This window comes from Eleutherodactylus coqui, chromosome 2, assembly GCF_035609145.1.
Source record: "Eleutherodactylus coqui strain aEleCoq1 chromosome 2, aEleCoq1.hap1, whole genome shotgun sequence".
NCBI classification, from domain to species: domain Eukaryota; kingdom Metazoa; phylum Chordata; class Amphibia; order Anura; family Eleutherodactylidae; genus Eleutherodactylus; species Eleutherodactylus coqui.
In genome coordinates, this window is record NC_089838.1 from 293573394 (window position 1) to 293678175 (window position 104782).

Here is a 104782-nt window from a genome sequence, read left to right on the forward strand (position 1 = left end):
AGAAAAAGTAAGAAAAACTTTATGTTAGGATCCAGTTCTACAAGGTGGTAATTACATGCAGCCAAAACCCTGCCTATCTGCAGCCGTCAATGGCCTCAGATTCTGCCAATAATATTGCCTGCTTACAGCAAAATATTGCAAACATTAGCCGCTAGGGTTGAGTGGGCTTTCCATTGCTGGCGATTAAGGCATATAGACTTCATAGAGCAAGGCCCTCTTGGGACCTCCCTCTACGAGCTGGACCTGTTTTGCCAGACTTAATTTGAATGGTCATCGTGTAATACTATGTTTCCTGTGCATCATTTTATGCAGGGTCAATTACATTTTCAGCAGACAGAAGTCTTCTATTGGCCATCGCAAAGATTTATTTATATTAATTTTTAAAACAAGATCACCATGCCCGTCTGCTGTTGTATTCGAGTTGCACCTGAAAATCTCAAGTGCAACTTTTTTTCAGTTCATGTATATGTACCTGCAGCGAACAAGAGATGGCAGATGTAGCTCAAGTGGTTTGTTCCAACTCAGGTCTAGTCACGGTGGTCACTACTCTGCCCAGAATGAAGGCCTGCGCAGCAGACGGATCACACAAAGATGTCCGTTAACCACAATAGTAAAAGTTCTGTGTGACACCAGTGCCTCAGAATATGATGTAACGTTGAAATAAATAAAGAATCAAGACTCAAAGACCTTTGGTGAAACCGGAGGCACACAGTTTACTTGGTATTTGCAGAATTCACAAACAGTTCACACTTTGCAGTTTCTTAAGTAATGATAACTTCAGCAGATTTCCTGACAGCAAGAGTAACAAAGGTTGATTTTTTAACTCTCTCTTTTTCAGCCCGCCAGTCTCAGTTATCTGGGGGTTATTCTGGGAAGTTTTTTCGTGGAGAAGTGGAAGAAAGCAAATGATCTCTCTCTAAGGGCTTAGTCACACGGGCGTTTATTGCCGCGATTTGCGCATGCGCATGCGTCCGGCGATTTTTTAAAACCATTGCTTTGCAATGGTATCGGACACATGAGCGCTTTTTATGCGCTCGTCCGATAAATTAGAGAACAGAAATCGCAGATCGCACCTATCTGCGATCTGCGATTCCTGTTCTCTTCTCTATATGCGCTCAATGGGGCCGGCGGCAGCAGCGCCGACCCCATTGAGAACATACAGAAGACAAATCATTCTTCTCTGCCACAGCTGTAACAGCTGTGGAAGAGAAGAACAATGTTTGCCCATTAAATTCAATGGAGCGGCAATACAGCCGACTCCATTGAAAGCAATGGGCTGCCGGCGTGCGCGGGATGAATTGTCGGGGAGGGGTTAAATATATAACCCCTCCCCTGCAATGCATCCTTAAATGTGAAAAAATAAAAAAAAAGGATGTACTCACCAGCTCCCGGCAGCTAGAGATCCCGGCGGCCGGCCTGCAGTGGGTGTGAAGGGGTGTGACTCAGACTGGCCCCTGATTGGCTCAGCCTGAGCCAATCAGAGGCTGATCTCAGTCACACCCATTCATGAATTCATGAATGGGTGTGACTGAGACTTGCTTCTGATTGGCTCAGCGCTGAGCCAATCAGGGGCAAGTCTGAGTCACACCTCCTTCACACCCACTGCAGGCCGGCCGCCGGGATCTCCAGCTGCAGGGAGCTGGTGAGTACATCCTTTTTTTTTATTTTTTCACATTTAAGGATGCATTGCAGGGGAGGGGTTATATATTTAACCCCTCCCCGACAATTCATCTCACACTCGCCCGCAGCGCTTGCATTCAATGGAGCCGCTGTATTGCCGGCTCCATTGAATGCAATGCGCTGGACAGCTCCGGCCCGTTTCTAATGAAACGCGGCTAGGAGCAGATTTTCGGGCGATTTTTGGGCCGATTTTTCGGCGCCGGTCACGCGATTTGCGCATGCGCATCCGTCATGCGATGCGCAAATCGCGTGAAAAAACGCCCGTGTGACTAAGGCCTAAGACAGGCTGGTCTGAGCCAAGGCAGTTGTTCACTTAAGAGAGACTCCCTGCTTACTGGCTCCTGGCTCCGCTCCGCCTTCATTCACTATTACACCTCCATTCAGTCACGGATGTTCGTTCCTGTGTAATAGCACAGGAATGATTATCACTGGGATGACCTGTCTGTAAATTAAAAAATAATATTTGCTACATATGGTTTCATTACTCTGTGTAGCGTTGTTATTAAATCACAGTATGGCATTGTTATCTAGTTTTATTATAGATCTATTATCCAATTACAGTATGGTTGCATTTTCCAATCACGGTATGGCACTAACATTTAGTCACTATATTATCTGAGGGTAGTAATACTATAGGGTGATTCAAAATTCAGGGCCACCCAGAATCTCTTCTAAACAAAAAGAGATACAAGAAGGAAACTTTATAGAACACTATCCATGACGGACGTTCAGATCCAGAGGGTTTTATTGATAGTGTCCAATGTAGGTTGGAACATAAACTTTAACAAATTTTCCCTTGTCCCAAATATGAAATGCAGGTTTCTGGGGTTCCTCCTGGATTCCATGTTACTGTTGTGCTTTCTACTTCAGAAAAAAGCTTAGTTAGTAAAGAGTTGAGGTTAGTGGACTGCAGGGAAATTGTTCTCAGACAAGCAATGTCTGTTCTGGGTCTACTAACTACATGCAAAACTGCTGTGAGTTCTGCACAATTCCATTCCAGACAACTCTAGCTTTAAATTCTTGACCTTTGGGAAGGATCTCCTTTCTCCCTGGACCAGAAGTTCAGTATTTTGACTTCAGTAAAACATGACCTTCATTGGTGGACATTACCTGCAAATCTGGAGAAGGGGGTGCAGTGGCTAAAGTTATTACTATAGATGCGAGCCCCTGGGGATGGGGTGCCCATCTGGAGGGTCATCATATTCAGGATCAGTTGGAATCATCATGGCAAAGAGAGTCCCAAAATACACGAGAGTATAAAGCCATTCTATTAGCAATGTCTGGATTCATACACTTAATTACAGGAAGGCATATAGAAATATATTCAGACATTGTTGCATGTGTAAACAAATGGGGGGGAACAGGACCCAGAAGTTGATGAGTATTGCTCAACGACTTTTAAATTTAGCAGAGATCAACACCCTTTCCTTGGCAGAAGTTCATTTGAAAGAGTCAGCAAATATCTAGGCAGATTATCTCACTCGCCTTTGAATCCGTTTAAGATGGTATAGGTCAGTTTAAGACCTGATTTAAGACCTGCTTTTTAAATTCCAAGCAGTCAGGTGTGGAGGCTTTATTTCTGGATGAAACAGTGGGCTCAGAGGAAGAAGATCTTTCCTCACTGAAAGAACCCAAGGATCTGTCAGAGACCTCATTCTTAGGCAAGAAAAACAAACCCTCTTAGGCCAAAAAGGGGCTATGAGAATTCCTTCCTGATCTTCTCTACCACCCTCGGGAGCACATTCAGAGGACGGAAGGCGTAATAAAGGTGATCCTCTCGCCCCGACTGGGATAGAGCATCTACCTCGCAGAGGCAATCATGAGATTTAAGGGGGAAAAAAACCTTGGCACATTTAAATTTTTTTTTGTCACAAATAGATCTAGTGTAGGCTTTCCCCAGAGACTAAAGATTTGGTTGTAAATCTCTAGATTCAATATCCACTTCCCATGCCAAAGTAAGAGCCTAGTGTGGTGCAGAGTGTTAAGGCAGCAGAAATGCAGTGCTAAACAGCCTGCCAAGAAAATGTCATGATGTGACGTCACCCTCGGTGCTTGACCAGGGGACTTTACCTTTACCTACCAGGGCAGAGAGAACTTTCATATCTATTGATCATATCTGCAGAGCTGCTACTTGGAGCTCTCCAAATTAGAGATCCAGCCTTTTTGAAGCATTATAGGCTGGATCTCTAATCTGAGGACTAGAGTAGAACTTTGGTTAGATTGTTTCTAGAATTAGGTCAGTTTATTCATCTGGAGTGATTGAGGGTTCTTCAGGGTTTGGAGCTTCCTCTACCAGTGCAGTTTCTGGTTCCTGGGCAGAAATATCTTCCGTATCTAGTGGTCATATCTGCAAAGCTGGTTCTTGGCGTTCTCCAAATACCTTTTTTAAGCATTACAAGCTGGATCACCAATCTGAGGATCAGTTATCCTTTGGAAGGTAGATCCTTCAACAATTAACCCCCCTTAGAATTATATTATCTAGTTTATTCTCTCCCAGGTGCTGTCATGGGCGTAATGGAAATTAAAAATTACAATTACTTAGCACAGATAAATAAATGTAACCATACATAAGGTTAGGATTACACTCCCACAGACTTATGGATCTTGCTACAAACTGAGGATATGGAGGGTGTTTCTGCCTTTCAAGTAATCTGGGAGGTTCCCATTTCCTGTCTGGATGGGAGGCGGTCATCACAGGTGCTCCCATGGTGGTAAGGGAAAAGAGATTGATAAAAAATTTCAAGGATAACTTATAATGTGTGTTAATTAGAGATGAGCGAACGTACTCGTCCGAGCTTGATATTCGTGCGAATATCAGGGTGTTCGGGATGCTCGTTACTCGTAACGAGTACCACGCGGTGTTCCGGTTACTTTCAGTTTCCTCTCTGAGACGTTAGCGCGCTTTTCTGGCCAATTGAAAGACAGGGAAGGCATTACAACTTCCCCCTGTGACGTTCCAGCCCTATACCACCCCCCTGCTGTGAGTGGCTGGAAAGATCAGATGTCACCCGAGTATAAAAATCGGCCCCTCCCGCGGCTCGCCTCAGATGCCTTGTGAGTTAGCTGAGGGACAGTGGTATCGTGCTGGAGCTGCTGTAGGGAGAGCGTTAGGAGTTACTGTAGGCTTCAAGAACCCCAACGGTCCTTCTCAGGGCCACATCTAATAGTGTGCAGTACTGTGTTAGCACTGTAATTTTTTTTTTTTTTTTCAAAATTGGATCTGCAGAGCATTGCGCCCTGCAATAGGGACAGAAGTGGTGGTTAGGCAGGGAGAGTGTTAGCAGTGAGTGTAGGCTTCAAGAACCCCAACGGTCCTTTCTAGGGCCACATCTATCCGTGTGCAGTACTGTCCAGGCTGCTGTTAGCAGTGTTCCTTTTTTTTTTTTTTTCTCAAAACCGGCTGTGCAGACCATTGCACCCGGCATTAATACTACAGGGATAGAATTGTGTAGGCAGGGCCAGAAGACATACATTATTCATTGAATAGACGCAGTGTGGCTTGTCCTTTTGAAAAACAAGGGAAAAAAATTATATTTCGGCTACAGGCTTGCGCCAATTTTTTTCCTGCATGGGAAATCCCTGATCTACTGCAGCGAAAAACTTTGCATCACTGCAGTTCTCTGACACATTTGCAGGGCCACAACACAGTTATTAAACTTAGTAGTATTCATTGAATACACGCAGTGTGGCTTGTCCTTTTGAAAAACAAGGGAGAAAATTCTATTTCGCCTGCCTCTGACAGTCCTCAGGGCTCTGGGTACGTGTGTGCTGCGTGCAGAATGTTAAAAAAAATCAGACGCAGCCAGCTACGTTTTACTGCAGGCTTGCGCCACTTTCTTTCCTGCCTGGGAAATCAAATCACTGGTAATACACCATGCTGAGGGGTAGGGGTAGGCCTATAGGACGTGGACGCGGGCGAGGACGCGGAGGCCCAAGTCAGACTGTGGGCACAGGCCGAGCCAGTGCGGTGTCCAGGGGTAGAGGCAGGGCCAGACCGAATAATCCACCAACTGTTTCCCAAAGCGCCCCCTCGCGCCATGCCACCCTGCACAGGTCAAGGTGCTCTACGGTGTGGCAGTTTTTCACAGAGACGCCTGACGACCGACGAACTGTGGTGTGCAACCTTTGTCGCGCCAAGATCAGCTGGGGAGGCACCACCAACAGCATGCGCAGGCATATGATGGCCAAGCACCCTACAAGGTGGGACGATGCCCGTTCACCGCCTCCGGTTTGCACCACTGCCTCTCCCCCTGTGCCCCAACCTGCCACTGAGATCCAACCCCCCTCTGAGGACACAGGCACTACCGTCTCCTGGCCTGCACCCACACCATCACCTCCGCTGTCCTCGGCCCCATCCAGCAATGTCTCTCAGCGTAGCGTCCAGACGTCGCTAGTGCCACAGTTTGAGCGCAAGCGCAAGTACGACGCCACGCACCCGCACGCTCAAGCGTTAACCGTGCACATTGCAAAATTGATCAGCCTAGAGATGCTGCCGTATAGGCTTGTGGAAACGGAGGCTTTCAAAAGCATGATGGCGGCGGCTGCCCCACGCTACTCGGTTCCCAGTCGCCACTACTTTTCCCGATGTGCCGTCCCAGGCCTGCACGACCACGTCTCCCGCAACATTGTACGCGCCCTCACCAACGCGGTTACTGGCAAGGTCCACTTAACAACAGACACGTGGACAAGCACAGGCGGGCAGGGCCACTATATCTCCCTGACGGCACATTGGGTGAATTTAGTGGAGGCTGCGACAGAGTCAGAGCCTGGGACCGCTCACGTCCTACCCACCCCCAGAATTGCGGGCCACAGCTCGGTGGTGGTATCTGCGGCGGTGTATGCTTCCTCCACTAAAGCACCTTCCTCCTCCTCCTCCTCCAACGCAACCTCTGTCTCGCAATCAAGATGTGTCAGCAGCACGTCGCCAGCAGTCGGTGTCACGCGGCGTGGCAGCACAGCGGTGGGCAAGCGTCAGCAGGCCGTGCTGAAACTACTCAGCTTAGGAGAGAAGAGGCACACGGCCCACGAACTGCTGCAGGGTCTGACAGAGCAGACCGACCACTGGCTTGCGCCGCTGAGCCTCTAACCGGGCATGGTCGTGTGTGACAACGGCCGTAAGCTGGTGGCGGCTCTGCAGCTCGGCAGCCTCACGCACGTGCCATGCCTGGCCCATGTCTTTAATTTGGTGGTTCAGCGCTTTCTGAAAAGCTACCCCCACTTGTCATACCAGCTCGGAAAGGTGCGCCAGCTCTGCGCACATTTCCGCAAATCCCACACGCACTCTGCCACCCTGCGGACACTGCAACATAGGTTTAATCTGCCAGTGCACCGACTGCTGTGTGACGTGCCCACACAGTGGAACTCTACGCTCCACATGTTGGCCAGACTCTATGAGCAGCGTAGAGCTATAGTGGAATACCAACTCCAACTTGCGCGGCGCAGTGGGAGTCAGCCTCCTCAATTATTTACAGAAGAGTGGCCCTGGTTGGCAGCCATCTGCCAGGTCCTTGGAAAATTTGAGGAGTCTACCCAGATGGTGAGCGGCGATGCTGCAATCATTAGCGTCACCATTCCTCTGCTATGCATCTTGAGAAGTTCCCTGCAAAGCATAAAGGCAGACGCTTTGCGCTCGGAAACAGAGACGGGGGAAGACAGTATGTCGCTGGATAGTCAGAGCACCCTCCTGTCTATATCTCAGCGCGGTGAGGAGGAGGAGGAGGAGGAGGAGGAAGAAGATGAGGAGGAGGGGGAAGAGACATCTTGGCCCACTGCTGACGGTACCCATGCTGCTTGCCTGTCATCCTTTCAGCGTGTATGGCCTGAGGAGGAGGAAGAGGAGGAGGAGGAGGATCCTGAAAGTGATCTTCCTAGTGAAGACAGCCATGTGTTGCGTACAGGTACCCTGGCACACATGGCTGACTTCATGTTAGGATGCCTTTCTCGTGACCCTCGCGTTACACGCATTCTGGCCACTACGGATTACTGGGTGTACACACTGCTCGACCCACGGTATAAGGAAAGCCTTTGCACTCTCATTCCCGAAGAGGAAAGGGGTTCGAGAATGATGCTATACCACAGGGCGCTGGTGGACAAACTGATGGTAAACTTCCCATCTGACAGCGCTAGTGGCAGAAGGCGCAGTTCCGAGGGCCAGGTAGCAGGGGAGGCGCAGAGATCAGGCAGCATGTACAGCGCAGGCAGGGGAACATTCTCCAAGGCCTTTGCCAGTTTTATGGCTCCCCAGCAAGACTGTGTCACCGCTCCCCAGTCAAGGCTGAGTCGGCGGGAGCACTGTAAAAGGATGGTGAGGGAGTACGTAGCCGATCGCACGACCGTCCTCCGTGACGCCTCTGCCACCTACAACTACTGGGTGTCGAAGCTGGACACGTGGCCTGAACTCGCGCTGTATGCCCTGGAGGTGCTTGCTTGTCCTGTGGCTAGCGTCTTGTCAGAGAGTGTGTTTAGTGTGGCTGGGGGAATCATCACGGATAAGCGTACCCACCTGTCAACCGACAGTGCCGACAGGCTTACACTCATCAAGATGAACAAAGCCTGGATTTCCCCAGACTTCTCTTCTCCAACAGCGGACAGCAGCGATACCTAAGCAATACGTAGGCTGCACCCGCGGATGGAAGCATCGTTCTCTCTCACCATCCAAAACGGGGACATTTCTGCTTCATCAATCTGTGTATAATATTCCTCCTCCTCCTCCTCCTCCTGCTCCTGAAACCTCACGTAATCACGCCGAATGGGCAATTTTTCTTAGGCCCACAAGGCTCACTTATATAATTTTTCTAAACAATTTTTATACGTTTCAATGCTCTTAAAAGCGTTGAAACTTTAACTTCAACCAATTTTTCGTTAAACTGGGCTGCCTCCAGGCCTAGTTACCACTTAAGCCACATTAACCAAAGCGATTAATGGGTTTCACCTGCCCTCTTGGTTGGCCATGGCCAATTTTTCTGATGTACATTAGTACTGTTGATACAGCAATTTTTGTGGGCCCTCGCCTACAGTGTAATCAAATGAATTTTTAGACCACCTGCATTACAGCTGACGTTACATCCGCTGTGTTGGGCAATGCAATGGGATATATTTATGTACCGCCGGTGACTTCCTGGCACCCACCCATGCTGTGGGTCCACAGAGAATTATAAATGCATCTGAAACCACATCTAAAGAACCCCAGTAAGACTGGGGCATGCAGTGTGGGCCGAAGCCCACCTGCATTAAGCACGACATTACTACCTCAGCTGTGTTGGGCAATGCAATGGGATATTTTTATGTACCGCCGGTGGGTTCCAGGGAGCCACCCATGCTGTGGGTCCACAGGGAATTATAAATGCATCTGTTTCCACTTCTAAAGAACCCCAGTCTGACTGGGGCATGCAGTGTGGGCCGAAGCCCACCTGCATTAAGCACGACATTACTACCTCAGCTGTGTTGGGCAATGCAATGGGATATTTCTATGTACCGCCGGTGGCTTCCTGGCACCCACCCATGCTGTGGGTCCACAGGGAATTATAAATGCATCTGTTTCCACATCTAAAGAACCCCAGTCAGACTGGGGCATGCAGTGTGGGCCGAAGCTCACCTGCATTAAGCACGACATTACTACCTCAGCTGTGTTGGGCAATGCAATGGGATATTTTTGTGTATCGCCGGTGGGTTCCAGGGAGCCACCCATGCTGTCGGTCGACAGGGACTTCACAATAGGGAGTTGTACCTGCCTGTGTCTATGAATTAAAAAGCCCGGTCTGACTGGGGCATGCAGAGACACCTTGACAGAATGAATAGTGTGTGGCACATAGGTTCCCCATTGCTATGCCCACGTGTGCAGCTCCTGATGGCGGTGGCACAGGATTCTATTTCTCATTGCTTCTGTACAGCATTGTGGGCTATCGCCCCGCCCCTTTTAAAGAGGGTCACTGCCTAGCCGTGCCAACCGTCTGCGGTTCCTCGTCATGGCAGACGCACTTCTAAATAGACATGAGGGTGGTGTGGCATGAGGGCAGCTGAAGGCTGCGCAGGGACACTTTGATGTGCGCTGTGGGGGGGAGGGGGGGGGGGCGGTTGGGCAGCATGTAACCCAGGAAAAGTGGCAGTGGAGTGTCATGCAGGCAGTGATTGTGCTTTGTTGGAGGTAGTGTGGTGCTTAGCAAAGGTATGCCATGCTAATGAGGGCTTTTCAGAAGTAAAAGTTGTTGGGAGGGGGGGGGCCCACTCTTGCCGCTATTGTGGCTTAATAGTGGGACCTGTGAACTTGAGATGCAGCCCAACATGTAGCCCCTCGCCTGCCCTATCCGTTGCTGTGTCGTTCCCATCACTTTCTTGAATTGCCCAGATTTTCACAAATGGAAACCTTAGCGAGCATCGGCGAAATACAAAAATGCTCGGGTCGCCCATTTACTCGAAACGAACCCTCGAGCATCGCGAAAAGTTCGTCCCGAGTAACGAGCACCCGAGCATTTTGGTGCTCGCTCATCTCTAGTGTTAATGATATTCTCCAACACTTAATGGTGAAATAACAGAAAGTAACAAATAATTAAGAAAGACTTCCTTTGAAACTACATTCACTGCAAAACACGCGATACAGTGCTCAGAATCAAATGTCTACAACAACTAGGATAGTGGTGAACTTCTGAGACTCAGGTACATCGGTGATAAAATCTACCGATAAATGTGATCACGGACAAAAAGGCACCGGTAACGGTCTCAGAGGCCCCTCCGGACGATGACACCGACTTTTACTGCGTGCACAGACAGAGCATCCCTTAACAAAGTCGCGGATCTCCCGAGATATGTCTGGCCACCAGTAGTGTCTAGAACAAAGATCCAGAGTCCCATGAACCCTGGATGGTCTGCAAGAACAGATGAGTGGGACTCTTCAATGACTCTGAGACGCAAGGACTCTGGCACAAGCCATCTGCCCTCCGGCACCCCCCGAGGGAGCGTCCTGCCGACAATTTTGTAGATGAAGAATGAGATCAGATTCTACAGCTGCCACCACCACCCCAGGTGCAAAGATATTCTCGGGAGCCACTGTCTCACTTTCCGGCGAACCGAAACTCCGGGAGAGGGCGCCTGCCTTCACATTCCTCTCCCCTGGAATATATGTAACGACGAGGTTAAACCTGGTGAAAAACAATGCCCACCTGGCCTGACGAGCTGTGAGTCTCTTAGCATTGGCGAGATATACCAAGTTTTTATGGTCAGTATACACGGTAATGGGATGCCTTACCCCCTCAAGATGGTGAAGCCACTCTTCTAGAGACTACTTAATCGCCAATAACTCATGATTACCCACGTCGTAGTTACGTTCTGCCGAACTGAACTTCAGCGAGTAGAACGCACATGGACTACGCCCTTGTCTCCCGCTGACTTCCTGAGACAATACAGCCCCCGCCCCCACCTCAGACGCATCGACCTCAATGAAGAGCGGTCGCTGTGCATCAGGCAGTACTAGCACCAGGGCAGCAGTAAATGCCCTTTTGAGACAACTAAAAGCCTCTAGGGCCTCTGGCAATCATCTTACCAAGTCGGAACCCTTCTTGGTACGATCGGTCAGGGGTTGAGCAATAACAGAATAATTCTTAATGAATCTATGGTAGAAATTTGCGAAACCTAAAAACTGCTGGAGAGGTTTCAGGTTATCTGGTCTGACCCATTGGGAGATTGCTGCCACTTTATAAGATTCCATTTGAATCTCCGTGGGTGAAATCACATAACCAAGGAATGACACTTGTTTAGTACCAAAAAATGCATTTCTTCAACTTGACAAAAAGTTGGTACTCACGCAAATGGGTCAGAACGAGCCTCAGGTGCCGCACATGTGAATCCCAGTCTGGGGAGTACACCAGAATGTCATCGAGATATATGACCAAAAATACCCCCAGGAAGTCGTGGAAGACCGCGTTCATAAATCCCTGGAACACAGCGGGGGCATTACAAAGTCCAAAGGGCATGACAAGACTTTCAAAATGACCGAACAAGGTGTTGAAACCGGTCTTCCACTCATCTCCCTTTTGGATGCGAATTAAATTGTAAGCCCCCCTTAAGTCCAATTTGGAAAACCAGTGGGTCCCTACCACCTGATTCAATAAATCAGGAATCAGGGGCAAGGAGCACTGGTTCTTCACTGTAATTTTATTCAAAGCCCAATAATCCACACAAGGCCTCAATGTCCCATCCTTCTTCTCTACAAAGAAGAGACCTGTCCCGGCAGGGGAACTGGACAGCCTGATATGTCGTTTGGCCTGAGACTCTGAAATATAGGACTTAAGGGCTTCGTGCTCATGCCCAGACAAATTGAAAATGGCTCCCTTAGGGATGGCACTGTTGGTTATCAAATCAATACCACAGTCAAAGTCTCAGACAGTTTCTTGGAAAATACATCATGAAAATCAGACAAATACTCCGGAATAAGTATGGTACCTGCTGAACAAATGGATATAGTAGTTAGGTGACTATGACAGGACAACCCCCAATGTGTCAATTCCCGAGTGGACAAATCAAATCGGGGATTGTGCAGTGCCAACCAGGGCATACCAAGCACTACAACAACAGACATCCTTTCCATTACCAAGAACGACAGATCCTCAGAATGGAGAGCACCCACAGTGAACTATAACATGGGAGTCCTCCATTGTACAACCCCTGCAGACAGAGGGGTAGAATCAATACTAGTGCAGCGTATGGGAATCTTTAACGCTGAGGTTTCAGTCATCAGAGGTCTGAAAAAACTTAAACTAATCAAATTGGCGGCAGCACCCAAATCAATAAAAGCTTGACCGGACCGAGTGAAATCCCGGAAACCAATCTGACAAGGCACCAACAACTTAGGGAGTACCTGTAATCCTAGGCGATCCTCACAAAAATTGCCTAGGATCTGAAGTTTTCTGCCGGTTCAGACTGATGTTGTAGACGCTTCTGAGGACAGGTCGCTACACAATGTCCGGCTTTCCCACAATAGAGGCAGAGGTGATGAGCGGGTCTGCCGGATTCCCTGACGTTCCTCTTTTCTAGATCTCAGCCTCCTGTCAGCTTTGACTGCCGATTCCAGCGCATCATTGAGTGTCATGGGAGCGGGATGAGAAATGAGTAGATCCTTGACCGTGTCACAAAGAACCAACAAAAACACATCTTTAAGGGTGCTATAGTTCCAAGAGGTTACACCTGCATACAGTCTAAATTTGGAGCAATAGTCCTCTACCCACTGCTGCCCCTGACATAGAGACATGAGATGGGATACTGCCAACCCCGCACGGTGCAGCTCATCAAAAATACCTCCAAGTTCCCGAAAAAACAAATTAACTGACTGCAGGCAAGCCAAACTATCGGGTAAGAAATAGGCGCATGTCTGGGGGGAACCCTGAAGTAAGGACATAATGAATCCAACTTTCTGCGCCGGCTCATCAAAAATACCTCCAAGTTCTCGAAAAAACAAATTAACTGACTGCAGGCAAGCCAAACTATCGGGTAAGAAATAGGCGCATGTCTGGGGGGAACCCCAAAGTAAGGACATAATGAATCCAACTTTCTGGGATTTTGAGCCGGAGGAGCGGGGCTGCATCCGAAAATACAATCTACATGCCCGCTGAAAAACAAAAACCTTGCTCCTCTCCCCTGAAAATACCTCAGAAAGCGGACACTTGGGCTCAGGAATAGAAGGGGCAGTAGAAACACGCACTAACTTCCACTGCTCCTGGGCCACTATACGACCGGACAGGTCTTGGATCACGACCACTAAATCCTGCAACTGACTTGCGAGGGTACTCATAACCTCCATATGAGAGCAATTTTAAGGGCCAGTTATTATGTTACGGTATACTACCCTTGATATGCCAGCGCGGGTGCCCTAGATCTCACCCCAGCCCCTGTCCCTGACTACTCGCCTCCACTCCCGGCTAACCCCAGGCGGGCAACTGGACAGCAATCTCTACTCTCACTAGGAACCGAAAAAGGGACGCTGGCATACCTGGATGGAAAGGGTAGAATACTGACAGAAAAGGCAGATGTAAATAACCAACATGAGCAATACTAAGCAGAACTGAGGCAGATGGAAAAACCTGGTGGATAATAGCAAAGTATAGCAGACAAGATGACAGAGGCAGGAGACCAACTGAGGCAGACTAGCTAGCACACTGAGGGAAACCAATAATTAGCAGTGATTGCCAGTCTCTGCCTGTCTTTTAAATGAAAGCCTCTGCCCAGGGGCAGAGAGAGGGAGACAGCCACCACCCAACAGAACATAATAAAAGGGAGCTTGTGCACGGCAGCTGCACTCACAGGTGCGCGTGCGCCACCAGCACCACGCCGGCCAGGCACCCACGGCAGCCGGACAACAAGCGAGGGGGACATGCCCCGACAGCGGGACCCCACACACCACCGCATGGTAACAAATAACCTCCGAATGTAATGTGCCCACAATGAACCAAAGTTCTGGTGTTCTCCACCGCACTACACCAGAGGATAGAGGGATTGCATTGATGCTGGTAAAGGGAATCGGCAAACCTAATGCGGTAAAACTTGACAACAGTGGTCTTATGAACTGTAAATGGATAAGGTTCACGGCAGACCCAGAATCTATAAATGCCTGTCCCACCCTGTGAAAAGCCTTGTAAGACACACTACAAGGCACTAGTAATTTAGGGAGTACCTGACCTCATAGATGACCCTCCCGACAGTCACCTAGGAGCTCAAGTTTTCCTGCTTTTTCCGTAGCTGCCTTTCCTGGCAGGATGCGATGCGATGACCAGCCTTGCCACAGTAAAAACAGAGTTGGTTAGAAACCGGGAAGCGCCTCCGCTCTCCAGGACTCAATTGGTCCACTTCCATACCATCACCTCCGGGGGTTGACGATGTGGTACAGGCTGTAGAAGTCGCCAGAGACTTGGCACCACGTTCTTGACGGGTTTCTAGCTTAGCTTCCCTTCTAGACCGGAGCCTACGATCAGCTTTGACTGCCAATTCCATAGCCTGATTCAAGGTAGATGGTGACAGATGGGACAGCAATAGATCTTTTACTCTGTCAGACAGGCCTACCAAAAATAAATCTTTGAGTGCACAGTCGTTCCATGCAGATTCACAAGAATACTGCCAGAAACTAGAGCAATATTCTACTGATGACTGGCGCCCCTGGCGTAGGGCCAGCAGTTTACTAACTGCCTAAACCGCACGATCGGGTTTGTCAAAAATATTTCCAAGCTCAAGGAAAAAAGAGTCTACCGACTGCAGACAAGCGGAATCAGCCGGTAAAGAATAGGCCCATGACTGAGGCCTTTCTCTGAGCAACGACATAACTATCCCCACCCGTTGGGACTCAGACCAAGAGGAACGAGGCTGCAAGCGAAAAAACAACTTACAAGCCTCCCAGAATACAAAGAATTTTTTCTGGTCCCCCAAGAACATCTCGGGTAATGGGCATTTTGGTTCTGGTACTGGATCAGCGGGCACAACCAACCACTGCTTATAATGGCTGAGATGCCCCGACAGGTCTTGAACCATCCCGGCCAGGTCACAAATCTGACCGGTAATCGTACTGAAGGACTCCATTCACATTGTGAATCCGCCCACAAAAAAAACGCTGGAAAATATTTTTTGGGCCAGTTATTATGTTACAATACTATTGGAATGCACAGGTATGCAGGGCTCCCTGACCTTCACCCACGCCAATGTCTCTTCCTGGAGATAGCACTAAAGATGGACACGTCCAGGCCGCCAACTCTGACCGTACGCTGCCTAGTGGCAGGACAGTAAGGAACCGCCATACCTATGCAGGTGACTAGAGATGAGCGAACGTACTCGGATAAGCACTACTCGTCCGAGTAATTTGCTTTATCCGAGTACCGCTGTGCTCGTCTTGAAAGATTCGGGGAGCGCCGCGGAGCGGGGAGCTGCAGGGGAGAGCCGGGAGGAACGGAGGGGAGATCTTTCTCTCCTTCTCTCCCGTCCGCTCTCCCCTGCTCCCCGCCGCAACTCACCTGTCAGCAGCGGCGCTCCCCGAATCTTTCAAGACGAGCACAGCAGTACTCGGATAAAGCACATTACTCGGACGAGTAGTGCTTATCCGAGTACGTACGCTCATCTCTACAGGTGACTACTCACTAGTACTGACAGGCTAGGCAGATGGCATAACCAACACGAAAGGAAACCACAGAACACAGGCAGAGCTGTATCGGGACAGGGTAACTTCCACTGGAGCAGAACCGAGGTCAGACACACAGAGGACGAAACCAATAACTGGAAACTGCTATCAGCAGCTGCCAGACTATATTCAGGAGTCTCCGCCCCTAGGGTGGAGACCAATCAAGCCGGCTGACCGGAACTCCCAGCCAGCCACTATAACTCACAGAGCTAGAGCACGTGCGCCTCTCATAGCGTGCACACGGCTGCGCGTGCCACATGCTGTGCCCGCACACGGGAGCACGGCGCCACCGCTCGCCGACCCGAACGTGGGCGCAACGTCATCCCAGAATGCTGCGGTGAACCACGCCACCGCCATCATGGGTCCCTGACTGGCCTCATGGTAACAGGGAGTTCCGCAAATACTCAAAAACATTATGGAATAAGTTCGAGAGACTCACCTTAGGTATTTACAGGGTTAAATGCCTTTTAAATTTTGCAAAAATGATACTGCATAGGCAAAATCAAAACCAAAAGCGACAGATGAATTAGAATGAAACCAAAATAAAGGGGTGTTTGAGCAATTATTTCCAAACATAACTATATTTAATGATGGGTGAATTTGGAAAATGACAATCATTTCATTGATGTCAATGCCTTTAAGGCAATAGAAAACAACGGATCCACTGAAAAGGGCAATATTGCTAAGATGTGGTCAGATTGTTATGTAACTCACAATTATAGACTAACACAAACTAACCAAGCTAAGAACAAATAAACAGCGTTATCTTTCGAATCTTGTATTTAGCACATTGAGTAATCACAGTGAAGGGAGAAACATAAGTGAAACTTTATGTTAGGATCCAGTTCCACAAGGAGGTAATTACATGCAGCCAAAACCCTGCCTACCTGCAGCCGTCAATGGCCTCAGATTCTGCCAATAATATTTCCTTTTTATGAGCCGCCGGGGTGAGTGGGCTTTCCATTGCTTGCGGTTAAGGCATATAGACTTCATAGAGCTGCTTGGCACCCCTCTCTAAAGGCTGAACCTGATTTGCCATCATGTAATACTATGTTTCCTGTGCATCATTTTCTGCAGGGAAAATGCATGGCTAGGCTTGGCCACCCCAATCAGAGCTTTCAATAAATGGCAACCGATCCACTGAATTTATCTGATCATACTGTATGCATATAGTTTCATTAGACCAAGACCAAAATTTTAAAACCTGGTCAATTATATTTTCAGCAGACAGAAGTCTTCTATTGGCCTTTATTATTAATTATGAAGGCTACTCCATTTCTTCAGTGGTCCTCTTGTCCACAGTAGTAGATCTGGTGGTCATCTATTATGAAGGCCTTATAAGTTTCCCCACTCACCCCTTAAGTGTTTTCATACCCCCCGTCCCCATCCACCCAACCCACTCACCCACCCACTAGGTGTCTTCATACACCTTCTGGGTGCTCTACCTAAGGAGAAATGACACCCCTCTTGACCCACATCGCAGGCCTCTCCCCAACCAAGTCACAAACCTACTGCACACTAATGAGGGGCAAACACCCCGAAACAGCTGTATGTGTATGGATTTCTAGCTTGGTTTCATGTTTCCAATCATTGTTTTACAGACTTGTTCAAGAGTTCTACATTGATTTGAAGGAATGCTGCCATCCAATAGGTGGCGCTGCAGAGGTATTTTTCCATCCTCCTTATTTACATGGAAAACTTTCTGGCACTATGGTGGTGTCTGTCATCTGACTTAGGCTCAATGTCCACGGGCGGATTTTAATTATAAAATCTGGCCGTGGCACCTGCACGGGAGAACCGCAGCTTTAGTTGGCCATAGGGATGCATTAGCACCCGCAGGGCAATTTAAAGCATGAGAGTGTGATTTTTTTTTTCCCGACGCGTGGATTGCACACCCAGGAAGAAATCGCAGCATGCTCCATTTTGCCACGGATCCGCGGGACGGCTTCCATTAAAGTCAATGGAAGCTATCCCCACCACTGTCACTGTGATTGAGCCGCGGATCTGCAAGAAAGCAGGGGATTCGGAAAAAAAAAAGCACTGCGCATGCCCCGGGAGCGTCAGATGGTGCTCCCAGACGCATCCACAGTGCTGAAGAAAGACGATCCATCTGGCTCAGAGGAGACCTGCGCTGGACGCGAAGAAGTAAGAAATGTATTTTTCCTCTCCATGTCCTCAGGTACGCACGGATAACACTGCGGGATTCAGCAGTGGTATCTGTGCGTGTAAGTAGACATTGGGCCTTAGTGGCAGGCATCTTGGATTCAGCCCAAGAAACTTCAATGAAAAGGGGGTCACGGGATACATGATTTAGGAGTAGAATTTCATCAGTTATGTGGAGTCCTTTTTTTCAATACCTGCAATAATTTTAAGTTATTGACTCAGAGGTTCGGAGAAGCTAGCACTGTCCAGGACAAACCAAGAATGGTTTTTACGGATGCCACTTGTATGCCCTGAGGATCTTTATGACAGTTGGTTGACTCATACCATGCACCCTGCCATTCTCCTGGTGCTCTAATGCGGACTTTTCAAAAAAACAGCACAGCTCTCAAGACCCGGAGATCAGAAACACCACTCGGATGACCAGTCCTTGGTTTGTCCTGGACACTACCAGTCTCCTTGAACCTCTGAATTAGTTTCCGGACAGTTCATGCCCTCACTGCCCTCTTCCTGGGGGTTCTTGATTGAAAGCCTCGGCCACCTTACATGAACTTCTGTTACCGACCATCAGGATTATCTCAGTTCTATCCTGGATTGTTAACAGGATCTTCTGGTACCTGAAAAGACACTTGATTAGTGTTTTCCATACCCTACAATTTAAAATAACAACTTTATTCATATTCAACATGACACCATTATTCATAACTTAAAAATGGTTGCAGGTCCTGATAATAAAATGACTGCAGCTATCAATTTGTGATGAACGTTTACTCCTAAATGATGTATCCCATGAACCCCTTTCCATTGAAATTTCCTGGGCTGAATTCAAGATGGCTGTCACCAAGATGTTGGCTCCACCACAGTGCCAAAAAGTTTTTCCTCACCTATCTAAGTGTTCTGCAAAGTTTTCTACTTGTATCTCTTTTGTTGAGAAAATATTCTGTCTGGCCCTGACTTTTGAATCCCCCTGTATACCGATTCTGTACAGATTCAGTGTGGCCCATATTTCCTACTGGTGCACATGACTCTTAAGGAGCGCAGTCCACACCAATGAACACCAGGGCCTGGTGATGTGCTATTCAGCAATGCCTTGCATCCTATGAGTGGCATTTCCATCAGTTATGCAATTTATAATTATATTTACAGCACCAGAAATAATGATAAATGACAGTTTTATTATTAGTATTTTCGTTTGTTAATACTGACCAATTATCACTACAATTACTCAGAAATGAGCAAATAATTGGGGAGTGTAAATTGGTCTTTAAAGGTGTTTTCTGGGCAAAAACCCAGGATGGCCTAGGTAGAAATGCCAGAAGTGTAATAGCCAGCTTCAGCTCCCATTGATTTCAATGGGAGTGAAGCCCTCTGTAGCTTTTCTGCTCCCACTCCAAATGATGAGGTCCAGCCCTGCTACCCTGACAATGGATAGGGCAAGCAGCCAATCACTGGGTATCCTGAGCAGCGGGTCATCGGCGCTGAACCATTGGTGACCTACATCCTGAGAATAACTGAATTTCACTGGGGCAGGTAGTCCAAATTGTTTTACTGCAAAACCTTGTCACTGTTTGGACTTTAAAACATAACTTTTAATAAATTAATTAAAATCTTTTACTCACTAACACACATGATACATAGAACGAAATCAAACAAAAAGTAAGATATATAGATGTAGGATGTTTCTTGCGTTATTGCGTAGATTATGTTAACAGTCAGTTTAATTGAAGGCTGTTATCCAATTAATCAATTTTTACTTATGTTCAAGTGCCACTGTAGGTTATCCTAAGTATCAGTTGATTGTGATAATTCCCAGAGCCATAAGGGAATTATGTATCTCTATCAGAAGAGGGAAATCGGCCCCTCCCATGAAGTATTAATCACATACAGATCTTGATGATCCCGAAGGTAGACAGTATTTCTACCTAAATATTAGATGGATCACTTATAATTAATTGACTAGGTCTAAACTGGTCCGGCGCATTTCGCTCCACACTGGAGCTCCTCAGGGAACTAGATATGCTTCTTAAATGTGCCTCTCTGATTGTTGATCTCTTTTCTTTTTTCAATGTTCTTTCTCACATCCCAATTTGTGCTTCCCTTGGTGGTAGGCAATTGGTATCCTGAGAATAGGTCATTAATAGCTTTTGCCCAGAAAACCTCTTTAATAGGGGCATATTCATAACTAGTGGGGTGAGCCATGAGTTGTGAGTCTCATTTAATGGCTGAGAGAATAGAAAGAAAGAAAAATGGCAATGGAGACGGCGGAACACTCCAGATTTAAGCAATATAAGGAGTGACCAAATGTATGTGAAACTTCTCCTTTTATTTAATAAAGTATGTGGACAGCTTGTGAATACGCGTTTCGGGGATAACCCCTTCGTCAGTTCAGCTGGTGTTTAAAATATACAGGCAATTGGTGGGTCCCAAAAGGGTTAAAGATTAGATCTGTTTGCCTGTGGAGTGTGGGTCAGCCAGGGCAGGAGCAGGAGAAGTTCATTTAATGGCTGTCGAAGATGTTGATAGTGTATATGATATGGGTGTGGTGGAAGCTGTATAGTTTCACCACATCATACAAATCTCTTAAACACAAAACGTCACAAATCCCCACGTCTAGTCTCACTTCCTTCTCTAGATTTCAGTTTGGTTTCTTCACATTGACCATAAACCCTTTTGTGAAAGTATGACAAATCAGTGACCAGTTGGGTTGTAGGAGAGCAGAAAGAAGGAACAGACATGTATAAGAACGAAGTTGTCTCTGGTAAGACTGGAGGAATCGTCTATGTGGTAGGATGATTGAAGAGCTCAGATCCCTCACCAACTGTATTTCTGTTCTGTCTACAGGAGGCATCTACATGGAGAGCTGCGATTATGCAAATGGAACCATGTTTAGGGAGTTACCCCCTGTGCCAATGAGGAAGAACGATGGACCCACAGACGTATGCGAAAGTAAAGTACAAAACTCTCTTACTAGCTATCAAACTAGAGGCTTGTTATCATATGATATGTTGTATATTAATATCCTGGGATGCCGCTACTATGTAAATAGTACATTACTGCTGCCTACTTGCTGCTAGAACCGGGCCAGTTTTCTTCATATGTTATAGGGCGTGTAAAACTATTAGGGCAGGCAGTGCATATAGGCAGGGCTGCTGTATTATATGGAGTACATTTAGGGGTATTACTATCACCTGGTTTAATGTATCTGCATCAGGGGCTCCTACCATGAGGCAACCTGCATATGCTGCCTCAGGTGGGCAGTCTTCCCGGCCCCAGGGAGGTGGCAGGTTGCCCCCCGGCCGGTAGTTATTGTTTACTGACCATATTAATAGCTGTTAAAGAATAATTGTCATCTGGGAGCTAGCAACCCGACAGGCATGTCCCTTAGTTCACAGCTCCAGCCCACCGGCAGCCACTTGCTGCTGATTCTGTGACCCCTAACCTCTTCCCTGATGTCTGTGTGCAAGAACACCTGTATGCAGCGCAGATGCCTGGGGAGAGGTCGAGGGTCACAGACTAAGTTGTAGCAGCCGCCAGCAAACCAGAGCTGTGGACTGAGTAAGTGTAATGCCTGTAGGTTGCCACCCGGCCAGAGGTCCAGGGACACAATTATTATTGGGCTACTATGGGAATCACTATTAATATTGGGACCACTATAGGGGTCACTATTACTACTGCGGCCACTATGGGGGTCAATATGAATGTCACTTACTACTGGAGCCTATAATGGGGTCACTGAGGGGAATACTTACTATTTGGCCACTACTGGGAACACTATTACTCTGTCACTTCAGACAAGTCTCAATGATTCAAATATGTGTTGGGTATCTTGTGTATTGATACTTTCGCCTCAGGCAGCATGAAGCCTTGCGGCACCTCTGATCTCCATTTATACTCTTTTGCCTAGTATTTAGTCGCTGTGACCCATCTAGCGCAGCACATATAGACAGGTGCTCCCTGTTGTGGATTATTCAAATGAGCAAAAAGTTACGCTTGTTTTGTACATTGCAAGAAACTCACAAAAAAATAGAACCCATTCTTTTCAATGCGCCTATTTACATGGCCAATTTTTCTCTTACAGTGATGGTGCGAGATGGAAGAATCGCAGCATGTTCTATTTTCTTGAGTGTCTCGCATTCTGATTCCTTTTGATTTTATTTCATTTTTTGTAATACCATTTGCCTTTCAGGGGGAAAAAAAGGGTTTTAATACATTGCGTGAGTCGTTATGGATGCAACGATACCAAACGTGGGGTTTTTAATTTTTTGTTAAAGAAGAGAAAGTGCGCAAAAAGTTTTTTTACGTTATTTTTTTTACCATTTTTATTTCTTTATTTTACATTTTTTATGTCCTGAGATTCTTTGTACATCCGTACGGCATTGTATTATTGCTAATAATAGTGATTGTAGGCCATGACTGACCTGGTGTACATTGCAACAGGCCGATAACATCACAGAGGGAGCGCCCTCCCTCTGTGAACCCTTTATATGCCACAATCAACATTGTAAGAAGTTAATAGCAAGGATCAGTGTTGTAGCAGGAGGCCGTCTGTCAGTCACAGCCGGCTCCCGCTGCGTATGGCGCTGGCTCAGTTACTCAGCCTGCGCCATCAATAGGATGTAAGTTTCTGTCTGTTTGTGGGAGACGAGAGGAGGAATCAGGTTGTGCTGTATACACAGAGCGCCCGGTGACAGACATGACTGTCTGAGGAAGAAGATGATAGTTCTGATACTGCTGCTGAAGATTCAGAAATAGAGACTGTAGATTTTACTGGTCACAGAAGGGACAATATTACAAACTGGGGCCACAGAAAGGCCATCATTACAAAGTGATGCCACAAAGGTGGCATTGTCATTATCCGAAGCCACAGAAGGAGCACTATCACTAAATCGTATCACAGAGAGGCTCTATTACTTTGTCGGCGGCACAGAGGAGGTACTGTTACTTTAAGGGAGGCACTAGGACACTATTACTCTATAGGAGTGCATAGAGGGAACACTATTACTTTGTGTGGGGGCACAGAGGAGGCACTATTACTTTGGGAGGGGGGGGGGACAAAAGGGGCACTATTACTTTGTGGAGGGCATTAGTACTATTAGAGGGCCGAAATAGTTGGAGTAGCAACAGAATGGGGAGATTGTACAAAGACAGGTCATGACTGAAAAAAGTCTTTATGGCAGTCTGAACTCAGATAAGAAAAATAAAAATGGACGTCACCAATCAGAGAAGCCACTACCTGTGAACACTGCACTTTAATCACTATTGCTGTGTAGAATATAGGACTGGTATCTGACCATTATCTAGTTATTATATATATACATATATATTATTTGTATAGAGATATACTAGAGCTGTGTGTGTGTGCATAATAGTAAAATATAATTTTTCATTGGTGGGGGGGGGGGCACATTGCATAGTGGACCTGAATTAAAATGTTCGGCAACCGTGTAGCATTACCCTACAATAGAAATTTTCTTTATGTCATCAATGTATCTTAGTTGTGATATATCCTACTTCCCATTTTGAGTAAATGGGTGGCAACTACTGCAGGGGGAAACTTTCAGTATAATCTGACTCCTTTCCCCCCTTCCTGTTCTCAGATCACAGTGTGCAGGAGGAGTTGGATTATTATCTGAGCTCAGATGTGTGTGAATAATGAAGATTCTTGTACTGGTGGCTAGAGTTTGGGGAGCAGGGGCTAGTCATTCTTTGGGTGGGATGACTTGACCCTAGGCCCCCTTGTCCTGCAGGCCCCGTAGTAGTTGCATGTAGCAGTCTGTCGCTATTGTTGGAACACAACTATGTGTAATGTTACAGTGATTGTGTTGTAGCAGAATGGAAGAATTGCTACCATAGTAAGTTCCTCTATAGATTACAACTGATCGATGGGGGTCGACAAAGCTGGACACTGTCAAAAGACTAGATTCTCCAAAGCAGAGAACTCCTATCTCCTCTATACTGATAACCTAAGCAATGCACCTATAGATCTTGAAGGATATGCTCTGTAACTCTGTAGCCTACACAAAAAAAGATCATTAACATTTAAATATAATTTTTTTTATTTCTCAGCTGAATCCTGTTTTCGGAAGAACTGGTCCCTAACATCCAAAGTGTTGCTGCTTGGTTTAGTCGGGCTGCTCTCTATACTCCTTATAACTGCGTTTGCCCTCTGTAAGTATAAGAGGAATACCACCCTAATATGAGAGAGGAAGAGGTCTACAGCTGTTCTCTGCAGATCTCTGGTCACTGATGCAATGCTGCGGTTGATGAATTTACCCTTTTTTCTTTGCAGTTTCAGCTGCTCCTGTTCAAGCAAAGGAAGAAAAACAAGCTAATAAGAACATACCTGTAAAGGGTAACTATCCCATAATTATTGTTACATCTGGGTATATTTTTTAGACAACGACCTCATAAAATGCCCTGTAAGAAGGTAATAGAGATGATCTAACAGTCAGAATCTATGAGCCAAGACCCATACTGAGCAAGGTTCTCACCAACAGTCATTAACCCTATCCCGATGCACCCATTTTTTGTTTTTATGTTGTTTTTTTATCCCACCTTAGAAGAGCTATAACTTATTTATTTTTCCATTGGTTTGCAAGATGGACCACCATTAAAACTTAACTTTTATTTTATCCTTAAAATACTCAATTCTATAGTGTATAACCATATAAACAGAAGAAGGAGTGAAACAGAGACGAGGTAAAGGTATGCTTATTCTGACCCTACCAAAAACAGCCCTCTCTATCAATCTTGGGAAACCTGCTCTGACAAGGGCAATCCCAACAGAAACCTCCTGTATATGTCCTGTTGTACCCTTTGTTCAGGCAATTTTAGCAATTCAATAGCTGAATGTTATCAGTCTGATTTTTGGAAGGATGCTTCAAAGTATTAATTAAACATGGAAATCACCTGGCGCCTGGCACTTATGTACTATAATAATCCACTCTGATCTATTGGCCAACTCCAAAATTATCCACCTGAACATTATACAATAGAATGATAAATATGCCAGTTAGGCCATCAAGTATCCCATACATCACAGAGGGGGAAATATCGAAAGATAAAAACAATCACAGAAAACGGCCATATACTTACTCATTAAGGAGTGCATATAGATGCATCCTCTCACCATGCAGGTAGATGAGGGAGCTAGCCTCTTGATATAGAGGGGGGTGGCAGTCTACACCAAGCAGCCAACCCCTCTACGGTATATAAAGAGGCAGTGTGAGTGGCTGTCTCATCGGTGTCCCACACAGGTGCAATTAGCTCTCTCATCTGGTACTCTGCTACCTGCATGATAAATTCTCGGCTGAATCCTGTTTTCGGAAGAACTGGTCCCTAACATCCAAAGTGTTGCTGCTTGGTTTAGTCGGGCTGCTCTCTATACTCCTTATAACTGCATGTGCCCTCTGTAAGTATAAGAGAAATACCACCATAATATGAGAAAGGAAGAGGTCTACAGCTGTTCTCTGCAGATCTCTGGTCACTGATGCAATGCTGCCCTTTTTTCTTTGCAGTTTCAGCTGCTCCTGTTCAAGCAGAGGAAGAAAAACAAGCTAATAAGAACATACCTGTGAAGGGTAAGTATCCCGTAATTATTATTACATCTGGGTATATTTTGTAGACAACGACCTCATAAAATGCCCTGTAAGGAGATAATAGAGACAATCCAACAGTCAGAATCGATGAGCTAGGACCCATACTGAGTAAGGTTCTCACCAACAGCCATTAACCCCATTCCGTTGCACTCATTTTTTGTTAATACATTGTTTTTTTTCATTCCACCTTAGAAGAGCTATAACTTTTTTTATTTTTTCCTTGGTTTGCAAGATGGACCACCATTAAAACGTAACTTTTATTATAGCCTTAAAATACTCAATTCCATAGTGTATAACCATATATTCAGAAGAAGGGGTGAAAGAGAGATGAGGTAAAGCTATGCTTATTCTGACCCTACCAAAAACAGCCCTCTCTATCAATCTTGGGAAACCTGCCCTGACAAGGGTGATCCCAACAGAAAGCTCCTCCATATGTCCTGTCATACTCTATTTTCAGGCAATTTACCAATTCAATAGCCGAATGTTTCTCAGTCTGATTTTTGAAAGGATGCTTCAAAGTATTAATTAAACGTGGAAATCACCTGGAACCTGGCACTTATGCACTATAATAATCCACTCTGATCTATTGTCCAACTCCAAAATTATCCACCTGAACATTATCCAATAGAATGATAAATATGCCAGTTAGACCATCCAGTATCCCATACATGAACGGCTGGTCATATACCCAATCACCTCTATATGTATATAAAACACATATCTGGTGTTTCACCTCATGACCACAACATCAGGCAAAGGTTTGGCTCTCTTGGAGTGACAGTTTGCATGAGTCCATTAGATGTAGGCTTGATTCCGATCGCAGAGTAAATCAAATGCCCGCCAGCTGAAAAAACAAGGCAGACATCACTGTGGCTATTGTGAAAAGCAAAATACTCAAAAGGTGTAACAGCGTGCTGCAAGCACCAAAAAACACCAACATTGAAGATATACATTTTTTTAAGTTTTTTTTTAAATTGCACTATGGCTGTAGCACTTTTTTGTATTGTAAAAAGGATATAGAGCCAAAATTGTGTGATACCACATTAGCCAGAATATATTGTAACACCAACCTGATGAAGAGGCTAAAGTAGCCTTGAAAACTTGCAAATATAATTTTTTACTAGTTTTTTTGTTTTTTTATATGAGTATTTCACACCATATAGATTTTAAAAGTCTCTTTTTAATTTTAGAGCCTGTGAAAGTTACGTGTCCAGTAAGTTGGAACAGAAGAGGTGACTCATGTTACTTTTTCTCTATTGAAACTGAAACTTGGGAAGGTGCTTTCAGCAGATGCACACAACAGCAATCTAAGCTTGTTATTCTAAGAAGCATAGAGGAAATGGTAAGTGCCCAAAGTCCGAGGCTGAGTGGGAATCAATAGATAAATTGTGTTTGTAAAACTATTGAATTATGTTTTATGCAGCAGTGTCATGTGCATAACATTTGTGCTGTGTGCATAGCAAGAAGTACATGTACAAAAGACATGAATTGTAGGTGAAAGTTTACTAACATGGCCTTAGACGCTGAGTATGCAGCTTTGTTATAATTAACCTTTGTAATGTTTTACTAAGAGAGAAGTATCACATATGCTGTAGACTTTGAATTGTTGATTTTGTGGGGGATGCCACACTATATAACGTCTTGCATTGGAACAATAAAACAGAAGAGCTTGGAAACATCACTTAAGTGTTTCTCATTGTTCTCTTCTCCGATGCATAGAATAATAATTAGGCATAGCTGATTGATAAAGCTACAGCAACCCTTGAGTATCACCTAAACTAAGTGATTACTTTTACATTTTAATTTTCCCTAATTCTCAATGGACATTCCCAATTTAAATGATCTTACAGTATGTTAATGGAGATGTGGAAAATACCATGCAGGACTCCTCTCTTCAATGGAACTGCATTATAGCAACCAAGCAGGTGGAGAATTGCCCAAGGGTTAAGGAAATGGAAGAGAAGGAGAAACTTGCAGGGATTGTTTCCTCTGTGCAGATGTGGATAAGAGACGAGTCACATGTTGCAATCACTTTAACTTGGTTCACAGTCCATGCAGGATTCTTCATAACCGTTGTATATTCACAGTCACTTATCATTTATAGTCTCTCTCTATTCACAGTTGCTTCATATTCGCAGGCTGTTTAGTTATTTATTACACCTGGTACAACTCTGTGTACGCTCAACACATCTATGACTGATTTACATGGTCCATATGATGCATGTCCCTCTCTCTGACATGGTACTTCAGCTTCCACGGTTCTTCTGTCTAGACACACTTGCTTCAAATAGGATATGTCAGGGACTCTTGCACAGCTCACACTTCCAGGTTGCACTCAACATCCTCCATATGTAGGCATTCTAGGATTTCACTAACGGAACGTGAATGCAGGTTGCACCTTCTGCTCAGACCTTGCACACTCAGCAAACAAAAGAAACAAAACCACCACTTGCATGGTACACGCTGAACATTTTATACATACCTCAACAGGCATGACACTGAAGGACTAAATGTGTCCTTTGATTTGTCTATCAGAAGCACTCGCCTTTTCCAACACGATACCCAGTGAAGCAGCAAATATTCCCCTTCCTATAGGTCCCAACACACGATTTTTCCTGGAAGACATTTCTCAACCTTGTCACCCAAGATCTTGTGTTTTAACTTACATTATTCTACTTTCTACAGAATTCCTTGCTGCCTTTAATAAATGGAAAAACATACTGGTTTGGCTTGAAGAAATTCCACACTACTTGGTTATGGTATGATGCAACGCCTCTCAACTTCAGGTGAACAACATTAAGAACTGTGGAGGTCATCCACAAAAGTGGGTGGGATATATTAGACAGCAAATGAACCGGCAGTTGATGTGTTGGAACTAGGAAAAAGTATAAGGACCTTAGCAACTTTGTGATGGCTAGATGATTGAGTCAGTGCATCTCCAGAACAGCAAGTCTTGCGAAGTGTTTCCAATATGTAATGGCTAGTACCTAACAAAAGTAGTCCAAGTAAAAAAACAACCAATGAGCTGGCAACAGAGTCAAGGGTGCCCGGGGCTCTTGGGAAGTGAAGGCTAGCTCATCTGGTCTTATCACACAGAAGAGCTACTGTAGTGCTAATTACTGCTGGCTATAATAGAAAGATTTCAGATCACAGAGAACATCACAGCTTGTGTATATGGGGCTCCGCAGCCACAGACTGGTCAGAGTGCCCATGCTAAACCTTGTCCATCACTGAAAGTGCCTACAATAAGCATTAGAATTTGACCATGGAGCAATTGAAGAAGGTGGCCTGGTCTTATGAATTATGTTTTTTATTACATCATGTTGACGGCTGTGTGCATCACTTACCTGGGAAGAGATGGCACAAGGATGCACTATGGGAAGAAGATAAGCTGGTGGAGGCAGTAGGATGCTCCGGGCAATGTTCTCCTGAGAATCCTTAGGTCCTGGTATTCATGTAAATAATACTTTGACATGTACCAACTACCTAAACATTGTACAGACCAAGCAACCCCTCTCCTTCATCGCAGAGCTGTTCCCAAATGGCAGTGGCCTCTTTCAGCAGGATAATGGGCCCTGCTACACTAACAACAATTGTTCAGGAGTGGTTTTGGATTAGGCTTTTTCTGGATCAACACAGCATGGAAGTATTTGAACTTGATAACCCATTGCCCACCTTTACCCTTAAATAGCATTTCCCATTATTTGTAGTCTTTCTTTTTTTTGGGGGGGGGGGATTATAACTGCATAAGTAAGCAGTGTTTTACAGTATTCACCAGATAGTGGAATGCATAATAATGCAACTGGTTTATGATTAAACTTATCACTCAATATCCTGTACATTTTCTAGACTTTATCCCTGCCAAATCACCATAGTGTCCAAGTAAATAATCATATATAGTGTATTGCAAATTTAGAGTGCTCAGATAGTGTCATACATTGCTCAGATAAATAGCATGAAAATTTCCTAATGTCATAAAAGATATTGTCACATAGTACTCATATAAATAGTAATACTGTGTACCAATATAATTAGTGGCATATGCTGTCAGTACTGTACTCATATGAATGGTGCCATATCCATATGTTACTTACAGTGCTATGAAGGGGTACTTTTCTAGAAAATAGAGCCCTGAGTGACAAGTAAAACACCCCACCTACCATTGTTAGGCAGCTCTTGTAATTTCTGGCCATATAACACTCTACATACTGCCATTTAGTGCCATAATACTACTTCCATATGCAGTCAAGATAATGCCACTATATAATGCCCAAATAATATGCAGTATCCCAATAATACTGTTGTAAGGCTCCCACATACTACAAATCTGTTTCCAAATACTACCATCGTAAACAGCTAAATACTACTAGGTAGTTGTAGTTTGCTCCTTAGGCTCTCAACTAGTTTACCATCCCCTATAACGTTCTTTGTTGCTATGGGGCAGTAGTGCCCATTTAATTAACTAGTCAATGCTGAAGTCTAAATGGGGAGCCCAAAAGCATTTGATGCAGATGGGAATGTTGAGGTCATTACACTGGTCTCTGTCAGGACAAATAGGCAGTTGGACAGAAGAGACCCAAGGTCTGCTTGGTGAATGTTGGAGCAGAGGGCCAGGAGGCCCCTTGTATCCACCACCAGCAATTTTAATGGTAACCATATTGGTTGCCACCAACTTGACCAAAGAAGACAACTCACTGACTTTACTGGATTGTTTTGACTTCCAGGGAACATTTATTTGGTTGAAAGGGTTATATGTTATCTTAATCTTGTCTTTCAGCAACTGGGGTCTTAGAGAACCAAATAATACTGGTGGAAATGAATTCTGTGTAGAGATGAAATCGGATGGCTGGAATGATGTGCACTGTGACCTGAAGATGCATTATATCTGTAAGAAGTGATAAACCTAAGGGTGCTGGTAGACTGAAGTTAATAGAGGCACCATATGGCACTGGCAGAGGCAAGGAAACAGATCAAATTAAATCTTGTGATCATTGGTGCCAAGAAATCTGGGGCAATGAGCAAAAGTCACCTCCCCAGGCACAAGAGCTTGCAACATCACTTGTATATGACTGTATGGAAGATGTATAAAATGGTTTATCAGTGACTCAATGGCCACCTATAAACACAAAGAGGTGACCATGACAATAAAGTTTTATTCCTGTTTTTTAATCCTGTTGTTACTGAGTCTGTAGAGCAGGACAATGCCTAAATATGAGTTCTGATCAGAGGAAGCTGAATATGATGAGTGACTTGGCTGGTGCCTAGGTGAGTAAACCAATAGACAACAGATGCAAATTAATCACTTCAGTACTATTGGCCACCAGGGATCTGAGCATTAACCACTGATTGCTCCCTTATACACCCACTTAATGTGTTTCAAACCGCACTGAAGCGCAACCACTAGAGCCACTCATGTCAAACACAAGGCCTGCGGGCCAAAACCGGCCCACCACCTCAGTTTAAGTGGCCTGCTGGTGGTGCAACAGCTTCCACTCACCTAGCTTGCAGCTCCTGCGGCAGTGCAGAGCCTGTGACCACTGACATCTTCCCTCCAGTGTCTATGTTTGCTGTCATGTACAGAACATGGATGCTGAGGGGAGAGGTCAGCAGTCACAGACTCTGCACTGCCGCCACTGGACCACATCTGCAGGCTTGGCGAGTGGAATGCATGTACGGATGCTACCTGGCCAGAGGCCAATAGGGAGGGGGGGGGTCATTATTACTACTGGAATTACTTTGTGAGGCACTTTTACTACTAGGGCCACTATAGGGGGCACTGTCATTACTGGGGCCACTATTACCATATGGTATTACAATTGGCCCTTTGAAGACAGCAATAAGGTAGATGTGGCCCTCAGTGAAATGAGTTGGACACCCCCGCACTAAAGGCAATGCACCCCATGTCTGAGAACAGGACACTCCGTTGTACAGAAGTTTTTTTTTTTTAAAGTGGGGTACACCAGCATAAGCATAGTTATTTGTGCATGCAAACATGAAAGTACGCACAACACAAGCATTGCCAGATACCATTTGTACCCTCATAAAAGTTCCATCCATTTGTTTCCATAACAGCGGCAGCAAAGTATCCAATAACTGTGACAACCAACCAATTTAAAGGGAATTTATCATTTACGACTTTTTACTAATTAAAATCAGACAGTGAAACTTTCCATTTTTCTAATCTGCTTTTATTGTCCGATTGTAGACTTTTAATTCTTTTATCTGAATATGATTATCAGGGCGGCCATCTTGACTGACGTTTTTTCACAGCATTTAGAGATGCTTTGCAGCAGAAATCATGGGCCATTCACACAATGGACAGAAAGCAACTAGAGATGAGCGAGCACCAAAATGCTCGGGTGCTCGTTACTCAGGACGAAATTTTCGCGATGCTCGAGGGTTCGTTTCGAGTAACGAACCCCATTGAAGTCAATGGGCGACCCGAGCATTTTTGTATATCGCCGATGCTCGCTAAGGTTTCCATTTGTGAAAATCGGGGCAATTCAAGAAAGTGATGGGAACGACACAGCAACGGATAGGGCAGGCGAGGGGCTACATGTTGGGCTGCATCTCAAGTTCCCAGGTCCCACTATTAAGCCACAATAGTGGCAAGAGTGGGCCCTCCCCCCTCCCAACAATTTTTACTTCTGAAAAGCCCTCATTAGCAATGCATACCTAAGCTAAGCACCACACTACCTCCAACAAAGCACAATCACTGCCTGCATGACACTCCGCTGCCACTTCTCCTGGGTTACATGCTGCCCAACCCCCCCCTGCACGAACCAGTGTCCACAGTGCACACCAAATTGTCCCTGCGCAGCCTTCAGCTGCCCTCATGCCACGCCACACTCATGTCTATTTAGAAGTGCGTCTGCCATGAGGAGGAACCGCAGGCACACACTGCAGAGGGTTGGCATGGCTAGGCAGCGACCCTCTTTAAAAGGGGCGGGGCGATAGCCCACAATGCTGTACAGAAGCAATGAGAAATATAATCCTGTGGCACCGCCTTCAGGAGCTGCACACGTGGGCATAGCAATGGGGAACCTATGTGCCACACACTATTCATTCTGTCAAGGTGTCTGCATGCCCCAGTCAGACCGCGGTTTTTTATAAATAGTCACAGGCAGGTACAACTGGGAATCCCCAACTCCGCAAAGGGAATTCCGTGTGCACCCACAGCATGGGAGGCTCCCTGGAACCCACCCGCTGTACATAAATGTATCCCATTGCAGTGCCCTGGACAGCAGAGCTAACGTCAGATTAAATGCAGGTGGGCTTCGGCCCACACTGCATGCCCCAACCTGACTGGGCTTTTTCATTCATAGACACAGGCAGGTACAACTCCCTATTGTGAAGTCCCTGTGGACCGACAGCATGGGTGGGTGCCAGGAAGCCACCGGCGGCACATAAATATATCCCATAGCATTGCCCATCACAGCTGAGGTAATGTCATGTTTAATGCAGGTGGGCTTCGGCCCACACTGCATGCCCCAGTCAGACTGGGGTTCTTTAGAAGTGGACACATGTAGTTACAACTCCGTGTGGACCGACAGCATGGGTGGGTGCCAGGAAGCCACCGGCGGTACATAAATATATCCCATTGCATTGCCCATCACAGCTGAGGTAATGTCATGTTTAATGCAGGTGGGCTTCGGCCCACACTGCATGCCCCAGTCAGACTGGGGTTCTTTAGAAGTGGACACATGTAGTTACAACTCCGTGTGGACCGACAGCATGGGTGGCTCCCTGGAACCCATCGGCGGTACATAAATATATCCCATTGCAGTGCCCAGCACAGCTGATGTAATGTCAGCTGTAATGCAGGTGGGCAAAAAATTAATTGGATTACACTGTAGGCGAGGGCCCACAAAAATTGGTGTACCAACAGTACTAATTTACCTCAGAAAAATTGCCCATGCCCAACCAAGAGGGCAGGTGAAACCCATTAATCGCTTTGGTTAATGTGGCTTAATTGGTAACTAGGCCTGGAGGCAGCCCAGTTAAAATAAAAATTGGTTCAGGTGCAAGTTTCAACGCTTTAATGAGCATTGAAACGTATAAAAATTATTTAGAAAAATTATATGACTGAGCCTTGTGGGCCTAAGAAACATTGCCCGTTCGGTGTGATTATGTGAGGTTTCAGGAGGAGGAATATTATACACAGATTGATGAAGCAAAAATGTCCCCGTTATTGATGGTGATAGAGAACGATGCTTCCATCCGCGGGTGCAGCCTACGTATTGTTTAGGTATCGCTGCTGTCCGCTGGTGAAGAAGAGAAGTCTGGGGAAATCCAGGCTTTGTTCATCTTGATGAGTGTTAGCCTGTCGGCACTGTCGGTTGACAGGTGGGTACGCTTATCTGTGATGATTCCCCCAGCCGCACTAAACACCCTCTCCGACAAGACGCTAGCCGCAGGACAAGCAAGCACCTCCAGGGCATACAGCGCGAGTTCAGGCCACGTGTCCAGCTTCGACACCCAGTAGTTGTAGGGGGCAGAGGCGTCACCGAGGACGGTCGTGCGATCGGCTACGTACTCCCTCACCATCCTTTTACAGTGCTCCCGCCAACTCAGCCTTGACTGGGGAGCGGTGACACAGTCTTGCTGGGGAGCCATAAAGCTGGCAAAGGCCTTGGAGAATGTTCCCCTGCCTGTGCTACACATGCTGCCTGATCTCTGCGCCTCCCCTGCTACCTGGCCCTCGGAACTGCGCCCTTCTGCCACTAGCGCTGTCGGATGGGAAGTTTACCATCAGTTTGTCCACCAGCGCCCTGTGGTATAGCATCATTCTCGAACCCCTTTCCTCTTCGGGAATGAGAGTGGAAAGGTTCTCCTTATACCGTGGGTCGAGCAGTGTGTACACCCAGTAATCTGTAGTGGCCAGAATGCGTGTAACGCGAGGGTCACGAGAAAGGCATCTTAACATGAAGTCAGCCATGTGTGCCAGGGTACCTGTACGCAACACATGGCTGTCCTCACTAGGAAGATCACTTTCAGGATCCTCCTCCTCCTCCTCTTCCTCCTCCTCCTCCGGCCATACACGCTGAAAGGATGACAGGCAAGCAGCATGGGTACCCTCAGCAGTGGGCCAAGCTGTCTCTTCCCCCTCCTCCTCATGCTCCCCCCTCCTCCTCCTCCTCCTCCTCCTCCTCAACACGCTGAGATATAGACATGAGGGTGCTCTGAGTATCCAGCGACATACTGTCTTCCCCCGCCTCCGTTTCCGAGTGCAAAGCGTCTGCCTTTAAGCTTTGCAGGGAACTTCTCAAGAGGCATAGCAGAGGAATGGTGACGCTAATGATTGCAGCATCCCTGCTCACCATATGGGTAGACTCCTCAAAGTTTGAGGAGATGTCTGCCAACCAGGCCCACTCTTCTGTAAGGAATTGAGGAGGCTGACTCCCACCACGCCGCCCATGTTGGAGTTGGTATTCCACTATAGCTCTACGCTGCTCATAGAGCCTGGCCAACATGTGGAGCATAGAGTTCCACCATGTGGGCACGTCGCACAGCAGTCGGTGGACTGGCAGATTAAACCGATGTTGCAGGGTCCGCAGGGTGGCAGCGTCCGTCTTGGAGTTGCGGAAATGTGCGCAGACCCGGCGCACCTGTCCGAGCAGGTATGACAAGTGTGGGTAGCTTTTCAGAAAGCGTCGAACCACCAAATTAAAGACATGGGCCAGGCATGGCACATGTGTGAGGCTGCCGAGCTGCAGAGCCGCCACCAGGTTACGGCCGTTGTCACACACGACCATGCCCGGTTGGAGGCTCAGCGGCGCAAGCCAGCGGTCGGTCTGCTCTGTCAGACCCTGCAGCAGTTCGTGGGCCGTGTGCCTCTTCTCTCCTAAGCTGAGTAGTTTCAGCCTGCTGACGCTTGCCCACCGCTGTGCTGCCACGCCGCGCGACACCGACTGCTGGCGACGTGCTGCTGCTGGTGACACATCTTGATTGTAAGACAGAGGTTGAGTTGGAGGAGGAGGAGGAGGAGGGTGGTTTAGTGGAGGAAGCATACACCGCCGCAGATACCAGCACCGAGCTGGGGCCCGCAATTCTGGGGGTGGGTAAGACGTGAGCAGTCCCAGGCTCTGACTCTGTCCCAGCCTCCACGAAATTCACCCAATGTGCCATCAGGGAGATATAGTGGCCCTGCCCGCCTGTGCTTGTCCACGTGTCCGTTGTTAAGTGGACCTTGGCAGTAACCACGTTGGTGAGGGCGCGTACAATGTTGCGGGAGACGTGGTCGTGCAGGGCTGGGACGGCACATCGGGAAAAGTAGTGGCGACTGGGAACCGAGTAGCACGGGGCCGCCGCCGCCATCATGCTTTTGAAAGCCTCCGTTTCCACAAGCCTATACGGCAGCATCTCCAGGCTGATCAATTTGGCAATGTGCACGTTTAACGCTTAAGCGCGCGGGTGCGTGGCGGCGTACTTGCGCTTGCACTCAAGCAGTGGTGCTAGCGACGTCTGGATGCTGCGCTGAGAGATATTGCTGGATGGGGCCGAGGACAGCGGAGGTGAGGGTGTGGGTGCAGGCCAGGAGACGGTAGTGCCTGTGTCCTCAGAGGGGGGTTGGATCTCAGTGGCAGGTTGGGGCACAGGGGGAGAGGCAGCGGTGCAAACCGGAGGCGGTGAACGGCCTTCGTCCCACCTTGTGGGGTGCTTGGCCATCATATGTCTGCGCATGGTGGTGGTGGTGAGGCTGGTGGTGGTGGCTCCCCGGCTGATCTTGGCGCGACAAAGGTTGCACACCACTGTTCGTCGGTCGTCCGCACTCTCAGTGAAAAACTGCCAGACCTTTGAGCACCTCGGCCTCTGCAGGGTGGCATGGCGCGAGGGGGCGCTTTGGGAAACAGTTGGTGGATTATTCGGTCTGGCCCTGCCTCTACCCCTGGACCCCGCACTGCCTCTTGCAACCTGCCCTGCTGCTGCCCTTGCCTCCCCCTCTGAAGACCTGTCCTCAGTAGGCGTAGCAAACCAGGTGGGGTCAGTCACAGGGGGAGAGGCAGTGGTGCAAACCAGAGGCGGTGAACGGCCTTCGTCCCACCTTGTGGGGTGCTTGGCCATCATATGCCTGCGCATGCTGGTGGTGGTGGCTCCCCAGCTGATCTTGGCGCGACAAAGGTTGCACACCACTGTTCGTCGGTCGTCAGGCGTCTCTGTGAAAAACTGCCACACCGTAGAGCACCTTGACCTCTGCAGGGTGGCATGGCGCGAGGGGGCGCTTTGGGAAACAGTTGGTGGATTATTCGGTCTGGCCCTGCCTCTACCCCTGGCCACCGCACTGGCTCGGCCTGTGCCCACACCCTGACTTGGGCCTCCGCGTCCTCGCCCGCGTCCACGTCCTCTAGGCCTACCCCTACCCCTCAGCATGCTGTATTACCAGTAGTGCAGAAACAGAACGCTGTAATTAAATGTGCCACTTATTGGCCTGTGGTTGGAGGCTGACTTCGCTTACGGAACGCACAGCAGAGCCAGGAAATAATTTTGCGCAAGCCTGCTGTAACACTTAGCTGGCTGCGTATGAATTAGGAGGACAACTACCCCCAGCACAGACCCAGTACACTGAGGACAGTCACAGGCAGCCCAAATAGATTTTTTTTCCCAAATGTTTTTGGAAAGGCCCACTGCCTATATTCAATAAATATGTCTTCTGTCCCTGCCTCACCACTACTGGCCCTGGAGTATGTAAAATAACTGCAGACTGTTGCACTGTGGACTGGAATACAGCGGTGATGTAACAGCCAACACAGAGCCAGGAAATAATTTTGCGCAAGCCTGCTGTAACACTTAGCTGGCTGCGTATGAATTAGGAGGACAACTACCCCCAGCACAAACCCAGTACACTGAGGACAGTCACAGGCAGCCCAAATAGATTTTTTTTTCCCAAATGTTTTTGGAAAGGCCCACTGCCTATATTCAATAAATATGTCTTCTGTCCCTGCCTCACCACCACTACTGGCCCTGGACTATGTAAAATTACTGCAGACTGTTTCCCTCTGGACAGGATGACAGCGGTGATGTAATGGCCAACGCAGAGCCAGGAAAGAATTTTGCGCAAGCCTGCTGTAACACTTAGCTGGCTGCGTATGAATTAGGACAACTACCCCCAGCAGAGACGCAGTACACTGAGGACGGTCACAGGCAGCCCAAATAGATTTTTTTTTCCCCAAATTGTTTTGGAAAAGCCCACTGCCTATATAGACAGTATATCTCTTTCACTGTCCCTGCCTCACCACTACTGGCCCTAGACTATGTAAAATTACTGCAGACTGAGGACGCAATGCTCTGCACAGCCGATATACAAGAAAAAAAAAAAATGTGCAACACTGCAAAAAGCAGCCTCAACAGTCCTGCACACGGTCAGATGTGGCCCTAAGAAGGACCGTTGGGGTTCTTGAAGCCTAAAATCACTCCTAACACTCTCCCTATAGCAGCTCCACCATCAGCAGCACTTTCCCTGAGCTATGTCAGAATGCATCTGTGGCGAGCCGCGGGAGGGGCCGATTTTTATACTCGGGTGACACCTGATCTCCCCAGCCACTCACTGCAGGGGGGTGGTATAGGGCTTGAACGTCGCAGGGGGAAGTTGTAATGCCTTCCCTGTCTTTCTATTGGCCAGAAAAGCGCGCTAATGTCTCAGAGATGAAAGTGAAAGTAACTCGAACATCGCGTGGTGTTCGGCTCTAGTAACGAGCATCTCGGACACGCTAATACTCGAACGAGTATGTTCGCTCATCTCTACTTTTAAGTACTATCACAGGCAGGGCTTAATAGGCATCCATGTATAGGGTCTTGACTATGCTTCAGGCTGCAATGTTAACCCATCGGCACCCTGTGGTGCCGTAGGGCCCTCCTCCGGCTGGCTATATAGATGTGCAGTCAGTTTTGACTGTGGCATCTACATAGCTAACTGCTATGATCAGAGCTAACTCAAACTGCAGCAGTTGCCAACAGTTGTCAGCTGTCAAAAACAGCTGATAGCCACCAGGTATGGATCAGATTTGATTCCTGAGCGCTCCCTTCATGACCACTTTACACATATTTACCTAATACTGCCAGGAAGAGCAAACAACTCATGCTGGCAATGCTCAATGGGGTGATTTGACCCCATTTTACAATTTTAACAATTGTAAAAAAACAGGCAGGCATTTTCAGGATTGCGGTGTTTACTAGTCACACTTGTCATGACGAGCCACACAACACTTACATAAAATAGTTCAGGCACATCTCCCTTCCCGGAGAAAGAGAAGCAGCCTCAGTGAAAATTTAAAAAAAAAAATTGACATAAATTTAGAGGGAAAGACAAGACAGTTATGTAGCAACTACAAATATCTTCTCGTTCCTTATTGAGAAAGACTGCTAAAGGCAAAGCCATCCACTTACATAAATATTCATTTATAAAATTCCCCTAGCTTTAAAGGAACAGTCCAACATTGAGCATCATGTTTAGGTCCAAAATTCAATGCTGATTAATTTTTTAATATATCTCCATAGCAGATGGAGCTTTGTTTTTCTGATACAAAGCTCAAAATCTCCAAACAGAAAGAATTAAATTCTGTCTCCCTGCATCTGACAGAAGTTGGACTTTATTGTGTAAGTTGGGTTCACACCAGTATTCAGAATTCTATTTCCTTGCTCTGCCATAGGAGCAGAAAAAAATATTTTTGTCCTATGATGGAAATGGATGGCACCAGACAGACCCCATTGACTATAATGGGGTCCATCCGCATTCCATGTTGCCGTCCAGAAGCAAAATAGTGCAGCGAAGTTAGAACCAAACTGATAGGTCACACGACTGTCCACTAAGTTCATATAAAGAGCTAACAGATTCCATTAAGGAATAAGTAGAATGTTTCTCTTGCAGACAATTTTGATAAATGAGACCTAATTTAATTAATGAAGTCCTTATTGTTTTATGTCTAAAACTTCATAGCAATCCCTGCTCAATGAGGAAGGCCGGAGCCAAAACAATGTTTAATCCTTAATGACTTTTCTTCATCCTGATCAGCAAAAGAAAGAAGAGTCAAATCAGTGACAATTTATGGACTTGCCCAAAATGTGCAATGAGATAGTTAAGCACTTACTGTCTCACAGGCTTCACTCCTGTACTTGGTATTGGGTTTGTCTCCACTCAGCAAGCATTCCTCTACAAAAACAAACATGATTAATGAGTTTTATGGAAAGTTCCACCATGAAGAGATTTCTTACATCATTTCCAAAAATAACTACAATGAATCATCTTTGAGATGACCATACAAAAGTATAGTGGGAAATTGTCTTCTTGAAAGATAGTCTTCCCAAAGAAAAGATTCATTAAAGATCACAAAAAAAGTGCAAATATCTGGTTAGATCAGTGGCTTCAGAGACTTGAAGATCTGAGCTTTGAAGGCCAAATTTGTAGCAGGTCCACTCACCTACCATGTGCCATTTATAATATAAATGTCTTTTCTATGTGGCAGTGGAGTCTATTGTCCACGCTTAGGCGTCCAAGTGCGACTGATACCTCTATACCCCCTATAGCAACATCTGTCAGTGTTCTTGTTGAAGAGGTAGTTTTTTGGAGAGGTTCTGAAGTCCACTCTAGAACATCAGAGAATTTTGCATATTTGTCATACAATTTATACATTATACTCAACATGTGACCAAATACCTGCATATCGCATTACATGGTCTCTCTCATCTGCCACTTGCTGGTCTTGGTGAAAATATCGACTGCTGGTAGGTTCAATACTGGCCACAATTTCAGCAAGATCAGTGAAGCCTGGGACCATGCCAATCTATATACAGGGAGAAAAAAACATTATGTAAGACAGGCTATACTGCATTCAATAGTTAGAGAATAATGATATGTATAATTATTAGTTGCTCTGTGTTAATAATTATTGATGTTACACTTACACCATCCTCATGACGTTGGTCTATTTCGGGGGCACTGTGATCTCGCAACATCTTCTCAATGACATCTCCTCGATGCCACTCTGTGAATATAAGCTTCCCATAGTCATATCCAATATCCTGCAATAGATATTAGATTAAATACGGAGGACAGAAGAGAGAATGATATATAAATAGGGAAAAGGGATTGTTATGGTGTCTTAGATTCCATAGATTAGAAGATGACCACAGCGACAGTAGGTAAAAACCTGCTAAACTTAGAACAAGCATAATCATCCAGTAGGATCAGCGATGAACTGGATCATTTACCACCATTTGGCATTCTCGATAAGACAAAGATTATAGCCTGGTCCGGATATGTTCAACCAACTTTAAAGAAAGACTGACGGGCAAATTATTACGCGGCATTACAAAAGGGTCCTTAAGGGTATTGTACACTTTATATATTGGCTTTATTCAATAGATGTAGCAGAGCTTAATTATCAATTTGCAGAACTAATGGCAATGCATGTACAGTTATGTAACTACTAACTACATAGTCCCATAAAATCTGATGGGTCTCTCTCAGAGAACTCCAAAAATTGGTACATCATTAGTGTAATATTTGAACATATACCAAACTATTGAGAGACAGCTGGATTACAAAATGGCCACTGCACTTAATAGTTCAAGGTCCCAGCTTTAGGCCAACTTACAAATACTTCCTGGAAACGCTGGAATTCTGCTGTGGAGAAGCGCTGCACTGGAGGGCACAGGTACTCACAGTAGCCACTGAGCTTAACCATCTGGAGCTGCCGTACACCAGAGACATAAGACAAGCGGGATTGCAGCTCCGCCATATCTGGGATCTATTTGTGGAATAAATGGAGAAATTATAATGTAAAAAGAAGCCCTGGATTTCATCCAGACAAGTTTGACTATTGGTCAGCCATGGTGAAACTAAACATCCAAATTTTTTGGCCTTCAATAGTTGAGTCTACATAAAAATTATTTTACCAAATTGCTTGGCTAATGAACCAGCAATTACCATGTTATTCTAACCCTTTAATTTTTGTATTATTGGATGCTCTAGACTCTGATGTCCCTTAGTCCATCATTGGGATGGTTATATATATATTCGACTATTGCAATGTTTCTGGGTTTACATCTGATGATCAGGCAGATTAGTTTTAAGCAGTACTTTTTTTGTTTTTATAGCTTTGTAAGGCCATCTCTCAAATTCTACCATATGGAATCGATGACTGTCGAATAATAAATTACCTTCACTTTTGTTCCCCAAGGGTTTATACGATTCCAGAGTAGCCACCAGCCAGACAGACTATCTCCATAATTATATGTATTCCATTCTTCCTGCTGACCAACATCAACAGCAAGAACTGTACGTGCCCCCATAGAACGAGCCACATCCGCTAGGATAAGGACAAACAAGAAGCTTAAAAGATTGAACAGATTGACCAACAGCTTTTCAATACTTACTTTCCATTCTTACCTGGAAGATTATTGACATAGCATCCATCCAATAAAAGGTGATTATCCACTGGGTCGCAGAGAGGAGGAAGATATGGCATATAGGAGGTAGTAGCTCGAACGTAGCGCCAAAGTATGCCTATAGGAAGTAACTTAATCCATTTCTTGTTGTTTATACCAAATATAAAGCAAAACATAGAGTTGGGCCATCCATTACCTTCTCGGTGAATCCTCATTGAAGAACTACTAATATCAGTTGTGATGCAGAAATATGGCAGCCACAGGTCCTAAGTTAAAAAATTACATATGTTAGTGCCAGGAAACAAAAAAGTCTAGAAAGTCAAATTAAAACTACTTGGATTACTTGGATTTGCCGCTGCCCAAAGAGGTGAATCAAGCTTGTGTTGAACCCAGATCCTGTTAAAAGGGAAGTGATTGGGTAGGTGAGATCCAGAGCTGTCCTGGACAGAGAAGATATCATCTAGTGGATAAAGAGGAAATATAACAGTTAAAACATTTAAAAAATTACAAAAAATAAAAATTGGAAGATATTGAGTGTCAGATAGCCATGTGATACTCATGTCTATTCTGCAATTAGCAATTTCAGCTAAGATATGCAAATAATGCAACGAAACTGAGAATTTAACCTCCTTCACAAATATGAGATATGTAAGTAAAACATATAAAGGTTCAAACCACTAAGTGAGAAATAAGACTTACCTGTGCCCACTTGCTGGTTCTGTCTTTCGTTTTACTGGCATCAAGTTCTTCAGCATACACACCACCAACCAAGGCCCCCATGGAGGTTCCCCCCACCATGTCCACTGGAATACCTGCCTCTTCCAAAGCCTTAATGATCCCTACATGAGCGTACCCTCTGTACACAAGAACAACATAATAAATTTGTAAACCCAAACATTATAAAGCAATGTCTTTCAATTTCAACTCTCAAAGACCCTCAAAAGGTTTTGTTTTGATCATTTCTATGATATTGCAAAGATAATAGAAATCCTTTCCCGAAAACATGACCTGAATGGGTTTCTTGAGGACTGAAATTCAGAAACACATATGAAACAATAGAAAAACCTAAACTGATTCCACTAACCTGGCTCCACCGCCACCTAATACTAAAGCCACGGCATTCCCTGTTAACGTTCGAGCAAGTCGGCAGAAATCACTATGATAGTCAACTTCTTTCTTCAGGGTTCGGGAGTAGAATTCCAACTGATAAGATGAAAGATTAGTAGGTTAAACTAAAAGTTATGGTTTCTATATGTACTTAAAGGCTACAAATCTCACTGGTATGATAGCTCATCTTCTCAGGTGTCTACTAGAACCATCACTCATAAGGTTTATAGAGGTTCATCTTTACTATTTTTTGTTATTTTGAAATATTTTAGAGTTACCATTCTATGTGGTGGTCTTTTCGTGAACAACCTCTTTGGAGCTCGAATATGAAAATGTCCTGAGACCCAGGTCCTTAGTTTCAGCCATTCTACTGTTCCTGAAGGAGAAGGACCATCCATCCGATGGAGGAGAACAAGTTGTTTGAGAGCTCTAATAGGAGAATTCTCAAGGAACTTTTCTAGCTAGAGAGTGACAAGAATATTATAGCCTTACAAATTAAAATTAAAAACGAATATAGACAGCTTAAAGGTTAGCGACCTTATATAATATCAATATATATAAATAAATAACATACAAGACAGTGTTAGGTGGAGAGATTTGTAACTTACTTATATATAAAGTAATAGTAATATTGCAATTTTGTGCCATTGCTTTTTCTTCTTAAGGCCCCATTCCACCCAAAACTCCTTGCTCGAGTGCACACCCACTCTGTTCTATACGTGAATGCCAATGAATGGGGCACGTGATGTGATTCTGGCCATTAGCGCCTCCAACATCCCATGTTCTTTGCCTGCAGAAGTTTCCTTATTGGGAAGATGTGACTTGGCTTGATATTACAGGCAAAGTTCCAACTGAAGTGAATGAGAGCCTTGCCTGTAATACCAAGCCAGACCACTACAATGGTAACAGAGCTGTCTGCTTCCTGCAGAAATCATTTCAGTGCGTGAGCACAGTGGCCCAGCGCACAGGTAATCACAGCGATTCCTGGCAGCTGAACCCCACTGATCTAGTGCAGGTGGTCTATCCTAAGGATAGGCCTTCAATAGCTTTTAACTTTAAGACTCGTCAAATAAACCATATTACCCTCTCACCTCTCCCAGCGTTGGCTCTTCTTCTCCTAATCCCACAAGTAAAATACAGTCGGCCTGACGGATGCAGCGTATGGTCCATGGTGTCAGTGAAAACTCTGTTTCGTATAAGACAATACGGTGAAGGTCTTCTTGTTGAGCTAGCCAGGTAGACAACTGACATTCATGGGTGCTGCAGAAAAGACATCAAGTAGATATAACCAAACAGGTATCGTAATTTTGTCCCTTCACCAAACCAACATCCATCCTAACAATACAGAGAAGTGATTAGCGCCAACAAGCCAGCTCTTTTTTATGCAGTGCTTGAAGCTAAGCTGGGCATTGCATAGCCTGACAAACCTTTCTAAGGCATAGGCTCCAAGACGCACTCTGATGATGTCACTTGTAAGAACCAGAGTTGGTCCTGAAAGAGGCAGATCATTAACTTGTTAACCCCTACCAGTATCACTCAGGAGAGTAGTCCTTAAACCACTCCCCTGCTTAAGAGTCTTACCTATGGCATTCATTGCATGTTGGAGCTCCAGGGTAAATCCAGTGAGAGGGACATTGCTGCTGCAGGGTACAACGCATACAGTACAAAGATTGTTGGCAACATTACTGGGATCTAAGAAGGATAAAAAAAGAAAAGACAGGAAACGAGAGACCCTTATGGTTCATCAACCCAGAACCTTTAAGCCTAAGTACCTGCTAAGACTCACATGTCTTTTATTGTATATCTAAGATTTCCTATCTTTCCAGCCACTCCATCCTCTATAGGAGGTAATATTTTTCAATACCCAACTCCAAAATCATATGATATCCAGTTCTGTAGCTAAATAAATAAAAAATGTATAAAACAATAGAAAATGGACAAATCCTTTAAACAAGTGTGTCCCTCTCCTCCATACATTGTGATTGCCATGGACAATTTAGAAACAACTTTGGATATTACATTTGCTGACATTTTTGGAATGTTTTTTGGACCCTACTATTAATGTGGTCCTAGGCTGCTCTACTAGAGTTAGCTCAAGGATGTTCCAGCTCAGTTTATATGTGTATGTACAGTCCCATAAAATTAAAACAATCAGGGTTGTCCTTCTTCTGGGACCACCAACAATTAGCTGTAACTGCATTGAGGAAACATTGATTGGCTAATTACACTAGTTTCTCCCACCAGTCTACCTTCCAACAATAAATAAGGTTTTACCTGCAAGATCACCTTGTGGTTGCTGTAGGTTTCCCAGAATTTTGTGGCTTAAAATATGAATTAGTCTGGTCACAACCTGCAAAGATGATTCATGAAAAAAACTGTATAAGTAGAAATACTTATTGCCAACTCACTGGTATAATACCGCTGTTGTCTTTTACGTGGCAGAGGGGCCATGTATGGCCTATAGAAAACAGTATACAAGCTTTTGTCTCAATAATTGGAGACAACTTTATTAGTTATTCTAATAATTATTTATTGGCTTTGTTAACAATAATTTACTATTTACTTGAAAATATTACGTAATGCATAATTAAAACAGCAAATGTTACAAGTTCTAATATATCCTAGCAATCATATGTTAAAGGAGATGTCCCGCGCCGAAACGGGTTTTTTTTTTTTTTAACCCCCCCCCCGTTCGGCGCGAGACAACCCCGATGCAGGGGTTAAAAAAACCACCCGCACAGCGCTTACCTGAATCCCGGCGGTCCGGCGTCTTCATACTCACCTGCTGAAGATGGCCGCCGGGATCTTCTACCTTCGTGGACCGCAGCTCTTCTGTGCGGTCCACTGCCGATTCCAGCCTCCTGATTGGCTGGAATCGGCACGTGACGGGGCGGAGCTACACGGAGCCGCTCTCTGGCACGAGCGGCTCCATAGAAGACTGCTGAAGACCCGGACTGCGCAAGCGCGGCTAATTTGGCCATCGGAGGCCAAAAATTAGTCGGCTCCATGGAGACGAGGACGCCAGCAACGGAGCAGGTAAGTATAAAACTTTTTATAACTTCTGTATGGCTCATAATTAATGCACAATGTACATTACAAAGTGCATTATTATGGCCATGCAGAAGTGTATAGACCCACTTGCTGCCTCGGGACATCTCCTTTAATCAGTGGGCATACAACTGCCAAAATCCCCATGGTCCTCAAAACAAAGTGTCTACAGCGCTAATTAATCATTGAGACTCTTTTAAAGTTTTTCCCTGCACAATGATACCCACAACTACTTGCTGACGTTCTACCTCCACTAATCCCAAAGTGTCTTTTTACTCCTGATGACTATATGGACAGTGTTTTTCCATAAGGTAAGCTGTAGGCAGTTATAGGTACAGAATGTTTAATGCAAAGTATAACCTTGTAATTTTGTAATATGTGTGTTCAGAATAATGATATCTCACAAGAGTGATTATTGACACCTAACTTAGTTGTTGTTGAGCTTAGAATCTTCCCAAAAAATGTTGAAACCGACCACCACCAACTTCCAGGCACTTCTGAACCCATCACCCTATGTTTTCGAAAGTGCGCTGCAACATTTCACCCACAGCTAACTCACATGAAATCCATTTAAAAAAAACACTGAATCCTGTAAAAAGTCAGTGTGTGGTGCGCATTGTCGCACCATCACATCATCAGCCCTATCTTCTTTAATGACACCATCAACATAGAATGTTACCTGGCAATATTCGCAGAATTCGTGAACCAGCTGGATGATAAGGAGCTTCAGCATGGTCACTTCCAGCAAGACAGGCAATGGTCACAAATCCAACCAGAGCATGGCGGAAATTTATCTGTAGTTGAACTTGTGACCATTGGGTCTGTGGTCACCAAGATTACTGGACCTTACACAGGAAGACTTTTTCCCTTGGGGCCACTTAAGGGGTAAAGGGTTTGTCAATAAACTACATACCGTGCCACACTGAAGAATAACATTAGACATAAAATTGCAACAACCAATATGAGCATGTTGCAGTGAGCTTTAGCTTAGTTCAGAAGTACTTAGAGGTCAGCTGTGGCTACCTTCAAGATCTTCTCTGACAACTCTGAGCTCACCAAAAACCAAGGTAGATGTCAGTATTCGCTTTTGTGAAATAGCCTTAGTCCAAATACAAATATTGTGAAATTACTGGGTTGCACTTTGAGTAAAACTCCCTGCAGTTTGGAAGGCCACTGCTAACAATAATCTACTTAGATCACCAATTCTTTATGGACACTTCTGTAGTTAACAAAAGTCCCCTGAAAACACTGTCTATTATGTCAATACCTGTGGGTATCTCCTTTTGATATAAGACAAAGCACCATCTGGCAGTTTTGCCAATTCAGAATCTCGCACTGCATGGACCGATGTTGCTCTTGGACGATGGGTTAAAGCTTCAACCTGAGACAATAGTTAACAAGAAGTAAGACTTAAAGAACAAACACCAAGTAAAAGTATACTGAGGGGTTTGCAATAGTCAGGTTATATCATTATTCATTGTCTTGAATGATTACATACACGTTCATCAGCAATTTGGATCCATTTTTTTGGTACTGGGGATAAATATAGAGACTCCCAAGTCTTACCATACCAATTAGCTCCCCTCGTCCATGCTCCCCCACCACACTTTTCTTTCCGTCTGGGTGCTGGATCACTGAGCGAAGGCGACCATTCAATGCAATATATGTACAGTCTGAAGGATCTCCGTTACTGTAAAAGACAAATTAATCATGAAAGACGAAACATAGAAATAAGGGTATAAGACAGAGCGATACTTAACATAGAAAAAACAAGCATCTTGACTATCAGGACTGGCAGATGGTGGCAAATGACATCAAACAGCCCATCCTTTATGGCATCTTACACTTTCCTTGTCCTTTGTAAAGAAAATAAGTGGGCTTAGCACATATTGTGGAGCCTTGGAGGGACAACAGTGAAAATATTAAAGATCACATTCTGGATATTTATTGCAAAAGAGCCATAGTATGTGCTTCTGAGCAAAGGAGAGAGGAAGGAAACAAATGATAGTCGGTTGAGTTTGAAACATGTGCCCTATAGGCTTGGCATGTGCCCCCTGAGGTACACCTGCTTCTAATGGAACCCTTCATTAATTATGTGCCCTTTAACTGAAGGAGTAGCTCAATTACTCATGTTACTCTGTCTTCACTCTTGGTATAGGTCATGGATTCATAGAGACATGAAGAAACATCATGAAACGTTGCACATATTAGTGGTACTAATTATGTGTACAGTATAACAGTACTAATTATGTGTACAGTTTAACAGTACTAATTATGTGTACGGTATAGTGACATAATTAGTGTGTAGAGTCTAACATAATTATTTATATGTAAACTAAAGAGGTACTATTTATGTCTACAGTATAACAGTACTATTTCTGTGTACAATATAGCAGCACTGTTCAGATTTATGGTTTTTATGGTTTAGCAGTAATATTAATGTGTACCAATTATTGTCTGCAAAAAACATCATTAATGTGTTATTGTGAACCTAAATTGTTACTTTAGTCCATTCTCTGTAAATGGGCACCCATTTTAATAGTTGGAGGAGCAGCAGACTGAATGTTTGCCCAAACGACTGAATACCTGGCTAGGACTCCGATGTGATTTTATTCTCACCTGTAAAGCTCTTTACCAGCCTCCACCCCTATCCAATCAATGGCGAAATCCACCTGCCTCACAAATGGAGAGACACGTTGAGCGACAGAATGTGCCACCGAGAGAAGAACATGGGGATGAGATCGGAGGATCCTAGAACATACACAGAAAGAGGTGGAATAGACGCAGAACTTTCAATACTATCCCTTACATTATTTATTTTCCCAACCAGGTTTCACTGCTTTCTGTGGATGAAAACAGAACAAGCACAAACACAACTTGAGCCAAGTTCGCAGACGCCACTCTTTATGGACTACAATTTCTGTTTATGCCCATATACTACCCTGTTTGGATCATGCATAGACCCACTTTGTGGACAGCTGGGGGCAAACATACAAACACATCCATAAACAATGGTCACAGAGATCTTGGCTTGTAATGAAATTAAACTTTCAATAATTCTGACCCAAATAATTCTGGAAAACATGAACTGATGATGAAACTCATGAATATTTGTGTGCATTTGTTAACAAAGAAAAAAGGAACATTTGCACTGAATCGAAAAGTTCCTCCAACATACATTGAATGGGCAATTTATTAATGACACCCATCTAGTAGCGCATTAGACCTCCTTTGGACTTCAATGTCATAGATTCCACTAGGTGTTGAAATAATTCTTCAGGCATATTGGCCCACGTGGACAGGAATCTTCTTGCAGTTGCCACAGTTTAGATAGGGGTGCAGACATGTTCTGAACAGCTGACAGAAAGGGTTCCTGAATTCATGCTGCTTGCACTAAATTCTGACTCTCCCATCAGCATGGTGCAACAGAGATCTGGATTCATCTGACCAGGAGATGTTTATCCACTGCTCACTTATGCAATATTTGTGCTTTTTTGCTCCCTGGATATTCACCTTTCTGTTTCTCTTAGCAATGGTGCTTGAACTAGTTGTTTTCTGTTATAGGTCATCCATGCTAAGGAACGCCGAGTTGTGTGTTTTGGCAATTTAGGCCCCTGCACATGGCAGCGCTGGATTCCGCAAGCAGAACCCCGAAGCGGATTCCCGCCCTGGAAGAAGCGGCATCCGCGCATACCTGGTACTTTCAGTGTTCATCTGCACAGCGCAGATTTTTATTTTCTTTTTTAACTACTGCTTTTCACGCGTCTTCGTCTAGCGACGACGTGGCATCCACAACCTTTCTGCAATGTCACTGCAGAAGGGACGCGGATCAGACGGCATCCATTGACTTCAATGGAAGCCATCTGCGCCGAATCCTCAGAAAAAGCATGCTGCGATTTTTCCTCCACTTGCGGAAACCACATCCACAAGTATGCAGGAAGAATCAACTTCTCATAGTATGCTATAGGCGGCATTCGCTGCAGATCCGCAGTGCGGATGCTCGCTGTGGATTTCGCAGCAAATATCTGTCTGTGGGCAGGAGGCCTGATGCCGAGCACTGTATTCAGCTGTAATTTGCTTGATTGCACACCACATGTTCATCAGAACGATTCTTGACATCTTCTCTGACCCCTTTCATCAGTAATTTGTTTATGTCAGCAGCATCCCCTCTTCCTGGAGGTTTTTGCTTGATCACACCATTCTCTGTATACTCTCCCAACCACTGCACAAAAAAAAACCACAAGGTTAACCCTTTGCAATCCATTTTTGGATTCAGGGTTTCCTAGGGGGCTTTCTCTTTCTGCCATTATACAATGGTGCCATCTGCTGGCTAGAGACAGTACTGCAGTATATCACATGACAGAGAGGCCCCCAACAACAGATTGGCCAGTAATTTACAGTAAGAATACCCTGCCGGACGTCCTCCGACATCGAAGCTGTGCAGCCTTCAATCAGAATGTCTTTAGACGTCGGACAGTGGATTGGAAAGGGTTAACAGTGTATAAAATCCCGTCCCTGGCAAGTTTAGCACTGAAGACTAGGCATTGTGGGAAGTTGTCAGATCACTGGATTTTCCCGTCTAATGCAGATTCACACTGAAATTGATGCACAGAAAACTTGTTGTCACTTGATTTTATGTTGTACTCCGGGGTTACGGGTCTAATTTCCATAGAGGAAAACGCCGATCATGAAAGGGCAGATGTCTGTAATAAAGTGGCCATCTAGTGTATATACAAAGGGTGGTCATGACAGTAAAACTAAATCTTTCTTAGGTCGTATTCACATTGCCGAGAGCAAGTTGCACCTGAGATTCTTGAAAGCAACTTGTATCACACAGCATACAGACACCCTGTCTGTATGCTTTGCGGCGTGCGGGACACCACACATTAAATGCCCCATTCTCATGCAAGACTCGCATGGAAATAGGGCATGCAGCGATTTTTCAAATATGTACCATTGATCCAAGTGAAAAATCGCTTATGTGAATGAACCCATTCATATGTATGGGTTCATTTTCCATGCAGGTTTTGTTCACGTCAGACACAGACGGAACTCAAGCGAGAATATCAGCCGTCTGGCCTTATAGGTAAAAGCTCAGTAGAAACACAAAACATGCAAACAGCATAGAAGATTGCCAAGAACCTAACTGGTAAAAATGAGCGCGACTCAGGCACAGGAAGGAGGTGTCTTGGACGGCTCTAATGGTGAAGATCAGAGGTTCTCCAGTAAGAACAGTCAGCTGTCCAATCATCTCACCAGGTCCCGTCACAAAGATACAAGAGTCCTCTCGGCCTGTAACTCCTTGATAAATATGGAGGCGGCCTGAGAGGACATAGTGGAGTCCAACATCCTGAAAGGAGGAAAGAGAAGGTCGTAAGAAAACTTTGAGATCGCAAAGACCTTAAGAATTGTCAAATATAGGTTTGAAATAAATAGGATGTGGGATATACGAGTAGAGTAGGAAGGGATTCATGATGGTACAACAGACAGAAATAAAACTCTTTCTCCCAAACTCACCTGGTCTCCTTTCTTTGCAATAATGTTCTCGGCCTTTACATGATGGAGAGACACCATTTTTTCTAGTAAAGAAGGATCCTGCAAAATTGGACATTAAAAGTAATATTGAGTAATATATGGGTAGAGCCAGTCTTAGAGATGTGCAGTCAAACACTTCGCATCAGTCAGGAGTCAATGTTTGAAACCTGAGGCTTCTGAACACTACAAGTCTGAATATTAATTATAAAGTGGTACTAGTTAGACATTGGATAGCACCATGATTAGATTACTTAATGTATAAACCCACTATTTGGTCAATGTATGTGGGTATTATTTAAGGGCAGTATAGTAGTTATTGTGTGGCAGTACTATGTAGGCACTGTACAGTATATTGGGGTACAGTTGGAGTATATGTAAGTGTTATTTAGCAAACAAATGGAACTGATATTTAGGCATCATGCCGGGTGTTTTTTAACATTGTATATACCAAATGGGATTGTTGTGGAAAACAAATGGTTTCCTCTGACTTCACTGTACTGCTCCAAATTGAATATTGAGAGGTTTGTGCACAAAGAGTAACAGACTGACACAATGCTTGTGTCAACTTAATACGCTTCTGCTTCTGCACCATGGAACACATATACTCCAAATGACATAGCAAATAGAAATACATACCCCTAAAATCATAAGAACTAATGATTAGCTTAGCTTCTAATGATTATATTTGTTATATGTTGACACCTTGAGGTATGTGTTTCTACTAAAACATGTGGTTTCTGAGAAGCAAAACTTATACTGTGTTCATTATAGGGTAGGGGGAGGGGCCGAGAGCGCTCTCGTGAGAAAGATCTGTGGGAGGGCAGTATGAGACCTGAGATCCATGCGTAGGAGATAGGATACAATAATCTAATACATACCAGTGTATAATACTGAACAAGTTAACCACCTAGATGCTGTTATTTCCTAAGAAGGAAGATATACCGATATCTATCTATAAGCGTATTAGCCTAGGTTTATGTGAGGAACATGAAAAGAATAATATAACAGAATACATATATTATTGCTATAACAGGATGGGCAGCAACAAAAATTCTCAAACCGGGCATCTTCCAACGTAGGGTCATCCCTGTATACGGAAAGGAAAAATATTGACATGAACCAATCTCACCTCAAGGTCCATCAGTCTGGCCAGCTGTCTTATTCCATTCTCCAACAGTCTCTTTGTATTCTCTTCAGACTCCCAATCTGGATCCTCCAACAAAACCCATAGACTGCAGTAAATACTAAGAATTTTTCCGCAGAATCCCCCCAAAAACGGTAAGAGAAAAAGTCATGTTTGTTGTAAAGGACGGGATTGGTTAAATTACTTTAATCCACAGGTGTCCCAGACAAAGGTGTAACTTGAAGCTCAGGGAGAATAGTTGTAAGTTGCAGCTGCACCCATCTAGCAATTTCTAGAACACACACCATTGTTTATAATAGTATTGTAGACATATACATCCTACCCCCTATAGATTTTCTCAATTTTTTTTTATTAGACAAAAAGGTCAGTGGGCTCCTAAGGCAAAGGGGCTCCACTAGAATCATCATCAACCACTATGTCTCTGTTCCCAAAGGCAAAACTTTACCACATCGGGTGTAGTTGCAGGCGTCTGTAGCATACGAGACTGCTCCAGCTCACAGTCCAGAGACCGCCAAACACCTGCACAAACAATAGGAATTTAATTAGAAAAATTAGGGGTGAACCATACAGAATTCTTTTGTTCTAAAAGGTGAAGACACAATGATAACAAGATCATCCAGAATTACTGCAGGAGAACAACTGTGCCTATAATTCTAGCTTTAGAACCAGAGGAAAGTAGACTTAAAGGAACACTAAACCTAGAAATGAATGATAAAAGTGAACAGGAGATCATTATTACTATGCAGCAATTCTGTATGTTCCTTCAAAAGAGAATACAAGGGCAAGGCGCTCTTCACGCCACAGTAATGGCCTCCATTAAATATGTGCACCAGGAAAAGTTCTCAATGTATAACAAAAGTATCTATGCAAATAAGAGAGATAGAACAATACCTCTGCAACGCCACCTATTGGAAGACAGCATTCCTGCTGCCTCGATGAAGGACCCTGTGAGGTCTGAAAGCTTACATTGCCATCATGTATTTTTGTTAGCCATTAAAAGGTATCATATCTTCAAGATTACTTGTGAGATCAATCACACCTTGCAAGTCTATGTAATGTATCAGTCATTCATACCCTTTAATTTTATCAATTTAACGGAGACGTCATGGAAAGCTATTAAAAGGCTTAAGACATATCTGTTGGTATTGGGCCTGTGACAGGTCCCGAATAGCAGCAATCATCACCCATAGACTATTGCCTCCATTTGAGAGATGTGGTTTTCCAACGGGATTCCTTCAGATGTGCTGTTCCATCCAGAAAAAAAGACGTCATCCCCAATGAATACTGGCCAAAAGGGCCTTCGTCTGATGAATGAGGACTTATGGATCCATATGTCATATACACCAGGAGCTTAAACCGGCAACATATCAAATGGATCAAAAAAAAAGGCAGTGTGAAAGTATAACATAATCTCTGGCTGACCTGTTCCATTTTCAACTACAGAACGTCTGAGAGGTAGAGACTAGCCAAGTGGGATTTAGTTATCTCTAAGTCATATTGCAAACAGGGCAGAAGGGAGAGGCTCCTGCTGCAGCCAGTTGTCATACAGCAAGAGAGACAGGACAGCGAGGAGAAAGAGGAGGAGGATGGAGGACATGACTGATCTCCCGAAACAAATAGGGAAGATTTCTTTGTATATTTATCAGTTTTAATTATATTATGAGACAAAATAGGATCAAAGGAAAGGAGAAAATTAAGGGAGGAAATCTTGGAATAGTTTTTTGTGGTGGTTTTTTTTTGCATACGTTCTACATTTAGTGTTCCTATAAAACAAATTACTCCTCTACTGAAGAGAGCAGGGAGGATTCCTCTTCCTCCGTGTGATTGTTTCCTTCTCTGCTAGTTAGCGAGTATGGATGAAGAAGACGCTTTTGGTAATTGTGGGTGAATTCTCATGAACCTCAAAAACTTGGAGTTTGTGACAACTCATGGATTTTCACTAATACAAAAGAAATTGATGATAATGTAAAATAGTCAATATTACTGCTCTTTAAATAAGCACTTAATATAATCAATAAAACTTCATTAAGAAAACCACCTACCAAACTTGTGGTCAATGAGCTAAACATATAAGAGAGTTATTATTAGAAAATGGCCGGATAAATGCCAATAACTCACATACATGTCATGTCTTTAATGTGGATGCTCTGTGCAAATTGTCTTGTCTTTAGTTATGTGTATTGCACAGATGCAGCATGTAAGAGGTTAATGTCTGTGAATGTCTGGGATATGTCTGGAAATTGTAACGAGTTATGTTGTCACGTGAGTATACAAGGTATATATGTGAGTGACAGGTAAGAAAGGGAGTCCATTGCTTTAACAGTTCAGTGTGGAGGGAGAGTGACGGCCGCATGGAGGTAGGCCCAGTGTCATCTTTTATCTCGGAGTGTATGTGTCCAGGAGCGGAGTCATACAGATAACTTGGACTGCAGGCCCGGTGTCATCCTGTGTTCTTCTCCCTGACCTCCGTAATTTGTTCTTCTTGCACTGGTGTGTGAACTTATCAATTCTGAAAATAAGGTCCCAGTCACTGACCGTTTCCAGCGACTGAAGTTATTAAGTTAACTGTATGTGGACTCTCTTACTTTTCACATCAGACATCCTATGGAGTAAGGAACGGTGGCGTCACCCGTGACATATTTCTTCTAGTCCACTACACCACCTATTCAGGTATTCACTGCCGCAACTTTGCCTGAAAGAGGCCTGGTGTCGTCTGGGCCAATTGTTACGCGTGTCCCTCAGGGGAGGAGTTGGTAGTGCCACCGTAACATCCCTAACAACTACCTTCGCCATCTCCTCAGTGGTGTGCCTTGTGTCTCGGTTGCTGCAATATATCTGTTATTCTCAATAAAATGAATTTAAAAAAACATATAAGAAGTTGAAAACCAAGATCAGGGGTGGTCTTCTCAAAAAGGTGGTCTGTCAAAATGATAATACATTCCTAATGATTTAACTGTAACTATAGTACTGTTCATACCTGGTCTTCCTGAAGAAGCAGATTTGCAACTTCCCAGTGCTGGAGGTCTCCGGCGAGTAGGTGATACCATAGAGACACTTTCTGGATCTCCTTTAAACAAAAAAGTGGTAATTATATCGAAAAAATATATATATATAGTAAATGTGGGCACAATAAAGATTTATTCTTTTATTTAACCCCTGGAGTGCTGCTCTCATACATACTTTGTTGTATATATAGTAAATGAAATATTTAACGTCTGGCTGCAGATTATGTACAATGTTTATGGGAAACTCAGTAAAATTATTTAATTGTACCATTTCATTAGGGGTGACAACCATTTTTCGCAAATAGCTGGTGAATGAAGAAATAATTATCCGACATGGTGGAAAGTAATTTCCATGGATGGCTTTTTAAGATGCATGCTATTGAAGAACAGAGGGGAAAGTGAACATCTAAAGATATATTGACTAGAGATGAGCGAGTATACTCGCTAAGGCACATTACTCGAGCGAGTAGTGCCTTAGCCGAGTATCTCCCCACTCGTCTCTAAAGATTCGGGGGCCGGCGGGGGGCGTGGAACGGCGGGGGAGAGCGGGGAGGAACGGAGGGGAAACCTCTCTCTCCCTCTCGCTCCCCCCCGCAACTCACCTGTCACCCGCGCCGGCCCCGAATCTTTAAAGACGAGCGGGGAGATACTCGGCTAAGGCATTACTCGCTCGAGTAATGTGCCTTAGCGAGTATACTCGCTCATCTCTAATATTGACCAATCACAAAAGGAAATTCATAGTTATTCTGATTATGTGAAGATATCACGGGACTCTTAATCTTACCTTCATTATGTGTCATACTTCTAACAAGACGAGGTCGTGTAGGTCTAGTAGTGCCAGATTCAGCATGCAAGTCCTGTTCATAGATAGAAAATGTAACCAGAGTTATACAACCACCACATTTGCCAAACCCATATAGCGGTAGATCAAAAACAATGGTTCTTACGTGCTGGAAAAGCTCAATAGTCAGTCCCAGATAATGATGTAGAGCAAGGAATGTGACTCTTTGCAGGCGAAGGGCAATGATCTGTAGAGAAAGACAGGAACAACCGGGATACTGAAATAGTCATTTTCTAATCAACCACTATGGACCAACGGTTGCACAACCTGAAGCCACCAATGTGGTATTTTTGTTGCATCTAGCTTTCAGGTTAGAAAGACATGACTGTTAAAAGATCCATGGAACACTGTGTAATGCCTAGTGCAGGCCTGAGGGGAATTATTGATGACCTATTCTGACAATACAAAATTTTCTTGGTTGAAGCAAACCTCCAAAAGTAAAGCAGTCGAAACAAACCTATCTTGTTGACATGTAGTGTTCAATATACTGATATCTATATTTTGTAACATTTCCCAAAAAGTATAATTATTGGACTTTTCTGATTACTATCGGTTCACAAAATAGAATATTGGGACCGGCAGCAATAATAAGTAACTCTTCTTGTATCTACAAGAAGAATTCATAGAAAGACCTAAGTTATTTCAAAGGTGTTTATTATGGCTGCACATATCCCAACCACAATTCTTTATTTGAAGAACCAGGCTTTAGAGTAGTGGCCTTCAACCCTATGGCTTTCCACCTACTTGCATGCCCTGACAAAAAGACTTATACTTAGAGGCTATCACTTATATTAGTCACATACTTAAGTCTGACCACACACGCCTGCTGTCTTGGGGCTATATTTGACCCTGATCTCTCCTTTACCCCCTACATCCAATCTCTCGCCCGAACATGTCAGCTGCACCTCAAGATCACCACAAGAATCCATCCTTTTCTCACCGTGGACATGCTAAAAATGGTCACTGTCGCCCTTATCCACTCTCGGCTTGATTATTGCAACTCGGTGCTGATCAGCCTCCCCCGCACCAGACTCTACCCCCTCCAATCCATCCTAAATGCGGCAGCCTAGCTCATCTTCCTGTCCAGCCGCTACTCGGACGCCTCTGCCCTGTGCCAGTCACTGCACTGGCTGCCCGTCAAATATAGAATTAAATTAAAACTCACTACCTTCATCCATAAAGCTTTCCATAGCAGCATGCCGCCCTACATTGCCTCCCTCATCTCAATCCACCCCCCAGCCCGCGCCCACTGCTATGCTAATGAAATCAGATTAAGTGCCCATTTAATTCAAACCTCTCTCTCCCGCCTCCAAGACTTCTCCAAAGCCGCATCAGGCCTCAGGATCGCGCTACCCCAAACTATCCGGGCAGTCCCTAACTCACACAACTTCAGGCGTGCTCTAAAAACGCACCTTTTCAGAGAGGCATACCATATTCCCTAAACAAAAGCCTCTTTACTCCACCTGATAACATGCTCCCTGACCTACTGACTGCAATCCCTGCTAGCCGCCATCAACCGCCCCCTGCAGTCACACTGATTCAGCCACCATACGGCTTAAGGCTGACCATTGTCTATGTGTATAGCATCCCTCACTCTCCACCTTGCCATACTGTGCACATCCCCAGCCCCTTTATCTTCTGTATCACCCCATTATCTGTAGTATATAAGCTCGTTGGAGCAGGACCCTCACCCCTACTGTCTCCATTAATCGATTACTACATGTAACAGTGTTTTTTATACCTTTTGGTTTTTTGTATCCGTTCTCCCCTGTTTTGTTAGCGCTGCGGAATATGTTGGCGCTATATAAATAAAGATTATAATTATATAAAATAAGACATGGGCAATGTATCTACCAACCTGAATGGTTCGGGTGAGGCTTTGAGGATACAGCTTGAAGACAGCACAAAATGCCTCAACAGGAAGACGCAGTACGGTGCTCTTCTCTACGGCCTTTGCCGTCACTGTGCGGTAAGGCCTCTGGTGACCCTGCAGGAGGAAACAGCTTTTTTTGTGAAATACATGGAATGTTGCAAAAGTAAAGTATGGAAATCTGTCACTAAAAGTAGAACCATGCATTTAAAAAAGAGCTGGGAAGTATAACCTGCTGTTGTAACGTCAACTGTGCCATGAAGACTAGAAATGGGCACTGTCACAGAGGGTCTAAAAAAATCAATCTGAGGTTTTTCTAATTAGTTATTTCTTTTTAGTTTTCTATGTCCTGTCTTGTAATAAATTTCTTAGTGGGATTAAATGGAAAGAAATACAATTGTCCAATTTTGGGGAGGGCCTTGCTTTTGTAGCATTCATGGCAACAGGTGATCTTTATTCTGCACATTAGTACAATTATGGCTGTACCCAATTTATATAGTTTTATTACTTTTAACAAAGTTTTCTTTCCCATTATCACATTTTGACTCCCATTACTTTCTTATTTTTCCGTCGATGGACCTGTGAGAGGACCTGTTATTTGCAGGGTGACCTTGTAGTTTTCATTGTTAAAGGGTAGGTGCATGGAACTTTTTGAACATTTTATAATCACATTTTTTTGTTTGAGTGGCAGGGTGACAAAAAAAAGACAATAATGGCAGTGTATATTTCTTTTCTTACAGCTTTCGCCATGATAAATAATGCAATATTTTGATATTACTGGCTTTTGCAAATGCAGTGACACCAATTATCTTAATGTTTTTATGGTTTTAAATTAAAACTGGTAAAAAAAAAATTTTTATTTTATATTTTTATTTTTTTTTAATTACACTTAATTTTACACTTTTTTTTAGTCCCCATACTGTACTTGCATTTCTGATTGTTTGAACGCTCTAGAGATGAGCGAGTATACTCATTAAGGCGATTTACTCGAGAGAGCATTGCCTTTTTCGAGTTCCTGCTGGCTCGTCCCTGAAGATTCGGAGGGGCCGCGGGGGTGAGCGGGGGGTTGCGGAGGGGATCGGGAGGGAGAGAGAGATCTCTCTCACTCTCCACCCCACCGCCCAACTCCGCCCCCCGCATTCCCCTTTAATCTCAGGGATGAGCCAGCAGGTACTCGAAAAAGATGATGCTCTCTCTAAATCGCCCTAATGAGTATGCTCGCTCATCTCTAGAACACTCCCACAATATACTGCAGTACTTCAGTATTGCAGTATATAGTAATTTTACTGGCAGTCTAATAAGCCCTGCCTCCGGCTAGCTGCTTAGAATCTGCAGTCAAAATTGACTGAGGCATTTAAGCAATTATTTGTCCACCATCCAAGTTATCTCCGATCGCAGCAATTGCCAACGGCTGTCAGCTGTCAGAAAGTGCTAATAGCCTCCGGGTATGAAGAAAACTCATTTTCAGAGCCCGGTTCATACTTCTGCTTGTGACCCATGACGGATATACCCGTTATAAGTCAATAAAGGGTTTAAGGAAGAAAATTACAAGTCTCCAAAGATTAAAAAAGTCCCTTGATTTTTGGTGTAAAAACAAGACTGATAACACCATCTTACCGTGAGAACATCCAGAATACTGAGTAGACTGTGCACATTGTCACCGGGAGCCACGGACTTCATATAATGTCTGGTACCATCCTTTGAGGAAGATAATTTCTTGTAGGATTATATCATGACATGTACCTTATAGTTTGAGTGTGTTGGGCTAGTAAATGAAAAGAGTGTAATGTTCTACAGTCAAAAACCAGGTAATGGACTAGTGGGTTTTTTTTTTTTTGTTTTTCTGATACAAAGCTCCAAATCACCTGCTTCACTTCACGCCGTCATAGAGTTACATAAGGCATATTCATTTTTACATTCTGAGGAGCAAGCTGAGAGTACAGAACACATGCTCTGGAGCACAGAACACATGCTCTGGAGCACAGAACACATGCTCTGGAGTACAGAACACATGCTCTGGAGTACAGAACACATGCTCTGGAGTACAGAAAACATGCTCTGGAGTACAGAACACATGCTCTGGAGTACAGAACACATGCTCTGGAGTACAGAAAACATGCTCTGGAGTACAGAACACATGCTCTGGAGTACAGAACACATGCTCTGGCTGTTTATGAATGCCAGGAGCATCTCTTGAACATGTTCTCCAGTTGTTCATTATTACTGGAGCACGCCCCATGTAGCATACTCAGATTGCGCTGGTTGTTCTCCATCCAAAAGCAGGGTTGAAAGCAGATCATCAAGATTGCGGTGCCCAATACTAAAACCTTTATGCAGTTTATCCTGGACAGATAGTTTTGCAGCATAGAAATGGATGCAGAAACTGCAAAGATATACTATGGAAGTAGGAATAAGGCTGCTTTCACATCTGTGTCGGGGATTCTGCTTTTCTACTCTGTTTGGGGAGCAGGAAACGGGAATCTCTGCAGCCGAACAGTTCAGTCTCTCAAAGGAACTGAACAGCGCTGGGTGGACCTCATTGACTATAATGGGGTCTGCCTGTTTTCTGCCCAACTGGCCAGCTTTTGGACAGAAGAAAAAGCGCTGCATGCAGTATACTCAGCTGTATCTGTGATGGAACGCATATGTCAAGTCACCCTTAACCCTTTCCAATCCAGTGTCTGGAACAGGTTTAAGGAGATCTTCCCTCCACAGGCTGTTCATGATTGCATTTGCTGGATCATGAGCACTTTGCACTCCAGCGGATCACATGATTCACTCTAACATGTAACGGATTACTCTGGGGGTAATCCAACAATGTGAAAATGAATATGCTTATCACCAGTCACAGTGAGCCGCTGAGGTCTCTGATGTCAGTAACTTCTTCGCTGTCTCTCTGCAACCAAATGTGGATAGCTGGGGAGACCAGGCCCCGGCAAAACAGGAACATTGGGGCATTAAGTGAGACGAGTATGGCTTCTTTAAACTTTTTACAGCAAGCTGATCAGCTTTGAAGACATTTGTCCTGGATAATCCCTTTAACAGTAATCCCTTTTACTTCCTTTTTTATTAAATTACTGTTTTATTAAATTCAATGCATAAATCATATGTAGAAAGTTCCCAAAATTTCTCTTGTGGTGGGTCAAGCAGACATAATTGGATTGGTAAACGATCTATTCATGGGATTTGGAGTTCTGTATCAGAAAAACAAAGTTTGTGAAAGGAATCAGAACTACTTTTGGATATTACATAATATAAAAATACAAATATGGACATTCACATTGGGGTAGGGCAAAAGGATCAGTACCAGAGCTGGTGGGGCACGTGACATGGGGAAGGGGTAATGGAAAGTAGAATTTCCCAATGATAATTAAACATTCCTGTGATCATACAGATTTTAGAATGACTGCCAACATGTCAAGAATTATTGAAATCTTACTGGATCAGTGAGCGAGAGCTCCAGTCTGCCTTCCAGGACTATGTAAATACTGGAGTCAGGCTGTCCAGGGCAAAAGACCAAATGTCCGGGTTCATAATACTCAAAGACCACGTGCTGACACAATGACAGGAAGAGAGGTCGCTCAAAGTGTCCCAGCACACTAGACAAGACAAGGGAAGCAGGAGAGGAAGACGATATGAGAGATGGTTACATAGGCAAAAGTATTATTAACTTTCCACCATCCATGTGCATAGAGATAACGCCTACACAGGACACCGAGGAGCAACGTGTAGAGCCTGCACCACAATATGCATCAATCATGGGAACTGAGCAGCTCACCGAACACTTTTCAGCATGTAAAGCACTTCAGGGGGCAAAGTCGGGGTCTCCGATTCAGAAGGGTGGTTGAGCAGTGGGTTGGGCATGGGCTCCTGGTGATGCGGTGCAGTGGGATGAGGTTCCCATTCACACCGACGAATCCTGCAATCAAAGGACCCTATAAATTATCATATATATATATATATATATATATATATATATATGTAGTGAAAATAAAGACTTTTTCTAAGTGTCTTCACCTCTGTTTTATGCTCAGCACCTTCTTCCTCTTCTTACTCTGCCAACAAATAGAAAGAATACCATATCATTGGCTCTGGCCTTCCACTCAAGCTCACAATTAAATTTTTTGTATATGGCCATTTTCATATAACCATTATCATTACAATCTGGGTAAGGCAAACGGGAACCATAATTACCCAGCGTAAAGGTACAAAACAATCAACAATACATGCTAAGACTAAATAGGCATAGAAGGTACATGGGACCATTGTCATGTTAGCACCATTACCTTGCAACACTTGGGTCCCAAGTTCATACCCGACCAAGAAGTCATCTGCATTGGAGTTTTCTATCAGTTTAATCCATGAAATATCTTTAAAGGGGTTTTCAAGGACCATAATATTGATAGACTCTCTTTAAAATGGGCCATAAATCAGTGAGGGGACAACTCACGGCACCCTTACTGATCAGTTGAATGAAGGGGCCACAGAACTCCAATGACTGCTGAGCCCCCTTCATTGTCTACGAGGCACAGCGCCATACATTTAGTGATGCTTGTCTGATCAGTTGTAATTTGAGGGGAAACCAAGCAAAAAGTGTTTAAATCCCCTGCAGCGCCACCACAGGGGAAATGAAGTATTTCAAAGGTGCCATTTAAATCAATGGACTGTCAATATAATGGACAGACAGAATGGGTGCTCCACAGGGCGAGACACTTTTTGTGGCGTATCTGTGCTTTATCTGGTTGATGAAGCACTGCCCTATATTAACCCTTTGCAATTCAATTTGGGATTCTGGGTTTCTAGGGGGCTCTCACTTTCTGCCATTATACAATGGCGCCATCTTCTGGCTAGAGCCAGTACTGTGATACGGGATATGCTGGAGAGGCCCCCCGACAACAGAGCGGCCAGTAATATACAGTAAGAAGACCATGCCAGACGTCGTCCGACATCGAAGCTGTACAGCCTTCAATCAGAATGTCTTCAGACGTCAGACAGTGGATTGGAAAGGGTTAACTCAGAATTCCCTAACAGGGTATTTGGAAATGGAAGTTAGCTTTTGTCCCAGTCCCAGGATCTTGGTATACTACCCTACACAACCCATTAGTTTATACAAAGTTATATAATATTAGATAAAAAGCATTATTTCCTTAAACAGCGCCATTTATGTCAACAGGCTGAATCTGGTATTGCAGCTCAGCCCCAATCCCCTGAATAGCACATTTCTGATATACTTCACTATATGCCATTAATATTACCTTGTGAGGAATCTTCTGTGCCGGTTGTCTTGGAGTTTCGGGTAACGGGGATTCTGGAAATAATCACATAATATATGCGTAATGATTATGATGTGTTGTGGATAATATCCTATGGATCTATAGATACAACATAGACCGTCTAATGGTGCATTTACACAGGTGAGTTTCATGCAAGCACAATATCGGTCCGAGATGTACTTGCATTGCAGCGTCTGCAATTTTCTTGCGTGTGAAAATCACTCATTATTTCCTAAGGGAGCGAGAAAAAAAATTGCACCGCACACGTATGACAACCGCATATGCATGTAAGGGCAGTGTAAAGTTTGTTCTTTTTAGCTCCGATGGGGAAGAATGGGCAATATTGCCCTCAAATGGGACATGCTGCATTTTTCTCTTGCAACATACAGAAATCGTGCAGGCGAATCGCCCAGGGTGTAAATGCACCCTGGTGTGTATAGCCGGGTCACAACGCCCCTGTGACAGAAGATGTTGGAGAAAGAAGAGTTGGGTATGTTGGATTTTAACATGCCGATCCTTTGTTCTCATTATTCTTTGTTCGCAGGAGATAAAACACCGGCAGAGGTGCGTGGGGCAGCTTATTCCCCTTTCTCCAGTGAGAGCATCTTCATGCCCACCCAGCATGCATGTGTATGGGGGGGATAGGTGCTGGCCAAACAAGCTGAAAGAAGCGGACAATACATTTAAGGCACACTAGAATAACACCATTTAGTGTATAGGAGGTCAGACACAAACAACTTACAATGTAGCTGATAATTGTAATTACAGTACTAGAGCGCCTTCTAGAGGCAAAGTACATGACATGCAGTAGAATCCATTTACTCATTGCGGTCAGCCTTGTGGTTTTGTGAAACTTAATGAGTCAAAGGGGTTTCCCCACCATAATAAGTGATAGTGTAATGCTAAGATAGCCATCACTTGCAGATCAATGGGAATCAACTGCGATGACCCTCAGAATACTTGGATTGAAGTAATCATGCAGCTGCTCACAGTTTTTGTCTGCAGAGCAGCGCTCCCTGCAACAGTGGATTTTGGAAAATCAGTGCTTACACCCCTGTATATATACACATTAAGGAATTAATTAGTGCAGAATTTTAGATCTCATACATTGCGAAAAAACAGAAAGGAAGATTGACTGTTTCTGCAATTCCCATAGGCCACCACTTTAATACAGACTCATCCTCACTGCAGTGGGGGAATAGAGAACTCCATCACTGAGAGGAGGTGAATGTTATCAGCTAGAATATTACTTTTAATATCACAAAAGGCAGAACTTTAGTAGCAACTGCCTAGCCGGAAGCTTTATCTCCCCTCCTTACCAGGCATGGAAATTACTGGAAATTGGTATGATGCAAATGTAAGAGAGTAATGATAATAAAGGGAAAAATCATGCTCCTCAGGGGCGGGTACAATAGCTTAACTTGAACTCTTGGTCCTCAGTACAAAATGTTTAATAGTGCCCCCTCCCCCATTTACCATGTACAATTTATAATACTGGATCTTATGTATGAAAGGGGTCTTTGGGACCCATCGGGTAGAGATAAAAATAATATACTTACCTGACTGATGACCTTGTGAAAACCATTGGATCAGCCACAGTAAGCAGACTCCACCCACGAGTAACCCTGCCCCAACGGTGTAATTTGTCATTGTATAATCCTGAGGGAATGAAGTCCTGATTAGGTATGGAGATAGAAACATAAGAATGGTACTGACATTAAATGGCATAATGCTTGTATTTGGTCTGCTTAAATGGTGTTTTAAGGTGGTAATCATGTCTCAAGGCATCAGTTAGGGTACCAGCTACAACTGAGGGGTATGTACACTTTTATATTTCTCTTTATTTCTCAAATACATGCAAAAAACAAAAAATGAAGCAACTTCACAAATACTCTTGAAAAGTCTACAAGTTTGTGAATACAGTTCTCACGCAGACCTACAGCAAGGATAACATTTTCATTGTGTATAAGTATCACTAATGTCAGATACTTGAACTCCCCCTCTGGAACATGAAGAAATTTAATATAATAATTGGGACTTTCTTTGAAAACATCAGATTTAGATGGATTCTACTGTATTTCTACATGGAGCCAATCCAAATAGGAGGATTAGGATTTCTTTCTAACCACATGACAAAAAGAGTAGAATTAGAAAACACACTTCTTCATACTCACCAAGTCGATTTCAAGTAGGTTTCGCCCCTCCTGCATCATGTGAAAAATCATCCTGTATTGAGAGAAAATGTTCTACATTCTTATATTTCAGCCTAATGGAATTTTACACAGTGGAAACTATTTTTTGGAGTCACGATTGTTTACTACGGGGCAACCGGTCCAGGATGCGAAGCAGATCTGTCACCATAATATGCTGTTATAGTTTGCGTGTTTGAGGAAAACCCCACCATAACTCCTTTTTCACTTTTATAAACTGTCACTAAAGCATATACTTTAGAGAAAAGGTCCGAAATGACTGATTTTGGCTATTTTGTGACGATCATCAGCTGCAAAATTAACACACACGACAGTCAATGACAGAGGTCTGTATGCCAGAAATGTGATCGGTCGAGTTCCAAGATTTTGGCCGATCAATCAAATCTTTCAAACTATGCCAACTTTTGTGCGTTCTCCCGGGGGATCTCCTCCGCAACCCCCCGCTCACCCCCAAGGACCCCCCCCCCCTCCTGAGTCCTCAGGGACGAGCCAGCAGTTACTCGAAAAAGGCGATGCTCTCTCTCGCCTTACTGCGTTTGCTCGCTCATCTCTATTGTTAATTAAAATCAGCAAAACATTTTCCATTTTTCGAATGTTTTCGTTTCCGATTGTAGAATTTTTTATTCTGTTGTATATACATGACTATGGGGGCAGCCATCTTTCTTGAGCTATACTGAACAACTTTTAGAGAGATGCTTTACAGCAACTTCATGGGCCGTTCACATATTTGCTTGAGGGGACCCACTGACATGTATGGAGACTGTACTAGGCATGCCCTGTGACCAGTACAGAGGTCATTGTGCAGGGAGGGAGTAGATTTGGGAATGGTGGATTCTGTGTTATCTACATAAAGGTGAAACTAGACCAGATATCGCGATCGCCATCGTGCGAGGTCCCCATAGATGCATGCCGTTTTTGTGTGCAAACCACTTTGCATTAATTCAGAAAAGCAGCGATCCGGTTTTCAATGGGTAAACCTCGCATCACACTCGCATGCACCTCGCACACCCTGCGATGCTGTGCCAACCCTATTGAAAACAATGGGCGATGTGAGGCGTTCCAAGGGGATGCCCAAAATAGGACACAAAAAAATTCTTTAAAAATAGGATTTATATAATTGGTTATTTTCTGATGGCACATTCCCTTTAAAGTTCAGTCCATTACATATACTATGTGTAATTTTACCCATAACGATAATCATCTTTAATCTAGTCTAAGCCTTCTTTATACAGCAAATTCCTTTAATTCAGGATTACCAGGACACAGAAGGTGCCAAATGATCAAAAACTATCAAAGGGCACGTTCACACGATGAAGAGTCTGTCCAGATTGACTACATCATAAATAACCTATTGCTAATATAATAAGAGAACAGCATAAAGCTACTAAATGGAACGGCAAGCAGAACATTGCATGATTTTCCGCAGAGCAATGCGCCTTCACATAAAGCTGAGCGATGCTGCAGAGTATTCACTCTCATTACTTTTTGGCAAGACATGCCATTTTATACACCACTAGTAAAACAAAGTACATTCTAAGCGGCACAACGAAGTTAAACAGACTATTGCAGCCCACCTCCCTCCATGCCAAATAATAGCGGCCATTCAGACAATGATACTTTTCACCTGTCTTAACTTGCTCGACCTTCTTTTGACTTTCTTATCAAGTCTCAGCCACGATTAGTGACATCATGGGTAACGCTGGGCTGGGATTGGAGCCATAATTGGGTGGCATAACAAACCCCAGCCTGTTTACTCCACCCAGGATTCCTATATATGGACGGGCACGTGCCAGCTGACTTCATCAATGCTTGTAAATACGAAGAGCTGCAGAATCTCATTCATTAAAGGGACACTCAACCTAAAAAGTTGATTTAGCTCCGTCTGCGTGCTTACAATCTATTATTCTATGTAAACAGGCATTTGGAAGCAGCTAACCATAATGTTCTCCTATGGGGTTAATAAAAAGTAGTCTAAGGGGGGAAAAAATCCTGCCCCTCCATGATTTCTACTTTATCACATATCGCCATAGGATGTAAAAGTCCTATGGGATATGAACTTTAGGAGCCCTTTAAATAGCCATACTGGTATATATGGTATACTGCAATTGTAGTACACCACATAAGCGGCTCTATTAGGTAACAGTGGTACAGCAGTGTTTACTAGTCCAGTATATAGACATTATTGTGCCCTTTGCTCCACATACCAACCCCGGCTGACTGGGATCGAGTTATTTTTGGAACTTGTGCCAGTCCTCGCCCTCGTGTGATATTCGACCCTTGTGTTTGCAGTGAGTATATACTACTACCGTACTAAAGCTCAATAATTAAAAAATAAAAAAAAACTCTATAAATAAATTCTTGCCTCGTCCTCTTAAAGAGGCACACACCACTTGAATTTCCTTTATTTCGGCATCAATGGGATCCGGTCAGTGTCGCATGTCGGACAAAATACGGGTTAACATAAAAGAAATGACGCTTTTAACGTTAAGTAGAACCTAAACCGTTGAACAGGCAGATAGATATGCAATATGCATAGTAGCATAAAGTTGGGATGAAATTTTTTGAAACTGCAACTTTTTGTGACCTCAGCATCTGGACTGGCGTCAGCACTAGGCGATCCTGGGCAGGTGGCGGGGCACTCAGGTGTGGGATTTATCTGGTACTCAGTCTATGAAATCAATTGCATCCATGTCTTTAAGGGTCCCTTTAGATCTGCCGATTTCTCATTTGAACGAGCGAATCATGTCAGAGTTGAATGAGCCAACGATGTATCTGCCTGTCTAAATGATAAGCATTCCATGTAAAAGGGCCTTAAGACACGGATACAACTAACCAACAGGTGCACTGCAGGTAGCTGAGTGGTTTATGTTCCAGCGCCTTGCACCTCGGTCACGCGGGTGGGATAATGTCATTGCGCCACCTGCGTCGTTCTACAAGAGAGGGTTATAGATTACATAGAGAGCCCACTATGACTATTGCCTAAGGTCCCAAGAAGTCTGGAGATGGCCCTGACCACCATTATGTGGGAACCAGAAATTTAAGAATACTGTGTATGCAATGAAACGGTTGCCACTGTCACTTCAGATCAACTGATCAGTAGGGATGCTGAGGGCAAGCCCCCACCAATCAACTATTGATGACCTATGTAGAGGATAGGTCAAGCTTAGAACCAGAAATCCCATTTAAGGGTACTACAAATGCTGTGGCATACTACCGGAACAGCACCCATGTCTCATTATGGATAACAGATGCTAGATGCTCCCCAAACAGATGTTAGTGGGAGGTTTCCTCTACGTTGGGTAGAATTATTTCCATCATTTACATGGTGCAATTGCGGGTCTGAGCCCTCAGCGGAATCTGACCCTGTGCCCGGCCGGCATCCGCGCGTACCTGTATTTTCTTCTGTACTGTGGATGGTCCGCACCGCTTGCCATCTGCCATGCACAGTACAGATTTTTTTTTAACTCCTGCTTTTCCTCGCGGAATCTGCAATGTCCATTGCGGACAGGCCACCGGTCGGACGGCTTCCAGTGACTCCAAAGAAAGCCGTCCGTGCGGGAACTGCAGTAAAATGAAGCATGCTGTGATTTGTCATCCGCAAGCAGAAACCACAATTAGTTTCCGCTCGTGTGCATGAAGAATTATTTTACCAATAGAATGCTATGGAGGGATATTGCTGCGGAAATCAGAGGCGGATACCCACTCTGCAACAAAAACCGCCTGTGTGCATGAGGCCTCAGACAATCCTGAGGATCCATGTGGCTGTAGCAGAATATGCAACAAGATGACGCAAGAAAGCAAAATCGGTTGGATTTTTGGTTGGAAGAAGCAGATTGCATGCAACTTTTTATACCCTAGGCACCAGTACATTGGGTGCGCCCACAACTTCCTTGTGACAGAGTGAGAATTTTTATTTTTTTTAATGGCAAAAATCACAGTTTTAAAATATTTGCATAACAGCAAATTGCATACATTTTTTTTTTGATTGCACAACGAAAACGGCATGTTGCGTAACACATGCCCCCATGTAGCCCTAGCCTTAGGACGGCTACACACAACCGGGTTGGATTCCGTATGTGGGATCCCACAGCAGAATACGGCCCTGTGGCTGGCTGGCGATCCTGCGTACCCATCTTCTTCTGGTCTGTGTTGTGTATGGTCCGGATGGCTCACCATCAGATATGCGTAGCACAGATTTTTCAGTGCCATTGCTAGGCATTGACACAGGAACCGCAACCTGTCCACAATATTAATTGCAGACGGGCCGCGGAATGGATGGCTTCCATTGAGTGGACACTGCACTAAAATGGGGCGTGCTTTGATTTTATTTTTTTTGAAGGAAAAGAAAATAAAAAAATTTAAAAAAAAAGCACAATTGATTTCTGCTCGTGTGCAGAAAAAGCGCTTTTCCGTAGCTGGAAGCCAGAGGCGGACGCCCGCTCCGGATTCCACAATGCAAATATGCCCATGTGCAGCCGGCCTTTGTCATGTGCTTTTTAGTTCAAATTTTAACTTTTCTGTAATCTGAGCAAGTACGCAGCTGCTCTGTATAGCCACAAACAAGATGGCGATGGCATATGCTGGTCACTCACAATCACTTGCGGGAGGTAAATTCACCTGGCAAGTAGGGGACATGCTCATATATACAGCTACTGCCCCTTCCAAACCCATTCACCTCTATTTTAGCCTGGCCTTCTGGCTATGCATGTACAGGGTTAGTGAAATTAAACTCTCTCAACTCTGGAGAATGTTCTGCTGCTCCAAATGAGACGAAATTCAGACAATGGCCAATTCAGATGATGCAAAAACGAGAGTCACCAATAGGTGGCACCGCAGCAGAACAGGTCTACCATGACAAACCTGCATCAGTGTCAGATCTGAAAGACAGCAATCGTTGGTATGTTGTAATAATTAAAGCCAACTCGCTGCCTTTAGTGGTGAAAAACATGGCAAGTAAATCATCTGAAGTGCTTTGCGGCTCCAAATTAAATAAAATACGGACAACGAGCACCCTTCAGAGGCCTCGGAGTTGGGCAAAATTTAGTTTCACTAACCATGTATGAGTAATTCATTTAAATACTTGCCAGTCATGAAGCTGGACTGGCTAGCACGGTACCCTGCTTGTCCTTCTAGGGGGGAGGGGGTGGACATTATGCCCCTTAGATTGCCCTTACAACACAAGGGAGTCAAATCAAGATGGCCTCTCCAGCATGTCCCATACAGCAGTACTGGCTCTAGCCAGCAGGCGGCGCCATTGTAAAATTGCAGAAAACCTCTAGGAAACCCTAAATCCAAAATTGGATTGCAGAGGGTTAACCTTCACTCTTGTAAGGCTTATGCAGGTTACAACTCCCAAACCCGTTGCACTTTTCTGCCCAGTATGAACAGGATACCTTTCAACTAAACAATCCTGTGAGTTATACATCTATCCCACACCGGGACGAGTGATCTCTCTGATCTCACTAATGGAGATGATCCTTTCACATGTTACTTGCACTACTGCCTCCACTTCTGGCCCCAAGCAGGGATTTATGGGACACTGGCAGCCCAACAGCTACTCTTGTAACCATTAATTAGGCCATCCAAAATTCAATACGCTCATCTTTACAATAGGGTCTTTAATGGACGTGTCCTCTTGTTGAAACCTTTATTACGTATTAGGTCACCGGTGCTGAAAATACATGGATTGTAGTAATCTCGAAGAATCTGTACCAGAGTTTTCCGTACTATGAAAGTGCCTTTAGGACATAGACGTTAGATAATCCCAAGATACAAGAATCATACATTGTGCTGAAATATCCAGTGGCGCCTGCCGTATAAGAACATTTGTTTTTACTCCCCTTTCATTTTTTATTGCTTTTTTAGCCGAGAAAGATCATGTGCTCAACCCTTCCCGTAGGGGCGAATCAATCCCTGGAATAAAACCAGAAAAAAAAAAATTATCACTAACTCGTTAAAATTAGAAGTTCATGAGTGCTTACGAATAGAAGATGTCCTGTCACAGCACAGAAGACGGTATACATAGACCACACATTGGGGGAAGCAGCCGTTTCATAGTTTGTTTTTTTTATATGTGCGCACTATGGGCTACCTTTATTTGCCAAATGGGGCAAGTAATCTTTGCCAATATCTATATAACAGGTGTCACCTTTTATTGTGATTGTGCCAAGATAGGCCGAATGCACATGGCACGCACAGATTCCGGGTCACTTTTGAACAACTGTCAGCTTACTTGGAATGGAGGCGAGCGGGGGAACGCTCCGTTCTGGCAGTGCTGTGAGTGATGCCAACTAGTGATGAGCGAGCATACTCGCTAAGGGCAATTGCTCAAGCGAGCATTGCCCTTAGCAAGTACCTGCCTGCTCGAGAGAAAAGGTTCGGCTGCCGGCGGTGGGCAGATCTCTCTCCCTCTCTCTCCCCTCCCCCCCCCCCCCCTCCCCCACTGACTGCCGCAACTCACCGCTCCCCTGCACTGGCACCCGAACCTTCTGTCTCGAGCGGGCAGGTATTTGCTAAGGGCAATGCTCGCTCGAGCAATTGCCCTGAGCGAGTATGCTCGCTCATCTCTAATGCCAACGATATTGAGGAGCGATCATCACTGGGATGAGCTGCCACACATCGTATGCCCGACAGCTCGTCCTGTGTAAAAGGACCTTTAGTGGTCAGTGTGAGAACTACATATTTTTAATAGTTTGCTCACCCCATGTTCTCACCCAAAATTATTAAAATATATCTAACATAAAACCTTGATTTAGAGAATTCATTTTTTGATGGCACATTCCCTTTTAAAAAAAAAACAAAAAAAAAACAACACAAAAACAAAGACATTGTACTGAGACACCTTTTATTCCCATACAATAAAAGTGGTATTAAAAAAAAATAATAATAATAAACCTAAAAAAAAAAAATCATTAAAACAGTGTCACCTTAACAACTAATTGGCAACATAAGTGTCCAGTTGTGCGTTTGGCTTGGTCTCTTGATACGCCTTCTGACTTGTCCTACATCTCGCCCCCAATCTAACCCCCCCCCTCGCCCCCCTCTAGTAGTTCATACACATTTCTCTTGCCTGACTCTCGAATATACTCTTCAAAATTATAAAATAAATCTATTTCCTTTACGTAAAACAATCCATAGAACGTTACATAGTGTCTATAGATTTAGCTTAACCCTGATAGGAGGTCTGTCTTCGGACTAGATTCCACCTTTTGGCGCTACGGTATAAGGCTTTGACGGAGTCATTTAAAAAGCTCTTCAGGAACAAAACGGAAATCGCTTTAAAAAGAAAGTCCTTAAAACCGAATTAAAATCCTTGAGGCCAATACGGAGGAATCGTTTTTTTGAGATGAGAAAGGTGAATCTTCAGTTAATAACCACTTGGTCGTCATCACTTTGAGACCTGCAAGAAAAATGTTAAGATTTATGGAGGGGGTGTGATGAAAGATACAAGGAAGGGACTATAAATTACGACTCCAGTAGGGGTTGCATGGGCGACTTGTTGCCACATTACTGCTCATAAACCTAACGAAGAGAATTCTATTGTTCAGGTTCACCTATAGTAGCGACTCCTCTAGCAGGTACACCTCTTAATATGTCCCGTCTTCTGTTTGGACTACACCAAGATAAGGATAGGAATCTATCTTGAAAAGCTTAAAGAGCTTGTCTGGAGAGGGCAAACACTTACCTGTTTCAGCAGGTCATGTGGTATGGCCCTTAACTGCCCATGACTTAATCACAGTGGGCTGGCTGTTCAGCTCATTTCACTAATTCATCCCCCTTTTGTCTCTGCATCGGCCTTGACTGAGAAAGGGGCTGGCTTAGTTATGGACCAACAACGAACAGCCAGCCCCCTTGCCATGATGTGACAGGCAACAGAAGGGCAATACCACGTGAAAGTTAAGGCTCTGACACGGCTGAACTGAGCATTTCCCCCGTCCTGGACAAGCCCTTTAAAGCAATTGTAATTCAGACATATATCAAGATTGTGTCAGGGAAGGTCTATCAGCTGGGACACCCATTGTTCTTCCAAGTCTCATACCATCTTTACCTTTTAGTTTGGGGATTCCCATTGTATCACAAGGTAGCATGGTGAAAATTAGACTAGAGAGCTTCTAGACCCCAAAAACTAAGGGAGTATTCCAACAGCATTTTTCACTACACTGTGGGATTCCGCGTAGGGGTTTCACCACAGGTACCAAAGGAGTTTTCCTGCCATCTAAAAATTGCTCTACAGCCACCATGTACCTTCCTGGTTGCTGTTGACCAGGTCATAGACTGCTGTAGTCAATCGCTGACCACAGTAATGACCTCCTATAGCCAGTGATTGGCTGCAGCAGTCCTATGTCCTGGTCAGCAGTAACCAGGAAGTACAGAGTGGTTGTGGAGGAATTTGAGGTAGTGAGAAAACCCTTTTAAGCTTGAGCCTGAGGGCGCAATGCATGATACAGATTAAAAAAAAACAAACCCTATGTCGTATCATGTGCTCAGGCCCTGCACTAAGCATCCGATAGGGTGTCGGTTTTACCCAGTGTTCTTTTATTACAGAATGTACAATACACAAAAACAATAAATCACCCCCTTCCACCAGTATTTGCCTGTTCTACTCCAGTCCCATTTACTTTTGCAACTGCACTTAAAAAAAAAAAAAAAAAGTATGAACTTGGAGGATTATCACCAGTTTATCGAAGCTGCATCTAAAGCTAAGGGAGCGACATACAGTTAAAACTAAAATTGCTATAATAAAAAATATAGATATACCGTATTTTTCGCTTTATAAGACGCATCGGATGATAAGACGCACCCGTTTAAGAGGGGGAAATAGGGAAAAAATATTTTGAACTCATCCAGGGACAGTGCAGAAGATAGTTCCGGGCGACGGAGCAGAGAGGTCTGAAACTGCGGAGCTCCGTGTTACAGCAGCGCTTGTTCGGCAGGAGGAAAGGAAAAAGCCGATTGGTGGAGGCAGGGGAAGCAGCAGCAGTTCTTGCCGGCACTCACCACCACTCAGCGGCATGTATGGGTGACAGTGGGAAGAGAAAACTGGCAAGTGATTACACATTTGTTCGCGCGATCCCGAGTTTGTGCGACCGCACGTTTAAACTCAATTGCGCTTTTAAACTCGCGATCGCGCAGACAAATTCCGGCACGTTCGCTTTACAAGATGCAGCAACTTTTTAACCCCACTTTCAAAGAAAGAAAAGTGAGCCTTATAAAGCAAAAAAAATGCGGTATTTTGCATCACTATGTACGAGATAATTTATCTTTATTCTTCATTGAACAAACTAACTTTAAACGAATTTAAACCAAACAAGAAAAAAAATGGCTTTCCTTTTTCGGATTACAAAAAAAGTTTAGGAATCGAGGTCCAAAAAACAACTTTGAGACAAGGTTCAAATATACAATACTCACACATTAGCACAGCAGCAAAACATAGAACAAGTGGCGGAGCCGGCAGAACGGAACTTCCCTGAGCTGGGGCTGTCCTTACACTCCGCTATGTACTGATGGAGTGCAGATACATTTTCTTCTCCAGTGTTCTGAAACTGAGGAACACAGAAGACATCAGTGCCAAGTTACATGGGGCAAGACTGGGAAGGGGTCTACGATTACCCTAAATCAGTGTTCTCCAACTCCAGTCCTCAGGGACCGCCAAGAGGTCAGGTTTTCTTCAGTGTTGCACAAGTGATGTAATTGTCGGTGCATCAGACATTGCCACAGGTGTTCTTACCATAGGATAGCCTGAAAACATGACCTGTTGGTGGTCCCCGAGGACTGGAGTTGGGGACCCCTGCCCTAAATGGTTACCTTGATGGTTTCGTAGGCTCCTGTGATCAAGGCAATGAAAAGACTGAGGACCATGTAAATAAAGAGACTGATGAAGGTATATAGGTAGAGCTGACTGAACATCCACACGAGGTAACTGCTGTTCTGCATCTCCGCGAAGGTGACAAACATGTCATCACCATTTATAAGGGAGAAGAGGCATTCCGACACCATCGAGAGCGAACGAAACTAGGAGAAAACCATACATGTTACTACAAATATGATGGGATTCTAGGAAGACAGAATCAAGTATATTGGGATTACAATGGAGAATTTCCTCACCTTGACATGATAGGGTCCCAGCACTATCCAGCCACAGAAGCAATACCCCAGATAAATTACTGCCGCACAACAACAGAAACGGATGACATCGGGAAGAGCCACTCGGAGTGTCACAATGAGAATCTACAAGAGGAAGCCAAGATATGTGATGCTAAGCAGCAAGACATGGTGTAAAAATTGGCAAGAGCAGAATATGTTGGCATTTTTAAGGTTGATCTTTCATCAAAACCAATGGTGGCTTAAGATAATACTCCAAAGGTTAGGGCCTGTTCACATGAGCGCATCCTTTCTCAATTAGGCTATTCACACGGGTGTTTTTCCATGTGTGAGATTTGGGGAGTAAATTACAGCATGTCCTATTCTGGTTTGTATGACATGCAATTAGAGATGAGCGAGCATACTCGCTAAGGACAATTACTCGAGCGAGTATTGTCCTTAGCGAGTACCTGCCCACTCAAAAGCAAAGATTCGGGTGCCGGCGCGGGTGAGGGGTGAGTTGCGGGAGTGAGAAGGGGGGAGCGAGGGAGAGATCGATCTCCACTCCGTTCCCCCGTGCTCTCCCCCGCCGCTCCCCGCTCCCCACAGGCACCCAAATCTTTTCTCTCAAGCGGGCAGGTACTCGCTAAGGACAATGCTCGCTCAAGTAATTGTCCTTAGCGAGTATGCTCACTCATCTCTACATGCAATGTTTCGCTGTCCATTGCAAGTTGCACCTGAGAATCACGGGTGTAACTCACCTAGACCCATGTGGATGGGCCCTTAGTGATGGTAAGTGAGAAATATCTCAGTATTAACCTGCTTGTGTCTTATTGAATACTCCGAGGTTCCCATTATCTCTGCATTTACCATCCGTATACCCAGGACAAGTCAAAGGTCACTGCCAAAATAGATCAAGTCCCCAAAAAGTGCAGTATCCATTTAGAAATACTCACATTATATTTCTGAAAGAAGCTCAAATATCGGATAACGCCAACCCAAACCAGTAAGGTCGAGGTTCCCAGTAGAATGCTGCATACATCGTAACTGGCAAACGTCTAGAATGTGGGATGATGGAGAAGAGAAATGTTGTGAGCTACTAAATGTATCAAGACTTAAAAGGTTTTCAAATACTTAATATAAAAATTATATGCTTATGGAATTTTGTGAAAAATAAAGGCATACTTACCTCCTTAAAGGGCCACTCAAGCACAAACCCCTTTTTTCCATCCCTGGTTCCCCATAACCTGATTGCCAGGACTCCTCTGTGTATGGTAGCCATTAACATGTAGTACAGCCTCCTGCCTTGATGCTCATCATGTATCAGCTCAATGCTGAGATTTCTGCCGTCTTTCAATATTCTGTGCTATCAATTCTATGATACGTCAGCATAGCTTTACATGAGCAGCTAGAGACTGTACCATCTCTGCTGCAGGGAAAACACCACCACTACAGTTTGTATTTACCTGAATAAGCTATACGCCATCGGTATATAATCAGGAGGCTGAACCATTATCTCCTTAAGAATACATAAACCTAAGTAAACATGAGCTGGCCAGAAATGAGATCACATGATCACAAGCAGAAGGAGGCCAGGAGTTTAAGATAGAAAGGAATAGCTTGCCAAAAGGAATACTAGCCAATCTATATATACTGGGGATAATTACATAATGAATGAAAAAAACCACCAGAGGAGACCCCAAATTGCTCCAATCCAGCGCAGGAGTCCCAGTCACCACCATTCTGAATGTAGAAGAAGCTGGCAGCAGTCATCTGTCATTCATTGTGCATATGACCATTTAGAGGCTTTAGCCGTAATACCACTATGAAAGGCATGCGACCACTGAAGTCTGTAATTGTCCAAGTGGTCCATGCATAATGAACAGTATGTCACCACCACCAGCTTCTTCTGAGTTCAGAGCAGTAGACAGTGGCTGGGGCTCCTGTGCTTCGCTGGGAGCCATTTAAAGGGGAGTCTGAATGTTGTGAAACAAACCATTTTTTTTTAAACCCCTTTAAGATTTGTAAACTAGGAAGTCATTTTTTGCCCTAGAAGTTCAATGACACTCAAGGGTCAGCACATAGGGGGCAATTCTCTTTAAAGGGTGGGACACAGACCTACAAGGTGAGACTAGAGTTTTCTTACTTCTGTGGAGAGCAACCTTCTAGCAACCCAAGATTTCCTTCAAAGGATCACTAATCCTCAAGTGGAAGGTTTACAGACGTGCAGCCAAAGAAGATGACCTGATCACATATAGAAGTCTCAGACATGCAATATAAAAGTCATCTTGGGAGCATGTAATTGAACTCTCGTCCACATTGTCCAGACACAACTGTAGTATTTGGGGCACATGAAGACTTCCAGTAGTGTATATAAGTGGCTGTCTATGCCGGCAGTGAAGGAGGAATTTTCTATGTGCAATGGAGGATTTTTATGATCTGAGAGGATTTAGGTGCGCACATATGTATATAGCAGCAATAATGCTGTATGCAACATACCTTGGATTCAATCCCAATCTTCATGATCGTCCCTGACACAGTGAGGATGTCGCTAATGATAAGCAACAGGTACCAGCCATTCACAAACTCCATTCGGTCAGACAAGGATACAGGCAAACAGTGACGAGTTTCTACAAACCTAGCAAATTCCTATAGAGACAGAAGGAGATGCCATGTTAGCAGACAACCAGGTACAGCCAAGCTACAATACACAGTGGAACAAAAAAACCTACACTCTGCAGTTTCAGGCCTCGTAAGATGGACCTCGCACACAGGATGAATGAGAGGACGCAGGAAATTATTACAAAGACGTCAAATGCCAAACGAGAGTAGTTGTCACCTGTTGGGAGATATGGTACAATGAAATATCAACACTAGTAGTGGGTGAAGTGTGGGGGTAGATGGCAAACTGTTCGGTCGAATTAAGTGAGTGCGGGCCTAAAGATTTCTGCCCGTACTAGGAGCTCAGAATAAGAAATAATGCTCACATTAAGGTGTTAACATATACCAAAAATAGTCAACCGAGTTGGCCTTAGATCAGTTGACCTTAAAGACCAATACTAGAGGTTTGTACTGGTAGTCACCTCTTCCGTATACACTCGGATCCTTGCACTCCTTAATAGTTGCGCTGTTGTCCAGTTGTATTTTTACTCTTCCACTGTGCGCTTGGTTATCAAATGTGATCTGGATCAAAGACAAAGATAGTCACATAAGAATGTGTAAGGTCATCAAGTTACAAATGGTCGCAGGTTACAAGATTTTCAACATAACAGCGGGCCATTTTAAAGTCACGTGGACATCTGCATGGGACGGTCTGTCAGGAGTCTCGGTGGTAGAATCCCTCGATATCTGGTCAAGATGGCAGAAACCACAATGGAGTCCAAAAGGCCACATAACTAGATGGGATCCATAGTGGTGACCGATCCGGCACTGCATCATTGTGAGATAGACGTGAACAATGCTTCAAACCACATTCACCATACAATGCCATAGATCTGTCAGACATGTGAATGACTGAAAGAGTCAACCAATCAGTAATGATATTTCAAAGTTAAAACCCCTGTACTACTGAAGCACTTGCACTGATTGGCTATCTGGTAGTACCACTATATTACAGTATGGTACTACTTGTGTACTGCTCCCTACTTGTTCCAGGATAAGCTGCTCCTTTGGACACCAGTTGAGAGCGAGTCCATGTTGCTTTTCTGGCACACTGTGGGTCAGATTTACGAACATTAGATGGTTAAACTAGACAGTCTTTCAATGCTCCAGATTAATCACAATGGCTCTGCTGGATGATAATCTGGTGAGTCTTTAGACTGTAGTCTAACTTTATACCACCTATTAGTGGCTTAGTTTACACCAAACGTTTTGCCAAAATTTGGCAAAAGTTTTGTTACATGATGTTAAATCTACGCTATGCCCCCTTTTCCATGAATGAAAACCCCTTTGTCAGATAAGTCATAGAAAGCATCCGAAAAGGTCTAAAACCAAATAAATGTGGCACAAAGCACATTTGATAGGTTTCTGGCACATTCTAAGCCAGAAAAATAGTCAATGTTTTTATAGTAAATCTGCCCCCACTTGTACTGTTTAGGAACCTCAAGAAGCTTCGGTCCTCCCCTTAGAAGGTAATTTACAGCTGTCAACAGCCCTTTCTGATTCTTACATGCAAGTACTTGTTATGTCTGTCTTAGTTATCAGTTTATATAGGCTTTAAATCACCATTGTGTTTTATTTGGGGGTCTTGGAATCAATTACTAGACTTCCATATAGTTATGGTGTCAATTATTAACGGTCAACCTGGAACAAAATTTGATTCTGCAACTGAGGGAGCACTCGTTTAGTGAAACTGATGGCATCCGAGCTCCTTCAAGAGGAGAGCTATTCTACCCTCCGACACCCTGCGGCATACGGGACCTATAGAAGCTCCTCCCTGGACTACTCACAGTGATGGTGAACGTGTAACAGTCTGGAATCTCATTATTGATGATGGTCTGGATGTTAATTGCTTTTAACTGAAATTGCACAGTGATGTTGATCAACCTAAGGGGAGAAAAGCAAAATGACAGATTATACATATTACAGATATACATATTAATGTATACATATGCATATTATTAATTAATATACATATTATAGTTGCAATCAAAATTATTAAACCCCCCATCACAAGTCTGGTTTATTTGTCAAATTTATAAGCTTTCAGCAGTTTTCAAAAAAGCAAGAATAGTTTAACCCCTTAACGACCAGCCCATAGTGTTTTTACGTCCTCCCGAAGTGGGCTTTATTCTCCGAGGACGTAAAAACATGTGTCCTGCAGAGAATAAAGCCCCTTGGGCTCTGGACGTGACAGCTCCATGCTGTCGGTGTCCGCAGGTGGCCGACAGCATGGAGCTGTCATCCCGGGCTGTGGGGACCCCCCCCCCCCAGCACTGCGATCGGCGCTATCCAATGGATAGCGCCGATCGCAAAAAAGTAAATAAAACTGCAAAAAAAGTGACATTCAGCTGCCCTGATGGATCGGATCCATCGGAGCAGCTGAAATTACACAGAGGTCCACCGCACGACGTAGCCGTCCTTCTGCGCATGCGCGCCAGGCTGCATTATGTCAGCCGCATACACAGAAGGCCCGGCGGCGCGGGAGACTTAAAATCTCCTGGCTCCTGTAGGTAGCCGGGAGGCAGGAGATGTCAGCGGGGACCGCGGTGAGCGGTCCCCGGTACCGCGATCGTCGTTATCCAATGGATAACGGCAATTGCGGAAAAGTGAAAAAAAAAGTGTAAGAAAAAAAAAGTTTCACCTCGCCTCATGGATCGGATCCATTAGGGGAGGTGAAAATACTCACCTCAGGTCCGCCGATGTCCTCCGGCCGGTGTCGGGACCCCCCGCTGGCTTCTGCGATGTGCCGATGTGGCGCGAATGCGCAGAAGTCGGCGAGCCCGGCAAATTCAAAATCTCCCTGCACCTGGCTGTCACAGTTAGTCGAGTGCAGGGAGATATGACTGGGGACCGCTGTATGTGGTTTCCAGTCATATGAACACCGTTATCCATCAGATAACGGTGATCATATAAAGTTAAAAAGTAAAAAAAAAAAAAAAAAAAAAAAAGTTAAAGTTTCATCTCCCCTTACGGAGATGAAATTACCTACCCAAGGTCCCGGATTTGTTCCCTGATGGGATGTTGATCCGCGGACCTTACCCCAGCTTCGGCGCATGCGCCCGTCAGCATGATGGCGGACGCATGCGCAAAAGTGAAATATTGCCCAAGAAATGTAAAATCTCCCTGCTGCTGGCTACCAAAGGTAGCCAAGAGCCTGGAGATGTCACGGGAGCCGCGGTATGCGGTTACTGGTCACGTGATCGACGTTATCCAATGCATAATGGCGATCACGTAAAAGTTCTTAAAAAAGTGGCAGTTTCATTTCCCCTCACTGATGCGATCGGTGGGGGGAGATGAAACATCTTCTCGGAGGCTTCCGCATTTGGATCCAGATGCAATTATCCTCCATGGACCCTTCTGGCTGCTGCGCATGCGCCCGCTGGCAAAATGCCGGACACATTCGCAGGAGCCGGGGAGCCCAGGAAATTTTAAATCTCCTTGCTCCCAGCGACCGACGGTCGCTGAGTGCTTGGAGCAGTGACCGGCGGCCTCGCTGAGCGGTCCCCGGTCACGTGATAAAGTAGCGATCTAACATTAGGCCGGTCACACATGACCGGAGAGGAATTATGGGTTCTGCATGCGCTTGATCAGCGGTAATCCACGGATCAATCGCATGCATTGGATTACACAATTCCCCCCAATTAGCGGGTTGGAATTACGGAATCCACTCGCAGAAACAGAACACAGCATGCTATATTTTACCGTGGATATCCGCGACCTAGAGCCCATTGTGCTCTATGACGGCGGATATACTCGCAGCCCATGTGCAAATACATTGTGTACGGGCTGCGGGTACCCGGGTCATCGCTAAGCGACGGCGTGGGAAATGCAAACAAAAAAAAAAAAAAAAAAGGTACTGCGCATGACCGCCTGTGTGAGTAGGCAGTTATGCGCAGTACATTACGCGGCCGTACGCAGGGTCACAGCCAGGCTCACAGATGGGATCCACTGCGGGCCTCCGCAAGCGGATTCCACCTTCGTCCGTGTGAGCCCGGCGTTATTCAGACCGCTACCTGTAATCCGTAATTTACAAGAAGCCTCGGGAACGCTCGTCTTCATGCAGTTCCAGGAGCAGTTTGTTGAGCGCCTTCTCTGTGAGACCGCCGCACCGGAGCAAGATTACAAAGCCTCACAGAGTGCCACTCTTTACACCCCATCCCCACCGCTGAGATCACGAAATACCCCCCAAAATACATGAGAGGAGGGGGGATACCCGGTTTTCTTGCCCCATGTGCCCAACCCAACCATCCTCCGTAATTACCCCTGTCTTCGGACATAAAACGCAGTTTATATTATTACCTTTATCTAATATTTAGGAAATGCCAAAAAAATGAGGATGGCAGGGGGGGGGGGGGGGATGTATTTTTACGAAGTCAAATTTTTTTCCGTATAAGTGGGCAATGGGGCCGTGAATTTATTCAGTTCTGCCCTGAAATCCAGCGGGCATTCCCTCCATTATGGGCCTAGCCATGTGTCCTGTAAGTAGTTTAGGGCCACAATGGGTATGTTTCTGAACACGGGACAAACGGGGGTATCCATTTTGGGGTGAACGTCTTCATTCCTATGTACACTGTACAAAAAAAACCTGTTTTTAAATTGACAAAATTGCCAAAAAAATGAAAATCGTAATTTTTTCCTTCTGCTTTGCTTAGATTCATTCAAATACTGTGGGGTCAAAATACGCAGTACACCCCTAGATGAATTTGTTAAGGGGTCTAGTTTTCAAAATAGGGTCATTTGTGGGGGTTCTTTATCGTTTTGGCCGCTCAATGGCTCTATAAGTGGGCAATGGGGCCTGGAATTTATTCCGTTGTACCCTGAAATCCAACGGGTGCTCCTTCCATTATAGGCCTAGCTATGTTTCCTTTAAGTAGATTAGGGCCACAATGGGTATGGTTCTGAACACGGGACAAACGGGGGTATCCATTTTGGGGTGAACGTCTTCATTCCTATGTACACTGTACAAAAAAAAAAACCTGTTTTTAAATTGACACAATTGCCAAAAAAATGAAAATCATAATTTTTTCCTTCTGCTTGGCTTAGATTTATTCAAAAACTGTGAAGTCAAAAAAGTCATCGTACCCCTAGATAAATTCGTTAAGGGGTCTACTTTTTAAAATGGGGTCACTTGTGGGCGTTCTCCGTCGTTTTGCTCACTCAATGGCTCTACAAGTGTGCAATAGGGCCTAAATCTCCTTCAAGCAAAATTTCTGTTCCGAAAGCCATCGGTTGCTCCTTTCATTTTGGGCCCCATTGTGCATCCAGATGTAAGATTAGGGCCACAATGGCTATGTTTCTGAGCACGGGACAAACAGGGGTATCCATTCTGGGGTGCAAATCCTAATTTTCATGTGTACTATAGAAAAAAGTCCTGTCTTTAAAATGACATGTTTGCAAAAATATGAAATTTTAGTTTTTCTCTTCTAAATTGCATTGACTCCTAAAAAAAAAAAAAAAAAGAAAACTGTGGGGTTAAAATACTCATGACACCCCTCAGTGAATACATCAGGGTGTAGTTTTTAAAATGGGGTCACTTGTGGGGGTATCTATCATTTTGACTCCTATGAGCCTTTGGAATCTTGGCTTGATGTAGGAAAACAAAGTGTTCCTCAAAATGCTGAAAAGCAATGTTAAATTTCTCCTAAATGGTTAAAAAAAAAAAGAAAATTTTTCCAATGTGCGCCAAAAATGAAGTAAACGGATGGAAATATATATCTTAACAAAAATTTCTATATTATGTTTGCACATATTTGAGATATTGCAGTTGTAAATGTGAAAAAAAGACGATTTTTTTCAAAACTTTCCCAATTTTGGCGCTTTTAATACATACACAAATTCTAATCGGGTTTTTTTTTCCGCCTAGATGAAGTACAACATGTGGCGAAAAAACAATGTCAGAATCGCTTGGATATGCAAAACCTTTCTGGTGTTTTTCCATGCTAAAGTGACACGTGTCAGATTTGCAAACTTTGGCCTGGTCATTAAGGCGCAAACAGGCTTGGTCACTAAGGGGTTAAAGAGCTCAACACAACTAAGGCCGGTTTCAAATCTGCATTGAAACCCCTGGCCGGAGGTTCTGCCACAGATGCGACTGAAAATGGTAGAAGAAAAAGTGCTGCATGCAGTGCTGCTTTTTCCATCCAGAAACTGAGCAGCTGTAGGAAAGTGGACGGACCCCATAATATGGTAGTCAATGGGGTCCGTCTGGTGGTGAAACCACTTGGCTGCTGGGATTTCCTTTTCCTGTTCCCCGAACAGAGCAGGCATGCAGAATCCCCAGCACAGATGTAAAAGCACTCTAACAAGTGGTTTCTCCAAATTCTACACAACATGCCACTTTTAATGACTACTGCAGTCTCAAAATTGTTCAAGCCCTTCATGACAAGCGTCTTTGGAACTTAGCAGAGTACCCATTTGCTGTTAATGACCTACTGCAAACGTAGCAATAGCCAGACACCAGTCATCTCTGATGGAGAATACAAGCATTTACTAAAGGAGGAAAATCATGGTGGAGCTTTTTTTTTTTAAGACATCGGTGTTCTAACAGTCAGCAATGGTTAGACAATGACTGTATATGGAGATGCCCCATGGATAAGGGAAAATGGGGCAGGAGCTTTGAAGCAAGATGATTGTGGGGGAATGTAGGGATATCAATCCAAGCTAGCTCCAGGGTTGAAACCTCTTCACCAAAATAGCACAGGTTACTTAGGACTTTAGTGCAGAGACCAATAGTATACAGATGTAGCAGAGCTATGAAGATTCTTCACTGCGATCATTAGGGTTAAGCTGGTGTAACTAGAGTTCTAGGTAGAATTACTGATAACAGCGAGCCTCATTTATTAAAACTGTCTAAAACAGAAATGGTCTTTGTTGCCCACAGCACAGTTTTCATTTTACTAGAGACATCCAAAAATGAAAGTGGACCTTTGATTGGTTGCTATGGGCAACCAGAGTCTTTTAGACAGTTTTGATAAATTAGGCCTAGTGTGTTTTGCAAATTACCAAATTAACTATGAGGCAAAGTTAAAGGCGTACTCTCCCTACAGCATAATTCTCTGAAAGATGACAGCTCAAAAAAAAAACAAAAAAAAACTGTGCCCGCCCGCCCTCACCCCCCACTACTTTACAGTTTATGCACATATATCTAAACATTTGGAGGAAGAGCCTATGAGCATTGTTCCCAACCCCTTTAAAGTGACCCTCTGGGCCTGGAGAAACCAAGATGGCCTATAAAAAAAAATAAAAATTCCCTGATGCACACTGTGTATTACTATGTATCGGTAGTCTGAGACACTACATTGACTCTATTTGTACTATATGTATTTTCCTCATCACCTCCCCCAAATAGTTTTCTCCCTGTCTCATCTTAGTGTTGCTGGACACAGTTTGTTTTTGTAAGAGGGCAATAAAGCCCCCCCCCCCCATCTTGTTCATTAGCCATCTAAAGGTGGGGTCAGCTGGTTGACTAGTGATATGTAACAAGCCACTCCCAGCTGAAGTCCTGGAGCCAGAACTTTAAAGTCAGTTCTACCCTCCATGCCTCACCCGAGGCAGCCTCACCTGATGTCCCCAGCACTAAGTGTCCAGCAACAAGTGTTTGATGCTGTAGAATGATGCAGTTATACAGCGCAGTTCGACAGTGCAGGAGACAGGTAACATGCACAACTGCCCAAAGCCTGGAGCAAAATGCTCTCCTCTTTGCATTGATCTCCATCACTATCCTCTTTTCAAGCCTGCACACTTTCTTCCAATGCCCAGCCCCAACACACTCCATCCACATCAGCCCTTCCCTCCTCTCCTCACCTATGTATGGCTCCCATGCACTGTTCAACTTCCTAAGACGCCTTCAACCCCCTAATACTGCAAAGAAACACCTCAGACACCCACACAAATCCCCTAGCCATGTGCTCACCCTTGCTACTCTGCTACTCCTAGCTGCAGGGGACATCTCTCCCAACCCAGGCCCACCCCGTACTGTTCTCTACCAAAATGCCCCCCCTGCCCCATTCAAATGCGCCCTATGGAACTCCCAATCTGCGTGTAACAAACTCCCAACTATCCATGACCTTTTCACCACTAAACACTTGAACTTGCTCGCCCTCACGGAAACCTGGATACAGCAGTCCGATTCTACCTCCCCCGCTGCATTGTCCTATGATGGCTTGCAGTTCTCCCACACCCCCAGATCGGATGACAGACGCGGTGGAGGAGTAGGCATCATCCTCTCCCCAAACTGTACCTTCCAGGTCATTCCCGCAGCTCCCTCGCTTACCTTTCACTCCTTCGAAGTCCACACCCTGCGACTCTTCCGCCCACTGCCTCTGCGTGTCGCAGTTATTTACCGCCCCCCAGGTCCTACCCGCCTGTTCCTAGACCACTTTGCTGCCTGGCTCCCCCACTTCCTATCCTGTGAAATCCCAACCCTCATCCTTGGTGATTTCAACATTCCTACTAACGACTCTAGCTCCTCATCTGCCTCCCGGCTCTTAACACTTACCTCCTCCCTTGGCCTATCGCTAATCTCTGACTCCCCCACTCATAGAGATGGTAACACTCTCGATTTAGTTTTCCTCCGTCTCTGCTCTGCTTCTCACTTTACTAACTCCCCACTTCCACTCTCGGATCACAACCTTCTCTCTTTCTCCATCAGGCACCCTAGCATCTCTCCTGACCCTCCTATCTATCGCACCTCTAGGAACCTCCAGTCTGTCCGCACTAAACAGTTTGCTGAAACTATTCAGTCCTCCCTATCGCCCATCTCTCGCCTCCCCTGCCCTAACCTGGCAGCCGAATACTACCACACCACCCTCAGCCGTGCCCTGGATGAAGTGGCACCGCCCGTGACGCGAGCTGTCAAACGCAGACCACGGCAACCCTGGCTCACGTCCCAAACGCGCTTCATCCGGCGGTGCTCTAGGTGCGCCGAGCGGCTGTGGAGAAAGTCAAAGCTGCCAGCTGACTTCCTCCACTTCAAATTCATGCTTAAAATGTATAACCTAACCCTTCACCATGCCAAACAAGTCTATTTCACCTCCCTTGTCTCCTCACTATCCCACAACCCCAAACAACTCTTTGAGACCTTTCACTCCCTCCTCAGCCCCAAGGAACAGGCCCCTGCGACAGACCTGACTGCTGGAGAACTAGCTGCCTATTTCAAAGAAAAAATCGACCACATTCGAAAAGAAATCTCTGAAAGCTGCATGGTTAGCCCTGATCCCAGCTCCATCAGCACTGCACCCAGCACCTACTCACTATCTACGCTAGAACCAACGACAGAGGAAGAAGTCTCCAGGCTCCTTTCCACTGCCCGCCCTACCACCTGCGCCAGCGACCCTCTCCCCTCTCACCTCCTCCGCTCCCTTTCCCCAGCTCTCATTACTCACCTTACCACAATCTGCAACCTCTCCTTAACCTCTGGCACTTTTCCCTCCTTATTCAAACACTCCATTATATCCCCTCTGCTTAAAAAACCAACTCTGGACCCGACTAATGCTGCTAACTACCGACCCGTCTCAAACCTCCCCTTTATCTCCAAATTACTGGAACGCCTGGTCTACTCTCGGCTTACTCGCTTTCTCTCTGACAACTCACTCCTCGACCCCCTCCAGTCTGGTTTCCGCTCTCTACACTCGACCGAAACTGCCCTTACAAAAGTAACAAATGACCTGATGACTGCAAAGTCGAGAGGTGATTACTCCCTACTAATCCTCCTTGACCTGTCTGCTGCATTTGACACTGTCGACCATAATCTCCTTCTCACTATGCTCCACTCTATTGGCCTAAAGGATACTGCTCTCTCCTGGTTCTCCTCCTACCTCTCTGACCGCTCTTTCAGTGTTTCCTTTGCTGGTTCTATCTCTGCTCCACTTCCTCTCGCTGTCGGGGTACCCCAGGGCTCGGTCCTTGGTCCCCTTCTTTTCTCTATCTATACTGCCCCAATTGGACAAACAATCCACAGATTCGGCCTCCAATACCATCTCTATGCTGACGACACCCAACTATACACCTCCTCTCGTGAGATCTCTGGACCATTCCTCCAAAATATCACCGACTGTCTGTCCGCTGTCTCTAACACTATGTCCTCCCTTTTTCTCAAACTAAACCTCTCTAAAACTGACCTCCTTGTCTTTCCACCTTCTAACCGACCTCCCCTCAACATCTCCATTCCAGTGTCTGGCACCATCATAACCCCCCGACGGCATGCCCGATGCCTTGGGGTCACACTGGACTCTGACCTCTCCTTTACCCCCCATATCCAATCTCTGGCCCAAACATGCCACATGCACCTCAGAAATATTGCTAAAATACGTCCGTTCCTAACCACGGACACGCTAAAGACGCTCGTGGTTGCGCTCATCCACTCCCGGCTTGACTACTGCAACTCGCTACTCACTGGCCTCCCCCGCACTAGACTCGCTCCACTCCAATCCATACTAAATGCAGCAGCTAGGCTCATTTTTCTATCCAGTCGTTATTCAGACGCCTCTGCATTATGCCAGTCGCTGCATTGGCTGCCCATCCACTGCAGAACTAAATTTAAACTCCTCTGCCTCACTCACAAAGCTCTGCATGGCGCTGCGCCACCATACATCGCCTCCCTCCTGTCAGTACACCACCCAGCGCGCTCACTCCGATCGGCTAACACACTCAGACTAAACACCCCTGTAATACGAACCTCACATGCTCGCCTACAGGACTTCACCAGAGCAGCACCCATCCTCTGGAACGCTCTACCCCAAGGCATCCGGACAATTCCCGATGCACGAAATTTCAGACGTGCCTTAAAAACGCACCTCTTTAGGGAAGCATACCAAATCTCCTGACCTAGTCCCTCGCCCCTCCCTATAGTGCTCCACCCTGTTTGCCTTCTGATAAATGATCTGTACATAAAATTTCCTATTGCCTATGTTCCCCAACCCCTGCACCTCCTGTACCACCCCCAACCCATTTGTGTCTAACCCAATGTACCTTATATTGTAATTGTTGTATTGTTTTGCATTTATCCATGCCTGAAAGCGCTGCGGAATAAGTTGGCGCTATACAAATAAAGATTATTATTATTATTATTACATGCTACTCTGACTGGCCAGCACTGCTCATGGGCTCCGCACTGGTTATTTAAAGCAAGTATAGGGCCCATTACTAATGATGCAGTGTGCATCAGGTAGTCAAAGAAGCCGGTGAGGCCATCTCTGCCAAGGCCCGGAGGGTTGCTTTAATTATCTAGCATTCTGCAGCAATGCTTACTTGTGAAACTTAATGGTAAAATTCCTGTACTGGTGAGTGGTCTCGGTGGGTTCGGCATATACACAATCTAGAAGAGACAACAAAGAAAGACAGCAATTAAAAAATAAAAAGTTTCCTGGACTTCCATATTGATGACCCCTTCCCTTAGGACTGATCATCAATATCTGATCGCTGGGGGTCTTCCACCAATCAGCTGTTGGAAGAGGCTGCGGCTTTCGCTGTATACCAAGTACAGCGCTATACATTTAGTAGTGGTGGTGCCTGGAAAGCAGCTCAATCCCACTCATCTGTTGGGAATAATCTGCACTTCGGCTGTGTGATGAATCAACATGACATCAATGGCCATAGAAAAGGTTGTAGGGATCACCCAAGCACCACGGTCTCTTCAAAACAGCAATCAGTGGCGGGTCCGAACAGCAAACCCCAACTTATCAGATATTGATGACCTATCCTGAGAATAGATCATCAATACTGGTAAACCCCAGTAAATACGTTATAGGTACAATAGATTGCAAACACTACATTTACCTGTGATGACTTTGGGATCGATGTTGAATGTATCGTTGGCAGGATCGATGTGGCCCTTGCGGTAATAATGCTGACACACCGAGACAGACGACTGGTTGGCAGACCGGGTATACGCATAGCGAGCTGTGGTTTGGTTTGGTAATGCGACGTACTGAGGAACAAAATGGAAACGGGTTTATGCCACTGCAAACATAAAATAGCTGAAGAAACCCCACTCAAAAACATATATACAAGCCCATGTCATTCATGTAGTAAAACAGGAGTGATTGTATTGTGCACATGGCCCGCTAGCGATGTAGATGGAGTTAATGGTAACTTTTAATAAGTGATGTCTGGAGGAAAGGGAGTTATCCACTTTTGAAGATCCCGATTTGTTAGAAGGGTACTGCAAAAAAGCTGAACATAGGGCAAAAGTGTTCAGTTACTACCAGGGTATATGAAGGTAGGGGATTAGCTTAGTCAGGAGACCTTAGAGATGGGCACAAATTGGCCAAAATTGCATTTATTTTATGGCTTGCAGGGGTTTGGAGCTCCGTAAAATCCAAACAGAGCTCAGACTCTTATAGAGATCTACTATAGGGCAAGAGGGGCTGTAACTAACCAAGAGCTCTATTCTGACTACCAAGTCAGACCTGAAGTGACAATTAACGTGGGGCTCATGCATCCCTGGTTTCAGAATATACACATACCCCTAGCCATCAGGGTCAGCTTTACAAATAATGGGGTTCTGGGCAACTAGCAACGTAGTTGACCCTGCTGACCATTTTTAGACAGCTCCCACAATGTTATTCCATTTAATAATGCCACACCGCCATATAGTTTCAAGAAAACACAGATGCATAAAGCCCACAAACTACTGTGTTTCCCTGAAAATAAGCCCTAACCTGAAAAAAAGCCACACTCTTATTTTATATTCCCTAGCAGGCTCGGTCTGGGTCTTCCCGCTACTCTCCTCAGCAGCCCACAGAAGATCACTTCCTGGTTACGAAATTCATAAATCCTGCCTCCAGGAAGCGATGGCTTCGATTGGTTTCGAGCGCTACTCAGCCAATCAATGCAATGGTTTGCCTGAAAATCACCACGCATCCGTAAGCAAGACGCGCTTTGACAAGCGGGATATTGGGCGACTTTCTCGGCCAGATATCACGCTCACCAGTGTGCAGTAAGCCTAAAGATGGATTCACACTGTCATGTGTAAAATTTGCCCAAGAAGCTCGCAAACAACTTGCATTGGACAGCTGTCCAATCTCCACAGACACTGCATGTGCTAGAGTCATCCATGAAAATGGCTGAGAACAGGACACAGACCATCAGTCCATGTGAATAGCTTCCCAAGCTATAATAGGGCCACGTGCTGTGATTAGATTACACAGACTGCACCCGGCCCAAAAATACAGTACTCTTAATAGGCTCTAAGGCAAATGTTCACCCAATATTGCAATTTAATTTCCACATTTTGAAGTTTGCCACGACCTAAAACTCAATATGTGTAGCATGTAGTAGGCCAAATAAGGACACCCCATCACCTGCTCCACTGCATAGTAGAGGTTTTCATAGACGTCGTGCTGGGTGTAGACCGCGTAGGTCTTATCTGCATCATCCGTGTAATCCTTCAGGAAGAGATGTTTAAAAGCCACAGTGTTCTCCTCCTTAAACTGCACGACCATCTGATTACTGAGTCCAAACAGGATGAGCTGCAAGAGATAGGACAGTTATGGGGGATGTGGACTGCCGGCAGCAATGTTCTCCATATCTACACAAAACAGTTGGGTGCGGCCTCATTTTCTGCCGAGCAGACACCAGCATTGTACTGGCCACCACTGATAAGGTAGCCAAAATGCAAAAGAGGTCAATGGGCCCTCGTTTACCCTAAATGGATATAGCGATTTGCAGGAATGAAGCTAAAAATGGTAGCCACTAACGAAAGCCACAACAAAGATGCATTTGGGGTAACTTTTGCAGTACCTGTACGGTAACCATCATGATCTTGATCAGTTGAAGAGCCAACTTGTAAGGTTTCCTCCCTTTGGCCCTGTACTTGTCACAAGGGCTCATGAAGAAATACTTCAGCCGCCGCCGAAGATGCACCTCCTCCGGGCTGGATCCCTCACACAACCTGGAGCCATAGCAGGGCGATGGAGACAGGAGGCGCTGGCATTCAGCTACAAAACAGAGCAAAAAGCCGATGAGCTAATAAATAAAATAAATCTTGTTATTTATATAGCGCCAACCTATTTTGCAGTGCTCTTAATTTATTTATTATCCCACATCAAGTACTCATTTTACCGACCTCGGAAGGCTGAGACGACCTTGAGCCGGCTACTATCTGAACCACGCAGAGATTAAACTCGCAACCTTCAGGTCGTGAGCGAGAGCTTAGGACTGCATTTCTGCTGCTTTAGCATTCTGCACCACCCGAGGCTCTGTTCTAAATGAACAGACATGCAATGCTAGATAGCGTTGTGGACATGGAGACCATATCATATGGGTGTGGAAGCTTGTATACATTCACATCTATATAGGATCACAGATGGAGTGTTGAGGTCTGCCCTCCGCCACCCTCAAAAAGCCTCAAGTGTTCAACCTGCAGGGGAGCAATACGAAACGAGAATCGGTCATTTCTCGTTGTGTGTAAAAGGGCCATAACCGCCGATTTGGTATTTTATACTATGGGAGACATGGTTTCCGTGACTCTGACAACCCCTTTAAGTTATTAGAAAGCATTAAACATCAATACATTGTAGTTATGCCACGTGCTACAGCAATGTAGTACAGCGAGCCTGAGCCGTGCTATAGGCAGACGAGGACTGACAAGCGGGAGAGCCAAACTAAATGGGTCAGCACAGAACAAGGGGCTATTGAGATTGATGCTCATGTCCTGAACCAATGTGGAGGGAGTTGGGAATTTATGGAGGAGTATAAGCAAAAACAATGAAGTTGGATGAAATTCCAGATGACAAGTCAATAAACAATGAGATCTGTGAAGTGGAATCACACATAGGATCCCAGCTGAGATACGGGAACAAGAAGACAGTCTACTACAGGAGCAAACTACATGCCAAGATGAAGTCGCAGTACAGCAGCACTTGGTGCGCCCCACACAGGCCGCAGAAGTTACAGGTATAAGCAACGTGGACAAGAGTTCTAAAGAACCATGTTATAGGGCTCAAAAGGTAAGAGAAGGGCGAGTCCGTGGAGCCGCGTTTCCTACTTAACGGTGGCAGCTTGACTCTTTTTGCTTCCATACCTTCGATAGAGATGCGTATACAAAGATAGTCAAGCTGCTAGGGCACGCCCACTTTGTGGGGACACAGCGCTGGAACAGAGCGCCTGGCAAGTACGAAACACAAGTCCTGGGACTTCACCGTTCCCTCACCTGCGAGCCCTATAATGTAATTTATGGAGCTTAAAGCTGATGACTGCGTCCCTTTAAAAAATACACTACATATTCTGACAGCAGATTTCAACCATTGCATGAAACCCGTGGCAAATCTGCACTATTTTAGTTTTAAAAGAAAAAAAAAAAAAAAAGGTGTAGTCACTGCAGATTACCTATGTATTTACTGCCAATTTTCCACTGGAAAAAGCCTGCAGCGAAAACGGCCCGTCAGAAGGCACCCTAAGGGTTAATTTACATGTAGCGGAAATGAAGCCGAGAATTCCACGGTGAAATTCGCAGCCTTTTGCTCAAAATCTGCACCATTGGGTTAGAATTTGACAACAAGTCAGCTGTGGTTCAAGTTTTTATGAAAAAAATAAAAAATACACACACACACGGCTGGCATTTCCTATAGCTCATTTTCAGCTTTGCTGTACAGTCTGTGACAGACTCAGCAGAGTCATGTTATCATAAGAGGGGAGGTGACAATGACAGCTCAACTGTATTGCTGAAGGCCTAAAGAAGTAAAGAAAACTCCATCACGATGACTGAAATAGACCCATCATTTATCACAACAGCCATAAAGAATGAAACGCCTGCTGCAAAGTAAGAGTACATTCACTATGGATTCCCCATCAAATACGGATTGTGAAGTGTCCCATCGCGTCTAATGGGAAGCCATGTTGCAGTCTACTTCAAAAATGACATGTGGAGGAAAAACAAAACAAAAAAAAAAGCAGAGACTTGTCATTTCTTGACATGGAACTCCGTGGTAGACTGAAGGGAAAATCTTCAGCTTTCGAGAAAGAATTCCGCTGGTATAATGGGATGTGGATCCGGCCATGTGAACAGAGATCAAGGGGCGGACTTACTATTGACAACGACTAAATGAGTGAGCGATGCGTAAAGGATTTGTATGCCTGCATTAATTGTCCAAACGAGCGAACATTTACTCATGTGGATGATTTAATGCTCTAATTAAGGCCTCCTGCAACCAGGCGGATCTGCATTGCGGAATCCGGAGCGAGTGTCCATCTGTGGGTGCCGCAGTAAATACAGTCCATAGCATGCTATGCAGAAGTGATTCTTCCTGCGCACGGGCGGAAACCAATTGCGGTTTCTGCTCGCAAGGGGCAGGGGAATAATCGCAGCATTCTCCATTTTTGCGTGGATGGCTTTCATTGAAGTCAATGGAGATCGTTCGATCTGCAGCCCTTATACAATTAAGGTTCCGTATCATCGCCTGTACTGGCGAGCCGTGCGGACCATTCGCAGTACAGATGGAGAAAAAGAAAGGCAGGTATGTGCAGACGCCGCTGCTGACAGGGCCGAATTCCGCATGCAGAATCCGACCCTCTCGCGTGCAGGCGGCCTGAGAAGAGTTTTAGGCTCCGTTTACACTAAATGATTTCTCGTTTGAAGGAGCAAACAATGTCAGAGTTCGCTCGGGGAGATACATCGTTGGCGCGTTCAAACGAGAAATCGTTCCATTCGCTGTATAAGTGACTGAGAACGGCTGAATGATCGGTATTTAAACCGAACGATTAGCGAAATGAGCAGAAAATAGACGAAAGAAAAGTGAACAAGCCGTCACGGCTGCGGGCACCGTCACTCATTGGAACGATCTTTTTTTAACAACTGGCGCCAAACACAGCCCTTAAATCATCTCCCTCTAGCCCCCTCACATCTGTGGTGGGCTCTTCCTGGGCAACAGCGCCACCTTCTGTAAACTGCCAGCAAGGGAAATTACTATCCCTACTGCCAAGCTCCTGTGCCAGAGCATGGCAGCAACACTGTCTACCTCAGTACATAAGGTGCCGAGACAGTGCATGGGGCACACAATACACAGAAGTAGGCCAGCACCACACTCTTATGGAAGCTGTATGAGAGAAAAATCTGTCTGTTGCCCATAGCAACCAATCACAGAGCAGCTTCCATTCCTTATTAAGCTGAGGTAAAATGAAAACTGTGTTGTGATTGGTTGCTATGGGCAACAAAGACAGATCTTCTCATAGCCAGTGTGGTGCCGGCCTGCTTTTCCATGGCAGCCCTGTAGCATATATACATTTACATGAAGTACATAAATTGTCTGCAGCTTCAAAAAGGGGTCATCAGCACAAGTTTTAAAGGTAATGGTGCGCTCACGTGGGCGAGCGCGATATTGGTCCAAGTAACTAATAGCAATATTGCGCTTGTAAAATTGCCATGGTCACTGTACGCGCGTGTCGATTTGTGAGAAAAATTGCATAGCTGAGCACGCGATTTTCACGAGCGTGAAAAATAAAATAAAATAAACTCCACATGAAGCTCACCCATTAGGCGCAATTCCTGTGGATTCGCAAAAAGTTAGAACGTGCTGCAGCTTCTCTATTGCGCAGCATTGCTGAAAGAAGAAGTCACACATGTAGGGCTCATTCACACGGAATGTGTAAACCAATGCACTTTACCGCTCTGTGAGACGCTATCGCAGCGATTGTGCAAAGCGCATGACCGCATCTCACACATGCCATCATACACGGTCCGACCAGATTTCTCTTAGCGTTGTTGCGTATTAAATGCCGCACATATGTAATATATACGTACAGCATTTTATACACACCCATAGAGAATAGGGCTGTACGCGCTCGTACCCACTTGCGTGTTTTTTAACCCTAACACACAGTAGAATATTACGTGCCGCGTTCTTTTTTACGTGCGTATTATACGTAATGAATAACCGCTAGAGTGGGACATGCGAAAATCAGTCTATTTGAATTGCTCCGATGTACCGCGTAATACGCAATTCAAATACGTTTGTGTGAATGAGCCCAATAGATGGCGCCAGCGAAAACAATGGGGTCTATTTCAGTGCAAGTTTTGTAACGTGAGACTCGCTGGTGTGAATGGAAATAATGCTGCCCCCCCTCCCCAATTATAAAGGTCACCAGCACAGCGACCACGGAGGAAGAGAGCGCGGAGTGTTGTGCGGCCATGTCTGCCGGCAAGGAACATTTCTGATCAATGCGGCTCATACAGAGGACAAACACTACTCAGTGCGAGCCGAGCGTTGTGCCTGCAGCAGGTTTCCATACTCCTCGACCGTCACCCAATGACCTCCTACCCCAACCAGCGTCTAGGATTACCAAATAGGCTGCGAATAGCCCAAATCTAGACACCATTATAGGGGCCGTTTAGAGCCGACGATTTCTTTTTTCAGCGAGCCAAAGATGTATCTGCATAAGGCGAGAAATCGTACAGTCACTGACGTGGCTTCTCATGGGCGGATTTCCGTATGCAAAATTTGCGCATGCAGTTCGCAGTGCATAGAACCCATTGATTTCACATTTACGTATTTTTTTTGTGCATAAATAAATTACTTGAAAGCGCTGCGGAATAAATTGGCAGTACACAAATAAGATTTTATATAGAGTCACCGCCTGCATTCCAGTCATCACGAATCAAGAGAAAGTGTGGCCCTCCGGAGCCGCTTTCCGTAAGGTGTGAGAGAAGGTCGGCACCAATCTCATCTCCGAATATCGCGCTGTTGGTAGATGAGCGGATATGGCCACCACTGGTCTAAGATGTCGCGAATGGTGGAGAAGTGACCTATGTAGTGAAAGCAGAGCAGGACATTCTTAAAGGGGTTGTCCCGCGCCGAAACGGGTTTTTTTTTTTTTTCAATAGGCCCCCTGTTCGGCGCGAGACAAACCCAATGCATGTATTAAAAAAAACAAAAAACGTTTAGTACTTACCCGAATCCCCGCGCTGCGGCGACTTCTTCCTTACCTTAGTAAGATGGCCGCCGGGATCTTCACCCACGATGCACCGCGGGTCTTCTCCCATGGTGCACCGTGGGCTCTGTGCGGTCCATTGCCGATTCCAGCCTCCTGATTGGCTGGAATCGGCACACATGACGGGGCGGAGCTACGAGGACCAGCTCTCCGGCACGAGCGGCCCCATTCACCAGGGAGAAGACCGGACTGCGCAAGCGCGTCTAATCGGGCGATTAGACGCTGAAATTAGACGGCACCATGGAGACGAGGACGCTAGCAACGGAGCAGGTAAGTGAATAACTTCTGTATGGCTCATAATTAATGCACGATGTACATTACAAAGTGCATTAATATGGCCATACAGAAGTGTATAACCCCACTTGCTTTCGCGGGACAACCCCTTTAAGATCAGAGGGGGTCTTAGCAGTGGGTAGAAGATAACTTTAAATTCTGGTGCAACCCCTTTAAAGCTTTGCACACATGCAGTTTGTGCTGTAAACCTGCCAAGCGCATATACTAGAGTATACATTGGGTTCCCCTGTTACAACATACGCTAAAAGAGCATCATTTGGCGCACACCGCGGGAGTGTCCGTCAGACAGAAGAGTTCTGGAAGCCTATGGGCACTGTATTCTTATAGTCTAAGCTACACGGCTCAGATTTGGTGCCATCAGGTTGCTTACACCCCGTTGTCTACTTCTGTGGCTTATCAGGGCAAATGGACATAGCAGGCTAGGCCACTTTTAGGCGAGCCGATTCTCGTTTGCACGAGCAGGTGACATCCGCAGCCTGTTTGAATGACAGTGAATCTGCTTGTATAAATGAGAATTAGCGAGTGTGGAAGACTGAACGAGCGCTGTTTAAACAGAAGGACGAGTGAACGAGCCAACGATGATTTTTATGCTTGCAATGAACGACAAGCGATTATCGCTCCCTTTCGCTCATTGGAACGATTTTTTTGAATGATAATCGTTCCGTGTAAAAGCACCTGAAGACTCCCACCCCGCTGAGATAAAGATGCGCATTAAATAACTTTGGGCCAAACCGTTATTCCTTCCGACTCTCCCATATGCTGCACACCTGGTTCGGCCAATCAAAAGTGGCTTTTTCCCCCCTCCAAGTGTTTTTTTTAATTAAAGCTTTCCCCTCACTTTCTCCGCCACCCAAGTATTACACGGACAGGTACGCAGCACGCTTTAATTTCCTTAGAGCAGCAGAGGGGAATAATCCCTGCAGTTTCCCACGGGAATGCAGGATCAGACAAGCAGTAAAGAAGTGTGAAACCCAGGCATGAAACTGAAAACTAATTCAGTTTGCAGAAACTTCCCCATGACTTTTGTTCTGTGCCCTCTGATACAGATGTGCCCGTCTTGTGGTACACCTCCAGTGCCACCCAGACTGGAATAGAGAAGTCGCTGACTGCAGCCCACAGCAAGGCGAGCTACAAGAAAGCGCAGAATCATCATTCCCAGCGAATATGCAGAAGTGAAGCTCATAGACTTAGGAAAAAGATCAAAGGAATCCAGTCCTACAGGAGACGGAGCAGGCTGTCCCCTCCCAACTATTGGACGCACACCGTAATTATATGTAATCCGTCATAATCACCATAAATGTCTGCCACGTAATACACTCAGATCACCATTAATACAGTCATGCCAAGTAAATCCTTAGTCAGGTTCATGCTTAGAGGCAGCAGGGTGCTGGGGGGTCTGGAGAGAAAAGGCTGTCCGACTGGGCCCTTTGATTTGGAATTTGGCGTAGGTCCAGACTGAATGCGTATTTGTGCATAGCGTTTTTGTGGGATGAATTATACTTTATTGTACTTTCAGTGTCCGTAAGGGATGTTCACTTGCGCGTGGCAAACAAAGGCAGTCCTAGAATATTGCGCACTTCCCCATTGACTTCTATGGGGAGTAGAGCATTTGAATAAACCTTTTTGAATCAATGGGTTCCATTTTCCGTATATTGCGAGCATAAATTTTGCATGCGCAAATACATCCGTATGCGTCTAGTCTGAAGACTGACTCACGCATACATATTTGCGGAAAATAGAACCTATTGATTTTAACGGGTTCACTCATTCCCCATTTTTACGCAGGAGCAAAAAGAAGAGCATGTTCTCTTTTAGTGCGCATTTGCCCACCAAAGGCCCCATAGGAGTCTATGGAGAGGGCACCAGTGATATTTACGCCATTATGCACTCTTTCTACAGGTTCTACGAGATCTCCTTGTAAACACGTCCTGGCAGTGAACAGTACGGATCCTATTGTAGCAGGATACATGGATTACCCCTGAGGCGATGTGCTAAGTGACTTGAGGCTTGTCCCGTGCTGCTTTCCTTGTGAGTCTAACAGGAGACTTAGTACATCGCCTCAAGCAAGTCACAGATACAGAAATTTTCCATCAACGTCATGGAATGAAGAGGCGGAGGGCGAAGATCACAGAGGGGTTTTGTATCCCTAATGAGGGACCTACACTGCCCCAGAAATAATCTTTCCAACATGTCAAAAATATATAGTGCCTCGCTCTAGAATGGGCACTAGTTGACCCGAATACCATCAATCGTCGGGTCAGATGAAGGTGAACCAACTCCGAAACTCGTTATCTGTGGATATAGTTGTATAATCGTAAGTTTTCTTTCCTAATTAATCTGCACTTGATGGTGTACGAATCCTGGCACTAGAGCTTACCGCATTATCCTGATATCCCCATAACCCCCACCAATGCACTAGAAATCTACTTCCGACACCCAACATTATGGCATGTTCCATCCCTGCATGGTTCAGGTAGCCGGCTGAAGGTTGACTCAGCCTTCCATTCTTCCTAGAATGAATACCCAGCTTGGTGGGTGAAGTAAAAGATGACTGGTGAAGACAATGGCAAAAACAGTGTTGCCAAGAAAACGTCACAAGTAGTGTCAGTCATGACTTGGTGCTTGCACCCGAGGACTTTACCTTGTGCTGCAGTAAGTGTATTGCAGTGTAAAACGTTTTCTGTGACTCTGCTTCGGCTTTTGCTAAAAAAACGATTTTTAGAAAAACGATTTGCGTGACACTGCTGCACACACACATATATAAAATATATGAGTGCAGCAGTGTCACACAAATCGTTTTTCTAAAAAACTTGCATACACATTCGTATAAACTTCCACATGAACCAACTGAGGTCCGGGCTCCCGTCTAGTCACCGGCCACAGAGCATCATGGGGTTTGCAAAATAGTTTAATCATTATACTATAGAATAGGCTTTGAGCGACTTACTTAAAAAGTGACCGCTAAAAACCTACCTGCGGCCCCAAGAGGTTTGCCGATCTTAATTCTGGCCCCGACCTACTGCCAAGTTGTACAGGCCTGATCTACAGTAAGGCTTCACCACTTGGTCTGTGGTTTCCTGAAAACTGTAGCAGCGCGAGGAGTCATCTTTAGGCTGGGTTCACACAGGGCAGATTTGCCGCGGCAAATCCGCCCGCAGCCGCTAATCTCAGGATTAGCCAGCCATGTGGACGAGATTTCTCAGAAATCTCGTCCACACGGGACGGCCAATCCGCTGCGGTAAGACCGGCTGAAACCACGGCTGCGGCCGCCGCGGTTTCAAAAGATGCAGCATGTCTGTTTACTTTTACTTTTTTGTTTACTTTCGTCGCGGCCGTGCTCTCCTCTATGGGAGTGTCGGCCGCAATGGAAAAGCGAGCGGCCGGGCCGCTTCAAAGCCACCGCGGCTTTTTCTGCGGCGGTTCTCCCGGCGGAAATCTCGCGGTTTTTGCTGCGGCCAAACCGCGGGATTTCCGGCGGGAATACGGCCTGTGTGAACCCAGCCTAACAGTAGGTAAGGCAAACCGATTTGCGCTAGATACGGGACGATTCATGCACAAGGAATCCCAAACAATCGCCCCCATGCCGGTATTAGATGTGCGGCACATTGTGCCATCTTGTTGAAAATAAATTTTGGTTAATTTTTCTCAAATTTCTCACCAATTTGTGAATTCAGGATTTTGTTGGCCGTTTCCTTTACTTATTCCGAAATAAATTGTTTAAAGGAACTCTGTTATCCATATTCAACTGCGTACATGTTTGTGGCACAAGAAATCAAACGCCCGTTTGGCGGTCGCGTCTCTACATCACGGGTTCAGTCCACTTAGTTGAGAGGTGCGATGTCTCGATAGACATGGAGGGAGATTTATGAATCTGGCTAAGACAAGAAGCGTGAACGGCGCATGCGCAGTAATTTGATTGAGCTGCCCATATTAGAGACAGATGAACTGCGTACACGCCAATTACGTTGGTCGTGGCGCTTGTACAAGATGTAGACCGTGCCGGGATCTGTCAGCAGGTCCATGCTGCCCAAACTATAAGCAACAGGAACCCAGGACAGGTATGTACATTACTGCACCGCAACGCTGCGGCGTTTCAGAATAATCATACTTTGACGTCTGACATGCGGGTCATTTTGTTCCATTTTCTTGCGCATGAAAGCTCTGTCCATACACAATGTATTGCGAACACACAGTGTATCATACAAGGGCATAGGAAAAATAGCGCATGCTGCAATCCATTTCTCTTGTGTATCGATGCGCAGTTTCCACACGCCGCTGTGCAGGGAACAATGAATGTCCATTGACTGTCACCGACTCCATTCACTGCGTATCACACATCCGTGCTACACACATGTGATCCGCGGTGGAGACACCGTCATGCACACGAGCAATCAGTATTTAAACTGAACGAGCCAGCGATGATTATTATGCCTGCAGGAAACGGATGGGCGAAAAGCCAACGATTCTTGATGGCTGCGTTTAGACTGGAGATTATCGTTCACTTTCGCTCATATGAATGATTTTTAGAACAATAATCCGTTTGTCTAACAGCACCGTAAGGCCGGCAGCACACGGACGGGTCGGATTCTGCAGCAGATCCCGACCCTGCGCCCAGCCGGTGCCCCCCGCGCACCTGTCCGCAGTCTTTTAATCTGTGCTGCGGCTGTGCCAGCTGTCACAGTACAAATGTCGTGCCTAGGCGATGACACGGATCCCATGACTTTTCCACACTGATGGTTGTATTAGGGCTGCTGGTTGGTCGGACGGCTTCCATTGACTTCAATGGGAAAAAAAATAAATTAAAATCGCAGTTGATTTCCGCTTGTGGGCAGGAAAAAATATAAGACATGTTAATCTGTATCTGTAAAGTTAGGCAACATGGCGACTCTGGCCGCACAATCCCAAAATCGTAAGGTCCTGCCGTGACATCACAGGTAAGGTCCTGCCGTGACATCACAGGTAAGGTCCTGCCGTGACATCACAGGTAAGGTCCTGCCGTGACATCACAGGTAAGGTCCTGCTGTGACATCACAGGTAATGTCATGCCACAGTGGATTTAGGGCTCCTTCACGCTGGCGATAAAATTGCACGATGCAAGAGTGAAAAACGTATAATTATGAAACCAATGATTTTAAAGGGTTTCATTCCCATTTGCGATGTTTTCACTCCTGCGATGTAGAATGGAGGGGGAAAAAAAATAAAAATCACGGCATGTGTTATCTTTCAGATTTTTTTGGTTTTTTTTAATCTCCCATGTTTCCCTGTGAAGCCTCCTCTTTATTGCATCACAACGCACGAAGTTGCGATTTTCATGTGATGCATGTTTAACATTAGAACCTCCTATTGACTTTTTCGCAAGAAAAATCACCGGCAGCTGCAGCGATACGAGTGTAAGGGGGAAAAAAAAGGATTACTGATATTTAAGAAAAACACAAAAAAAAACAAAAACGCAGGAATAAAGACTATAAGCCACGCACAAGCATGTACAAATACACCACAACCACTGGGCAACCGTGAAGCACAGGTGCACACATAGATGCGCATACTACCGTACGACACCGACCTAAGGCCACTCTCACACATGCATTCAGATAAACGCCACGCGAAGCCGCGCCATTTTATCTCGAGCTGCGTTTTTGAATGCATGGTACAGCAGTTCACAGCGCTTCTTAATGCACCTGTCATTGTGATCGGCGAGGAGGTGCGTTAAAAAAAAAAAAAAGAAAAGAAAATGCTGAAAAAAAAGAACCGACGGCACTCAGAAATTGTGGTGTTACAGACACCGCGCTCGAGTGCAAAACTGCGAGGCCTCATTGACGTTAACGGGGTTTACACACCGAGGATAGTTCTGTCTGAAAGTTAGACCCAGTCATATAATTAGATGCACGGAGGATTATAGTTTTTTTAAACTTGGACGGAATGTTTGAGAATAAAAGTCGCAGCAAGTCCAATTTTTAGTCTGATTATCGGACAAATATAGCATCTTTACAGGGTCCGGTACGTCAGACAGGATGTCCGTGTGCCAGCCAGCGCATGCTGCATCCATGAACATCGGGCGCAACTTTTTAACAGTCTATGCAGCCTATAGGAGACGTCCCACCAGAAAAACCTACAGTATAGGGGATCTGATCGGTGGGGACCACAAGAATGGAGCGGTATCACACCTTCAGCCCCTAATCTTAGTGTGCCACCATGCTGTGCCAGGACAGCCCAATGAGATGCCCAGGTTGGCAATCCCTGACCAATATAGCCAAAACAGCTCAGCCCCACTGCAATGTAACTCTATGGCAAAATGACTAATGCAACATGACAAACTCAGCTCTACTGCACCGGGTACACAATCATGCACAAGCCCCACCACTCTGCAGCCAGGAAGCAGTACCTGCCGTGGTCACTCCAGGCTTGTGCTGGTCGCTCAGGCTGCGGCTCCTGCGGATGGAGCCCATCATGTCTCAGGGTGAGATGTCACTCCGGTGAGTGCGCACCGATCATCTCCTCCACCGGAGCCTCCGTCCCATGAGTTCTCTCCTGTGTCTATCAGCTGATCTACTCCCGGCCAGTCACATGACCAAGGCAGGCGCCACACCCACCGATTACGTCACGTGAGAAACTCCGCCCACAACCTGGAAGGAAAAGCGAGGAAGAAAGGGCGGAAGTGACATCACGAAGGCGGGCAGAACTAGAAATCCTTTCGCTGTGATTGGTGCATTTTACTGGCGCGCGCCTATGCCAGCCTAGTTCGGTGACTGCGGTCCCACCTCCGCCCATTATCCTGGCACTGACCTGTGACTGTAGATACTAATTAGTTTCCTCAGTCATGGGC

General features: G+C 45.0%; 3 protein-coding genes across 5 annotated transcripts; 1 reads left to right on the plus strand and 2 right to left on the minus strand.

Annotated features, from left to right (window-relative positions):
- Nucleotides 1-20641: 20641 nt before the first annotated feature.
- On the plus strand, nucleotides 20642-30753 carry LOC136610838 (CD209 antigen-like protein C). Of its 2 annotated transcripts, XM_066590035.1 has the most exons (8): nucleotides 20642-20744; nucleotides 20828-20932; nucleotides 24053-24154; nucleotides 24276-24338; nucleotides 25504-25566; nucleotides 26775-26926; nucleotides 28270-28370; nucleotides 30362-30753. In XM_066590035.1, exons 1-8 carry the CDS (start codon nucleotides 20720-20722, stop codon nucleotides 30480-30482), a joined length of 732 nt encoding a protein of 243 aa, XP_066446132.1. In that variant the 5' UTR covers nucleotides 20642-20719; the 3' UTR covers nucleotides 30483-30753. The 2 variants fall into 2 exon arrangements, with proteins under 2 accessions (XP_066446132.1, XP_066446133.1); XM_066590036.1 differs by lacking the exon at nucleotides 25504-25566.
- Nucleotides 30754-38732: 7979 nt separating this feature from the next.
- Nucleotides 38733-67693, minus strand: LOC136612709 (patatin-like phospholipase domain-containing protein 6). Of its 2 annotated transcripts, XM_066593247.1 has the most exons (35): nucleotides 67625-67693; nucleotides 65965-66016; nucleotides 65350-65449; nucleotides 63773-63825; nucleotides 62535-62572; nucleotides 62296-62436; nucleotides 61957-62116; nucleotides 60135-60215; nucleotides 58506-58634; nucleotides 56754-56834; nucleotides 56591-56663; nucleotides 55779-55868; nucleotides 53247-53320; nucleotides 52787-52870; nucleotides 51640-51717; nucleotides 51270-51472; nucleotides 48742-48873; nucleotides 47689-47812; nucleotides 47390-47503; nucleotides 45349-45424; nucleotides 44656-44766; nucleotides 44502-44565; nucleotides 44166-44334; nucleotides 43353-43535; nucleotides 43052-43170; nucleotides 42667-42823; nucleotides 42311-42427; nucleotides 42164-42233; nucleotides 41969-42085; nucleotides 41740-41888; nucleotides 41175-41327; nucleotides 40483-40599; nucleotides 40235-40361; nucleotides 39669-39730; nucleotides 38733-39584 (listed from the first exon to the last, which is right to left on the minus strand). In XM_066593247.1, exons 2-35 carry the CDS (start codon nucleotides 66013-66015, stop codon nucleotides 39528-39530), a joined length of 3654 nt encoding a protein of 1217 aa, XP_066449344.1. In that variant the 5' UTR covers nucleotide 66016; nucleotides 67625-67693; the 3' UTR covers nucleotides 38733-39527. The 2 variants fall into 2 exon arrangements, with proteins under 2 accessions (XP_066449344.1, XP_066449345.1); XM_066593248.1 differs by lacking the exons at nucleotides 61957-62116; nucleotides 62296-62436; nucleotides 62535-62572.
- A 5134-nt stretch (nucleotides 67694-72827) lies between these two features.
- On the minus strand, nucleotides 72828-104518 carry MCOLN1 (mucolipin TRP cation channel 1). Its single transcript, XM_066593249.1, has 14 exons — nucleotides 104342-104518; nucleotides 92482-92678; nucleotides 92043-92210; nucleotides 90517-90667; nucleotides 89989-90055; nucleotides 80529-80625; nucleotides 79164-79263; nucleotides 78813-78919; nucleotides 78580-78729; nucleotides 77037-77138; nucleotides 76105-76227; nucleotides 75805-76011; nucleotides 75409-75542; nucleotides 72828-73399 (listed from the first exon to the last, which is right to left on the minus strand). The coding sequence occupies exons 1-14, from the start codon at nucleotides 104406-104408 to the stop codon at nucleotides 73363-73365; spliced, it is 1707 nt and encodes a 568-aa protein (XP_066449346.1). The 5' UTR covers nucleotides 104409-104518; the 3' UTR covers nucleotides 72828-73362.
- Nucleotides 104519-104782: the final 264 nt, after the last annotated feature.

What these genes read in the sequence shown, in the direction of transcription:
- LOC136610838 (XM_066590035.1), top strand. Translation starts at nt 20,720, where the DNA reads ATGTATAAGAACGAAGTTGTCTCTG. An exon ending in TATAACTGCGTTTGCCCTCT is followed by an intron (nt 24,155 to 24,275) that starts GTAAGTATAAGA and finishes TTTTCTTTGCAG; the next exon opens with TTTCAGCTGCTCCTGTTCAA. An exon ending in TAAGAACATACCTGTGAAGG is followed by an intron (nt 25,567 to 26,774) that starts GTAAGTATCCCG and finishes TTTTAATTTTAG; the next exon opens with AGCCTGTGAAAGTTACGTGT.
- LOC136612709 (XM_066593247.1), bottom strand. Translation starts at nt 66,015, where the DNA reads ATGATTTTTCACATGATGCAGGAGGGGCGAAACCTACTTGAAATCGAC. An exon ending in TTGCAAAGAAAGGAGACCAG is followed by an intron (nt 51,473 to 51,639) that starts GTGAGTTTGGGA and finishes TCCTCCTTTCAG; the next exon opens with GATGTTGGACTCCACTATGT. An exon ending in ACCACAAGGTGATCTTGCAG is followed by an intron (nt 44,767 to 45,348) that starts GTAAAACCTTAT and finishes TATCCTTCTTAG; the next exon opens with ATCCCAGTAATGTTGCCAAC.
- MCOLN1 (XM_066593249.1), bottom strand. Translation starts at nt 104,408, where the DNA reads ATGATGGGCTCCATCCGCAGGAGCCGCAGCCTGAGCGACCAGCACAAG. An exon ending in TTTACCATTAAGTTTCACAA is followed by an intron (nt 80,626 to 89,988) that starts GTAAGCATTGCT and finishes TTCTCCCCTTAG; the next exon opens with GTTGATCAACATCACTGTGC. An exon ending in GAGCCTACGAAACCATCAAG is followed by an intron (nt 75,543 to 75,804) that starts GTAACCATTTAG and finishes TGTGTTCCTCAG; the next exon opens with TTTCAGAACACTGGAGAAGA.